The following is a 142301-nucleotide window of genomic DNA, read 5'->3' on the forward strand; positions in this document are numbered from 1 at the left end:
AAAGAACCAACACCCTTCCTGGAAAAATTGCAACAGTTCAGAAAAGGTGAAAGTTGAGCACTGCCACCCTCTCCCTCTTGTGCAATTTGATTAGCTCATCCTCTGAGGCAGCAGGAGCTGCCATCCCCACCGTGCCAGGTTTAGGGCTTTTTCTTGTGTTGTATTGGGAACTGCTATCATGTTTGAACTCAGTTGAGGACATGAAACCAACTGCAATTTGGCAAGCCACACAGACTGCAGCTAATTTTTGTTCTCTGTTAATTCACCTGCCTGTGGCTTTTTGTCCTGCCCAGGATATAATCAGCTTGCTCTGGAGATGGATCTGCTGCATGTTTGTCTGGAGCTGGGCTGATGCTGACTGATGGGCAGCAGCAATGCCATCTGGGCTGGTCACTCCTGTCACAGCGGGCACAGCTGCTGGGCTGTGACATGGACAGACCCCAGGGCCAAGGCTTCCATTGGTTTCTGCATCCCTGAGCCTGAGAGGAGCATTGGAAGGGTCTTCACAGCTTTGGCTGCCCTGACTGGTAAGGAATTAGTGGGGCAGACATGCAGAAACCCTTCCATCAGCTTCCAGCCCAAACAAGGGAGCAGAAGTGCTGGAAATGAAGGTGTGCTGTGGCACACACTTTGTGGAGCGGCCTGTGGGAGGGACGCTGCCAGCTGTGATGACTAAGAGCGGCCTGGAAGCGAAATCCCATGTAACCAAGGGTGTCGATTCAGGAAACACTTAATCCCATTTAAATGCAAGCTGCTTCCAGCAGAGGAGGCCTCCTCACATCCCACATGTGCACTCCCACCCTCTCCCTTCTCTTGCCCCTGGGTGTCCCCGAGCTGTGAGGTTGACTCAGACCATGTTGTCCACCCCGTACAAAGCAGGTGACGTTCACTGTAGGCTCGGTTTGTGTCAGGCCATAACTATGCATACAAGAATCTGACCTAGGAGGCTCCATCTGCTAGGGCTGAAGGAGAAATGCTGCTCTGTTTGGTAGCCTTCACTTAGACTGCACTGCCTATAAAGAAATTGGACTGCGCAGAAGTGAATAATGCTCAGGGCTGAACTGGATCCAGCAGCTCAGGAGACTAAAATTCAGAAAACCGCTGAAAGCTTCTCTTAGCTACTTCATGTAGGAAGCACACAAAACCTGGGGCCTTGCTCCAAGCTCCAGTAAGCACGACTGCAAAGCAGGGAGCCTTCTTTTGGAAGAAACCAGCCAGCCAAGGATGGTTTGATGGGTTTGCTGATTCATTTATACAGGTGAACAGTCTGGAGGCCAGGAAGGAGTTCTGGTTTCCAGATAAATGCCCTCTCTCACATTCACTTTATTACTGAGCACAGCTCACTTCCATTTCCTTTACCATTCTTTGCTTCTGTTTCAGGACAGGGATGAGAAGGGCTGGAGAAGGGCTGGGGCTCAGTGCTCACACAGTGCTGCAAGGGAACACAACCCAAAATAAACACTCTTTCATCACTGCTCTTCTTATGCCTTCATTTTAAACATAGCTTTTCTATTCCAGGTGTAAACACTTCCCAGGTTTATCACCTCCGGTTTCTGGAAATGGACATTTGTTTTGGGAAACAAGTGGAAGAGCAGCATTCTGCCAGGGTAAGTTCCCAGTTTCCAGCAATCTGTTGCACAGGGCCTTGCTGCCAGAGCACAAGATTGCTTCTGTGCAGTGAGAGCCTGTGGTGATGGCTTCTTCCAGTCTTGTCTGATGAGTGTGCTTGCACACTCTGGGATGAGCAGCACTTCTGGGATGAGCAGCAGATCAGGGAAATTTTGAGAAGACACAGGTGGGAACTGAAAGTGAAAGACAGGAGAAGACTTCTGGGTTTAATCTGTGATGCAAAAACCAAACCAAAAACCAAAACAAAAAAAACCCAGACCAACCAAAAAACCCCGCAAAACCTCAGGGAACTCAGGACATAAAAGTAAGGATAAAAGCCAAAAAACACCACGGGAGTTCTGATTCCAGCTTCCCATCCTCTGTCCTGCTCCCTGTTCTCCCTGTGCTCGGTGTGGGTGTGCTGCTGCTCTGCACTCTCCCCTGCAGTGAGTCCCACACGCTGCTCCTGGCGTGGTGCTGCAGGAGATGTTCTCTGACACACACAGCTGAAGGCTGCCCAGCTGGGTGCCCACCTCTGGCAGCTGGGCATTTCCAGAAGTGTCCTGCCTCCCAGCCCAGCACCAGGCACCCAAGCCAAGGTGAACACGGGACTGTGTGTGCCATCAGAGGGGCTTCCCCAAGCCAGGATGTTGTGGGTGAAAGTCAGATGATGCAGAGAGTTTTGGGGCCCTCTCAGTGCCCAGATAACACAGCTCCCCACGAAAACCTGTAGGGTCTACATGAGCTCCTTGATGCAGCTCAGGATGTGCAGCCTGGCCCTGCCCCTGCCCACAGTGGCACAGCTCCATCCCAGGCTGCAAACGAGGCAATTCCCAGCCTCCCAGGAGGACAGGGAGGGGAACAAGTCACTGGCACAGAGCACAGGTCCTGGTAGACATGGAGAGAGCTGAACAGGTACTGAGCAGTTCTGGACTCCAGACTGCACACTTAACAGTAAAAGCCATTATCACACCAAGGAAAGACATAAAAATACATTACTTTAAATGGCTTTACATAGTAATGTCCTGCACGTACCATTGCTGAAGTCTTTAGTGAGTTCCTTCTTTGGTAAACTCTGATCTTTTTTATTGTTATTTTTAATTCTGTACCATTCCAGAAATGTCATCCTATTTCCTGCTGTCATACAAAGTGCCTGAGGCTGATATTGAAAAATCTTATGAAAAGACTCATATTCTGTTTTTAATCAGATATGCTTCTGTCTTTAGAGTACCTGCTAGTTTCTTTTTGCCTGCATGATATTTCTATTTTGATCTAACCTCTTATTTCCCTCCCCCTGTTGCCTCTGTCTCCATGGCCCATTTCTCCTTCACAAGTTGTTAATGTGAAAAAATTACACTGCCCCATACCTGAGCAGGTCAGCTTCAAGCACTCCTGAATCACAGCTTCAGCCCATGTTTACAGTGGCTAACAATGAAAAGTGTTTTTACACTGAGGATAATGGTGTATTTGCACTGTAAGATAAACCTTAGATGTTAAAATAATTATTTATTTAATAGGCACATCAAAGAATACCACGGGAGAAGGGAATGTCAAAGTTTCCCAGAATAATTAGATTTCTGCTATTATGTGGGGTATTTTTTTTTCTCCTGACTCGAAAATAATGAGTAATAAAAGTGTAGTTCTCAGAAATCATTTAAAGCACTACTAGATTGTGAAGAAAAAAAAAGAGGAATTGTTTCCTTAGAAGCTAGAAATCTAGTAAGCGACAGGACTGCACAGCTAATGAGAGAAAGAAAGGTCTGACTTGGAGCAGACTGCAGCACTTCCGAAACCTGAGAAAGATTTTCTCCTAGGAAGGAGGAGAAGTACCATTGGGAAAGCTCATTGCTTAATTTCCTACGGTACTTTCCTTAATTAAATGCATATTTAAATAAGCAGGAGCTCAGTAGTGGAAGTATCCTATAGCATCATTGTTCATTGTGCTCAGTGGTACAGAAGCACCACTGAGGGCAGCCCTGTCCCCAGCATTGCATATTCTAGGTGGAGAGTACCACAGAAAAGACATCCTTTGTGGATCTCCCCTTACAGATTTGTCAGAAGGACTTTCTAAAGCCTCTGATGACTGACTGTGAAACAAGGCCCCAGTTGATTAAGAAACTGACTGGCTTGGCGGAAGAATGAGGTCCTCAGTTTAAATTCAGCCTGGTTTCCGTTTTCTGAGTCCTTTCCATGGCTCACAGAGAAATCCCTCACAATTTTTTAACCCTTTGCTCTGCCTGGTGGGCCCTGGGAAGATGTGGGTCACCATGGCTGTCTTTGTTGGCAGCACCTTGGTGCTGGGCTGACGCTGTGCCCCCGAGCCCCAGGGTGGCAGGAGAAGGCACAGCAGACAGGGCTCGTGGGAGAGCTGGGTCCCTGTGGGCAGAAAGGAGGAACCAAAGGAAAAGGGCATCCAGCAGTGGAGGAAGGCTCACACGAGAGGTACTTTTTTCCATTTTGCTCATAGTACTTTCAAGTATTATCAAATACAAAGGTATATTTTCCTTTGTCCTAAATACTGTATTAAAAAAAAAAAAAATCCGTTTCAAGTGGCCCAAAGTATATGGCTGAAAGCTTTTCAGAGATAATAATCTGCAGGTGTGTTCCAGCCCTCGACAGTGATGGATCTGCTGTAGGGAGTCCTTCCAACAAAGAAAGGGGCTCTTTCTTGTGGGATGTGCAACACAGCAGGAATGAAAAGCTCGAAAGAATATTTATCTATGTACAGGTGACAAAGATAGTGTCAGTTTAATTTTAAAATCAATACAGGCATTGTAATGATTTCTAATAGCAGGAAGACCCATATCCCTTGTCATCAGGGCTGGTGAAGTCAGGTCAGGGAACATAAGTGGGAGATTAGTTCAGGACAGGAGAGAAAGGCCAGTTTCAGAGTATAGATCCCACCAGATGGATTTTTAATATGTCAGGAGGAGTAAAAAGAAGGCTTATCCTCAATGCAGTACAGTACTTTTGAGAGAATAATACTAACAACAATAGCATATAGAGCTGTCATAAGGAAATTTTTTTCTGTACCAGCTCCAAGAAACAAGGTCTGGACCAAAAAAAAAAAAATATCCCTCCAATAACATGTGTGATAAATACAATACCTTCTTGAACCTAGAAAGAGAAGTAGAAAAGCTGGAAAGAGCACTATTGTGCATGACTTTTGTGGTATTTTTGTGGAAAACTGACTAACAAGCACATGATGTGCAGCTTGGTAGAGTGGGGGGAAAGTGCTGGGACAGAAACCTGAGTTTCCTGAGAAATTATTCTGACTGACATTAAAACAAACTCAGTTCACACATTTGTAGGAGAAAACCTCCACTGCCAGATTTCTAATGAAGAGGTAGCCATGATCAAGCCACAAAAAGCAAAGAGGCATGGCAAAGGGTTTAAAAAATGGCAACATACTGAAGAAAGTCTATATGGAATATGTTGGCTCCAACTGCAATATTGAAACAGCTGTTGAATTTCAGGCTGAAAAAGCATAAAATATTGAGAACTGGTAACACAAGCTCCAATTCTGAAATACTTGTGTGACAAGCAGAAGAGAAACTCATTAGGCAGCTGAAAATGTCACAGAACTAATTGTTTCATTTTGCTAGCTACCCTCTGTTGCATGCATATAAAAAAAACACTCATAAAGATGAGGAATATTCAACTTTTTAGGAACAGTAGTAGACTCTGTGACATCTGAGCATCTCCATGCTCCAAATTCTTGCTGTCTGGCACCACAGTAAAGAAATGTCACTATTCCCATTTTACAGACAGGGAGGTAGATGAAAGCAAATGAAGTGATTTCCTAAAGCTTGCACTGAGAGTTTGTTCACAGGTCAGGGACTGAACCCAAGTCCCCAAAGAACTAGATAAATCTTTGGCCACTGGAGGTTTGGGGTTTTTTCTGAGTTATGAAAAGGGTCATTCTTAATAATCCAGAATTGTTATTCTGTTCTCCTTTGACAGATTTAAGGGTTTTCAGTGCCACCTCCTCGTTCTCTTGTATTTTATATAGAGCATGCTCTGCATATTTGGTTGAAAGCCAAGTGTGCCTCAGTTCCCCATCTGCTCTTTTTATGTTGCAACTTATCTCCCATCCCACCTCTGCATTGTCTCTTATAAGTGCATCTCTAATCTCAAGCAGTGTTTAGCAAACCCAGATATCAGTGTCACAAGGGGTGGCTGCAACAGCAGTGCCCCTCATGGTGTCCACAGTGGAAAACTTGATCAGCCCTAGGAACACATCACTGGGTGTTGGAGATTATTTTCAAGAACCTTCACTAAGCATTTACCAGGAATAGGGAGACAGCTGTTAACACTCCAGAAATACCAAGTGAAGGTTTGAATGCCAATCCAGAAAAGGAGTTGAAAATATAGTAGATGATTTATCAAGGGCATATTGGAGAAGTGTGAATAGAGATGGTGCTGTCATTATGTATCTTAAAGTGCCTGATATTCAAATGACTGCTTAGAGATTTCCAGTCAGACACAGCAAAATCCATGATAATTGCCAGCAATAAGGGAGTCTATGTTGAATGGACACCAAAACATAAAATGTGAAGAGCTTGAGGACAAGGAGATTTGCTGAGAACAATGGAATTTGGCTGATTTGGTTTGGTTTGTGAAATTTTTTGGTTGGTATTGGTTTTTGGGGTTTTTTTTTTAGTTTTGATTTTTGATTTTTTAAAATATTCCAATGGAGATTGTTATAAATAATTAAGAAGAAAATGGCATTTAGCACCATCCCACTTGCTAACAGTGGCAATTCTCCCACTCTCTAGATCCAGAAAGGATGGAGAGAGGACTGAGGTGTGGGGATGGAGCAGTGAGTGCAAGGCAGTGAGTGTGGTGGGGACTGAAGGAAGAGTATCTGCTGCTTTTGTTTCCCCCACTTCATCTCTGTTGGTGTCAGAGGCAGCTGGGGGGCAGCCAGTCATGCCAAGGGAATAACAATCCAAATAATAGGAATTGGTAATGAAATATAAGGGATGCTTGGCAAGAGGGTTGTACAAGAGAAGAAGTGTTTTAGCCCGAGGTGTGAATTGCTGAATGCAGCGTGTTTAGGAAAGATGGATGCAGAATCCAAGGAGATGCTGGCACTGCTTGAGTGATCCGTAAGCTTGGCTTTGTCTTTGTTGTTTGGACTCGGCTTTTAGCTTCTGCTGCTCTAGCACTGCACTGTTTTGACAGCAACTTAATAAAAGTAGGAGCCATCTGCTCTGAGGGACCTGTGTGTCCCACCTGGGAGCGCAGTCCAAGTCCATCTGGTAAGTAGCTGGCCATGTGTGGGCACAGATGCCACCTCTGTGCACACAGCTGCCATGCCAGCACCGAGAGATGTGGCATGTGTGAACAGGAAACTCGAAAATCGAGTCTTGAAGGTATGGGGGTCATTACCAGAGATGTAATGCACCTTGAATCTGTTTAATAACAGTGTCTTAGAACAAGCCAGTCCTAATGATCACAAAAGGAGACCAGCAAGGTTCTGTGCATCTTGAATACAGTGTATGGATACTGGGCTCTGATTCTCTGTCTTTGATGCTTGGGTAATTATTTATTTCTATGCAAACTGGACTCTAAATGCTGCTGAACTGGAATTCAGTTGTCCTGTGCTGCTCTGCAAGTGTGAACAGACCACTCCTGAAACGTGAGGGAGATCTGTGGTGTTTGGTGACTGCCTAACACTGGTTCTACACACGTGTGGAAAGCTGGGGCCAGACTTGCTGTATTAGACTGAAACACTCAGGTTTAATAAAAATGTATTTGTTTTGCCTCTGAAAGGAAATAATATCCAGTAGGCAGTTCTCTGTTCTTGATGACAGTGAACACTCAGTACAAATGATGTAATATTAGATTGCTCAACACTTAACATGGAGAAAAAGCTTATAAAAATTGGATATGTGAAGATTTATTGAGAGAAACCACGGCAAGCTACCAAGAACTCCTCTGTGACAGAAATAGCCACCCCAAGAAAGCAAAGTCCAGAGCACCTCTGAGGTCACGGCTATCCAGACATGACAGTGAGAAATGGTTTCTCTAGAAGCACAGGGAATCTGAAGTGTTCTTGGAAGAATTGGATGGATGAGACATGCTGGTGCTCTGAGCTCTCTCAAAGCTACTTTAAGCCTAATACCCAGCCTTTCTCCTACAAGGTACTAAAAGCTTGCTTTGATATGTGCCATTTATTTAACACAAATGATTGTTCAGCCTGAACAAATACCAGTCACAAGGGGCAGGCATGAAGGCACCAGGTAGGAACACTACCTTTGGTCTAGCGTATGAATCAAGTGGGAAATTCCTCAGAAAAGCTGAATTTGCTTTATGCAGCTCATTGTCATCTTGATTACCTTCCTGGACCTTCCTGGTGATATGATTGCCAAAAATAGCTTCCTCTGATGCCACAGGACATGAGAATGATAACAGAAGGCCAGTGCAACATAAGGTGTCTGACTTCTGTTCCTTCACACACCATATGCCTCTTACCCCTCCAGCCACAGTTAGAAGAATCCTCTGTGAGGGGACTTATCTGCACTTATTTGAACCTGGGCAGATGTTTTACATGGCCTTCCATGACCTCTGAACCACAGAGTGCACCAAATGAACTGCAGATACTGGCTGCTTCATGGCATTGTTACCTGGGGGAGGCACATCCACGTTCTACTGCAGAAATACAGCTCTCACTGTCAATTATCCAGGAGCTCATGAAGGTAGAAACCCCAATTCATGTATTTATGATCTCTGAGTAAGTGGCTCTGGAGACAAGCTGAAATGAGCCATCATTTCTGGGGTGATCCTCTCTCCTGGAGCACTGACAGCTTTCCTGAGTGCTGTCATCCCAAGGGAGGGCACTGGGGCTACCACATCAATCATTTCTGAAGTCTTGTCAAGCCGGATGGGGCAAGAGCAAGCCTGAGCCAAGGATGCTGCTGCCTGTGTGGGAGCTTTCTGACTGAACAGCTTATCCTCTGGGCCCAAATGGTGCAACTGGAAAACAAAGCAGCAAAATCCTAGCTGACAAAAGTGGATGGAGGCAAGCCAGGACTAGAGCAAAACAAAAGCTGCAAACAAAATATAGACCATCTCAGCCCAGTTAAAAAAAAAAAAAAAAAAAAGGATTCTTGTGTGGCCAGGGTAGTCCATGCAGTGATGGGCACAGAGAAGGCTTGGGAATTTGGACCTTGATTTATGTCCCCTCTTATGACACTGAAACACAGTGGGGAAGGCAGAACTATCAATCCAGCACAACAAAAATAGAAAAAGTCATGTTCTTCTTTTAGAAGGAGGGGATGTGGGACAGCCTCTGGTTCACGGTGTCCTGTCTTGGTTAAGGGGTAGCTTTAATCTCTGGTCTGCTGGCTATGTGTTTTTGGGGTGAAAAGGTGCTGACCCAGGGAAGACCCTGAGAGAGACTTTGGTGCAGAGCTGAGGTTTTCTGGGACTGGTTCTTGAGCCCACCAACTTATATGTGGTTTCAGAATGCAGACAGCATACACAGCTTGGAGACTGGAACACACCCAGAACTGTTATGATAGCTGTGGAAATGACAGTCACTCTCTGTGGAGCCACAGCAAGATGGATCACTGTGGTAACATCCTCTGTTCAGGAAGGGATACTCCTGGTGCTTGGGCCCCAGCCAGAGGTTCAGACCTGGGAGGGAAATGTGCTCCACCAGAGCTGTTCAGCCCCACACAATGACCTCAGTGTGCCTAATTACTTCCAGGGGGAACCACTGGCTGGTGCAACTGCCCAGACTCCCAACTTCTGGCATGGTGAAAGGTGCCCAGCCCGGGACAGGCTGAGCAGCTTCCCTCACTTTCCTAGTGGTGCTAGGATCCATGGATGGGTGCATCTGCTGAAGCCTCAGAAAGAGGAGTGGTGGTGCAGTGGGGAAGGGACTGGCAGAGACAATCTCCTGTGTGGCAGGGGCTGGCCTCGGCCATCTGGACAGAGTTTGAGCTGGCACTGCCACCCAAAGGGACAGAAATAAATGAAGTGGGTGGGAAGTTGTGGAGGATAACCACAGGGCAAGAGCATGGGCTGCATTTGTCCACAACACCCACACACCATGGGAATGGCACTGCCGAGGCCTGGGAAACACTTCAGCATCCTGTGTGTTCCCTGCTTCCTTTGTTTTTCCCTTGTGGTATCATTCCCTGTGAGCACTGACCTGAGCAGATGTAATGTATTTAAGCTTCAGTCTAGCTGTTTGTACTAAAGAAATGTCTTTTGTGATTAAAGATGCTCATTCTGTTATTGGTAGTTGTAAACAAATTTTCTGAACCTTACTATTTCTCTATTTTTAAGAGTATCTGTCTCCCATAGTGCTGCTGGGTTTTACCTTTTAATGGCAAACAAACAAACAAGCAAACCAATCCCCAGATTGGTCACAGATTATGTCATGTGTTTTTATATATTCACCGTGTATTGTAATGTATTAAGCCTTCCTTACAGACAGACTGATAGTGGGTAGTTGGTCTTATAGTCCTAAAGCACAGTAGAAACTAAATCTAAAGAATTAGATTTGACCTCTTTTTTTTTTTTTTTTTTTGTTACATACATACCACTCCTCCAAAGCAGCCTGCTCTTGTACCTCAGAATATAGAGATATTAATTCACAAATTAGTGTGGCATTATTAAAACAAACTCCACCCCCTTCTAAAAGAATGAGTTTGAATTGTGAACCATTCAGTTTACTTCTGCCTTCAGAAAATGAAATATCACAAACTTCAGAAACTTAAGAGATTGCTAGCTTGAACTCCATCTCTAAGAAGGGGACACGGGAAAGGACCTTTCCCATCACCTCTTAAATTAATTCTTTAAGCTTTGAACCAGTTAATCCTGTCTTTATTGTTGTTGTGGCACAAACTGACTCAATGGGATGTCTGGACTGAACCATAGGCAAGAATCTCTCCTCCCAAGCAGGGAGGATTCCTGGGAGAAGCTCATGCTGGAATGCAGAAGGGAGTGGGCAAACCCAGGACACTGAGGCATCAAACACACCAGAGATGGTGAGTGGAGAAATAAATAAGTGAAAATAGAAAAAGAATGTTTATCAATATGATGGTAGGTGTTTTATACATATGAAACTTTTATATCTATATCTATATAAATATAAAAAAACTCACCTTATCCAGAGTTGAGTTTTTAATTGCCAAGCCCTAGAGACCTAGAGAGGTCACAAAAAAAACACGACAGAAGGCACAGAAGATGAAGATCATTAGCGTGATTAGAGTTTAAGTGCAGGCAGGAAAATAAAGAGACCAGAAATATCTTGCTAAGAAGTAACAGGGCTTTCAAAGCAAGACTTGAAGCATGTTTATTAGTGGAAAGGCAAGAAACATTTACTTTTAGCCAAAGACTGCCTGATCTGACATCTTACACATTATTTTAGCAACACTACCAAAGCAAGACTTCCTGTGTGTCACTTCACCTTGCAAACTCAGAAGCTGCCTTTGTTTTGGGAAGAGGCAGGCCAGTGTGAGGTGCTGAGGTTTGGCTGAGGTGTCAGGTCTGGCAGCCCTGTGATGAGGGAAGATTGTGGCAACTGAGAGCTCAAAGTGCCGTGCTGGGGGCAAGCCCTGGTGCACAAAGTGCAGCCAGGTTGGCTCAGGCAGGAGCAAGGGACGTTTGCATTGGCCCTGGCTGCTGCTGGGTTCCTTCCTGCCCCAGTGGCCAGTGATTACAGGCTGCAGCTCCTAATTACCTCAGAGGGTGGTTCAAACCTCTGGGGAATCACAGCCATGGCATTTCTCTTCTGGCCTCTTTGTCCTTGGGGTGTTTACTGCTGGCTGAGCAGGCCCATGGCTTGCTTTCTCCAGCAGGCTCAGCAGCAGCACATTTCATCCAAGCAGCTTGAAATCAAAACCCTGAGCCTTGTTCATCTCTAAAGGCCTCTGAAAGAGAACAGTAATCAAAACTGATTTCATATTCTTGGGCTGAATATCAGAACTTATCCTCAGACAATACAATGTACTTGTTAGCCCCAAAAGCCACTTGAATGGGATAAAACACAACAAAACCACCCCAAGCCAAAAACCTGAATTCTTAATCTGTAAATCTCTGGAGAGAACATTAGCTTTTTATTGTTTCCCTATCAATAAAAAGCAGGAAGAAGTCCTAAATGCCTCACCTCTACAACTTCCCATTATTTATCATATCAAGTGTCCTTTCTTCCAGGCTTTTTGGTTTACTCCTGCAGATAGATTATGCAAACATGTTCAGCATATGGAGCAGAACAGATCCAAACTCTGTTCAGTCAAATGCAAAATGCCTTCATGTGCTGCTGCTTCAGAGTGTGAACTCCCAGAGACGGCAATGCACTGAACTGTATTATGAACTGAGAATATGAAAACACCCAGGTAGTCTTGGAAAAATGGTTCATCAGTAAGTATTCACTGGAGTTGCCAGGCAAGCACATTTTACAAATGCTTGTTTCATAAATATTTATTTTAAGAAGTGAATTTTGGGAGTTTTCAGACAAAAGAAGCCATAAAACAGTGAAAAGAAACCTCAAGATTGAAATTGTTGTGTGTGTGACTTTTTTTGTTTTATAGTCCTTATTACCTCTTTTCTTCTTCTTCATTTTGAAAGAACTGAAGAAACTAAAGTCTACAAAAACCAGTCTCAGGCAGAATGCAGAGCCAGCACCAGGTATCCAGAAGAGTGAGTCAGTAATAAAGAAACCTACAGCTTGTAACCAAAATGCCTCAAGCTGTTTGCATTAAGTTATCTTGAATAAACTATGTGTTGTGTATTTTCTGAAGAGCATGACCAAAAACTCACTGAGACTGTGGATCTCCAAGAAGGTTATGGCTAAAAGCTTGACTAAAGTTTTATGTGTCGTTTTGGTGCATATCCAAAAGGATGTTTGTTTGTTTTTACTCATTTCTTGCTCACAAAAAAAAAAAACAAAAAAAAAAACCAAACAAAAACAACAACCCAGTGAACTTAAGTAGGGTTTACAATACAGGATTCATTTTTCATTTGTTAGAGAGCATTTCCTCTAGACTGTAGACAAATTGTTTCCCAGCACAGAAAAACCTGTACTGATGTGGTCAAGATTTAAAATTCAGTAATTTACTTCCTCTACTGGGGATGTTCTGAATTTCTTCAGTGCAGTGAATCATTCTAGTGGTGGAACCAAACTCAGCTTACTTATGTTGAATGGCAAAGGAACAACAAAAACTTTCCCAAATTTGAAAATATCACTGAAAAAGAAGAAAAGAACAATTGTCTTCAGCCATTATGGGCTGCCCTAATTTGAATCACATGGGAAAATGCTTTGTTAATGGCTTTCTTCCTTTACTCTTCATTGGCAAAAAACCAAACCAAATCAAACCCTTTCCTTTGTTCTTTTCCTTTCCATCTGGTTTTAGAAGAAGCTGGTCCTGTGGGTTAGCAAAGATTTTGAAGTACTAGAGATCTGGGGTCATTTCCACAGATGTCCACAACAGCCATGGACTGATCATCCCCATTACTGTTCTGTAAAATGGGAATATTCCACTTTACCTCAAGAGGCTGCTGCTAGAAAATCTATTTATCGCTGTAAGATGTTCAGCTACCACAGGATTATTTAAGGCATATATATAGTTTGTATTTTTCCTTGTAAGTGTGTGCTGTGTAGAGCTTAAGCTAATAAGTCCCGATGATGATTTATGATGAGGAATTCACTCTTAAGAGGAACAAATTTGAATAGATTTAAATACATACACGTAAAAGAAATATGTGCAGCCTCCCAGAACTCTTTGAAATATAAATGTGAGAATTCCTTTAGGTATAGTGCTGGAAGCCTTCATGGCAGACCATATTGTCAGGTGCCAGGCAGAAGGAGCCAGCCAGACTCACTGATTTATGCAGCTTCCTGCTGGAAGACCCCAAAGACTGCAACTCTCTATCACTTTCAGCCGTGGGGCAGGAGGTGGGATGAGCTCCATTAATGACTCCTTCAGCTTTTAATCCCAAGTAGAAGGTTTATTCCCATGTGTTCTGGACCTACAGTCTTTCGTCTACTTTTCTACACCAGCTTCTCCATGTTTGATATTCATTTTATTCCCTTCCTTAGAGTATTATTTACAACTGAAGAGCAGAATGTTATAGGCTGACCTGACAGGGCACTAAATATAGTAAAAGCAGGGCAGTTCCCCACTCTAATAATCTCCTTCTGCTTTTATGTAGATAGTAAATGATGGGCCACAGAGGGAATTGCCATTTGTCTCTAGGAAATACATGTCAAAGGAGTTTAAGCGCTACATCCTGCCCACACGGGGAAGTTAATTTAGGCTTGACGCAGCAGTGCTGGCTTTTCCTAGCACTGAGGAGTTGCAGATGAGATCTTTAGTCCTTCAGCTGAGTGCCATAGAGACCGTGGTTTTGAATAGGGTATTTACAATGGCAAATGGCACAATTTCTAGCCTGAAGGAACAGGCAAATTTCAGCCAGAAACCGGTGCCATTCATTCACATCATCCCCCTTGACGTGCGTCTGTCTCGGCCTTGGGAAGCAGCCATGCCTTGGCCAAGGCTCGGCTCTGCCCCACCAGGACCCGGGCCAGCCTCGAGGCTGCCATTTGCTTTCTTGGTGCCTTGGGCTCATTCCTCTGACTTGCCTCCCCTGAGCCAGCTGACTTGCCTGTGCTTTTTTCCCTCTGCCAAGTCTGCTTTGCTGCCTTCTTTCAGGTCTGGAGCTGTTCTGCTGCCTGCTCTTTTAACAGCTGTCCAAGTGCGCAGGAAGAGTTGAACCAACACTAAAACCTCGCCAGCTCTGCTCACTTGGGTCCTATAACTTAAACGCAGTGCACAAAAGTTTAAGCAGCAGCTTCTTTGATGGGACTTAGCCCTAAATCCACACAAATCCAAGGAAATCTGGAAGCAGCTCGCTGCTGCTTTAATATCAGCGTGAGACGGGGGCTGAAGGAGCTGGGAGCTGTGTGCCTGCCTTGACAGAGAAAGTTTGTGATCTGAAGGTTTCAAAAATCTGCATAATGAAAACTGCCAGAAAGTTTAGTGCAGCAGTTCTGCTTCTCTCCGTGCAAAGCTACAGGGCACAGGTTAAGGCTCAGCTCCAAGAAGAGTGAGGTATTGCAATGAAAAGGAGCAGAGGAGATGCTGAGTACAAGGATATCAGTTAAACTTTCTGACCAGCCTAAGGGTTCTTCATGTATTTTATCCACTGGCTGACTAATGTAAAATACAAAAGTATTCTGCCTGGCAAGCCAGGAGCAGAACTGCAGTCTCCACCCTCCCAAAGGATGATTTAAATACGAAGCTACGATGCCGTGTTCTTCCTTTCCTTGTGCCTGCTCAAATGCATTTTTAATTCTTTAATACAAAGTAGGAAGGCACCAAAATCTCTCTTTCTCCAGAAAAGCCTCAGATAGGGTAGACAGAGACTTCTCCTGGGAACACCAGCAACTCTCCTCCTGCCTTCATTGGAATTGAAATTACACTCCCTGTGTTCTAAGTGACCACCTAACCCTGAGGTACAGGAAGAACGGGGTGCTACCTCCTCCCCAGCTGTGAGTTGGAGCACAGCACCAGGTAGTGTGATATTTTTTACCTAGGCAGTCTCAGCAGTGACCAGAGTCACCCAGTGACTGAAACCACCAGCCTGATTGTACAGGAGTGTGGGCAAGAGCAAAACCTCAGGCTTAGTCCCCCAAGGAATATGAGCTCTTCATGGTCCACTCTGGATTTAGACATTCTTTGTGAAGTCACAATTTGGTAAGAATTCTCTTATACCCTTGTGAATGTACAACATACAGATGATTATAGTGGTCTATAAAACCCAAAAACTGGACACACTGTTTACTTCAGTAATTATTTGCTCATTACAGGCAAAGCATTTCAGAGTTGCTCCTGCTGAGGTGCTCAGGTCACCTGCTTTGGTGATTGCGTTGTAAGCCTGCTGCATCCCAAGGCACCAATGCTTCCCAGTTAAAACACTGCAGATGAACACAATGAAAGCCAATAAAAAAAATCCTCCAATTCCAAAGAATTGTTGATTGGAAATGTTTCCTTATTTTTGACACCAATGAAGGCAGCCTGCTTGTTTGCAGGGTGAAACAAAGTACAAACTTTTTAATCCTCAATCCCAAATTCACCTAAAAGATTTAGGACCAAATATTCCTTTTATTTACACCAGTGTAAATTTAGGGAAATTTCATCCAATTTAATGTACTGCCAGGTGGTGGATTTTGCCTCAGATCTCATTATTTTTGGGGTTTTATTTATATTCAGCCACTGTGTGTATACACAGATACAAAGCAGTAATTTTTGCCAGCAAGAAGAGAGTGGAGTTTGCTATATAAATCAGTATTTCTCAGTCAATATGTTGCAACCCCTGAAGGGGTTATAAAAACCATCTGGGGGCTTGTAAAGAACTGAAAATTTTATAACAATCTAAAGCAAAGAAAATGTCATTTCTTCTACTCTCCATAGAGCAGCACCATTCTTTTGGCAACCTGTCAAAACCATACATGAAACAATAAATTCTTTAGGCTTATCACTTTTACCGTATTTTTTTTTCCTTTACCTTTATAAAACATGGATGAGAACTGGGAAGTCCTCTTTTCCCCCCTTTTATGTAGGATTTCCTATCTGAACTGCTTGAGAAATGTTGCTTTCAAATTTTTGGCCTCAAAAGGCAGTAAATTTCTTTAAGGGCCTCCGCCTTGGTCTTCTCCTAACCTGCTTGTTAAAACTACAGCCTATTTTGTCAAGCTTAGGCTTGTTTGTGTTGGAGCCAGTTTTTCTATTTCACTGTGAATTTCTGCCTGTCAGTTTCCTCTTTCAGCCTAAATCATACAGGGAAACATCAACATTTCCCTTTGTGGGAAGAGATGTTTTGCATCAAGTGGAAAAAATGGATGAGATTTCCTGTATCCTCATTAGCAATGTGGTGTACGGTTTGAAATCTGCCCTTCTGAGGTGAGATACCATCTGAAGAACCTCTCTGCTTTTAAGTATAGCCTCACAGCACACACAACTTGTCAGTGAATTTTGCTTTCATGTATGCATCTTTCATCTCTGTGCATAGGTACTTATCTATGAAATTAATTCTAGTAGCAACCAAGTGTGTCCCACCTAAAGGAATCAGAGAATAAATTCAGGGGGAAAAGGCTTATTGTTGTTTTTTCCCCTACCAGGATGAGATGCCTCACACAAGGACTGGGCAGGCAGCAGAGCTGGTGAGGTTCTGAGACCCTGAGCTGGGTAGGGGAAAAAGGAGGGGATGGTAGTGCTCTCCTTTTGGCAGCTGCTTGGTTGGGTGGGCAAATCTCAGGCAGCTTCACCTCAAACTCCTCTTGACTTCAGCTATTTTTGCCTGATTTCCACAAATTAGTTCTTTGTTGATGCAAAGTACTTATTAGGTGTGGTGCCTCACTGTTTCCAAAAAGCCTGACTTGTTAAAGTCACAAACTGGATCACTTAAGCCACTTGCTAAGGAGAAGGAACAGTGCCTTCTTGCCTGGGTGGGAGGTGGTTGCCACAGCAAGGAACTGAATGAGCTGTGGGCAATGTGGCAACAACCAAGAGGACAAACTGCACTTCTGGCTTTTACTCTTTAGCTCCAGCTTCACTGGACTGGAACTGTGTTGTCCAAACTGGGTAGAATCAAAACTTGGACAATTTCATGTAATTTTAATTTGCTTGGAAAACAACTTATTTTCCCCTGTTCAATTTCTACTGAAGACAGACTACGAACTCTGCACATGCAGAGGCTGGGTTCAGATCCAAGCTGAGGGCATTTGGGGACTTGGCTGTTGGCTCAGGTCTTCAGGCTGTCAGACTAGAACCAGGATTCCTGCTCCAAGTTCTGAGTTCAGCTAGCTAGTCAGGGTCTAGCTCTTCAGCTACCTTTCCATATGCCAGATTGTACCAAAATGCTCCTAAAATCATTCAGTGGTATTTTCCCATGTGGTTTTCATGATGCTGAGTAGTTGGGCAGGAGATCTGAAATGGTCTACACAGATTTCTGCCTTCATGGCTGAGAGAAAATGGATACCCAAGGGTTGTCTCTGCTAATATGAAAAGCCATGCAAAAGGTGGCTGTTGGGTATTTTTGTGGGTTTTTTGGTTTCTTAATTAACTTCTATTCTCCATTCAGAAATGTATCTGTGTAGAAATGATGGTATGAAACATTTTGGGAAACGAAGCTAAGTTTTAATTAAAATTTAAAAATCGAGCCACCTCAGCTGGCACTGCCCATGAAGAAACCATTCCTGGAAGCCCAGCCTTCTAGCACCAGCACCTTATCTTGGCTTAATTCCCTGTGCCCTGGCTGAGGCTGAGCTCCCTGGCTTGCTGGGCCACCTCTCTCATGCACGTTTCCATCACTGTGGTTTTGCCCAGGCACAGGGCCCCTGCACTGAGAGAGCCACCTTGATGGACACAAAGCTCTCCACCATAAAGACCAGCAGCAGCTGCCAGCTGCTGCTCTGGCTCATGCCAGGAGATGGGTTGTTTTGATTTTTTATCCAGAGAAGTCCAAACTCCTGAGGGAAGAAATGTGGTTTATTGCATACTCATCCTGTTTCTTCAAAGCTGAACTGTGCCATGCATGAAAATTTTTTGGAAACAGGGAGCAGAAACGATGACTTAACAAGGCAGTGCTGTCCACTGCCGCACCAACATACTGCCGGTTCTTCTGAAGTTGTCAGCACTACTGGTTTTGTACAGAGTGGAAACTCCTTCTTGTACTTTGTCAGTCAGTGTTATGGTTAACATGCGTCTTCCCAGGTTTACACTTCTGTCCTGCCACACTGCTCTGTGCCTGTGCTGTTACGCTGAAGCAGCAACAACTTCCCTCTCTGCGATCCCTGCGTTGTTTGTGCAGATTAAAACGCCAGGGTCATACAAGGGATGGAGGTCCTAGGCTGAGCCATTTCCTCGTCCCTTAGAGAGGACGTGGGTGCAGTGCGGAGCACACGGGGAGGTGTCCCTTGGCCAAAATCCTCCAACCTCTCACCATGCCACTGCCGGGAAGGGGCCGCATGGAGCTGGCCTCGGTGGTCTCTGTCCCCTCACCACCTCCGGGGTGTCCTGCCGTGCTGCCGGGCCGAGCCTCGCCCCGTGGGCACCTCCACCGCCGCCTCGGCTTCCCCTTCTCCCCGACGCGGCTGGCGCGCCTCCCGCTGAGCCAGCGGCGCTGGGGAGGCTCCCGGGGCACCCCCGCGGAGATGCGGGTCCGGGGTTCCGGCCCGGCCGGCACACCGAGCTCAGCCACAGCCGGTCCCCGGGGCTCGCCCCCCGCCCCGCTCCCGGCCGCGGCAGCGCTGCCCTGGGCGGGCGGGCGGTGCTCGGCGAGGGGCGGGCGGGCGGGCGGGCGGGGCGGCCGCGGGCCCTATAAATGCCGGGCGGCGCCGCCGCGCTCCGGCCGAGCGGCGCGGGGCGGTGGGGCAGCGGCGGCCGTGGGCAGCGGAGAGCGGCGGGGGAGGTGAGCGGGGCCGCCGTGCGGGCACACCCGGGCTGCGCCGGAGCGGCGGGCGGGAGGGGGCCGGGGCAGCGGGCGGAGGAGCCGGGGGACCCAAAGTTCGGCTGCTGACAGCCCGGAGGCCGCGGCCGCGGGGTCGCTCGGGCGGCTCCTCGGTGCGCGCTCCCTGTTACCTGCTCTCACAAGTTTCCCAGCACCGGGCGCGTGGGCGCTGTGCCGGCAGCGGGGCTTCTGGCGCGCCGAGTTTCTTCTGCGTGTTGGCTTTTTGCAAGCAGGGAGGGTTTTCCCCCCAAAAGAAGCGGGTTTTAAGGCTGGCAGCCCGCGGGTAGCAGCATCGCCCGCGCGGCGCGGGAGACGCTTCGCTCCCGGGTGCGGGAGAGGTGGCACTTCCCGAGCGCCGGCTCCGCTGGGAGGGCTTGGAAACTGGAAGTTGCTCGCTTTCATTCGTGTCTCTTGTCTGCTGTGAGAGAGAGCTTGCTGGTGTTGTGCTAAATAAAACTAATAAATCTTAATTCACTTAGTAACTGAAATGTTCTTGGCATTTCGAATGACAGAGTAACGGGGGAGAAACATTTACGGCCATTGCCCTTTGGGGAGGAAGGGGTGATCCTCTGATTCTGTAACTGGATTTAGATAGGGCGGGTGGTATCGCGTTGTGTGCTGAAGCGGAGAGCTGGTTAACCAAAACTCTGACCTCGGCTCACTTTGGAGTGGTATAGAAGCTGCTTCGTGTATCGCGTTCTGGGAAGATTTGGAAATGCAGAGTCCTTTGTCTCTTGGTGAAAATGGTGCTTGATATTTTGGCTCAGTACTGTGCAGTGTTGGAGGATCTTAACAGAAAAATACCTTTGGAGAAACCATTGTAGTAACAAATAGGTGTTAAAATGTCAAATTTCCGATAAAAATAGGGAAAATCTGTTTATGGATTAGAGGCCTTTGATTTATTTCTCTCCCCCTTTCTCATGCCTGCATCTGATTCTGAACGTGGTTTGGCTTTTGTGGTTGTAATCGCATTCTTGGGCAACTTCCTGAAAGAGAAACCTGGTAGAATGACTTTTTTTTTTCACTGCACTGAAAAATGACCTCTTTTTCCTTCACTTTCTCTGGTGTGAGCATTTAGTAATGTCCTGTCCCCAGCTTGCCACAGGAATTCATTAGAAACCTGATTTTGTGGGGACTATTCACAAAATGTATGTAGGTGTAAGCAGCTGTACTGCTGTGTAGCTTCGGAGAAACTGCAGACATCCTTGAGGAAAGTGGAAAGCAGCTGCATGCCTGCTGAGTGCTCAGATGAGTCTTTGGAGCGTGAGGGAAAGACCAATGCAAATAAAAAGGCAGGATTATTAAGTAGACTAATTCAACTGCTTATAAGATGTACTAGGTTAGAGATCTAGCATTTTGTGGGATGTGATTAAACTCATGAGAATAACAGTTGTTTGGCACAGGAGCAAACTTTGAGTGATGAATGCTAGCTTTTTACAATTACAGACAAGTTGTATGTCAGGTATTGTGTATTGACAAATTGTGTCAAGTGCTCTTGAGATGCTGGAAGGCAGCTTCTCTGGGCATTGCTGTTTTATGTGCTTCCCAGGTGTGAGGATGGTGGAAGAACTCTTTGCTTTGGTTGGTGATATGGCCATCACTATAGTCACACATACATTTATATCTATTTATAGCTCTATGTATCTCATGTGGGAGGCAATAGAAACTCATGTCAGAACAAAAAAGAAAACAGAAACCCGCAGTGGATTTTGTCTCAAGGTGTATACAGAAGTGTTGAAGCTTCTGTTTGGTGTTGTCATTGACAACCAGGAGAATAGCGTGTCTTAGTGGCATGTGGAGACTTTTACCCTCGGTGTCTAAATAACACAGGCAGTGTTCCCAACCTAGAGTTTCTTACCAGCATCTGTTAGGCAGAAAAATGTCAAGCAGGGAGCCCAGTAAGTTGCACCAGGTATTTTTAGAATAGATTGAAGTGAATGTGTCTGTATAAATACTGAAAAATAACCACCTCACCTTACTGCTAGGAATTACAATGGAGATGCATATAAATTGCATGTATCCACAGCAAGGCATCAGTTCAGAGGGAGCTCTGGGTAGAGATTTGTGGTGGTGGGCACAGCATCTACCTGGCTTATTCAGCTGGTTGTGGCTTTTGATTCTTGATAGGAACTACTGTGCTCATTTTTGAAAAAGCTGAGGCTCGGTGGGAGGTTTTTCTTGGAAGCTGGGGTTAGGGTTGTCTGGGCTGCTTGAATTGCTTAATCACAAGCATGCATGAAAGAGCATGCTTTTGTAATACTAATTATGGGGAAATTAATTCTAATCACCAAAACATTTCCAGCCAACTTAGTTTAACTGAATTCTGTGATTCTCTAGGGTTCAAGGTTTTATACATGAGAAGACAGGGAAAAAATGGATAATCATCACTAATATATAAAGTGTTGCTAGAAACAGTCATCTTTATGTGCCTCTGAGCATCTTCCCAGTCACCTGTGACATAGCTAACGAACCTTGTTTTACAGCAAAGTGCTGGCCTGTAAGAACCATGTAATTCAGTGCACCTCTACTAGCCATAAACAACTTTTGAGTAAGTGTAGTGATATAAGGAGTTGCCTCTTTTTGGCTTTGAAGAGCAGGTAGTGGTAGCATGGAATAGTCAATCACCTACGTATGAATTTAAATATTTAGCGTAAATGTAAAGATTCAGTGTAAGTTAGGGAACTATGAAAATATAAGAAGGCTTTTATTATTATTAAAGTAGATAATCTTTGTGTAAAAACTAGAAAGCTGAATATGTGCAACCATGTATGTGTTCAGGTGTCTCCTCTGTGATGGTTAAAGAGGTGGGAGGAGAGCTATAAGAGGTGGTAGCATTCTACAGCTGGAACTACGCAAACATTTAGGCTGGCATGCTATGGGGGGAAAAAAGCTGTCCTGTGTTCTGCTTGTTCCTGTCTCTTTAGGGATAGACTCTAGTTCATACTTGACTTGTGTAAGCAGAGCTGAGGTCTCTGCTGAAGTGAGAGCCAGTAATGATGGACTGGAAAAGTATGGGGCAATTTTAGTGGCAATGCTAGTATAAGCTGTAGGTTCTTGAGCTGTTTATCATGGCCTTGAAATACTAGGCTTAGTATTAAATGCTAACTGAAATGCTTTCTAAATCCATTAGCACCTCTCCTTGAGCAGGGTCTGTGGAAAAACATGCATTTTGTCAGCTGTTGTGTCTTTTCTGTGGTCTGGTGTTCACCTGTAATGGCCAGAAAGATGTTTTTCCCATATTTTCATGCTGAAAGCAGAAGGTGCCTTATGCACCTATGTCCAATAATTATGCCACAAAGCAGTTTAAGTATGAAAGCATATTCATCTTGTGGAATTATCTCCCTGTGGAGAAAATGTCAGTTTTGCTGACCATGCTCAGCCATGTGGTGCAAAGTGTGGGCTTTAGGCAGTCTACTGTTGTCATGCTGGGCTTTGGAAACAGCAGCCTGAAATTCTCTTCAGTATTACAGCACCATGAAAGCAGTTGTGGAAGGGATCAAGACTGATGGCCCGTGAGTGCTGAGCTGAAGAAGCCTGTTCAAGGCTGTGTATCTGTAGTGGCCTTGGCGTGCAGGTAGGTTGGTTTCTGAGAAATATGAGTTACCAAGAGACTGTAAGCTACAGTAGTAAATCCCCCTGGAGTCTCCAGAAGCACTGGTGAGAAATGCTGGTACTTTCTGGCTCCCTTAGTTTGGCTGATGTACAGGGGATATGAGTTTATGTTCATCAGCTATGTAGCTTTGACCAAGCCTGTGTTTTTGCTTAAATGCTCTCTTGTGTTATTTAACAGCTTGCTCTTTAAGCTTCTGTTCTTGCAGAAGGGCATGTTGAGGTATTTAGTGATGTTTCTCACTGCTTCTGAGATGGTTCTGTCATCTGGTGTGAACTGTAAGCTTCTGCTTGCCCAAAGCTGAACAAGGTTTGAGGTTTTTTGTTTGACTAGGAGAGGGACAGTTTCCCATTGGCTCTGATAGGTTACAGGTACAAAACCACGAGGAGAACTGAATAGGACTAATTTTTCCTCTTCCATTCTGTTATCCTATAACTTAACATCCCTAAGCAATCTAAGAAATGCCACGTAGAAGTTGGTGCATTATCTGTTATCTGGGTGTCTCCATCTTGCTATACACCCTCCTCTTCCAGAAAGAGTCGTTCATGTGGCTTTCTCAGCAGTTAAACAAGCTGAGGCCTCCAGCTGCTCTGGCAGCTCTGTTGAAGAGGTTGCTTTCCCAGCTAATTGCCTACTTCCTCTGCAGAGGTTCGTCATCTGCATTACAGAAATAGTGATGGACTCCGTGGAGGCTCAGCCAGCACAGCTCACAACTCAGCCTACAAACTCTCAAGCTGAACTGAATCAGACAGTTTAATATACCAGGTCACGACCTGCTCTTGGAGAATTCTTGTGCATAGTTCATACTCAGTTGTCTCTTTTTTTTACTATGGAAATTTAAGCCTTGCCTTCCCAGAAACATGTAGTAAAGCCAGTGGGATCAGTCAGAAGTGAGGTCAGTTTAACAAAAAGTGTTTTCTTAAATACAATTCTTTCAATAGCTGGTAATTCTCTTATTAACTGGTTAATGTAAGTCTTCTTGCAGATGACTGAGGAGGTGTCTACCTGAGCTTATGGCTGAGGTTCCCAGCACAAGGCTTCATTCCTGCATCCTTACAGCATCTGGGACTTCTGATGCTCTTGTGGTTGGCTAGTTCTGCTTCTGGAGCTTTCCGGGGGGAAAAGATGAATATAAGTAAATGTCTGTGCTGTAAATAAAAATGTGAATGTCCTTATCCTTTTTGGGTAACCTTCAAGCTAGGGCTGGAATGGCTGAGAAGAGGACACTGAAAACTAGTATCTCATGTTCCTGTGAGCTTAGGTCTGTTTCAGTGATGCTGTCCTGGATACAGAAAATCAATATACATTTTTCATCTTAAATGTTAATAATGTGGCTACATTACACTTTAGGTGTTATATTTGTTATCTAATTTTTCAGATAAGATTTCTAAATTATCTTGCAAATAGGATGTGGTTGATTGCTAATGTTGTACAGTGTGATTAATAAATAAATAAAAGGATAGTCACTCATTACTCTGCAGATCTCCAACCACAAGTGCAGTAAATGGTTAGAACAGCATTCCTGATCTCTCCAAGTAACTTGTCATTTGGTGGCATTCCCTGTGTACAAATGCTTAAGGTATCAGGTGTTGGCTATCAATGAGCTTGTATAAGTGCAAACTTTTATAAATGTCATTGTTATGAACAGAGAATACTGCAGTTCCAATTAATTTTTATAGTGAAATGACTGTACTGACTGTATGTACCTTTAGAGTAACTGCCAATGCTGTTAGTGCCATAGTCTTTCCTCTTGAAAGAGGAGGGATAAGTAAAAACTTAAAATAATGCAAGTAATTCAATATTACTTGTTTTATTTCAGGTGAGGTTTCTTAAAGTCCTCTTTAAGAAACTGGGGAGACGCTCTCCCCATCTTCTGTTACCAGTGGGGCATCTCTAAACCCGGTTGGCTTTAGTTAGATGTATGGCTGATAGATCCTGCCACCTCTCTTAGCTTCCTAGGAGTAATAACAATGAAAATAATGAAAAATAGTATGGCTCCATAGCCTAATTTTCAGTTATGCTATAAACCCTGACTGAACCATAGAGTGTGAAGTGATGGGAATTGGGCTTTGTAGCATTGTTTGTTAGGAAATATAAGTACCTCTTTTGCAGAGTAACCTAAACCTAAAAGTTGTAGAATCTGAAGGCAGTCATCTCTCTTCTACTCCGCAGCACCTCACATGCCTTTTCAAAGCTCTGAAAATATTGTTAATATATGTTGGCTTGAGGACTCAATTCTATACCTTTAGTTTTCCTTATTTCTTACACAGTTTTTTTTTTTTTTTTGCTTGACAGTTCTTTAAGTGCAAGTGTTAGAGATATTGGTGTCTTAACCCTTCTGAAGAAGGATGTATCCTGAAAGGTCTTGGCACTCAATCTTCTCCAAGCACAGTCCCCAGTGGCCATGGAGCCATCTCCACAAGGCTGTTTCTACTCTCCCAGCCTGGTAGGTGCAAGAGGCAGGGCATGTGTCACTGGCCAGCAGGTGAAATTTTACTTGAGAAAAGGAGAACCAGATTTGTTTCTGCTGCAGGAATGTAGTGGTGTGAGTCTTGCTATCAGAATGACACCAAGATACCTACACCAAGTGAAAATGAATAAGGGTACTGGGTTTCCCTTTAATATTTTTTTAAGGAAAAAAGGATGGTAAAGTCCTAAAGCAGAGGTGGGACTTAAGGTGAAGGTGGTGGTGAGGTGCCTGATAATACACCACCATTGTTAGTCCAGCAGCTTGTGGACTCTTTACTTCATAAATCTGTACTTACACAGCCCATTGCCAAGGAATTAATACCCTGTACCTTATTAATGGGAGCTTGCAATGCTGTAGGCTTGCCTTTGGCTCCTAATGAGCCTGTGGTTGCATAGTGAGCATTGTTAATGTACAATAAATGTGGGAACTGTGGTTCCATGAGGCCTTTCTTGCACTAAAATCTAAAAGTGGGAGCTTGAGTTTAGGGAAATGCTATGATTGTCCAACCCCTGTTCCCTCTACTGGGGTGAGTCCAGAGAAAAGGGTCCAGCCTCCCCACCGTGCTGTGGAGCACTGCTGTGCTCCCTCTTTTGGGGAAACTGGTTCTGCAGCGTTAGGCTTGATGAGCTGACTGTCCCATGCTTGTTTCTTCATTATGTTAAAATACCACATTGCATAAAGAACTTAAGATCAACCAAACCACTTCTTTAATAAAGTGACACCAGTAAATTAAAAACATAATTTTCTTTAATCTTTCTGATACCATAAGACTTGATACTAGATCTTGGAGAATTCTGTGGAAACTACTTTATGTACAGGAATAAATAATACCTAGAAACTTTAGCAGTTGTAGTTGAGCCTACAGTAACAAGAGAACACATAAAATTTGAGAATGGTGATAGAATTGTGCAGTATAGAATAGAATTGTGCATAATAGTCTAAAAGCCCTATCAACTGTATTTGCTTCATGAAGTACAGCTAAATTTGGCTTTTTAAATCATGTGTAAATGAGGGATGTAAGTAAAAACAAATGATACATAAATGCCTATCTATGTTCTTGAAACTCTGAATAGTGCCTCTGTATTTGTTGTACAGTCACAACTCAGTGGTGAAGTAAAAAACTATGGTCAGTTTTATGTGATGTGAAATTGATCTTTGTAATTAACTACCATGAACCACTACCAAATGCTGTAGAAGATAGGTAGATAGATACTGGTGAGAAAAATTAGTGTGGCTTGTGAACTGGAGACCCTGGTCATGAGGCTATAGACAGTTTGAAATTGAGCTTGTCTCTCTGCACTTCATGCTTAACAGAAACTCCCAGAAAGTGGTGGTGGTCAGGACTCTTCATAAAGAAGCACTGACCTCTTAACTTCCTGCTCATGTGGGAGCAGTGCTTGGACAAAGACATGGTTCCTGTGTGGTACCAGCTGGATCTACAAGCTGGTGCCCTGCAGGGAAATAAATTCCCACTTGGCAGGGGAGGCTGGTTGGACACAGCTGAACAGGCTTTTCAGCATGCACTAAAAACCTGAGATAGGAATAGCAGAGAAAGGATTAAGGTTGGGAGAGGAAATCTTCAGAACCAATACCATGCTTTTTGCATTCATATGCAATGCTGGCTGCTGTGCCTGAAGTCAGACCAATGTCTTAAGATATAAAATTATTTTTTAAAAAACCCATCACTTCCAGCTTATCTCTGTGTACAAGTTATGTTTATAACTTGTTGATAGTAACTTACTCCTCTTCAGAGCAATGTGAGTACTGAGCTGTTTAAAACTTCTCAATCATCCATTCTTGGAAATGCTCTGCATATACTAAACTTTCCAGGTATTGAGTAATAATAGAAGGAGTTGTTAGATGAAACAGGAGAGCCAACATTCAAGATGTAGCAGAAAATGTGGAAGGAAGATGAAACATTTCCCAGATCTGTTATGTGGAAGAAGCCAGAACTTCAGCAGCCTAAACTCAGGTTCAGGATGAGCAGAGGATATTGAAGCTGAAGCCTTTGGTATGTAAGAGGCTTAGGCAGAAGGGGAGTCAGGAACACCTGTGAGGTGGGGGGAAGCCTACCAAGGGGCTGGAGTGATTTACCATGCTGCTGAGCTGGCATCAGCTGAAAAACAAGACCCAGCACATGACCTTCCCACTGCAGCCAGAGTGGTCTTCTTGCTTGAGAGAAACAATTGTGTGTTCAGCCAGCTCCTTTAATGACTGTTAACAAGTTTGGTTGAGTATTTATTCAGTCCTGCTGAAGAGAGTTGGTTAAATGCCTGAAGTGAAGCTGCTTTCTTTCAGCTCATATGTCAATTGAAATAAGACTTTTAAATTAGCCCAGATGACAGTGGCATGGAAACATCAACATCTCAGACTTAGAGAGGTCCCTGAACATGTGTTCCAGACTGGCTTTCTCTGGTCACAGAGGCTGCCCAGTGCCTGCCACATGGGCTCAGGGGATCTGAGGTTTTTGGGCTTAATACAGTGAGGCCAGCAATGCTGTGAGACTGCTCTTCAATTTTAGTCCCTTGAGCTGTGCTTGCTGCTGTTTGGTTACAGCTGTTCACAGCAGTGCAGTCTGGTGTCTAAACTTCCTTGTGCTTGATATATCTTTAAAGAAACTACAGAATCAACCTTGTAAGTGCAAAAAGGAGCCTTTTGGATTATACCTTATTGCTGTTGAAGTCAGGCTTCAAAATAAACACTTGGAGGTGTCTCACAGGGCAGTCATTATAGAGATCTAAAAATCTATGACCAGTTGATTATTTCATCCTCAATCCACTGCAAAGTGTTCTTCAGCCTCTCTGGGACAGGCTGTTTCTCCAACTTAGATATTAAGTATGGATATTTTTTCAGATCATGTTTTTACCTCTGATCTTGAACCAAACTCATTTATCTTCTTCCCCTTGGGAAGACTGCAGCAGCATGGTTTGGCTCTCTGAAAATGAAGTCCTTCCTAAGCTAGTTCTTTGCTGTAGGAGAGTCTTCATTGTTAGCAGTATTTTGTGCCTGGGGCTGAAGATGTAACTTTTCCCTGCTCCACCAAATGCTTTTCTAGACACAGATTAAACAGTCTGTATTAATATAACTTTGCTTTTGTATCAAGCATTCTGTAAATGCAGGCTGAAAGCATTATGTCCTCTTTGTTGATATAACTACTTCCATAATAATTTCATCCAAAAAATTTAAACTAGATACTGTGGTGATGATCTGAACAGTTGAGCCTAGTGAGAGTAGAGTATCCTGCTCAGTACATCTGACAGTGTTTGCAGCGCTAGCATGGAGCTGAGCTCATCCCAGCATTGCTAGCCTGAAGACTTTCCATCATGTGTCATGAAACAGAACCATCAGTGTACATAGGCCATGCTGCTGTTTTCCTCCTCTGCCTTCCCCAGAGCTCTGTGCCTGACTGGATAGTTGTCTAAAAATTCTTTTGTGGCTTAGGCTAGGCTCTGCAGTTAGAGTTATAACTGGTACTTCAGTGAGATGTACAGGACTAGGGGTGGTGCTGCTCTGTGAGGCAGGGGGAGTTGAGTTCTTGGTGTGCTTGCTGTGGAGATGGCGTCTCTCATGTAGATGAATGTGTGACACTCATCTGTTTTGCTCAGAAATTCTAGCATTAGGGTTAAGAACTGGATTTGCATAACAAATTGCAATGTATGATAACACTGGCTACATTTCTTTGAGTTAGTGACAGTATTTCCATTGCGTGTTGAGGAGTTTAAATTGTGGATGTTGTCCTTCCTGTAAGTGCTCAGTCTAAGAAGTGGGCAGCCTACCCTACAGAGGGACTTTTTTTTGATCCAGCATCTTTCAAAAGCCCACATTTATGTAAATGAATTTGCCTATACACTTTCCTCCCTCTCAGTTTAACTTTGTAAAAAATATAAAGGTCATAGGCAAAGAAATGCCTAGCCTGTATTTTTGTTTGGTTTTCTGAAGCATTAGATTCAGATTTAACTATCACTAAGTTTTTAGCTTCAGTGTTATGAAAGCTTTTTGAAAGCTTGTTGATATTCTGTATAGCAGGTCAGCTGTTTTCCATCCTACACATCATACATCCTTTTGGATTTCTTCTCCCAGCACTGTGCTTAAGCTGTTTCTTTCAGGATATGCAAATACACTTCTTGATACTGGACTGTGTAGAAGTTGAATTTACTGAAATCCATGATGGAAACTTCAATTGCAGGGATGCCGCTTCTTCTCAAAGATCTAATTGTCTCCCCAGTTACCTGGTTAAATTACACAGTGGCCACAGCAGGGCCAGGCCAAAAAGTGACTGATCTGTAACATGTTGATGAAAAGTGGTTTTACTCTTTCTCCATGCTCAGAGCACTGCATGACTTTCACTTTATTTCACATGACTTTCACTTATTGAATAGGTATCTGCTAGAGATTGTGCTCCAAAACAGAGACCAGCCCATCTTAATGGTGTGTCAGGAGGGAGAGGTTAGGCAAATATGGAGAATTCTGGGGAAACCAGATGCAGGAGGTAATCAGTTGAAACAGAAGAAAACCCCAAATTCTGCAACAGTGACACTGGGAGCAGAGTTGGGTTGTTTTGACAAGGCTTCACATGTTATGGGGAAAATACGAGGCTGTCACTCTGAGTCTGTCAGGGGCTGTCGTCAGTGAAGTAGAAAACTTGGAGACTTGAAATATATTCTGGGAAAGTCAAGAAGAGAAATGTCTGACTTCAGTTAGGCTTGTGCAGATGAAATACCTAAATGACAATGAAACATTTTTTTATTTGATTTTGAAGTGTCGCTCCTGTCTCTGCCCTCATAGTATGCTTCTTGCCATATAAGGTGTCAAGGGTAGATTGCCTCAAAATAGCCTAATTTCTTGTGGTTTGCTGTCAGGATCAGGTGGAGCTGACTTGGTCAAAAGCCTGGTTTTCAAATTGCAGCTCAAACTGCTCTGTGGTTGTTATCTGGTACTGTCCCTGTCCATCACTACTTGGGACAGGCTGTACTGCACCAACGTGCACCGTTGCTGGCTTCAAAGTGCATCTGGTAAGACTTTGTAATAGTTTTAGGGCCTTGAAGTTTCTTTTTGCCAAGATACCAGGTTGAGTTGTAAGTCTGCTTAATATCAGAATTAAGAATGTGTTTAACCTACCCCTTGGGTTTTCAGATTTGGGAGAAGAGATGGCCACCAAACCACCGAAGAAAACCCTAAAAGCTAGCACTAAAAGTAGCTTTTCTTGGAGTGCCTCCTGCAAGGCAACAGTGCCATCAGTGTGGAGCTGCTGCCTGTGAGAGAAGGAATTCTTGCCCTTAAGAACAAAACTAGAGGTTTCAGGTGGTTTGTTTTAGTATCAAAGAACACTGAAGAATGTTCCTTAACAGTTTTAATTTTTTTTTTGAAAAGTGCAAGTTTACTTACCCTGTCAAGCTGTTGGCTCTCCCCCATGACATTTTCTTGCTGTAGCTGGTGATGAGGGGTGCAAGACAAACCTAGGAGTGACTCAGGCAACTTGCCTCAGGGGGTTGCAAACCCCATCCAAGGTGCTGGGTTTTGTTCTGCTGGTCTCAGCTGCAGCTAGCCCGGTCCAGTCTAAATTTCGGACTAAGCTTGAGTAGTTGCAGTAGATGGCTGATATGAAGCTCTTTTGGAAGGAATTGGGCTTAAGTGACCTCAGAACTGCTTGGGGGATTAGTAGGTTTATGGAGAAGACTTAACTATTGGGTGGGCTGTTACCCCACTTTGTAGGACAGAGTTTTCACTTTTTCTTGCATAACTTAAATCAGTCTAGCAAGTTCCTCTGGTCAGAAATGTGTGAAAGTTGGGTTTAGGGGAGAAAGATGTCTAAACTTCTGCATTATTGCATTTTCAGCATTTGGTTTTTCTGCAGCGACAAACTGCGACAAAGCCAACTTTGTCCCCTCAAATGGTGTAGAAGAAAGTGGAAATGCTGTATTTGTCGCTTTCAAGTGTTTTAGCACAGTTAAAGTACATGCTATTAAAAGATGATTAAACAAATCTGTACACACACCAGCTGGTTTTCTGGTAGTCAAGAGCTCCAGCATGGTTTGAACTCGCAGCGTAGGTAGGCTGGCGATGGCACAGCTCCTTGTGGTGTGTGGGAGGAGGCTGGGAGTGACAAGGCTGTGCCTCTGCTGGGCCCCAGCGCCCTGGGGCACTGCACCTAGAAGAGCAAGTGTGCCAGCTTGCTGCACTGGGGGCTCCAGGGCAGCAGAGACCTGGTTTTGCATTTGTTATGCAAATAATACTTCATTCAGTTGTACACCTTCTGCAGTCTGTCTTCTGAAGTCAGTGAGGGAGGAGGCTCCTGGCTGGCCTGGAAATGGAAGTCAGGGCTGTGAACTGTGTAAATGAAATGTCTTAAAAATGTTGTGAACAGGGAACATAATTTCCAATTTCCAGGGAAATTGGAGATTATTGCATATTTCTCTTAAGTATCTCTTTGCCCTAATAAAAAAGTTTGAATGCAGTTTCATGAGGAAATAGAGCACAGTAGTTACAGTGCTCAGTGTTTGACATTTGGGCTTGGCTGTCTATCATCAGTTGCTGATAGGTCCTGAACAAAATGTTGATTGTGCTTCAGTTCTTTGGAGCTCATGGGTAATAATACTGAGTTCTGTCAGGTGTTAGACCTGCAGATGAAGATACGCCCATTTTGAATATTAACTTCATTCTGTATTCATTAGGTGCTCTATTTTCTTAAATGGAAAAGAACAGGTTGAAATCCAAGTTCAACATTTGCATTTTAAAATCTAAAATTTTCCTCTACGTACCCATTATTAAGAATGCCGATTATGCAGCTAAATCTTATTGTTCTAGGCAGGTGTAAATTCCCTCAACAGAAGGTCTGTTTGCATATGTAGATATGCTTCTGTTCACTGCAGAACATGATCTATGAGGTGTACTGTGCATCACATACTAGTGGGTGAGGACCATACCACACTTCTCAGCACTCATTTACCATAAAGGGCAATCTAAATAGAATGGCAATGCTCATTTAACTGGAACACAAAACTATGAACTAGGGTGTCAGGAGAGGTAGTCTCCTAACTTGGTGGCTTTTGTCCTTTATATAGGCACTGGTATCTAGCTATGTCATGATTATCACTGCATCTGGAAACCCCTAGACCTAAAATCCAGGTAGTGGTAAGTAAAACACAGGTGTGAGTCCCATTGCCAGAGCCTGTGAATGGTGTGTGGCATGTGTGCAAGACTTGCCTGCTCTTTTAGGCAAATAAGAATTTATGTTTAAAATGCTGTACTTGTGAAAGTTGACTTAACTTTCCCCTCTTGTTTTCTTACAGATATCTCCAACCAGGAATCATGAACTGGCACTTTTCACTCCTCTTTGTTCTTGGGACTTTAATGTCTGTATGTTCCCAGTTCAGTTTTTATCCTCTGGAGGAGCTTAGCTCTGATGTTGGAATCCAGGTCTTCAATCAAATAGTGAAAGCTAAGCCTCAGGACAATGTTGTTGTTTCTCCTCACGGGATTGCATCAGTCCTGGGGGTGTTGCAGCTGGGAGCTGATGGCAAGACAAAGAAGCAGCTGACAACTATGATGAGATACAGTGTAAATGGTCAGTGATCCTAAGGTGGTTTTGGGTGTGTTTTGTCAGACTCTTCATGATGTATGAGATGGCTTTCAAAGTGTGGTAGATTGCATCATGCACCAATTAGCTCTGTTTACAAAAGCACAAAATGGACATGCTTAAAGTTAATTGGCAATTTGAGCATGGGTATGTACATATACCCAAACTGGCTTATAAGCAGCTTGGTTAATGACTTCAGGGCCCTGGCTAGAACTGCCTTTGTCCTTGCCAGATTGGCATTCCAGAACTGGGTGGATGGTGGTCCAGTGCTAGCTCTGTGCAGGAAGGTGGCAGTACTCCATTTCAGGCTGTTCTGAACAACCTTTAACGTGCCATTCCTTAGATAACAGGGCAAGAGGATATTTCTTGGCACCTCACTGAAAGCAGTGCAAACTAACCATACAATCGATACCTTCACTTTGCTCTGCAGTTTTGTTCATGTGTTTCTGCTGTCAGAATCCCTGTATGTGTAGTTCTTGTAGTGCCCTCTTCTTGAAACAGCCATTTCTGCTTGCCTGTGCCTGACACTGCATGCATCTGTGTTCATATTCCTCTGCCAATGTCTGCCCCTCCAGAGGGAGTAGGCTGAAGAGTCTTATTGCTTTAATTTGCATGCTATTTTTGTGAGTGTTTGCCAGCAAGACTTAACATCTTAGTGCCAGCATTCTGCCTTACTTCCAAGAATAGAAAACCCTCCAGGAGGTAAGTGCGCATTTTAATCTTGAGCAGTATTGTCATATAACATGTTGTCCTGTCTTCATTTGCTTTGCTGTTTTGGTCCTGGATTTGAAGTACAACAAAAATATTTGACGTCTAAATGATGTAGATTGAAATCTCTTCATGGGATAATCAGCTCTAGGAACATTTGAATGCTCAAAATCTAAGTACTTGCAAAAATGTTAAAGCATTATATCAACTGGTTTTATCTGGCCTTCAGACTTCCTAATCTTAACTGTCAGACACAGAGGTTCTCAAACACCTCAGAAGGTAGCCACTGCCTGGTTAGAGGCTTGTTATGGGATTCTACCTCTGTCCTTGCACAGGTTTCCCCTGCTCTTGTTTGTGACTACCTTAAAGTCCTTTGGCAACTGTAGCAACTGCTTCTTTGGAAAGGTATTAGTTGAAAAGTATTTAATTTGTCTTTAGCTGTCTTTTAATGCAATTTAGCAGCTGGAAGCAAAGAGGAGAGCCAGCATCATGAGACCAGCCAGCTCTCCCCGGATCACCAGCAAGTGCTCCGTGGACCACCAGTGGTCCACAGAATACAGTTTGAGAACCTCTGTTATGGTATGTTCTCCAAAAGAATTTGCCCATGATATTGGAGAGTGAACATGTAGAAATTCATACCAGTGATGCTGTTAAAGCATTCATGATACGTGAAACAGCAAAGCCATCTGAGGCTTTTTCTTACATGTGGCTAAGAGAGTAACTCTGAACTAATTAATTCCCTTCATATCTCTTCTTTGTCTACATAGGAAAGTAGTCAGGAAATGTTTTTGCCTAAATTGTATTGGGAAACAGAGGTAACCCATTAAAAACAGCCACCCTAGGATGCTGTTTGCTGCAATGGTGCCTGCCTGGCAGTAGCTTCCCTGTGTAGGCAGGCACTCGCTGATGAGGCGTAGCACGGGAGAGCTGGGTGTGGTGCACATAGCAGTTCTTCTGTGCTGCCATATGCTTTCCCTCACACACAGTGAAGGAGCTAGCAGGCACTTTGCACAATCTGCTTTCAGGTCCTAAGGATCTTGACTAAGCACTGGAACCTACTACTTTCCCTCTTGCTGTTTTTAGAGGCAAGCTCATGTGTTAAGAGATTAACTCCTGCTTGTAGCTGATTTAGGCCAGCTAAAGACTAAGGAAATTAAGACTCAACTTGGAAGTTTATTATAAAACTCTTGACAGCTTCCTTTATTCTCCTGTAAATGGAAAGTAAAGAAAACAATTTTTGCTTTACATTCTGAGGCTCAAGACCATTTGTTATGCAAATCAAATCCTGCAGAACTCTTGAGTGAATAGGCTGACCCTTTGACTTTCCTTATCATTGTCACAGAACTGACAATTGACCTGGCTTATATGATATGAAATATTTTTGGAACAGTTTCTTTGGAAGAGCATGATTTGTAGCTCTACACTAACATTTGAACCTCAGTGTAATCCCAGGCACTGTCTGTAACATTCTGGGCAGACAGCTAGAGGTGCAGCAGGCCTCATAGTGGAGGTTCATATTTTTGCTGGGAATCAGTAGTGTTATGCAGATGAGACATCAGAAATGGGTATTTTGGAGGTCCTTTCAGAATGCTTGCTTTGGTCTTCCTTTTCTAGTCCAGCACTTAATGTCTGACTTTTCATGTCATTAATAGTTGCTTATAAAGTAACTGCTGGTTTATCATGTTATTCTAAATTAAACTTGCTGTTTTTTCCAACTAGGGGTTGGTAAAGCCTTAAAGAAGATAAACAGGCTGATAGTCTCAAAAAAGAATAAAGACATTGTAACAATTGCTAATGCAGTGTTTGCAAAGAGTGGCTTTAAAATGGAAGTGCCTTTTGTTACAAGGAACAAAGAGGTGTTTCAGTGCAGTGTCAAGAGTGTGGACTTCGAGGACCCAAATTCAGCATGTGATTCCATCAACCAATGGGTGAAAAATGAAACAAGAGGTGAGTATTGGTGAGTGCCTTTGTGCATGGCAGGGTGGTGTCTGAGACATCCAGCTTAGATGGAAGTATTGGAGAAAGATATAGGGAGGTAGAGAAAGCTCTGTTCTGCAGCTCAAAGCTGTCTTTTAGCTGGCATTAGGGTGATGCTTTAGAGCTGGTGGGTCAGGAACCAGCAGTCTGGTTGCCCCAGCAGATGTGCCTGTGTGGTGGCAAGGAGGGATGTGTTTGGGCTGTGTGTCCATCTGCCCAGCTTTTACTCTTCTTTGCATTCATGTAACTGGGGAATAATCCAAGCACAGTTGTCTTGGGTCCATGCTTTCTCAAACATAGATGCTTTCAGGCAACTCAGACGTTTTACTCAGTAAATCACACTTATGGGAAGCTATAGGGCAGTTCAGCTTTTGCTCTGACTGCCCTAAACTGTCCTAAGATATGACCCTGTTCTTAGGACTCGCATTTAGTGCAGGATTCTTTACCAACCCTGCCTTGACAGAGCTCCTCATGCTTCAAACCTCTTGAACCAATTGTAAAGTTTACATATGCTAAAGCCAGAGGTCACGTTTTGCAGCGTGTTCCCAGTCTAGGGGAACTATGTGTTTGGTACATTTTGGAGCTAAAACAAGTCCCTCCTGGATGTGAAGAGTGTGTTAGTGATGTTAGATGTGGTATTTGTGAAATGAGGCTGTCAAATTCTTTCTCGACCACATCACCAGTTTTGCATAGCAATGTTGCAAGCAGTGTGTGAATGGGGAGGTGTTTCAGCTGAAACTATTCCATGTAGTCTTAGATCTGCTTACGTGCTGGAAAGGGTAGAGCCTTGTTAGTTGTTAAAACATCAGGCTATCAGTTAGCAAGATATGTTTATTTCTAGTTATCCCAAAAGTTTACTTTTTGACAAAGAATACCATTGACTTTATGAATTTTAAATATATTGTCCCATGAGGAGCTGGCACACTCACAGGTCAAGGGGTCTAAAGTAATATTGTGTGTCAGGTTCTTCAAAACCTGTGTTGGGCAGTGTTATGACAGCAAATACTCAAGAAGTCCTTTATTTTTTCCAGGTATGATTGATCAGGTTGTAGCTCCAGATGATATTGAAGGCAGTTTGACCAGACTGGTTTTAGTGAATGCTGTGTATTTCAAGGGCTTATGGAAATCACGATTTCGACCTGAAAATACCAAGAAACGTCCATTTTATGGAGCTGATGGGAAGACCTACCAAGTTCCTATGCTGTCCCAGTTGTCCATCTTCCGCTGTGGTAAGCTCAGTGGCTCCCACTACCACCAGCAAAGGGTGTAGAATTTGCTCTTTCCAGGAGCTTGCTGTGCATGTGGTGTTTAATGGTGTTGCTTCTTGTAGCTGATAGATTGTGTTACAGAAGTGTCTCCTGCTGCTGAGGCATGGGCACGGTACTTAACAGTTACCTTAAGACTGGATACTGTCAAGTATTGCTTTATCCTTTGCCTTCAAAAGGGGAAGTCTGAAGTACTCAAATTGAGAAATTTGCATGTTAGTTTAGCTTTGCTGTAAGAAAGAAAAGTACATGTTTATAAGGGCTGAGACTAAAGGAAAGCTGCCAACAGGCAGAATGGTAGAGGGTTACCTGGTGGTGAGCTGTATATGAGAGAAAGATTGGAGTTTCAGTTTGTTTTACTGCAGATAGAGAAATGGGACTTGCACAGTCTCCAGTCCTATGGGAGCTGCAGGAGCTGGGTTAGAATGTTGGCTGTATCTCCTGAGGTGTGAAACTGCTCTTCAGATTGAGTCACAAGTGAAAAGAAGTTCAGCAGGTTCTGCCAGACTTCCATCGGAGACTCTCAGAGCTGACACCAGCAGCTTGATGTGACTGACAGTGTACTTCAGAGCTCCAGTTTGCAGCCTTACGGGGATTTTAGTGGTCAAAGTATGATGGATGCTCTGATTAAAAACTTGTGTTTCATCCTTCTAAGAAGTGCTGCCTGGAACTTACTTCCATGTGTGCTAAACATACTCTGAGAAATAGGCCTGAGAATACAGCTTGCTATAAATCTAAAAGTAAGACACACTATGCTTTTAAATGCCTACTTGTACTGTCAGTAGTGCTCAACTAATATTAGTAGACTTTATGTTGAAGTAAACAGCTGTGACTCTGTCTCAAACCTGTGTATTAGAGCAGATGTAATGTAATACTTTAACTGCTGAAAGTGGGAGTATATACTGCAGTATATACTAATTTTGGAGTTTCAAATGAGTTCATAACTTAAGGTGGTGTTTACCAAGACTATTATGTTGAAGACTTTTGACTTCTGATGCTGGTTATAATATCCCTTAGGTTGGCCTGTGTTTAAGGTAGAGAAACTATTAAGGCTAAAAAGGAACAAAAGAAATACTGCTGAGTTATTCATTTCCCGAGGACTCAAATGAGGTTTTTTTATCTCTGGATTTCCTAACACAGGGCTTCTATTTTATCCATGCTTGCAATAGGATCTTTAAAAGTTTAAATATCTTTAAGTATCTTCAGTCCCATCAGCTGACTGAAGCTGATCTCCCCTCCAGTTCAGTTTGCCTCAGTAATGTAGCAGCATGTGCAAATGAGGAAAGCAGTGCTTACCTGTTGGACAGTTTGCCTTGTGTGACTGTCCTGGAGCTGACTTCTGCAAGCAGCGTTAGATCTGTAGGATCCAGCCTGAGAGCCACTGCCATAATAAAAGGAATAGTGAAACTGCCAACTTTGAACACGATTCTTGCAAAACAGAGGTGCAAAACTGCCAGTTTTGTAGCAATATGAGTTTAGAGCAGCTTTCATGGCACTGGCAATAAAATTAAATTCGTAATGAAGCTGTTGATTTTCAGCTTGGACTGTCAAGTACAGATTTAGTTGAAGAAAGGGGAAATACAATAAGATCTTGTTGCTATCCTAAAACCTTGCTTGAAATATTGCCTGTAGTTAAACTGACAAATTTTAACTTGAAACTACTATAAAAAGCATTTGCTTCCCAGCCACATGCCAGAAATCCCACAGTAAGCAATGGGAGCCTGGAGGAGGCGAGGGTTGCTCAAAGACAGTCTTGCTGTAACTTGGATGTGTTGCTATCTCCCTCCATCTCATCTAATTGGCCTCTTGCACTGCCTCAAAGTGGCTGCTTTCCACTATCTTGAAAGACTTCAGCTTGCTTCCTAATCAGATCCTTATTAAGCAAGAAAATTAAGCAAATGCAACAGACTACTTCCAACAGGAACCAGGAGTCTCACAATAACTCTTGGAGGAACAAGCTTGTCTGCAAAATCTCTTCAGTTTGGAAAGATTTGCTGCTATTCCTTGCTTTATTTTTATTCTCAGTTTACAGCTGGTTCTGGTACAGGTGAGATCTGGAGCAGAGATCCAGTTAATTCACAGACCTGGTCACTTCTAGAATAGCTGGCTTGCTGCTCTGGGCTGGTGAGATTTGTCTGGGAAACAGTATGTATGTTAAATGAGTATATGCTCCATGGTGTCGTCCTGTCTGTGTTTTATGTCATACTAGCATCCATACAGAGCCCATGCCTTTTGAAGGGTAGCTCAGCAGGAAGTCTGGGACTTCAGAGTTGGGTTTGAGATGTGGGCAAAGCTTTCCTGACAGACTCTTCTAGCAGTAGTTGTGTTAAGGTAGTGATTTAAGGCTATAATGGCTATGGCTCACTAGTTTGTTTGGTTTGGTTTGTTTCTGTAATTTTAGGCACTACAAGTACCCCAAATGAGCTGTGGTACAACATCATTGAGCTGCCATACCACGGGGAAATGATCAGCATGTTGATTGCACTGCCCACCGAAAGCACAACGCCGCTCTCTGCTATCATCCCCCACATCAGCACAAAAACAATAGGAAGCTGGATGACAACCATGGTAGCAAAAAGAGTGCAGGTTATTTTACCAAAGTAAGTACTTACACAATCCATTCCTTCTCCAGGGAGTGTTTGGGGGGTTATTTATATGTATCTCATCTGATACAGGAGAAGGAATACTTCGGGTGACTTTCCTGCATAATACTGATGCATTCTCTTTTTGTTCCAACCAGATTTACAGCAGAAGCAGAAACAGACTTAAAGGAACCTCTGCAAGCACTTGGTATTACAGATATGTTTGACCAGTCAAAGGCAAACTTTGCAAAAATAACAAGTAAGTTTTTGGGTGTTTTTTTAATTCATGATGGCCCTTGATAGTTTCTAGCTCTGAATGAAGTGCTTGTTTTAACAATGCAGTTGTCTGCTTTCTCTTGGCTAACTGTTGCCATGACATTGGAGCTGGTTTTATGTTGTAGCCAGCCAGGCATGACTGCTTGCTTCTGTTCAACATTGCAGTGGCTTTTTTTCCTCCCTCATCTTACATTACAGCAGTAAATCATGCTGGTCAGCTTAAGATTTGATATTGCAACTTGAGGGTCTTGAGCATTGTCTGAAATCTTTGGCAGGACTTAAACAATGCCATGCCTTAGTCTGTAGCAAATACTGCAACTACAGTGTGTAACCTTCCCTGAAGTATGTGTTTAGTGACTTTTTCTTGAGCTGTAAGAAAGTGTGTATGAAAAACATTCACACTGTAAGGGACTGAACCAACTCAAAGCTGTAAATATTAGTATCTGAAAATGGGGTGTAAACACTTTTGAACTCATGGCTGTAAAATATCGTCTTATTCTCTTCACTGCTTTCATTAAAATTCTGATTAGCTTCTGTAGAAATGTCTAACAAAAAAGCTTACCTTGTGCTGGCTTAATTAGAAAACAAATGCCTGTGTTTCATTGAAAGCAAGGTATGTTGCTAAGTGCTTTTTTTTTCCCTGACATTGAGACACATGGAAATATAACTTAAATTCAAATAGCAAATTTTTTCAGGTTTTTTTAAATTAAAACTAAAAATGCATGTAAGCACTTGTAACTTAAACCATCAATAAGAAAACTTTAAAAATGGGGAGGAAGGAGGAGGAAGGTTATTCTGTATTTTTGTAATTACTCACTTAGTGACTGTATTCAGAGGTATTGTTCTGTACTGCAGCTTTAGGATTGTAGCAGCTTTTAGTATTCTGAGCCATGCTGACAGAGCTGCTTAGCTACACAGTACTTCAGGACTCTCTCAGTGAGTTTTACTGAAGGTTTTACTGGGTCTTTCAGGAGCAGAAGGTCTTCATGTATCCAATGTTCTGCAGAAGACAAAAATTGAAGTTAGTGAAGATGGAACCAAAGCTTCTGCAGCAACAAGTAAGAAATTGTACTGATAACTGTCAGACTTGGGAAAACACCATTAGAAGGCTGTGGCACTAGACAGAGAGAGCCCACTTGGAGATCACTGCAGCAGCGTGCTCAGACTCAGATCAGTTAATGGGTTTTGTGCAATGTCTCAGTCAAATCTCAACTTGCCAGTGTTGATCACTGTAAGAAATATTAACAGGCTTACTTCTAGGGAAGTGTCTCCTCATGGCTTAGACTTTATATCAGGCCACTGATAGCGTGTTCTGGCTATCCAGGTTACAAAGAAGAGTAAGCTACTACAGCCTTTGGGTGACAGCCCAAGATTTCCAGTTCTCTGTGGGTCTTGTCTTTTTTAATGCTTCCTGTAAGAATATCATGTGATCTGTGTGGCTTTAAATGTCCTATTTAGTTTTAGGCATTTGGCTGCACCTATTCAAGCCTATATACACACACACACACGCATATCTATATATCTACAAGGAAACTTTACTTTGTTAGATTATATAATGCATTATGGTGCTTGATTTGTCTCACTCTTAACCTGTTTTTTTTTTTTTGGCAAGCTGCAATTTTAATAGCCAGGTCATCCCCTCCTTGGTTCATAGTGGACAGACCATTTGTATTTTTCATCCGGCACAATCCTACAGGTAAGCAGCATCTGCAAGTACTTTTTGGCTTAGAAGTTGAGTATCAGCTATGTAATAGTGACAAAAGAAGTCTGGAGCTACTGAATAACTATTACAAAATGTACTTGCAGGATTTTTTTTTTTTTGCCCTTAATTTTATATTATTTTATTGGGAATACAGCTTGGAACAGGGAAAAAAATACATTTTGGCTGTCAAGGTAACAGAAATAAGTGTGGCAGGTTTGTGGGTATAAAAGAAGTGTCTTTAATAGTCGTAGATCCCTGAGTGCAGAGGAAACAGCTCTTTACTGGTAGTGAATTGATGAACAGGACCCAGCTTTCTGGACAGTCAGATAGTGAGGGCCAAGGCAGAACAGGGGGTTGGGATCCAGGATGCTGCTCCAGCCTGCCCTGAACATAAGTGAGTGTTCCAATATAATGCTCTTTGCAGTATGGGCTGACTGTCCTAGAGCAGACCTGCCCTTCTCGCCGTGACCTGTGTGATCAGTGTGGTCACTGGGGAGCGAGGTGCTGCTGCCAGCACTGGGGGAAGAGCAGGCTGCTGGCAGCAGGCCCCATCCCCAGCCTCCACAGAGCATCAACAGGGCTGTGTGTCTCTAGAAACAGGAGCTGGCCACCTATCCAAACATGCCTTCCCTGGGCTCACAGACCTGCGGGAGGCTGGACAAGACTGACGAGGTGGCTTGGCTGTGCTCTGTGGACTTAATGCTTTCATGGAAAAGTTTAACTCTATTTGCAGATGATGGTAATCCTTGTTTTTGTTTCATCCCTTAGGTACAATCTTGTTTATGGGACAAATAAACAAACCTTGAATGTGGAAAAGACTTTCTTCAAGAAGTAAACAGGCACACCCCTGTTCTGTTAAATATTTTGTACACTACTCTTTGACTTCACTCAAGAACTAGTTTTAACCACTGACTAGGTTTTGAAACAGGAGTCAACATAGTTCTGGCTTTGTGGGGAAAATACAGATTGAAAACTACAGTATCTCTTCAAAATGTCTAAAGGATTCTCTAAACTACTGAATGGTTACCTATGCTAGCAGCTTCTGAGCTTTTTCTGTATCTACTAAGAATTTTATGTATGGCTTTTTGTGAGAGGATTTTAACAAAGAATGATAAATGTTTCTATTAATGTTGGTTTCTTCTTGTGTGTGGAAAAGGTCTAATTTTGTAGATACCACCTATCAAGATTACTTTTGGTTCTTGAGTATCTTGGTAGCTGGATATTCTTGGTAGAAATAGAATAAAAGTTCTAGCAGTTTTTATATAGTGCATGTATCACTGAGAGTTTTAAAACTAATGTGGTGTTCATTACACATCGCATTGTCCTGTCTCATTGTAATGTAAACTTGTCATTGCTAGTATACACTTTCTATTGGATTTAAATTTTATATTTGTTTTTGTACAAAGGAAAAAAATAAAACTGCATTATGAACAGTCAGTGTTGTGGATCGTGGATGTGCTGATGGATATTTGGGTCCAGAGCCCTGTGTAATTGTTTGAGATTTAAGAAGAGTGAAAGGAGGGAGAAGTTTTGTGAGACCTTTCTGTTGTGTGTAGGGGAGGGGTGTTGGTTGGATTTTTTTGTGGTGGGGTTTGTTTGGTTGTTTGGATTTTGCTTGTTTGTTTTAGTCCCTCCTTCTGATGACCTTTTCTGAAGTCATTCTGCTGTGGATGAATTATCCACAGGTTTGGTATCTGAAGAGAATTCTATTTTGGTATGCCTAAGTTACTGCTGAAAACTGCCCCATGAGGACGTCTCGGTGCACCTTTGGGGCCTTTCCTGCGGTTCCCTGTGGGGCAGTTTATATGCACATGGGCATCTCTTCATGCCCCTTGCAGGACTCTCCTGAGTGCAAAACTCTTTCCAAAAGATAAGCAGTAAATCCCTTTGGCTTGTCACAGATGGTTCTTTGTTGTACTGCTTCTGTGGCAACTGAGGGATTTGGGTGGGTGAGGTAATAAACCTTTGGCATCTCTGAAGGGCACACTCAGGGAGAAGAGGCTGCTGGTCTCAGGGGAGAAATTCCTGCAGACTCGGCCCTGGTGGAAGTAGGTGACTGTAGCATGTGTCCATAAAGTGGAGTGTTGAGCCTCTTGGCCAGGTAAGAAAACAAGATGAAGAGAAAATGCTTCCAGCAGAAAATACCTGAATGTGTTGTGCATGGTCACTCCTAACCCAGTCCAAACCCCAGGCTGAGAGCTCATACTATGCTGCAAGATACTGAGCCTATCTGCTAGCCTCTCTTTTCCTGTTTGAGTTGAACACTGCACTCATCAAGAAGAATAAATCTGTAGGTGTTTTGTGGGATGTATTAGCTGCCTACCACCGAATCCATGTAAGCTGGGAAAGGGATGCTCCTGCTGCATGCTGAGGGCTAGGTCTCCTGCAAGAGGTGAATAGAGAAACTAACATGGCCTCATTGTCTTCCTGTCTTGTTGAAGAGAAAGTGAACCCTGCACGTGGGGAAGGGAAAAAAAAGATACACTCAAAAGCAACAAACAAAAAATAAGTAAGGATCAGGTAACTGAAGATTCCAGTGCTGAGCAGGAGACCTCTCCTGGCTAACCCAGCCACACCTCCTTGCATCTCATGGACTTAAGGAGCACAAGTAACAACAGAATAGTTACTAGGCTGTAAACAATTACAGTGACATTTGCATTGGTTTGTCCTGCATCTGTCTTGAACATGGTTTATCCTGCAAGAATAGAGAAATGTTGCTTCACAGAAACTCCAGAGCCAGGACCTGAGGTAGACTTAATTCACACACACATTGTATTTTTTTGACTACTGGGGTGCAAGATGTCATCTTTGGGCTCTGGAGCACTGTGGGATTGTATTTCAGAGTAACAGCTGCTGTTTTAATATCAAAATAAAATTGCAATATGAGAATTAATTTTCCAGTTGCTTCTATTTAATGTTTGTGTTAAGAATTCAAATATTTCGGGGTTGGTATTGAAACTGAGCTCCCACAGGATTTAGACACAGCAGCAGTGTCTGCTCTGGGCAGCAAGCAGGTTTGGGATTAGGTTTGGGCAAGAAAAAAAATGCAGTGACATAAGCTTTCAGGTTTGCCTTAGCACAGTTTCTGTGTAAACAACTGTCATTCCCTTCTGTTAGTCCTGAAATAACTTGTAAAATAAGATGATTGCTTTAGAGCATGAACAGTGAGTAACTGGGTATTTTTTTTTTTTCCCCAAAAGTGGACAGTGAAGAGGGTGGCTTGGCAAAGGTGAACAGGATTATTTAGTCTGCTGGAGCCAGGACTACCTGCCCAAGCTGAGCTCTGAGCAAACTGAGGGGGAATGCTACACGTCTCAGCTACTCCTGGTGAGCTTCCATCTTCTGCAGTACAAGGGTGAAATATGTCACCACTCAGAAAAAGGGGAGTTCAGCTCTGCCACTCCTAGGCAGCACTTTTTCTTTTTTTCAGTGCTGGAAAAGAAAAGTTAAAGTGCAGGTTTGAACAAAGATGCTGGTGATATTTACCTATAAACTGGGTAGAGGAGCTTGGGGTGAAGGGAAATGAGTTAATAGCCTTGGAAGGTGGGGGTCAGGTTAGCTGCTAAAAACTTCCTCTTCAGTAGTGCTGTAAAAACACTCTGCTCTTCCATCCTGGGAGCTGATTAATATCAAATTTCCAGTCCTGCTTGACAGAGTAATGAGTTCAGTGTGATGTTTTTGCATTAAGGCAGTTTTTAGTGTAGTCTATTAACCCTTAGTGTAGCAGTCTGTTAGCTGCTCTTGAAAGGCTTTGGGGAATCTGATTGCAGTCAGTAGAGGCAGCATGTTAATTTTTTCAAAGTCATCTGTGCCTCTAGGACTGCCAGGTCTAAGGTGAATGCTCCCACTACTTGGTTCAGCCTATTCCTCCTTTACTCCAAACTGCTTCACAGTTGAACTTTGTCATGCTGGCAAAGCTGAGATGGTTTTGGGCCCCTGAGCCCTTCGATGTCTGAGGGTAGGAGGGCTGGGAAGGGACCATCCTCAAGGAAGAACAGAGACCATGAATGTGCAAAGCTTAACTTATTGTGGTAATGGATGGGTTAACTTCAAGCAGGAGTTGCAGAATTGCTGCTCAGATGGTCGCATTGTCTGCTGTTCCTGGCTGCTCTCTACAGACACCTCAGCTTCTCAGTCTTTAAAAGCACAGATAACACATCCTTTGTAAACTTTTCTGAGGTGGAAAGCCCTGAGAGACTGATTGCTCTTCAGACTGAGGCTGAAACCCTGGGCAGGGAATGGCTGTGGAAAATGCTTGTGATTACAGTTGCTTTAGCCTAGAGAATAAGTAGGGAGAAAGAGTTTGGTAAAACTTGCCATACATTTCCTGAGCCAGGTACATAATGAAGAAAGTAGTTAGTCATGAAGTAATTAACAGGTAAAATAGCAGGCTATTAATCTGCCAAACCATGTCTTAACTTTGTTTTTCTAACTTTAGAGAGCTCTAAAAAGGCTGGTTTTCTTTTACAACTTCCACATTTCATTAACATTGTTGATTTCAAATCCTGTTTGCTGGACTGAGTGGAAAGTGTAGGGAAGGGCTAATTCCTCAGCCTGTGTAAAGGGACAACTGCTGTTCACTCTTTGGCATCACAGCACAGTCCCTTGCTGGCAGCCTTCTGACAGCAGCCTCTCCCTTAAAAACATGGCTGCATTGCCTCCCAGCAGCAATGTGGCATAATAAAGATGAAAAAGAGCAAGTTGAAATATCTCTTTTGTAAGCAACATTTTAAAAACTTTCCCTCATACTTCAAAGAAACTACAAGCTAAAGAGCTTAGCCTCACCAGTTTAAACTGTGTGAATTTATTAGTAATAATAATACCAATGCCTGCAGTGGTTGAAACTCGTCTAACACTAATAATTTCCATTATTACTGTGGTGCCAGGAAGCTGTGATGGTCTTGTATTGGATGTGAGACCCAGGAGGAGATCAGCTCGGGGAACCTAAAGGTAGAAGCTGCAGTTGCCCTCCTCCCCAAGAGGGTGGTGCTGGTGACAGAGTGCATTGTCCTTGCTCTTGTTTCTGGGCTTGCTGCTTTGGCCAGGTGGGCACTGTTCACTTACTAGATGACACTTTTCTGTGCTGCTGCTGGAGTAGTGATGGGTGTGTGCTGCCAGCCCACAGCAGGATGGCCAGCTCAGTGCTGTGCTGTCCTCTCTTTTCTTCAGGGATGCTAATTTTTGCTTTCAAGACCACGGTGAGGATAATTCGTACAGACTGGAAGAAAGATTGGGCCCTGTCTGGGATGCGTGTGCCATGCATTGTGCATTAACACAGTGTCATTCCCATTCCAACATGCTGCCAATGCACAATCGACCCTGGTCTGAGGATTATCTTCCCCAAGCCGTTTTGGGTTGCTAGGTCCATGGCATCTCCCCTGAATGTTGGATCTGGGCTACTAATGCACCATGTTCCCTGTAATTAAGTGTCTAAGCTCCTGAAGTGTTTTTGTGTAATAGAGGTAATGAATCAAATGATTTTTCTCTGGGGCACTGAGCACCTGGAGCCTGTGGCCATCAGTTAATTACACTGGCTGTGAGCCACCCTGTCCTAGACAGAAGGGCTGGGTTTGTCTCCTTGGATCACAGGCAGCATTTGTTCCACGTCCAGACTAATGTGTGCTGGCTGGTTTGGGACCAGAACAGGTGGTGCAGAAGGGGGAAGGCAGGGATGCATCTTTTGCTGCATCTGACCAATCTGGGCTTTTCTCCCTTCCTGAAATGGTTGGGGTGAGGACACTACAATTGGTTTGTTCAAGGCTTTGCTGGCAGCTGTTTGCCCACAGGAAGCACAGCCCCGTGTCACCTTTGGCCCTTCTTGCCCCTGGACCAGCCTGGCTGCCAGCTGTCCCCAGCAGCAGTGGGGCTTTGCGGGGACAGGGCACTATCAGTCCCTCTGAGAAGCAGTGCCACCCCTCAGTGCTCCACCTTGCACTTTAGAAAGCCCCCAAACAAAAACAACAATAACAAAACCATCAACCAAAGACCCCAAAGCCCTCTAAATCCATTCAGAGGCAAAATGATGTCATTTGAACAGTTTTGTTCTTGTTTTGGTTTTGTTTGTTTTTTCCTGTTGGTAGCTCTTAACAGTGTCCTCTAAGCACCAGGGCCAAGCAGAGGGGCTGAACAGGTGACTTTCCTGCCTGGCTGGCCTTTGCATGGGATTCACCAGGAGGTTCCTCATGTCCTCCTGTCCCCATATCCCCCTGTTCCATATCCTACTTCCCCATGTTCCCTTCTCCCCCTGTCTCCATATCCTCCTGCCTCCCTGTCCCCTGTCCCCATCACCCCATATCTTCTTGTCCCTCTCTCCCTTCCCCAGATCTTCCTGTCCTTGTCCCCATATCCCGCTGTCTCCCTGTCCTCATACCCCACTCTCCCCACCTCCCACTGTCCTCGTCACCCTCTTCCCATCTCCCAATGTCCCCATCTCCCTGTCCCCATCTTCCCTGTATCTACTTGTCCCTCTGTCCCCCTCTCCCCTATCCCCGTATCTTCCTGTCCGCATGCCCATTTCTCCCGCACCCCTTTCCCCACATCCTCCTGTGCTCACGTCCCGCTGTCCCCGTGTCCCCATGTCCCCATGTCCCCCTGTCCCGCGGTCCCCGTGTTCGGCGGATCCGTCCCTGGGGCGCGGGCCCGGCGCGGCCGCAGCGCCCCCTGGCGGCGCTGCGCGCACGGCGCAGCCCGGTGCCGGTGCCGGTGCCGGTCCGGGGGCGCGGCGGGGCCCCGGTGCGGGAGCAGGAAAACACCGGGGATCAGCACATCCCCCGCTCCTGCGGGACGGGGTCCCCAGCCAGGAGGCGGAAGAGCGGGTGGAAGGATGTACCTCCACGCCAAAACACCACCACGAGTCCCTAGCCAAGGGCGGCAGGATGATGAGTAGCAGATGATGAGGCCGGAGGGAATGTCTCATGTGATAAGAAAGGAAGGTTAAAAAAAGCTCATAACCGCTAGTCATCAAATAAAGTTTTTGGATAGTAGTTCTTGAAAACATTTCCCTGTGGATATGCCAGCTGCACATTCATTCAGAATCCCTGCTGTGAAGCCTCTGTATGTGGAGAACACGGTCTTCTCCTCTTTGGGCGGAGAGCCAAACTCACCCCTGACAACTGGCAGGAGCTAAGCAGGTCAGGCTTAAAAAGCAGAGGAATAGGTGTGTACAAGTCTGAATAATAACCAGAGCACTGGGCAACAAGGTGCCTTTTGGCGTCTGCTTGGATCACAAATTATCATTCTGACTACAGATATGTCCACTGGGCCAAGCACTGCATTGCTATTTGCAAGCACAGGGAAACCTTGCACAGCAAACATGGTCAAGGCCTGAAATATTGTGTTTGAAGGATTTTAGATCCAGCTATGCCAAGTATTTTGCTTAGGTGGTCATTGCCTGTTGTCTTGACTGGAGTGATTTGTTAGGCCAGACCTGGAGTAATATTCTTGTCCTCAGTGACCAAGTCACTCTGGAAATACAGAGGAAAAAAAAGGAAGCAGGGAAAAACTGAGGCAAAACAAAGTCTATTTAACTACATGTATCTTTAAAGTTTCAAGCTGGACCCGTTCTTCCAGTGTCTGTTTCTTTTGCTGTGTAGCCAATCTCCCTTACTGGCTTTCTCAGCTACAAAATTCCTCTCTTGGGACAGGTCAAGGAAAAGATAATTGCTGTCTGCTGCCCACCCCCACGATCCTGGGGAAGCCTCATTCACCCTCCCTGACTGCAGGTGTGTGACATGGTCTGTGACAGCTTATCAAATGATACAATCCCCAGCACCCTGCTCCAGGAGATTTGTCTGCACCTCATCTTGGAGCTCATCTCTTTGGGCTCAGCTCTGTCTGAGCGTTTTCAGTTAAGCCCAGCGTGTGTTGGCTATATCCAAACGCTGGTATTCGGATACAAGACCAAAAACCAAGCACCGAGGGAAGGAATTCTGCTGTTGGTTATCCAGCTACGTGGCCAACATTCCCATGCAGTGAACACAGAGAAAATAACAGCACAATCCAGCTGCTTAAGAACTTATAGGCTGAAGGATTACAGCTGCTTTAACAGACAGAAAGGAGCTAATGTATTTCCTGTGGCTACACATCCTGCCTCAGCCCATATCCCTCCGTTAATTACTCCAGGGGGAACAGCCTTTCCTTTGCTGCCTTGTGGTGGCCCCGCGCCAGCGGGGATGGGCAGCGACTGGGCTCCTTGAGCCGGGGTCACGGCAACGACTTTTCCTGGACGTATCCCACGGGACGGCACAGCCAGCACCGCGGCCCAGGCCACAGACACAGCGAAGGGGACGCGTCCCGCCGCCGCATTGACCTCTCCGCTCTTCTATGAAATACGGCCCGCGGCCCTTCTATTCTAGAGCATACGGCTGGCGGCGGCCCGCCCCGCCCGTGACGGCATCGGCGCGCGGTGGCGCTGCGCCGCTACTCGGGACACCTCGGCCCGGCGGGCGGCGCCGCTACACGCAGCGTTACGGGCCATGGCTGCCGAGATCCACTCGCGGCCGCAGAGCCGCCGGCCCGTCCTGCTCAGCAAGGTCGAGGGGCACCAGGACGCCGTGAGCGCCGCGCTCCTCATCCCCAAGGAGGACGGCGTCATCACGGCCGGCGAGGACAGGTGACCCGGGGCCCGCTCCCCGCCGGGCAGGGCCGGGCCGCGGGGCTGGGGTGGGAGCCGGCGCTGCTGAGGGAAATCCGTGTGTGCGCTGTGCCTTTGCCGGGAGGCGCGCAGGGACTCCGTGCCTGCAGCCGTAAGGAAATCCGCGGAGCCGCGGTCCCGGGGAGGAGGATGCCATCAGCTGTGAGGGAGGATTGGCTCGGCCCGCCCGGTGCGGGACGCGGGGCTGACACTTTGGCAGCGGCGGGGAGAAGGGGCTGTGCTCCGTGCGCGCTGTCCTGCGCCTGCGGAGCCGCGGGAAAGCACAGCTCGTCCTGTGGGAATGGGTCCTGCAGAGCAGAACAGGAGTCAGGGAGTGTGTTTCCCTCGGCCTTCCGCTCTGCTGGCTGAAACACTTGCAGTGTGTCACTGCTTCCCCTGCCTGTCGGGAGAGTTGGAGCTTCCCGAGCTGCCCCGGTGGAGTGAGCCCATTCCGGTGGCTCGGTGTGCAGGTCCCAAACCTGCTTCCCTCCGGCTGAAGCCGCTCAGGGAGTGAGTTGGCAGACCTGAGGGGAGAGGGGGTGATCAGCTGCTGTGCACTGGCTCCTCTGCTTTGAGGGGAAGGTCTCTTCAGAGTCTAACCCTGCTTCTCGGCGCTGGCTCCTCTGCCGCGGAAGCTGGTAATGTCGCTAAACAGTTACTCAGATGAAAGGAAAGTGGAAATGAGGAAGCAGGTAGTACAGAGGGTTGTGGCCAGGAAAGTGGTGAGGGATCTGCAGTGTGTATAGCGAGAGATGGAATTTCACCTATGCCATGTGGAAAGTGACGCTTAAATGTGAAGAGGGATGAGAGGTGCTTCTTAAGAAACTGTGGCTCCATTTGAAGCAACGGTGTACTTTTAAAAGTACAAAAGTGCATTCTTTGAGGTGTAGCTTGGTGCGGGGATAATTTTACTGTAATATTATAAAACTTTTAAAACTAAACTTGCAGTAATATTTGCATGAATTTTTGTTTGAAAAGCTTGACCTTGTGAGAAATAGGAGGGTATGAGTGCTGAAAATCAGCAGACCAACGGTGTTATCTGAACTGGGTTTTCTGGCATTTATTTTTAGGTCAAAAATTGCAAACAGATGAGCTGTCTAGTTGGTTGTGTCATCCATAGGAAATATGGAGATGGCTTTGTGCAGTACGTGTTGGATAACAGCTTTATGATGGGAATGGGCAGCTTCCTTTCATTCCAGTCACTTACGTGTGATTGTTTGTGTTCAGTTTGCTTTGATGTACCTCCTGAAGGAGAGAAGAGGAAATAATGATTTTTAAGACTCTATAGCAGGGTTCAGCCTTCACAGAGTTTCATGGTACAGGCTTGCAGAGGCTTGCCTGTGGGCAGACAGTGCCAGCGTTTAAACTCAAGGTCTCATGCTGAAGGTTAAGCAGTTTGCATGCTTAGGCTGCTGATAAGAGCCAAGGATGGAGCTGCATCTTTATCTGGGCAAGTTTTGATGTCAGATGCAGACCTGTACAAGGAGGGAGAGGCCACCACCCACCTTTGGTGTGTGTCAGTTCCAAGGGAGTTTGTGGACTTGTGGCTGGATTTGTGTCACCCACCTTATTGTGAGAATCTCTGAACTTTCAGAAAGCTGTATTGCCTCTAATCTGGGATACCTCCTACAGTACATCAAAGCTTTTACCTACAGTTCAACATGTTGTCAAACAGTGCTCCCCTGTTTGCTTGCTACAAGCGGGGTGTAGGTGTTAATACTGCATAACTGCTTATGCTCCTGGCAGCAAAGTGCAGAGTACAAGGAGCAAAAGAGCTGCTGTGTGTACTAAGAGCAGGGCTAAAGTATTTTTTTATTGTGTCTTAATGCAGCTAAGGCTGTCAAGTATTTCATAATAACCAGTCAGAGGAATGTGTTTACAAGTTGGGTGGTGAGGAAAACATTGGTACACAAACATTCTCTGGGAATGTTGTAGATTATTCTCTCATTAGAGCTACTCATTGTAGTTCTTCCTATTTTAAATTATATTTCCTAGAATGAAAAGCAATGGTTTTATTTTTTTCAGAGGATACAAAAAATTTTGTAGTAGATCTGTAAATGGCAACAAAGTTCTACGATTTTTTTTTAAGAGGGGAAAAAAGAAACAAGAATACCTGCAGGAGACAAAGAGTTAATTTTCCCAATCGGATTTTTCAGCAGGACACTTGCCATCTGTGAAGCTTTCTCAGAACTTATCTAGAAAGGATGATTAACTCTCTGTCCCTGTTGGCATCTTGTCTGACCCTGGCTGCGAGACAATGTTGGGAATTGTTGCAGTGTGTCCCTCAGCAGACAAATAGCTAAGGCAAGAGGAGTGTTTCCCAGCTGCAGCTGGGAATGCTGAGGGATGATAAGCTATGTACAAGACCCTAAATGCAAGATGAACGTAATGTATTTACTACAGCCTAACAGGAGCTCTGGAGTTACTGGCACATTTCAATGCTGCTGCTTAAAGTACAGTATTAGCTTTTGTTGTTTATTTTTCTTATGAAGCTTAAATATTGGTCAAAACATGGTTTAGTTTTAGCAGAAATTTGATAAAAACTATCAGCTGGGTCTTTGAGCTTCCATTGCACTGTGATTAAACCAGATTCCTATTGCTGTTTTGGGAACAAGGTTGGTAACAGTATAAATATTTTTGATTTAAACTACCAGAAAGAGGCAGTATTCTGTTCTTGCTAGGAGAACAACTGCCAGTGGTTGATTTTGGGTAGGAAAGCAGTTGTTGGTGGCTTGAAGGAGTTAGGAAGATGCAGTGCTGGGAGCAGGGCTGGTGTAGCTGTGTAGTAACCTGCAGCAGTGCTGGTATTGTAACAGGTTTGGATTTGACTGTTGGTCTTTCATCATTCTCCCTCCCTGGCACCTGTGCTGTTGGCTTTCAGAGGGCAGCTGGTGTAGCAGGAGCACAAACACTGTTGGAATACAGCATTTTCTGCTCTCAAACCCCAAGTTTTTTCTCCAACAATGTTGGGTGTTTACTCACTCTGTATATTAAACAGCAATTGAGAACAATAAAAACTCTTAGAAATTGGTAAGGCCACAGTCAGTGTTGCTTGAAGATGGCTTTTGAGTGTCTTTCTTTATATTTCATTAAAAAATCCTATGCCAAAACCCCTTTGAATTGTGCTTCTATAAATGTGCATGCTGCTCAGCTGAAAGCAGCTTCTGGTTCAGTACTGAGTGTTAGGGAAGTTTGGAGGTTATTTCTAATCTTTTTTAAAAAATGTTTTGCCTCCTCCTGCCACTCTCAGAGACCTGAGTCTAGAATTTAAAAAGTCATATATCTACCTCTGGGTGCTTCTTAATGAGTTGCAGCATTTTTGTGTCTTCACTGAGACTGCTGTCAAACAACCCGGTGGAATGCTTAAGGAGGAGTAGTAGCTGGTTCTTCTTAGGTACTGAGCACAGGATTCTTCATTAAAGACCAAGTTTTGAGGAAAGTGCTAAAGGCAGTTGTCATAATAAAGCAATTTAGTGGTTGAAGGAGATTGTGGGAGCAGCATTACTGGAGGACTTCTCTAGTCCTTTAAGAATTAGTATTTTACGAATTTGTCCCAACATAAGGAGGTGCATCACAAAAACAGGTCTGTTGGAGGGAGAATCAGGGAGAAATGGCATTTTGGCAGAGGTCACTTGCTGACTACTGTGAAATGATCTCTTCAAATTTTGCTCAGTCAGAGCTTTATATAATTAGATATAAAGCTATCTGACAGCTTATCTTTGCAAGCATGAGGCGAGCAGAGTCTAAATCTTACTTAAACCAAAATAAGAAGCTTTCAGAAGTTAATTTTGCTAACTCTTGCAGCTATTTGCTTAGCCTCTCAACTTCACTGAGGGACTGTACTGTTGATGATCAACACAGAAGTTATACTCCTATTAAATAATTTCTTAGAAAAAACTAATCTTGGCTTCCTTTATTCTAGTTCAGTACAATTAACCACCATACTGAGAGGAAGCTAAGTCTGCTTTTGAAAAATCAGCAATGCATGATTTTGATCACCATGATAACTTACCATGTAATTTTTAAAAGTAAAAGATAATTACATGACTTTGCCTAGAAATGAAGAGTTGAATTAGTAAGAGTGGAAGCCACCATCTGAGATGTTCAGAACAGTTTGAGTATGATGGAGCTTCTTTAAAAACCAAGTTTAAAAGCTGATAAAGGTGCATAGGTGTTAACCTGTGCTATTAGGTTACTATTACTAGTAATTCGTTAGAATTACTCGAAAACATTGTTTTTCCCATATTCTGTGTTACCAAGAAATAGCAACTGCTCTTCTGAAGTGGTGACTCGCTGACATAAGGTAGGCTGTTGATTATTGTAAAGAGGAAGTGATAGCTTTTGAGAGACAGTCTTAATGCAAAATATTTAGTGTCTAATAATTACTAGACTAATCTACATATGCCCCTAAACTGGTAAAAAAGTAACTTGATTTAAAACCTGAAAATCATTGTTTTGGGGCAGTGTATGCTCACCTCTATTGCTTTCAAGTTTTCAAAAAGTAGTATATTAGGAGTGGGCATTGTCTGCTTTATTTTTGAGTGGTCTTTTAAAGAAAAGTCTTGAAATGGGTTGGAAGATTAGAATGCTGCTGTTGTATCTTGAGCAGTAAAACTTCTGAAACTTTCCGGTTGTGGTGCAAGACACTGGTCTCCTTCTGTGCTCTTTTTGTTAAACTTTTTAGTGTTGATCCCACATGGTGTCTAACTAATCAGTCCCCTAGTATTTTTCTAAAGAATTCTGAATACTAGAACTTCCATTAGCTAACAGTAAATAGAACAGCGCATCTCAGTGAAACCTCTTGACAGTGTTTCCAGATACACATATTTACAGATCATTTAGGAATGAGGAAGTTAGATTTAAAAAGTAACAAAAAGGTTAACAATGGTTTGGAGATTACATTTCAAGAGGACTTAACCTTAACACTGTCTACATGTGTGCTCTTAACTTCTTGATGTAGAGTCCATTCAATGTGTCTGTTGTGGGAATGTTTTTAACCGACAGTAGCTTTGCACTTCCTTGCTGATACTCTTACACCCTCCTCCCAGGATTTGACAGTCATCAGAGTAGTATAATGCTAAATGTTCACAAGACCACTTATCCTTTCCTTCCAAGAGATGAGTCTGGAAGGTTGCAATTTTATAAAGAATCTTAGCATGCTGTCCAAGCCAACTTGTCAGCTTTTCAGTTAACATTTGACTGGCTCATCAATCCTGATCATATTTAGGGCAGAGAAGCAGTACAAACCAACAGCAACTAATGTTGTCCTTTGCATTCCTACATGAAGGATTAGTAGCATGGCTTAGAGGAAATAATACTGAGTTAGATATGCTGTCCTCTATAGATTCTTCATATTTGGGGATGGAGATGTCAGTAATGTGCTGGTCTAGAAGATGAGGTGCTTCTGTTATTAATATTCAGTATCTGGCTTGCTGAAGGGTGAATTACACAGAGATGCTGTAAAAATTTAAAAGTTTGGAGTTCCATTAAAAATAATTTGCAATTTTTTTAATGTATCAGACACTTAATCTGCTGTAAACAAACTGTGATTTGCTCTTCCAAAGATAGAAAGTTTCTGCAGTTTGATTCTGATTTGTATCAACCAGAGCCAAGAAGGAAGTAAAGGGATGCAATTTGTAATAATTTCTGAGGTGAGCTGAAATAGTATTTCCATTTCATACTTACTGAAACTCCATGTATAAATAGCTTTGAAGAAAACTTTTCCAAATTCAAGGGTGCCTATTCTTCAAGGGTGCCAGTATTCTTGTCATGTTAGAGCAATATTTGAGTGCTGTCATTTCAGTTATGTTGTTCCTCTATTATATTTGAGTAGCACAAAAGCTAAGGGCAGTGGAGCTGATCCATAAATAATGAAGTGGTTCAGATGTAGGGGATGATGCACTTACAGCTGGCTTCTCCCTGCTCTTCCCCATGACACAGGACAATCCGAGTATGGCTGAAGAGAGACAGTGGGCAGTACTGGCCCAGCATCTATCACACCATGGCATGTAAGTACAATATGGATGTGCTAAGTGGTGGCCAGGCATAGTATAGGTTTTGTACCTGTGCTGTGTGTAGGAATACCTCCTTCTTATTTCCCCAAGGGCTGGATTCCCTCAGTGATCTTGATTTTGGGAGCTTTGCAGCAAATCTAGCTCAGACTTTGATTTAAAACTAGCTACATGACGGATGAGATCTGTGACAGTGTTCTGTCAGAATCACATCCTTCACCAGGTAAATGATTGTGGATCTGCTGCTGGAGGTGCCTCAAATGATGTCAGATAACTTGTCTGCCAATTAAGAGAGCTTTCCTAACCACTAGCTGAAAGTGGTTAGAAAGTTGAGACATAAGAATACTCTCAGCTTTCCAAGGTATGCATTTTTTTCTCTTTCAGGGCTGCATTTGAAATAATTTTAGTGAGCTCAAGTTCTTAAGTGTCATCAGCTGTTGCTGTTAAGTCAGCTTTCAGCCTATGTAAAATTCCTCTGAGTTGTACCTTGGCAGGAAATCATGTTTGCATATAGTTCCTGTTGGTATATCTGAGTTACAGTAGTCATGTTCCTGTCCTCAGCTTCACACGTGGGAATTGAACTGTCATTCCAAGGGATGTTAGCTAGGCAGACTAGTTTCTTTCAAACTACTTAAACAGCTTTTGTCCTGAGTGAAAGAATTGACTTTTATTAAAGTAATGTGTATCCTAATACCTCTATTTAAATACTGTAATGTACTTGCTTTTTTTGACAGCCCCATGTTCTGCCATGGCTTATCATCATGACAGCAGACGGATATTTGTTGGCCAGGATAATGGAGCTATCATGGTAAGTTGTTGTGACTTTTCTGCTGAATGTAGGTTAGAATTGCTCAGATTGCCCATGTGTTGCTGGCAGCTGATAGTCTGTTTTCTTTCCATTCATTTTGGAATGCAGCTACTGCTAAATGGCTGAGCTTCTTGGCAGTTCAGCTGAGACATATGTGGGAGGACTGCAAAGCAAAGGTTCTTCTGGTTAGATGTGAGCCAGGTAGCCTCAAGAAGCCCTTGAGCCATTAGTGCAGCAGTGGACCCAAACAATTACTCTTGGCCAAGGAGTTGTTTCGAGGGCAGTACAGTAAGCTGGGCAGAGTGCCATGGTGGTGCTCTGACAGGGGTTGTGAACTGCATTTGGTTTGCCCCTGGCCAGGAGTATGGATCTGTCTGTATCCTGCCATACATACATCTCTGGATTTGCTTGCTGCAGATCTTTTTATAATGTAGAAATTTCATCACTAGCTCTAAAATTATAAGAGGCTGGGTTCATCTCTTTTCTTGCTGAGAATTCTTTCTTCTTTCTTTGTATACTCTTGCAGTAATTGCTGTCCCTATCTTGGAGAGCATACACGTGGCAGAACAGAAACTGGGTTTTATTCTTCCCCCCGTGGTAAAGGAGGGGAATCTTGTGACTCTCAGATGCTTTAATGGTTTCCTTTCTCTATGAGAATAAGGTCAAAATCATAGCTGCCCCATAAGGAGCCAGGGTACCACATGAGTGTCATAAAGAGTGATTCCACAGATAACTGCTGTGAATAGCCTACAAAGAACTGCATAGAATTTTAGTGATAACTACTGGAAATTTCAAGTTGAGACTTCTAAAATTTCATTAAGTCTAATGGATCAAATAGAGAACCCTGTCACTTAAACCTGTCTATTGTGAAGTCACGAACATGCAGATCCTAAGTACTACAAGATAGAGTTTTGTTTGCTCCTGTTTGTTTGCTGGGGACAAATGAGATCTCTTCCTATAATCTCCCTTCAGTAAACTCAATTCTGAAAGGATGTTCCCTGTTGAAAATTCAGTTCACTTAAAAGCCTAATTTACAGTTGGTATTTCAGTGTGCTTTGTTCCAGCCTCAGAAGCTGCCTGTTTTTTGTGGGCTATACTGCTGCTATGCAAATTTCTCGTCTGAGGTTGCTGCTCCTTTTTTGGTATCAATGTTGTATCTTCTAACAATTTCACTTTGCTTTTAGGAGTTTCATATTTCTGAGGACTTTAATAAGATGAACTTTGTGAAGACCTATCCAGGTAAACAGTTAACCACTATCTACACTAATATTTGTGTAAAGGGAAGGTATCTACAATGCTTGGGAAACTGGACACAGTCACACATGAATCAAATCTAGATATGCTTTAACTCTGACTGACCTTACAGATGTCACTTAGTTGGGGGATAACTGCCATAAGAAAAATGTTCTGTCAGACAAGTGAGTCTAAGTTATAGTCATTATCATTAAGTTCACTACATCATTAGCCTGCAATGTAACAACCCAGAACTAGTGAGCTTGGATTTTGCTCTTCAGCTGGAGTAGTTGTACTACATGAATGTTGGTGTAAGAGCTTTCTAAAGGTGATTTTGGTATTTGCAGTTTCTCTCCTTACATCTTGTAATCAATGGGCTTGGTTACTCCTAGCTCAAGGTAAGAGTCCATACCTCCTCTGTCATCCTAGGAGAGCAACAGGGAGGAAAAAGAGCTAATTTTTCCAATATGTGGGAAACAGGGTTTGTGGGATTGTTCTAATATTTATAGAGATACTAATTTCAACATTTGTCTGTACACATCCTTTAGAGAAATACAAAACTCAGTTGTTGGCTAAAATTGGAATATGAAAGGCCTGAAGCTCTTAAAGACTGCAGATTATGTAGCAAAACAAAGTACAGTTTGTCTTGTGACTCCCTGACACCGATAGAAGCAATGTTCTTGCTTGGGAGAAAAAGACCTTGTTCTTAAAGCAACAAAATCTCCCTTTATCCTAAGGGAGATGATTTGACAATTCAGTCAAGGGAAGTACTTGCAGCCTGGAGGACAGGGGAGGCTTCTTTCTAAAGCATGTGTAACTTCTTGCTTAGTGGCAGCATTCTCAACAAAGCTGGGTGGGGTTTGGTTGCTGTCACAGGAAGCAGTTTGAATGCCATAGACTAGATATCCTTTCAGGTGCTTGGAATTATGAATGTGAGCATAGCTCTCTGGGGTTACAAAAACATGCATTTAGTAAAGCAATTCAAGTTTTTAATGTGTTGCATTACTCTCAGAAGTCCTGAGCTAACTAGAGGAAGCTGAGGATTTGCCTGTTCCTTAACCTTGGGTATCTGGGCTGAACTTAGCTTCTCTCTCTCTGGGGGAAAGGCTTACATCAGCTGAGTGATGGGTTTGGTTCACTTGAGCTATTCAGAAGGCAAATCCCAAACAGAACTATGGGAACCTTTTCATTCAGCCGAGATGCAAGTATTATATAATGGTGAGAGATATCCCTGGGGCATTGCCTAGATATCATCTTCAACCTCTCTCTGTCTGAATTAGAATGGAAGTATGGAATGCACTTTGATTTTGGGGGGAAAATAGCCAGAATCTTTTTCTTCTCACAGCTCACCAGAATCGAGTGTCTGCTATTACTTTCTGCCTGGCATCAGAGTGGCTTATCAGCACAGGTCATGACAAGTGTATCAGCTGGATGTGCACCAGGAGTGGGAGCATGCTGGGGAGGCATTACTTCACCTCTTGGGCCTCATGTCTACAGTATCCTTTAAAAAATGATTGCTACCCTGAAAATGGAAGAGAACTTTGTTCCTTCACCTCAATTTGTTCCCAACTTCTCATGTATAAAAACTAGAGTGACATCTCTTGCAAGTCTGCTAACTCTTATTCTCATTAGAAGTTTAATACCTTTATTTCTGTTAGTGGTTATTAGATAGCAGAAGAGACCTTGAGCTGCAGAAATCCCAGTCCGTACTAGTTCCTAATTTTGAGGTGTCTGTAGCATCTTGTTGCAGTGACAGTATCTATAGCCTGGCCCGTAGACTTCCTTGGCAAGTCACTTTGTTCAACAGATGCCAGTGTGCCTTTGAGTCCTTCTAGAGCTTAAAACATCATGAAACCCGTTTGGACTGTTTTAATTTTTCTGTCTTTGCTCAAGTTAATCTTTTCTATCTTTAAGCTACCAGGTATATTGAAACTTTATTCGCCAGTAGTAATTTCTCTGTACAATTTGCTTTCTGCAAACTATGTTTAACTGCAGGATTTGCAGCTTAGACACTCTGTCTATTCAGCTGTAAGTATTTCAAGGCATTCTTTACCCTGTGTAAAAGACTTAGAAACCCAGTAGCTTGAAAGGTAGTTCACATATCAAAGCTTTTGAAAGCAAACTAAACTATTTTTAACACTTGTTAATGGTGGCAGTTTAGATGTGGCCAGAAAGTAATTAAAGGTATTAGTTGCTGTATGAGGTTTGATGACAATAATGTTTTAGAAGTAGCAAGATTGAAAAACTGAAACAGGTCAACATCATCTCTGAAAACATGAAGCCCTCTCTAGGGTGGCTGTACACCTGTGTCCTGGTGAGAAGCTGGGAAGAAAACTCAGTTGCCAGCTGCATGTCTGTCCTTCTGAGGCCTCCCATCTGTGCAGACCCTGCCTTCCTGGCTGAAGAACTGTCAGGTTTGTACTGTTGTACTGCTTCTTATAGAGTCCAGGGGAGCTGTGTCCCACAAAACATTCCATGTGCGGCTCATCTCAGCCGAATGCAGCGCAGAATAGGTTAAAGCTGGTGTGTGTGTTGGAGACCAGCTCACAGCAGTCTGGTGAACAGTCTGGGCCTCACTGAATTCAGTGGCTTCTATAGCTAATGCTATTGCAAATAATGGCACAGTTTATTATTAAAATGGAGAAAAGAGCATGACCTTTTGTATCAATATAAAAATAAATACCCATTGAATAACTTGACATTTGAAAATCCATTTTAATTTATCTGCCTTTGGATTTGTGTTTGGAAGAACCAGCTTGCTGATGTGTATACTAGGTGCTTGGTCTCCCTGTCAGGAGGTTCCTTAGAACATTGTTTGTTAATGATCCTATGTATAAGCTTCTGAAAAACACAGCAGAGTGCCTATTCTTCACTGGATTAGTGGGGATAAGGCAAGCCTGAACTTCAAGATGAAGAAAGGATCACATGTTCAGGGAGTTAGAGGATTTGTTGAAAGCAAATTGTTTATCTCATGATCCTGAAGGCTTAAGAGATTTTGGAATGTCATCAGATGGCATAGCCTGTGCATTTTCACTTAGGCTGGTGGGCTTTTTGGTAGACTGCCTTAAAGTTAGCCTCTGTTGGATACCAGAGGCTACTTTTCTAGCTGCTGCTTGTGTTTTTGTGTGGTTCAAGGAGGAGACCTAAGTTTATACACAGCTCTTGGGTTATGTGGTGTTAGCTGCACGGGACTTTCATAGCTCTTGCTTATATTCTGAATAACAAAAGTCTTCTAAAAGCAGTAAATTATGTAGTTTCATTGGCTTGCCATGCTTTGGTTTCTGAAGTTCATAGTTGCATTGTGGCAAAAAGTGAGTATCAGAACTGTTATGAGGTGTAATGCCCAATGTGTCACCTTGTTAATGGATCCCATGTTAGGATGTGGTGTGGCTTTTATCTCAGTGTTATCTGACAGAATCCTTTCTGAAATTAGGTTAATTTTCAATACCACGCTCAAGGACCTGCATTGGTAAACTGGGAAGTCCAGAGAACAGGACAAGAAATTAGACAGTCTCACCTTGGCAGTAGGCAGAACATTGGGAGTGTCCTTCCACTGCAAGGTGAACTTGTTGTGGAGGGTCAGCATCCTTGTATCTTGGTCTCTTGGTATCTTCCTCTCCTGGGGATATCAACATGCTAGAAAACAAAGGGTCTATTGGAGAAGATACTAGGTAAGACTGAATGCAGCCCAGTGTCCAGTGAGGTGTTCCTAATGGTTGCAGAGAACAACAAGTAGCCTTACGAGTTTTGGCATCCTGTAGACAAGCATGAGTATGTTCTGTAAATAGCTGCTAGAAATGGCCTGAAGCTACTTGGCTTGCCTCAAACTAGGGCATGGATTATCTCATGGCTTTCTCCAGTGGCTTTCTAAAACTCTTTTCTTGTATTTTCTATACAGTTTTACTTGCATGTGTAGGGAAGTGTGATGAGAAGGAAGGAATCAAAAAGGTTTATTACAGTCTCCAACCACTTTAAAAGTAATTATGTAAATATTTATCTGGCATATTAAAATGTTCTTTTCCTTTTTTTTTCCCACTCTATAGCTGTTTCAGTCATGTAAAATACTCATTGAACAAATGAAGCTTCTCCTTGACTGGTGTTCAGATATGATCATGAAACTCAGCATGCATTTGTTGGTGATTATTCTGGACAGATCACTCTTCTGAAGCTGGAGCAGAATACTTGTTCAGTTATCACAACCCTTAAAGGGCATGAAGGTAAAGTAACTCTTTGTCTTAAAGCCACTTGTCCCAGATATGGTACCTCTTTGTAAGTTGGAGTGGGTTGTTCAATCGCATATCTGCCTCTTAAGGGTAGATACTGGATGAAAAACCAGTCCAGGGTAGTGGTTATCATAAGGTGTTGAAAGCTGTACTTGACTTCCTGTTAAAGAACAAACACATTCTTGCTGAAGGGAAATCTTAGCCTTATAAATACTTACAGGTATTTTTATTACAGATGAAAAATAAAAGTAAACATATGCATTCAGTTAAACACAAGTTATCCACTAGATGGCCACCTCTAAAAGCTTTAGTCTCAACATTGGAGAAACTGCCTAGTCTAAGGCAAATGTCTCTACAGTACAACTGAAGTCCTTATATCAAATGAAGAATCAGGTGGTCCATAACGTGATACAGAGCCACTGTCTGCTGCAATGAGTAAGACAAGAATGCAAATCACAGAATCCTGTGTAATTTAATAATATGCTGAGTAAAATAAACAAGACAGTGCCTTTTCCCATGTGGTACTTGCAACTTTCAAGTCAGCTGACAGTTTGCATGTGGGTAGGGATGAACTGGAAAAGGCTGCCTTGTTTAACAGCTGGAAGTATAGAGCAGGCTTTGTTAAAGCTGGGTAGATTCCTAATCTACAGATGACTGTATAATACAGCTGTTTTTGAATGTAGAGGCAGGTTGAGATTTTCAAGTGATAAATGTCTCTTCTGCTTTCAAGGAGAATTTCAGATTGTTTCAGATTGTTTCAGTTTAGAACAAAATAATTCTCTTGGTCTTAGAGACTTCTTTGCCTCTCTATGCTTTTGGTTTGTGTTCAAATGCAACTTCTTGGTAGATGTTTCAGTTAGTCTGAAAGCAGTACGTCTGTGTGGCACTTTCTAGTAGTTCTGTCTTGAGTTGTGAGGGCTTCCAAGCACCAGCTGCAGCAGTGCTGTCCACACAGCAGTCATCTTTGCCTCCTGTATTTCTATATGGGGACTGTGATCCTTAAAACAAGAATAGAGCTAGCATAAAATATTATTTCAGGGGCAGAAACAGATTTTTCTTCAACTGGTATAGTATTAGTTATTTCAACTTTTTTTTTAAAAGCAAATCAGATGTGTAACATTTTTTTCTCCACCATATTTGTGTAATATTGTCAAATTGTAGTAAGTCTAAACTTAAATGGCATCTAATTCTTCTTTGAGTGCAGTTGTGTTTGACAGACTTTAAAAGTCTGATTTAATCTTGTTTGCTTTCTAGCTCTTGCTAAGTGTGACTTCATAAACAAGCAGCTGCTTTGCAGTTTAAACGGTTTCAGAGTTTGTTCTCAGCTTCCAGAATTCACCATGTATAACAGCCTGCTCTGTGTAATGCTGAGATAATACTCAAAGTTAGTACCTTTTTGGTGCACATGCTATTTCCAAATGGGTCAGTCTGAAAACAGCATAGCCCTAAAGGAGGCAAAAAAAAAAAAAAAAAATCTTTCTTCAGAGCATTGGAAAGAACTGATTTGGGCTCAAATTACCATTTGTCATCTTGGTTTCGGACTAACAAGTCTTTTGATGGCAACTGAGCAATGGAAGGATTCTTTAAAGGGAAGGCTCTCTGCAAGGGAATAAAATGTCCCAACTCCACAACTGTAGGTGGCATGAGTAACAAAATTACTGCTTTAGTCTCCTGGCCACTTTACCGTATGCGTTTAGTGTAAGGCTGCTACTGTCAGATGACTAATTTCTTTCTATCCCTAATTCACAGTTGCACTTCTGAAATCTGGTTTTGTAATTTAGTGAGTAGTGGCAGATTTGCTAAGAGGAGTGAAATTCTCACTTTGTTTATTAGTCCAGCTATTTTAAGGTTGTAAAAGGTTATGTGAGGGAGTTGCTTTAGCTGAGAACACTGCGAGCTGTGCTGCAACCACTGACCAAGTACCTCACTGTGTGGTAGATACTGGTTTCTGCTTGGCAAGTGTTAGTACTTCTCTCTTCAAAAGCTCACATAGCAGCCTGGCGACTCTTAAAAAATCACCTACCGAAATACAAGGGGCAGAACTCAGACTTTCTGGCTTATGCTGTATCTGTCTTAGGGACATCTCTTGTCCAGTACTTCTTGCCCCTCTGTCAGGACTGCACTTTGCTTCCTTTGGATGCTTCCTTTGCCTTAAGGCTTTCAATATGTTACTGGAGTAACATACTTATTGGAGTAAAGCAGTACCTCAGGTTTCACTTTAGGAGGGCATCACTGTGTTGGGGAGCCAGTCCCTTACATCTAACTGCAGAATGTTCTTTCCTAGGGAGTATTACTTCCCTGTGGTGGGACCCTGTGCAACGGCTGCTCTTCTCAGGTGCCTCTGACCACAGCATTATCATGTGGGATATTGGTGGAAGGAAGGGGCGAACGCTGCTGCTCCAGGGACATCAGTATGTAATGGAGTCTTATTTTTCATACACGTCCTGTAATGAACACACAGTCCCAGTGTGGCAAGATATTTGAATCATTGTGGATAATGGAGAAAATTACTCTTTGTAGAACCCTGAGTACTTTGAAGGGGAAGAAGGATAATCAGTACTAGGAAAGCCTTACTGATAAAGTTTTTTTTCTTTTTCGTGTTTAATACGTTCTTATTACCATGGTTTAGAAGTAGCACAGAAGTAGTTCATAGAAGGAGGTGTGTAAAAATCCTAAATCTTCTGGTTTGGCCTTCATGTAAAAATTGCATGTGTCTGTATTGTAAATACTGCACTGAGTTACCTGTGAGAGGAGGTCTAGAACCTTTATGTATAAGCATGTTCATTTATACATATAAAATAAGCTTCAGTATGTTCCTGTTCTCTCTGTCTTTCTATCAGTGATAACTGATTGGCTAAATTACAGGGGTAGTCTCTCAACTTCCGAAAGTGTCATGTTTCCCCTCTTCTGACGTTGAGGTAGTTGTCTGTAACAGTCAACTCTTAATTTTTAGAGGCCCAACATTAGCTGCCATTTTTAAATGTAGGGCTCTAATTCAGTCTGACAGGCAGTTCACCACTGAAGATATATTCTACTTAGAAATGCACTGGTAGTAGAGATCTTGTTTCTATTTAAAGGTATTTCTATAGTGTGTTCTCCTCTTGTCTAATTCCATAGATGCCTTTATCCACCTTTGATCAAGACTGATAGCCTCAGCCCTAGAACTCTTGTTAAATCTAGAGGGTTTAGTTTTATGGCTAAAGAATTAATAATACAGCCTTGGTTACAAAAAACTGACTGAAGTCAGTGACTGGAGGACTTTATACTGCTGTTACTGCTACCTCATGTGTCCTGGTACTTGTAACAGTTAGGTTTTCTTCCTACCTATGGGAAAGGAAGTTATTTTGAGAAGCAAACTGACTTTTTAATTCAATTTAGATGTTGCAAAGCGGTTTGATACTACTCAGATTCTTTGTTTAAATTCTTAGGGCAGACTTTTGTTTTGACATTAATTTCTTTACGATTAAATTGTCTTATTGGTGAATGCATACTTTGCTTTTTAGCTACAGCCTGACACTGTGATTTGTTAGAAAAAGTGGAACCTCTGTCTGCTGCTTAGTTTCATCTTAAAACAAATATTTCTCTTTATTTATCCAGTTGTTTCTGTTTTGATAAGTGGCTCTCCTTGCCAACACAGAAGAGTATTTGCACATGCACTCTGAGTCAGTTGACACTCAGTTCACCATCAGGGCTTACTGCCAGCAAATGTTAACCTGGACCTGTACCTCTGGTATTCTGGTCAGGCCTGTAAGAACATTCTCATCAACATCCTGATGCTAGGATAGTGCTCAGGTGACAGCACCTGTTCACTCATCCTCAGAGCTCTACTTAGTGGACTTAGCAAACTGAAAATCAGTTTGGAGCTTCCTCAGTAGCTTTATTTACAAGTATAAATCAGGGTTTGCTGAGAAACCAAGCTTTGTTTAAATACTTGTGAGTAACTGGTGTGTGCTTTGTTCGCAGTGACAAGGTGCAGGCTATCTGCTACATCCAGCTGACACGGCAGCTGGTGTCTTGTTCGGCTGATGGGGGAATTGCTGTGTGGAACATGGATATCAGCCGAGAGGAGGCAAGTTCATATCATAGGTCAAAGATTTTTTTTCCCCTTTTCAGAGACTAATGTGACTTTCCTTAGTCAGTTCTGCAGGCTGCTTTCCTCACATTGCCTGACACTTTAAAGCTGAATGATATTATTGAAACCTGTTCTGTTCTAATGGCTGTCCATGCTCCACTGTAGTAAATGGGTTCCCAGGATAGGAAAAGTGCAGGAGATGCTTGGGACTGCTTAGAGTTTTATCTCAAAGAGACAACAGTTTCACTGAAATGGCTGTGGCCTTTGCTTCTGGATGAATCTAAAGCAGTCAAACTCTTGCGGTAAAGAATCCAAAGGACTTGTGCTTCAGTAGTCTCGAAATAAATTCTCAACTTGTGTCAAAGCAGGTAGAGAAGTGAGAGGCAGATTTTGAGATGCAGTTCAGAAGGCAGAGGTTCAGTCCTCAGGCAACATTTCTTTTAAAGATCTCAGTACACAGCAATTGACCCAGCCATACACTTTCTTTCTGCATCAGTTCATATCCATGGTGGTGCAAGTGAGAATGCTCTTGTTTTCTTACTGTCAGCAGTGTACGTGAATTGAAAAGAAAAAATGTTTTGTTGTTCCAGCTTTCCTCCTGTCAAGTTTCAGGGAGACTCCCTCATGAGATGTATAAAGTTGTATAGAATATCCATGTTCAAATTCAAGTCCATATACTAAAAATATTGTGCTTCTCTTTCTATCTCTTACATGGATGTTCAGTTAAAGTATCTCAGAAAGCTAAAATGTGTAAAAGCTCTATTTTCATTTGGCTTAGTCCATTTATGGCAGGAAAAGTGTGTGGGTGGGAGAAGGAATGCTTAACAAAGATGGGGGCAGGATGGAAAATGCAGATGAATTCCTAATTATTTCAAACTGCAATCCCATGAAAGTAGAAAAGGTAATTACTCACAGAATTTACTTCTGGACACCCACTTCAAGGGGATTGCTGCCTCACAGCTTCTTCAGTTTGGACTACACTGGTCCTTAAAAGCCATCCAGACAACCAGAGCAGCAGTCTTTGAATGCCTGCAGTGGGTTTAGGAACTTAGGTATTTGAATGAGTTTTCTTATTAAGGCAGTAACAGAACATATTCCTGTAGGCTTAAAAAGTGTAGGAGGTGTGTAGGTAACCAATAACTGTATTCTTGGGTTTGGGGTTTCTGTGCTAAACTTCTTTGCAGTTTATTGTTGTAATGTCCAGAACTGAACCAGGGCATCTTTCCAAGTAAGACTTTACTTTGGGTTCTTAAACTTTTTTGACTGTTGTGTGAGGGAAAACAATTCTGATTGCTTACATCTCCTGCTCTTTTGTAGGCTCCTCAATGGCTAGAAAGTGATTCCTGTCAGAAGTGTGAACAACCTTTCTTCTGGAATATAAAGCAAATGTGGGACACAAAGACAATAGGGTTGAGACAGGTGAGAAGGCTGGTTTCAGTGCTTAGCTGTACTTCAGTACTTGAGCAAAATGTAAACAGAAGACCACTAAGGCTGGTAGATCTTTTCATCTTTGGTATTTTTGCTGTTTTGAAGTGAGGTATATTGAGAAGTTACAGCTTCTAAGCACTGCTAAGACATTTCCAAATTCTGTGAAAGTGTTGCATCAAACTTCTGCCACAGATGAAAGCAGGAGTGTTCTGTTGGATTTCTCTGAATGTTCCCATGCTTTAGAACTATGGAAAGCTAATCCTCAAGTGTTGTGTAAAATGGCAAACAGTGCCCCATAGCAGAGAATGTAGATGCTCACTCCAGTGAAATAACAATGGCCCTGTTCTTAGTGCACCAGAATGTTTTTAACTGGATTGCTTGTTCAAGCCTCTTTTTCCCCTTCTCCCAGAAGGAGGTTGCTGGAGAGAGGATATACACAGAGCATGGAAATAAATCCATTAATGATCTAAATGACTGTTCAGGACTCCAGAGATGTTGATCTTTGGTTGAAGGAACAGGGTGTTTCCTAGCAGGTTGCTTTCTAACAGGTTGCAAAACAGAAGCTTTGTTGTTTTTGTTGTGCAATGGACACTTAGTACAGTGGTCAAGTGACATAGTATAGTGACTTATTTTCTTCTTCCTCCATGAAGCATCATTGCAGAAAATGTGGGCAAGCAGTGTGTGGCAAGTGCAGCACCAAACGGTCAAGCTACCCAATCATGGGATTTGAGTTCCAGGTCCGAGTCTGTGATTCCTGTTTTGAGTCGATCAAGGATGAAGAGTGAGTATTAGGGAGTAATAAACTGTAGCAACACTGCTGGTGTGCAGAAACCCTTGGGCTTGCTCCACATCCACACACAGTGCTACAGAACACACTGAGCTGACTCTGCTATTAGGCCTTGGGGACTGAAAGCACTGTGATGGCAGAGATCCCCCCCATCTGCCCCTGCAAGTGCATTTGGATCAGATGTGGAATTACAACTTTTTTTTATTTTTTTTTTCTGGGATCCCAGATCTAGACTTGAGATATATTTGTCTCAACATTTCAGTTTAGTTAAAAGCTATTGATTGCATTTAACATTGCTAAGTGGGTGCCAGGCAATGCATTTCAGCTGCCAGGATGTATATGCATTAATTCATGTACACTTTTTAAAACTTTGGGAATATTCTTCAGAGCTCAACGTTATTTTTGAAAATAATGAAAAAAAGGAAAAATGAACTTGACTTTGTTAACCAGGAGTAGAGGTATTTGCTAATTCAGTGTCCCACTTCTGCTCTAGTATTATTAACAGTCGTGCTGCAGACGGCCAAGAAATGTCACACCTGTACAACTCCACAAGCAGTGCCTTAGCATGACTTGCTAATTTAGTTCTGTCCCCTTCAATATGGCACTGCAGCTCTTGGAATAGATTTATTAGTACTTGAGCAACCTAATTTTTTTTAAGTTTATTTTGCACTGCTATAATGATGCCATGAAGCTTCATCTGATGGCTGGCTTTCATTTCAATTGTTCTTGTGCAGCCGTACTTCCCTGGCAACCTTTCATGAAGGCAAACACAACATTTCACACATGTCCATGGACATCTCCAGAGGGCTAATGGTGACTTGTGGGAGCGACCGGATTGTGAAGGTATTGCTGCATCTCTTTCCTGCATTTCTAAGAGACATTTAATAGAGAGATCATTTTTGTATATTCTTCCTTTCTTTCTGACAACTATTTCTACAAGCTATCCTATTGTGTGAAGAAGGAATTGTGCTAACCTGTTCTTCTGCAGCTGAATGAGGAAATGACTTGTAACTCCACTGTATGGAGTGTGTAGCTGTTGTGTCTCTGAACAAACATAGCAGGCATGGGCAGCAGGAGAATCTACCAGCAGCCTTAAAGACACAGACCTGAGGATATGGGCAGGTTCCTTTGCTCTGAGCTCCATGGCTTGGAGAATGGCCACTGAAAGCCCTTGTTAGGAGACAGTGATATGGAGCTCAGACTGATACAGAATCTTCTTGTGCCTGGGCTCTACATTCACCATGCATGTCAGAACTGAGACTGTGCCATCCTGTTCTTGTTTGCCTCTAAGCATGTTTGTGACAAACTGCATAACACTTCTTAAAACAGACCTACATGGAAGTTCAAGAAGACTCTTGAGCCCTACATTTGGCTTTTGGTTTGTAATGTGGGTGTAACTCTTTATGAGCTCTTCCTCAAGCACAGGTTAAAAAGGAGTTGTTACCTTGTGTCCAGGGATATCTTTATGTTTGCTTCTTTGCCTCTTGCAGAAAGACCTGTGAGTCTGACACTAATGCTGTGTAATTCTCCACAATTCTCTTCCAGATCTGGGACATGACGCCAGTAGTTGGTTGCAGCCTTGCCACTGGATTCTCTTCCCGCTGATCTCCTCCGTGGCAGGTTTATGCACCTTATGTACAGCAATATGCACCGAATGAATGGAACCCTCCTCAAGAATATTACTGCAAACACTGGTTGCTTGATTCTCCTGCTGCTGCTGTTCCAGGATGGACAGTCACCCTTGTAGAGCACAGCTTTTCTGTTGGGCTCCCCGGGAATCTCCGTGGTGCTGAAGTGCGGTTCCGCAGCCTCTCGGACAGGTGTCATTATCTGCAATATGACACCTGGGTGGAAGGACCTGTTGTCTCTCAGTTTACATAATGTAGTGTTAACAATGTGCTATCTCTGCTGATATATCTTGTACAGATACCTTGTAGCTCAAACATTACCAGAGTAAAATGAGTGTAGTAAATTCAATTTGTGCAAATAGTAAAATAACTTATTCTCTTGTCCAAAAAGCAGTTCTGTTGAAATGTTTCTTGAGCAGTAAATTGACTCCAAAAGGTATGTTGGTTATTCCTATGGAAGGGGGAGATAGCTTAAAGTGGAAGGTAGCTTCTTTCAGATGAGATAGTAAGAGAACCTTTGATCACACAAGATCTTTTATTGGCTTTCTTGTAGTGTTTGTCTTCAAGTTCAATTGTTAGTGAAATCACTTTTGTGGAACAGCTGTTCTGTGTAGGTAGCTGGTGAGTCTGCAAACAATCCTGGGCTTTTTATGTAGTGTTTTAGGATAGCTGATAAACTTCTGTAGTTATGAAAATGTGCAGCCCACCTACTCTAAAGACTGGCCACAGGTATGAGCCATGTACTCTGACAACTATAATGTTGTCAGAATGGAAACCTAAACAAACCTGCCTTGTTACAAGGAACGGTTAAGAAAAAATGGCCAGCCAAATTTTAGAGATTTTTTTCTGTGGAAAGGCTGATGTTCTTCAATGTTAGGGAACCTGTCTCCGCTAAAGTACAGCATAAATTCAAATACTGTCTTGATGTTGCTTAAAACAGATAAATACTGAGCAATAATTACTGAGGTACAGAACAGCTGCTTTTTTCCCTGCTCCTAGGAGTGTTAATCCTGATATATCTATATTGATCCTTTCCTGTTTCAAAGCTGAGAAGTATGAAGAAGAGCTGTGAGACTTTTATGACTGTGCAGTTGGCACATAAAGGGAATAACTAGTGAGAGATACTGTCAGTAACTTGGTTTGTCAGTTGAGTGAATCTCCTACATTTGAATACTCTAAATGAGAATTTATTTTGTAACTTTGGAAGCTAAGGTGATGTCACAGAGTTTAAGCTCGGAGCTGTTAAGATTTATCTGAAAACAGATGCAATATGTGTGAGGACAAAAAAGGGTAGGTCAGCTGGCCTGGAGTAGGTGGTGTTACACAATTATCAAAGGTAATACGCTCTTTCTGGCAGAAGAGTTGAGGGTTAGACTGTCTACTTACAGCAACAATCAAGTGGTGCTATGAGTGTTAGTGAATTCAAGCCCTAGGTGTGTAACTTGACACTAATAATCTGCATTGGACCATGCTGTAGGCTGAAATAGTTTAAGATCATTAATACATCATGATTCACTTGCATTTTAAGCCAAAAATCTGATAGTCTCCAAAGGGCATTAGAATCCAGAATATGATAGTTACTGTTACTTTGTCTGCTTTTCCATGGGCCTTCTCTGGAAGTTTTGTGAAGAGTTTATTTGCTGGCCTTATTGGGCCACTGAAGAATAAACAAAATCATCTTTTGTGGGGATTCCAAAACTTGTCTTGCCTTCAATCCAGGATTTAGCACTTGTCACATCAATTTGATTCAACTCTGGCTACATGCTGTATAGCTTAGGGTTTTTGGGAAGGGTTATTTCTAAGATGTTGAGAGAAAATCAGCTTGCACTGGAAGAACAGTTGCAGCTTTATGCTCTGAAGGCCTTCACCCTTCTAAACTAGGAAGGAACAAGCATTCTTGTTCATTCAAGGGGTGAATAAGTCTCTGCATTCACTTTCAGACTTCATCCTGTCTGGTTCTGGAAGAGAACAGATGCCTTCTTCCTCACAGCATGTAAGGCAGAACATGAATTACAGTACTAGAATTGTTTAATATCCCACTGTAATAGGTTAGGAGGATCTAGGGCATGAGTTAAGGTGAGAGATTGATGTAGATGTGCAATGAGTACCATATTTTTCAATCCAGACATTCTGAAACCTATACCCACAATGCTGAGGTGTGACTCCTTTGCAGTTAGCACTCCAGAACTCAGCTTTTTTAGTTCTGATTACTCAATGTGCCCCTGCTCAGCACGCAGCTCCCCCCTCCCTTCCCTGTGAATATCTCCTCTGCTTCTTTACATTATGTTTTTGCCACTAGATAATATATTCTCTACTGCCTAAGGAATCTATTTTCTATAATTGATATACTTAAAGATTGTGTCAGTTCAGATGTAATGACAATTATGGCCACTAAATCATTATTCTTTTAAGTATACTCTTGGTGTTGAATGAGTAATGCTCACAAACCACTAAAGAGAGAGTAGTTTTGTTTATAAACAACTATTTTGAAGGCACTCATTCTCTCATCAAACTGAACATACTTAGCTATGTCAGCTCAAGTGTGCAATTATTGAGAAGCCTTGATTTGAAGCATTACAGATCTCGCTTGTGTAACCTCTTCCATTGGGGCAGGGAAGGGGAGCAAAGGGTACTAATATGTGCTAATTCTTTCCTAGTTGTATTTCTGTACCCTACATAGTTAAGAGAATCTAGATAAATCTGTCCTTTGCTCCTCCTTGTCTGTTTTTTAAACTTTGATTACATGTACAATAAAATATTTCTTGATATTCACTTAGTCTATTTGGATGATCCATCTTTTTTTCCATCCTGTGAAAACACAATCTCCATTTTGTGCTCTGGCTCTTCCTTTATGTGCCCCACGTACAAAATGTAGATTCCTGGGAGAGCTTGTTGTGTGTGTTGTATTGGAACTGAATGAGCTGCACCAGGTCAAAGGCCCACAATAAACCAGTGAGCTGAGACATGAACAACTGCTGTGTGATCCCACTTAGGGATGTATAACCCTATCCTGTGTTCTGCTTGCCAGCTCACACAGACATCTTCTCTGGTTCATCTGGCTGCCCTTCAGAGCTCTGCAAAAGTTCTTATCTACAGAGGATCTTTTCCTGAGATGCCTTGGACCTGTCTGAGGTGCCAAAGAAATGCTAATTTTGCTGGATGGGGTGAGCACAGCCTACAATATAATCTATACAGAGCACACAGTGACAGAAGTTGTGGTTGCACTTGTTTCATTATACTTTCTCACAGGGAAAGGATGGAAATAAACTGGAAAGCATCCTTATCCCTCACAGTTGTTCACAGTCTTCATAGGCTCAAATACTGCACTGGCTGGCTTTGTAACACTTGGAATGTCTGAATGTTGGTTGATCAGTATGGTGTGTGGCTCACTGCTTCCTTGGGGTATTTGGGAGTCAGAGAGGGAATCTGGAAGACTTTGACAAACTTGCCACCTCTGAATGAGGGCTGAAGAGCCTGTGTGGTATATAATAATTTTTCTTGGTTTTTTTGTTTTGTTTTTTTTTTAACATATGTCTCATTTTGAACTGCTTAAACTTCTCACATTTCCCAAGGCAAATTCTCGTGTTTTCTAGTTCCAACAAAAACTGACTGGAAAAAATGAAATTGTTGCTGATCTATAGTCAGAAAAGCCTACTTAGATGTCTATGTAAACCATCATATGTTTTGAATAAGGCAAACTTTAACTCTAGTTAAAGTTGAAAATGCTGAATAGTTGCAAATGGTGTCCTTGTAGTGAAAGCACAAAAACAGATGTATTGGTTTTCTAACTGAGAATGCACAGTTGATCACTTCTCAAATTCCTGATACTGAAAACTTCATTTACATTTCAGATAGCTGTGCCAGGTCTTAGTACCTGTAGTGTTGACTTCACTCATTGAGGAGATTTAGAATACAGTAGATGCAGGAAAGGGACAGATTTTTATGTTGATCATATTCACTAGTACAGAGTTCAGAAGGAAAGCTCTCTAAGGTTTTTTATGTCTGTTGACCAAGTCCTCAGTGCTGAAGGACCTGACTAACTGTGAAATGCCGTGATCAAATGCTACAGAAAATGATGAATGTCTGCCAGCCTAACATTTAAAAACTCATTTTGTCATCAACTAACCACCTTACAGGGAGTTTCAATGTGGCCTTTGAAGGCTTTCTCTACCTCTCATTCACAAAAGGCAAGGATCAAGGATCTCTGAAGTGGCTGCTATCAAGTGATCCTATAAAGCTTCTTGCCCCTCTGGAAGATGTAAGGGCATGGGCTGTAGGCAGCTGTGTAGTCTTTTTTAATATGCAAAAGCTAATTGTTCAACCGATTCAAAGACAGCATTACTTGTTTTATCTGGCAATCCAAGTTTCAAAATAATATCAGTAATAAAATCGCTACAATTTTTTTCATAAAATTAAATATCAAATCATAAAATGATATGGGGTCATGAGAAATTTTGCTTTTTGCTTCTATGCATGACCCTTTTCCCCCCAGCATATCAGCAGCTCTGAGTTGCTGCAACTACCTGCTGTCTGACTCACATTTGTACCCAGGGTCTCTGACAAGTTTTATACTCTGACAAATATAATCTGGTCACACAAAGAAGTGAAAGCATATTCTTTTACTCACTCTTGATGTATTATTTTTATTTTGGTGAGATTAACTAGCTTGTCTGCAGAAAATCTGGTACATTCATTCCTAAATTGCTTTGTATTACAAAGATATTATGGGTTGTGGAGGTACCTGTTTTTATCCTCTTTACCTTGTTTATAGAGAAATACACATTAGGGTTTAACTTGCTCCTAGCTTTGCCACTCTAGCTGTCTTTCAAGTAAAGAAGATACTATGCCTTGCACTATTTATACTGAGTCTTCTTTCTGAAGCCTGTTTTCTGCTGCTCTCAAAATCTACATGTGTATCTGTCAGACTCTAAGTTTTCATGAGCTCAAGTGCACCTGTGCAGCTGATCAAGAGTGGGCACTGCTTGCCTGTACTCCTTGATGGCATTGCTGCTAAGGCATGGCTGGCTGTCAGTTCTAGTGCTGTCCTTGGTCTTTTCTCTGTTCTCATTCATTTCTCTTTCTTTCTTCCATAGTATACGGCTCCTTCTCCAGGTTTCCTCCACAGCAGCACATCCATGGTGGAGTTTGGCTCCCTGAGACAGGCGAAAGCAGCTCTTGAAGCACACCTGCCCTGCTCACCCGAGCCTCCTGGTCTGTCTTGCAGTGGTTGAATGAGGGATGGCTGAGGCAGCAGACATGGAAGGTGAGTGTGGTTTAGGAAACAACCCACTTCCTTATCCTCAGTTACAAGGCTCCATCCCATTGGGCACCCAGAGTAGTGCAGCCATAACTTGGTGATTGGCAGGGAACGTGTGGAATAAACAGAACTGTCAATAGTCAGACTTTGGAGAATGTCAGGGTGATTTCTGCAAGGGTAGAGAATTGCACGTGTCTAAATGGTGTTTGTGGGACACTCAGTTTAAAACTTGAACTCACAGGCATTAACTGAAAGAGAGAAACAAGGCTGTAAATTGTGTTCATTACAGTCCTTTTATGGAGAAGAAATGCTGGGAATATCAGCATGCTCACTGAGGCAATAAGGGGTGCTTTAGTCCTCCTACTCCAAAGCAGTGGTTCCCTGTTTTATGGTATGAATAGACCAACTGGGCACTCTGCTGTTTCAGGAGCATGGGTTGCCTGCAAGCACGGGAGCCTGAATGGGTTCTGATTTTACAACCGGGATGGAAAGAGGAAAACCATGAAAGAAACTGAGTGGAGGTGTACAGGACAAAGAACTGACTGGCAGTGTGGTTAAGGCATGCAGAGCTGCGATTTTGGGGAGATAAGGGAGGATGCTGTGGCTGTAATAGCTGTTAATCCATCTGAACACAAGAGGGCTACAAGAACAAGTTTTCTCTGGATTGAAAAAATTCTTGATGGAGCTTTGGTAATGCCTATTTACCTTTTGGCCTGCTTTTAATTTTATACAGCTGGAAAATTAAATAGAATGCTACTTGGCATCCTTTAAGTGCTTGTGTACACCTATCACTTCAGTACAGACTATAATTATTTGGATTGCTATTTTAACACTTTTCTAATACTTTATAAATGTTGGGATTACTTACTGAACATGTTGCTGCTGATAAGGTACCAACATTTGTGGCACATGTACATGATTTGGTATGTGCTCTAGTGATATGAATGCTTTGTTCTGCACTTAAATTGTGGAGAATCCAGACTTCGTGAGCAAATAAGGAAAAGGGAACACAGGAAAAGCAGTCTGGAAAAGTACAAGCCCTTTTACCACAGAGAATGTGGTAAAAGGTTTTGGTCTGCTTTAACAGATTCTGATTGCACTAAGTATGTGTGTGGCAGGCTCACTGAAGGCAAGGTGGTGCCCCAGTAAAACCAGCGAGGCCAGTGCTGTCTGGCAGCACGGCAGGGGATGTGCTGCACCCCACAGCACAAAGGGTGAGATGTTCCTGCCCTCTGGAGATCGTGCTGCTTTATGGGCCCGGGCTGTGCACTCGGGAAGGGCAGAGGCCAGGGGCAAGTGAGCAGATGGAGGAGTATCTCTGAGATCTGTGGGGAGCTGGGCCTTGTACTTCGTGTGTGGTGCACTCCAGAAGTGAAACCAGAGCACTAGGCAGCCAGCAGCATCACAGCACAGCATGCCACGTGCTGCTTGGTGGGCTGGGGCTGCAACATGCAGAAACCACAGCTCAGCAAGCAGCTGAGCTGTGAAGGACTCCAGGAACAGTGTGTCTGTATAGACCAACACAAAACTTACGGAGGGCTGAGTGGAGTAGGGTCATGCACAGTTAGGGAAATGCGGAAATTACCTCCACGCTGTTGAATGGGCATAAGGAGCCCTCACCTGCATTTGCACTCTGCTCTTGCAAATTTGCATTTCTAACTAGGAGCAGGTTTCAACCCAGTTGTCCTCTCTGCTGTACATGCACAATTGCTTTTAGCCAGGGATCTCTCTCCCTTCTCTGAAGCCAGAGGCTGCAGAAGGGTTGTTGTTGACACCACAGGGATCCCTGAAGTCACCAGGTGCCTTTGGATTTCTTTCCCTTTCTCACTGATGGCTCACATGCACCACTGTACCCAGGAGCAGGGCACAGTTCTTCCCTCCCCGAGCAGCTGGGATCCATATCCTCAACTGATGCATGCCGTGCTCTGGGAGATGTCTCTCCTTTGGACTACAGACGTGCGACTTAAGCACGCTAAGTCTTCTCACTTTATGCTCCTGCGGTAGTTTGCATCTGGATCAGAATCCTCGTAGGAATTTGAGAAGCCTTAGGGCTGGATTTAGATCTTTTGATTCAAGTGCTGAGTCTATGGATGTTGCGCATTCTTTTGGCACCAGCTGCTTATCAGCAAATCCCTGCCACAGGTTACAGGGATTTACTGATGTCCTGCCCTCTCATCCAGCTGCATCACAAAGCACCGGCCAAGCCCAGTCACTGAAGGTATTTAAACTATCAGAGTTCCATTTTGATGGAGATGGGCAGCACAGCAATCATGCCTGTAGATCTACCCGTGTCTTTAGGGCATGAATGCTTGACCGGGGAGTAGCTCGAGCCAGCGGATGACAATAACTGCGTTTTATTGGTGTCGGCTGTGCCGAGGTGAGAAAGGCGCCCTTTGAGCGGCTCACGTACGGGGCAGCAGGGCGGGGGCCCGGCACACGCGGCCTGTCAGCACCCTCGCTGCCGGGCTGTCGCTCCGTGCAGCCCTGCCCCTGCCACGGCCCCTGCCCCGCGGTGCCGTCCCTGCAGCCCTGCCCGTGCCCCGCGGCGCTCCCCGGGGCGGCGGGAGGAGCGCCGGGAGTTCCCTTTCGGGGCATTGTGGGAAGGCGATGCGGCCCGGCCTCACCTGAGCGGGGCGGGCGGGACGGAGGCGGCCGGGCCGGGCTGGGCCGGCTCCCAGCCAGCCGCCGCACCATGGTGAGTGAGCGGGGCCGAGCGGAGCGGGGCCGGGCCGGGCGGGAGCAGCTGCCCGTGCCCCGCCGGAGCCGCCGAGCCCCTGGACGGGCGCGTTGTGAGGGTGCGGAGCGAGGCCGGGCGGAGCGGGGCTGCCCGCGCCCCTCGGCACCGGCTGCGCCGGCACGCTGAAAGCCATTCCCAGGCGGGCTCGAGCAAGGTTTGCACCTGTTCGGGGGAAATGAAAGTTCTGTTCTTTTCCGTTTTGTTTTCCGAGCCTCGGGATGAGCTCGGGTCACGCCGAGAGCCTTTCTTAGACAGTCAGGAAAACCAGGCTGTTACAGAGAGGCTTTTAAAAGTCTTCCTGTAACTCGAGGAGCAGAGGTGCCAGTCGGCTCCAATGCCTGGAGGAGGATCGAGTGAGGTTTCGTATGGATCTGTCTGTCTTCAGGCTGACTGGTGGCAAAGCGGGTCAGTGTTGGGCGGTGGGTTTTCTTGTGACGGGATCGTTGGGAAGAGCTTTTCCCCAGGTGTATTCCCTGTTGTCAGGTAAGTGGAGAGCTTGCACTGCAGCATTGCCTCCAGCCCGGGTGCTTCTGCTCCACTGCCGGGTCTGATGGGGCTTGTTGGGATGTGGCTGCACCGCATCAGCGAGAGCGTATGGATCTGGTTCTGAGCCTTCTATCGGTCACCAGTGTCACTGTGCGACCCGGCTCCAGGGCTGGCAGTGGCGGGTTCGAGCTGGAAGGGGCAGCAGCCCTTCGGGTTAAAGGGCTGGACGGGCAGGGTCCGGGAAGGGACCTTCGCCTCTCCAGTGCTGCGCTTGGTGTTGGTTTGCTGAGATCAGAAAAGGTCACTGTGGATGCTCTCTTTTGTTAAGAATGATGGCCAGCATCCAGAGAACAGCTGGATTTTCCCCACGGGGGGACTGCAGGCTCCCAAGTAGAGATGGTCAATGATGCCTGTTAATAGAGAAACCATCTCACTGCTTGATAATTCAGGCTTGAGGCAGGTTCTGCGGGCATGCCCCAAGCTGCTGTCTTGCACAATTTGCCCATTGTGTGCACCTGTACTACCAGTTACTGGCAGTGCAGCTGAACAGAAGCCTCTCAACTCCTTCAGTGGAGGCCAAGTGCTGTTGTTTGTCTCTATCCTCAAAGGCAGACTATGTTGTTTCTCTTTAGTGGTTTAGCCAGAATGCTAAATATGTGTTAGTCTCCTGTATTTAGAAAGGTGTACCTGTCATTATGTTTGCAAATAGAATATGCACAGTAATGAGTTTACAGATGGCAATGCAGTCTCCACACCTTAAGTCCCTGTAGAGATGTAACTTTTCTGGTTACACCCCGAGACAGCCCTACATACCCAGTTCCCTTTGGTAAAGCTTATGTAAACAACTGAGTTCCTGTTTTGCCCTTGAAGGTCAGTAAATATGGGAGCTGATTTCAGGGAATCTGATCTCAGAACTCTCCTTGATGCGGGTACTTCACAAATGCCAGTTTTCAAAGCACTCACGATAGTCCCAGGGGAGCACTGCTTTTACAAGAGTGCTGCTATTGACGATCTGGAGTCTGGCTGCTGTATTGATGGTTAGAATTTTACAAGGTGAGTATGCATTTTTACAAGTAAGAATTTTTTTTTTTTTGAGGCCATTGTACAAGCACTTGCTGGTGTTACTGCATTATATTAGTGCTGTCAGCCTTACCCTGTTCTTCGCTTGAGAATCTGGTGCTGATGAAACGGTGCTTTGTCAGGGAGCTCTAGCTTTAAATTCCTCTTGTCATCTAGTCTCTGGAAAGGCGTAGGGGTTGTTAACACTCAGTTATGAGTCGAGAAAAAAGGGTTTGCTGGGTTATAAACCAAGAAGAAGCCTTATCCAGGCTCTCAAGTGATGAACTTTACACAGGTCATTTAAACTTTCCATAGACTGGTTCCTCTGTTTTGGAATGAGCTGTGCTTGCCACCTTTTTCTGTGTTTTGAGCTGGAATTAAAGGTGCTTGTGCAAATGGTACCATGTCTTAGGAAGAGGGTTGTTCCAATTGTTTGCTCTCTTGCAGATTTCCAGGTAAGTTTCAGGGAAGAGTCTGTTTAGCAAAGCTGATTTCATATCCAGCTGAGAAACACAGCTTGTATGACCAGCTTGTGCTTTGTGACATGTTTTTTTTTTTTTTAATTACTTTTTAGAAAGACTAAATTCTGCTTCCTGATATATGTGGGTGCAGCAGAGATACATGTCATGAAGGATTGCTGTCTTAACGAAGTCAGAGAGTGGGGAGAGAGCACAGAGGAGAAAAAGATAAGTCTCCCCAAGGACATGTGTTGCTGTTAGTCTCTTGTGCCTGTAAGTGTTGCAACACCTCGATCCTACTGCTGCCTCAGTGTTATCAGGATTACCTTTGTGAATAAATACAGAGCTCTGCTTGCATAGCTCTGCATGCAGAATTGGTGCCTGTATAGTAAAGGGTGTGATTCCCTCCTACCTGTGCTACTCATCACTACAGGGAGACAAATTAATACTTGTGGCATAATCTGAAACCCAGGAGAAAGATCAAAAGAATCCCATTGAGCACCGTTGCTCTAAAAATGTACTTGGCCTGAATAGAAAAGGAGTTGGCAAGCACTGTTTCCACTTAGCAAGACATTTGATAACCAGTCACTGATCTAGAAGCTGGGGTGGAAATATTAGTTGCTGTGACTGCAGCTGCTGACACTTCCCTGGTGTTTGTAAATGAACTCTCAGCTCTTCTGACTATTGATCTCATCAACACTCTCAATGCCATTAATGGTGAAAATGGACATAGATCTGCAAAAGATGTTTTCAGTGCTGCACAGAATTTACTATTTACAGTTCTAAGAATGACTGCTTATTTTCCATTCATGATAGAGCTGTGTATTGGCCTCACGAGGACAATGAACCTTGCCTGTAGGCATTTACCTCTGAAAGACAAGGAAGACAACTGATTAGAACAGATGAGAGGAGAGAAAATGACAAATAAATTAGTGTGTTGTTGAAGGCAGCAGTTCTTACACTAGATGACAAAAAAAAGTTCATGTGGTATTTCTTTGTTGATTTGTCTTGTAGTGAACTTTTTACTATGGTAAAATGGCAGTGGAATATCATCCTGTGTAGAAGATCCTGAGTTTGTAGACTTTCTGCTTGCAAAGAGGTGACTGCAGGGGAAGTGATAGAAACACATGAAATCATGAACACTTAAAGATTGGTTGCTTTACAAAGAATCAGGGTATGTCCTGTGAAAATTTTAATCACTAAATGTATAAAAAATAAATGGGAATACTTTTTTACACAGTGTAGATGACTGTTTTCAGTCCACTGCTGAGTGTGCTGTGGGTGTCCCAGTAAACCCTCTTTACATAAAGGGTGGGGCCACAAGTGGGTTGTTTGCATGCAGTTCCTGTCCCATAATTCTTAAACCTCTGATTCTTGGAGGTGGGACTACCACATGATTTTACACATGCCTTGTTCCTTATGCTCTTGTCCTTCTGGAAGCTGCTTAGATGAGAGTGCAGCTCAGGGGCTGATCCATAATCTGGCATTCTCTTACTCCTTGTCATTCAGTTGGACTTCAGAACAGTGTTCTGTGGGATTTGTGAGGAAAAATGTTTTTACAAGTCTTTGGAAGTGTGTAATCTCTGACTTGCCAGTTTTGGATGTTCCTTCTCGGAGTGCCCGTGACCATTACAGATGGTCACTGTTTAATACTGGAGCCTGCTCAGGCCATGCAGGAATTGCCATTCATGCTTTACTATCCCTGGATATTAAGCTCATTCCTGGAAAGCAAATAAAATGTTATGGTAGATCATCTGCTGATTAATTGCTTAATAATCAGCAGTGTAATAATATTTTCTTTTTAAAAAATAAATATATTTTAAAAAGAAATAAGGAAACTGCAGGCATTTCAGAGCCAGGAGTTACTAGGATGTGGGATGCCTAGAGGGCTTTAGAGAACGCCATGGCATTTAGGGATGGCAAATGCAGGAAGAAGGCTGCAAGGATAATGGGCAGCTGGATCTGACATGAGGTAAGAAAATGACAGATTTTGCTGCTTTTCCATGTCTTTAGTTGCTTCAAAATCCCATGCTTTATAAATGATCCCATGGACCTTCTGAAGCCTCAGTTACCTGCAAGAGATGCAAAAGGACAATGTGATGAAAGTACTGAGGAAACTGGTGAGTCAGGGAGGGCACATAGAGCTACCCCTCCCTCAAGTACTTGCAAGGTTTATGCTTTGGCATCCACATCAGGCATTTCTGTGAGCCAGTCATGGTCTTGCTAGTGATGCCTAAATTAAAACAATACTGTTTGTGTGAAAAGAATTCTGTCTGTATCACATGTGCCCAGTTACTGATTTCCATCCCTGCCCTTTCATTTCCTACTGTCCTATTCCTGCAGGCTGTCATCTGCATTTTCTTGGCTGCGTTGGCTCTGTGCTTTCTTGAGTGGCCACCCCTGGGCCTTTGCATTTCTGCAGATGTTGCAATGTAGAGAGGGAGTTGCAAGATCCAGTCCTGCAAGCATGGCACTTCATTTGGGAGTAGGAATATGCATGCAAAGGCTTTGGGTTAGGATGGGAAGGTGCAATTTCCATTTGTGTGTTTGAAAGCAAGCTTGGCGTGCTTTTCTGGCCAGGCGTGCCTGTCTGACCTAGAATGTCCTGATGTGTGTTTCTCAGTATTACAGATATAACCCTAAGTACTCCATGCATCACTGTTTTTTCTTCTCTAGCTTGCTGAGTTTATGTAGGATGTCCATCTGCTCTCCTCTGTTAAGGAGGGCATTAAAATCCCTCTTCACTAACCAGTAAATGCCTGTTGTTGCCTTGCTGCTTGGCTTTGGAGCTTGGGGATAGTTCTGCTCAGACACTCAAGCAGTTCTCAGTGGCTTGTTAACCAGCACAGGAGCTCTGTGGTCACCATCCTCTGCTTAGCCCCCTAGGGTAAGTGATGGGTACTAACTACAAAGGAATGAGAAACAGACTCACTGTTGTTTGATTAAAATGCAGAAATGTACCATGTTGTGCCTTTGTCGTGCAAGGCTTTGTGCTGGAAGGAGAGCAGGTGAGGTGTTGGGTGAGTGCCTGTGTGCTCCGAGCTCTAGAGAAGCTGTGGGAGGTGCTGCATGAAACTTTCAACAGCCTCTGGGCTCAGGAGATGGGATGGGAAAGGCAGTACCTCAGGCATTTCCCTTCTTTGAAGTCTCATGACAGGACTTGGAGAAATAGCAGAATGAATTTTTGATCCTTTCTTATTCTACAGGCTAAATATTGGGCCAACATATAAAGCATTTCGGAAGATTTTCTGCTCTGGCCCTTCCTTCTGTAAACAGTGATTGCTTCTTTTATGTTTATACTTAGGATAAATCCATGTTGGTTTTTTACCTTAATGAAAGAATGCCATTTTAAAAGGGAGAATGGAGAATTTCTTAATTGAAAATGCATAAGTTAAATGCTTCAGTGTTTCCAGAAAATTATTCTGTGCTCTTTCAGAGTTATAAACATGATCTGAGCTCACATGTATCCTTAGTCATTTTGGAGCTCAGGTTTTCTGTGAGCATCTTTGTTGGGAGCTGGAGGAACGGGTGTGAGGCTGCTGCCAATCTGAACTGTTCCAATCTGCACATGGGAATTGCCAGGCTGGAGCAGTCAGCTGCCTGAGGAGCCAGGTTAGCTTGTCACCATCTGGGTGTGCCTGCCTTGTCCCAGAGCAAAGGTTTTTAACTTTGCTCCTAGAGAGGTCAGAGGCAAGGGAAGGGCACTGCAGTGCCTTCATGTAGCAGGGCTTTGTAAATAACTGATAAGACAAGTGGAAATGAAACTAAAAGAGAAACCTTTTGCTGGGATCCACTGGGTGAGATTTTAGCTCTGTTTCTTCACTTTGAGTTCAAGGAACAGGCTGGAAAAATAGCTTCTTGTGCCTGTAAAGTGCACTGGGGTTGTAGTGAATTAGGGGTAGCTCTCAGCAGCTTGTTAGCCTCTGCCCTGGTCCCTTCCTCCTTGTAGTAACCTAATGAAGGGGTCCTCTGCCTCCCAAAGTCATGTAAGCAAATAAAAACATCTCTAAGAGCCCAGCCTAGGAGGCAGAAGCGATGTGATTACCTAGCTAACAATTGTTTCAAATCTCTTCAAACTGCTGCTTTCTGTGAGCTCAGCCAGTTCGCATCCCTGCTGTGTCTGTCCTGTGGTGACACTGAAGGGACAGTGGTGTGGCTGCTTCCCTGGCCTGCTCTCCTGTGGCAGAGCCTGAGGCAAACTCCAGCCTGTGTCTGTGCTTACTTATTACCTGAAAACTGGAGTAATTCCACTTGCAGGAATAAAAATTCAGGAAAATTGAGAGTAATTATCCTCTGTAAAACCTGGATGCCATTGCCTGCATCTACCCCTTTGGAGCTGTTTTGGAAAGCTGTGCTGCCTCTGCTCTCCAGAGCAGTGCAGGAAGTCTGTCGCTGCTGGTGGGACAGCCCAGCCTGTGAGGAGGAGGCACAGGCATGCCTGTGCTGTAGGGAGGACACTGGGCAGGAATGTCACCAGTCCATGCCTGTGCTGTAGGGAGGACACTGGGCAGGAATGTCACCAGTCCATGCCTGTGCTGTAGGGAGGACACTGGGCAGGAATGTCACCAGTCCATGCCTGTGCTGTAGGGAGGACACTGGGCAGGAATGTCACCAGTCCATGCCTGTGCTGTAGGGAGGACACTGGGCAGGAATGTCACCAGTCCATGCCTGTGCTGTAGGGAGGACACTGGGCAGGAATGTCACCAGTCCATGCCTGTGCTGTAGGGAGGAATGGATTCACTGGTGAAGGAATGCCACCAGTTTATGAGGGATGAGCCAAGGTCAGGAGGACTCATACAGAGATGAGTGGGAGCAGAGCTAGAGGGAGCTTGGGCACTTAGAAAGCTCCTTGAGTTTTGTTTTCTGGTCCTTAGTTAGGGATCAGGAGGGAGCAGCTTGAGCTCAGCTATACTGTTTTGATTATAGTTTTATTTAACTCAAATGAGGCTATCAAGAAGGTTGTTGCTGTCTGGATCAATACCATATGTTATAAATATCCTTGAAATGCTGGTGTGCTAGTCCATTTAAAATCTTCAGTAATAAGATAAGGGTGACTTCTGCATCATGAAAAGCATCTCAAATCAATGTGTAACTATGGTCACGTGTGCCTATAATGACCTGGCACGGCTTTTATTGCATGGACTTTGGATGTATTGTTCAGGGGAAATTGCTCAGAAATGTTCCTAATGGAGATTAAGTGAGGAAGAATCCTGTGCCAGGTAGGCAGCAATACATTGCTTCAGAATTTCTGTGTTGCTGGGTCTGTGTGTATTTTCTTTTTTCTTATTTGCTTACATCATACAGACTAAGCAGGTGTTTGAAATTTTAAAGCTGAGAGCCAACAGTATTTAACAAACATCTGTCAGCTCCTGTGCTGCTGTGAATAAATGTTTTTGTGACAGAGCAAACAAGGAAATTAATATTTTTAATAAAGTAGTCTGTTTTGAATTTTACATATTTGCTTTAGAAGTGCCTGAAACCCTAGAGTGTTTATTAAAGGTCAGTAGCCAGATGGGATTTCATGTAACAGCAGAATACCAAAACACCTGTACTTGAGTGTGTTAGTATTCTGTCTTGTCCTCATGTGGGTAGATTGTTCATAGGTCAATAGGTCTGTTCAGTGCATCTTTCTCATTTCATCCTAAACACCTGGCATTCCAAACCAACTGTGTTCACTTTTTTTTTTTTTTAATTTCAGTATTTACTTTCCTCCTCCCCTGCAAAACAAAACAAAACAAAAAAACCACCTCACTAAACAAAGCAAAAACTAAAAGGAATTTTTTATTCTTGAAATGTTTTGGAGATTAAAAGAAAAAAGCTAATGGCTGGAATAATGTGAATGTTCATATTTTTTAAAAGAGAAAATTTAGTGAAAGTAGGTTTTGTCGATTTTCAGTTGTGACGTACAAATAAAAACTGATAAAACATCTGGACAGCTGTCTATGTTGGGAAATAGATTCTTTCATATCAGAGGAAAGAATGAAAAATAGTAAAAGAGAAGCAGAATATGAAATCTATTAGACTAAAACAGTGGCAGCAGATCAAGCAGACTTCAGGGGAATCAGAATAAGTTAAAAAAGAGCTTTATTGTAGCAAGTCTCTTCCTCTTCACCAGGTACAGCCAGTCAGGCTGGTTTTCCCCAGGCTTCTGTTGGCAGCTGAAGGTCTGGATATTCATCCCACTTCCCATTTTATGTGGTCTGGGAATTTTCATTGATTAGCATGTCTTGTATTGTCTATTGCCCTACAGAAAGTTTTTAGGAAAGCTGAAAGTTTCCTCACTCTGCCAAGATGTCTGTTTAAGGATAGCAATTCCTAATTTGCAGATTTTACTTGCATGTGAATTTCAGGTGTCTGTTTTATAAAGGTGGCTTTGATTTTGGAGGGCTTTTAACCGAATTTGGAGAGGTTACAGCTGAAGCAGAGTGTAAGCCCAGAGCTGCTGAAGTGACAGAGCTGCCTCACCAAGCAAATCTTTGCCCAACCACACACCCAGACAGGAAAGAGAATTCTTGCTCTTTTTCCTGCAGTCTTCCTCTTCTGCCTCCCCTCCCCTGAGGCTCCTTGATGAGTTCCCATCTCTGTCCTCCTCTCCTCCCCCGGGGACATGGTGAAGCCAAATGCCACAGAACAGGTTTGGAACCAGTCAGCCAATGTTCTGCAGGTTGAATTACAGGAAGAGGTGCAGCAGTTCTAGTGCATGTTATTTCTCACAGTGAGGTGAATTAGAGCCTCTTGCACACCCCTGGAGATCACCTTGCAGGAAGAAATGGAACATCTTTTACATGTTGGTGTTATTAAACAGTGAACTGGAGAAATTACTCTAGGAAAGCCCCTTTCTCATGTATTCATTTTTATCTGCTACCCCTGCAAGTGGTTTGGTGTGTATGTAATGGAATGCAGCCCTTTAGACAGTTGTACTAATTGTTGCAGATTAGGTTAAATTTTAAACCCTCTGTAAAGGCAAAAATGATCCAAGTTTGAAACTACTGAGCCAGTTGTAATGTGTTTGATCAGTCTGAAGTGTGTAATGGCCAAACAGTGGGGAAGGCTGCACCAAAGGGGACCTGTAGTCCTGGCAGGGAGCAGTCCAGAGACAAGCTTGGGTGAGCTGCTTATCAGATTGCTACAGCCCATTAGTTAAAGGAGGGAAAGGTCCCTCAAGGAAGGTGGAAAGAAATCACAGTGTGTGTTAGTTTCCTCTATCTCTCTCCTATTTGCTGTTCATGAATACACAAACCTTCTGTATTTTGCATTTTTGATGTCTATTCTATTTATTGGTAAATTATTCTATGTCAAAATCTAGCATTTGATTTTTTTTAAATAGCCCTGAAACTAAGGGTGTTGTTTTTTATCCTGGTACAGTTTTGTAAATCTTGATAGAACAGAAGGCCCCATAACTTTCCAGTCTGTTAAGTAACTTACTGCTGCAATTGATTCATAGATGCATGAGAAGGGGATAGAGTTTCAGTTTAGAAATCTGGTTTAAATGTTTGCTCTAAAAAATAACTCAACAAACTATTTTTCCAATAGCCTACAAATAAAAAGTACAGTCATTTGGATTATTTACTGATGTTTATGGAGGTCATTTTGCACAGTGGTGTGGGTGGTTTGGTCTGATTCAGTAAAACAAGCTAATAAAATTACTCTCAGCTCCCAGACCAAAGCTTGTCTCCACAGACTCCACATGTGAAGGAAGCCAGTGCTCTCTTAGGAACTGTACTCTTCATCCCAACCCACTCAGTCTTGGACCTAAAAATTCCCTCTGGCATCAGCCCTGGGTCTGATGATTGTTAGTCACAGCCAGCATGCCCTGGGATGGTAAGAAAGGCAGCCAAGCACCCTGCTTTCTAAGGTATTCTGCTTGTAGCAAGTCATTTGCCTTTGTTTTCCTCTGGAATTAGAACTTCTAAAGATGAGTAAAGCATTGCAGGATAATCTACTTCTCTTTGCAGTTTGGCTGCTGAAAATGAACCAAAAATTTCTTAATCAACATCTATCTTGTCATCAGCACTATAGGAAAGCAAATATGTTTTCACAGTCAAGGAGCAAGGACAGATGAGCTGTTAGATTTGTGTTTGTGCAGTACTTCAATATTACCAGGTTTATTGATGCATCAGTGTCTTTCCAGTGGGATGTAATGAACAGCCATGAGAGTGAGGAATGTGTTGTGTCATGACAGTGGCGCTGGGCAGAGCAAAGCTGAACTGAATGGAACAGCACTGGATGTTGAAATTGAAAATGCTGAAAGCCATTTAGCCTTTTAAGAATGTATTATTTACCTCCTACAGAGTTCCCCAAAATGAAGGGGTTTCAGAAATTAGGAAAAGGAAGAAGAACCAAAAGAGAAGAAACCCCACACACGATGTTTTTGCTTCTAAGTACCTGCAGCTTTCTAATAAGTTGTTTTGTTACAGTAATTCTTAGCTGACCAGTGGTATGTACCTAGGCTTGAGGGTGCACTATTTTACTGCAGACTATAAAATTTAGAATTGTGCCATTTTCTATGTGTATATATTAATGTAATAATAAAATTGCCATGTGAGGTATGCAGTTACAGTCTGCATATGACACTGTGGGACAGGAGACACAAAAAAAATGAGATTTTTGGAGCTTGTGTATGACTGTTTATGCATCTAGGAGCATTAATGGATATTTTCTGATTGCAAAGAACATTGCCTCAGCTCATAAAAGTGGTGGTGAGACATCACCTGCATGTGTAGAAGAATCCGTGGAGTTCTCAAAGCAGGTTTATGTGGAGAGCAGCTCACTTTCCTATCGGTGAAGCATAACATCCTGCAGTAAGTAATTGGCAGAAAGTGGTGGTAATATTCACAGTGATTCCCTGGTTTGTTGGTGGTATTAAACCTTTTAGAGGCATAAGGTTGCAGTTCTGCAGATATATATGTGTATTACATGCAGGCACTCAGGTTTAAGGTCTCTTGGGTCCAACAGCTGACCCTAAACCAGAATACCTTTTCATTTTCTTTTCCTATTGAAACACTGCAGACAAAGGGTGCCACAAAGCTCACAGTCTTATGCTGAACATGCTGTCAGCTTTTGAGAGATTCATTGACTCATTTCCTGCATTTTCAGTCAAATCTGATCATCCTCTCCTATCTGATGATTCACCATATTTTTAGAAATTTGTTTATCAAAGAGCTGCTACCTCTACCCAATGGCTTTTAGATGGACTCCTGCTGACCTGCTGCTCTTAACTGTGGAACCTGTGCTCTGTTTTCAAAACATCCTCATCTTTACAAGGGCTTTGGAGTTAATGTGCTGTGCAGCAAGCAAAATAGCCTTTCATTCAGCCAGCTCCTCAGTGTGCAAGTGTATGGACAGGGAGTCCCTACATCACCTGGGAAGGGATAACCCTGGCAGCTGGAAGATTCCCATGTTAAATCCCAGCTGGTAGTATGAACGGAGAAAAGCAAAACCATGGTGCTTTGCTCTTCACTGTAATCAGGCCATGTGTCCTGCCAGCAGCATACTTGTTTCTATTTAGGAAGCTTGTCTGGAGAGTATTATAGGACTCAGCAGAATGCAGCTACAAAATCCTTGTAATTTTATCAAGCACATTAGACTAACAATGGCAAGAGCCTTATATCCAGTAGTAGATCCTGCCAAAGACACACATGACTAAAACCTTCCTCCTTTCCCTAATTTGAAGTCTTTCTCAGTATAGTCAGCACTCTTATCTCCAGATTACTCAACTGTGCAACTCAATAGCTAGAGAATGGTTCTGAATTATGAATGATTGCTTTGTTTAAAATCCAGTAGCTTTCCCTTTTTTTTTTTTTTTTTTCTTTTGTGTAGAAACTTCTGACTTCTCTGCTTAGACTTTGCCAGAGTCTGGAATGATTGTATCTTCACAGAAATCTGAGTTGTAATCTTCATAGTGATTGTGAACATTAACTTTATAATCTTCACTTGGAAATGTAGTAATGAAGTATAGGTACAGCAATAAACTGGAACGGGAAACAAGGAGCAGAAGGGATTAGGGTAGAGATTGAAAAACTTCTAGGGAAGGATAAGGTTAGGCTAATGGTGAGGGATGTGGTAAGAGACCTGCTGCATCAGGGCATTGCAAGGATTGGGAGCAAGTGAGGAAAGTGAGGCTCCTGTGCTTCTCCCTGGTCACCCCAGCATCGGGGGAAACCACCAATGACTGTATGGACAACTGGCAGTGTACCTGTCACACAAATGGATATAGCTATGGCTGCCCTTCCTGCAGACCCCTGGCTCCTGGGATGGGTGCTGGTGAGAACAGCAGTCAGGATGCCTGGCAAGAGCAGGGCAGTTCAGATGTCTTCAGCCATTAAACACATCTCTATCTGCCCCCCACCTCCAGGTGGGTTTGTATGGGTTTTTTTCCATTTAGCAGGAGATGTCCTATTGGAGAAGGATCTTGTCCTCAAATTGATGTCCTGCATTCCTAAAGCCATTTTCATGCTCTGGGTGAATGGAATACTATACTGCTAATATACACTATGATCAGTTATTTTAACCTGCTAGTAGTACTATTTATATAAATGTGAATTGGTACTTTTCTCCCAAAGCCCCATTGGCATTTAAAAGCTGGCTCTTGTGTATTTCAGTACTACTATTTATGCTAAGCATGAAACAATCATAGGTCAAACCTTGTAAAGTTATGACTAGCTTTAAAGTTGAAATTTTTGTACAGTATAGATACTGTCCTTTATTTAATACAGTATCTCTCACTGAGGTCTGTCCTTCACTAATACAGTTGTCTGAATTTTGTAATATCCTCATTTCTTCAGTAAAACCAGTCAAACTTCCTTTCCAAAGTAGGTTTCTTCTGCCCCTTATTGCCTCTTCTAGGAGCCTGCTGTTTTGTGATCTGAAATAGTGCAATATCAGAGTTGTTAGTGATTACGATTGCTATCTCAGTCTTTATATTTCTAGTCTCTGCCACACTGATCCTGATTTCCCTACTCCTGTTCTGGGTAAGTCTTTACTCCCTTTGCTGAGGCATCTGATTTTGCTGGAGGAGGGGGTGGTGCCCTCTTCTCACCACTGCAAACTGGTGATGCTCCTCCTGTTCCCCAGGGCAGGGGCAGAAAAGGAAGCAAAGCTGCTGTTTGCAGAAGGTAAGGAGAATGGGTAGGAGAGGATGTAAAGGGTTTACCTAGGGAAGATGTGCCACAGGGTGGGGAGAGCTGCCTGGGTAAGAAACAGGAGAGAGGAGAGATCTTTGCTGTGCTGAGCCTCCCCCAGACCTCAGTGACACCATGTCCAACCATCACGCCAGGGTTGGAGGTGTGTGGCCAGGACTCGGATTTCTGGTGCCAGGCAGAGGAATGCTCTTCCCCGGCCATGGCCCTGGTGTTAACCATGTTGCTTTGTTTACTCTAGATACACTTTATACTGCTGTTCAGTCGGCAGGGGAAGTTAAGGCTTCAGAAATGGTACACGACGCTACCTGATAAAGAGAAGAAAAAGATCATTCGAGAAATTATTCAGATTATTTTGTCTCGCAATCAAAAAACAAGTAGTTTTGTTGACTGGAAAGACCTCAAGCTTGTTTACAAAAGGTGTGAGTAATTTTGTAAGAACGTATAATCACTATTCATATGAATAACTCATGCTAGGAGAGGAAAAAGAAGGGCTCACTTAAGGAAAAGCAGCAAACAACACTCATAGTGCTGGGCTGAGTTAGGAGCCTGCCATTGGCAATCTAAGTATAACAAGGCAGTGTCCCTGGGCAAACCAGCAGGGTAATTGTGGGGTGGAAAATACTGGTACAGTCTGGCAAATGAGAAACACAGGAGTAACCTAATAGGTATTGGTGTTTAGAAGGCATTAGACCTCACTACCCCTTCAAATTGCACAGGGTAGCCTGGCTGAGATGTGTGTGCTGGGTTTTATCAGCTGTGGAGATTGGAGGAACTGTTCCAAGGTGCTTTCATAATTCTGTCACATTTTGGTTTTGAAATATTTGTTGCTCTGGAAAGTATTAATTCTCATTTCCTTTTCCAAAGAAATCACTGGTCCCCAGTTCCACGATGCCTAATGTTAACTGCCTGTTTGTTCTCCCAAAGTTGTAGCAAACAAATGTAGCCTTAATGTGTAGTACACTGGGTAAATTAATCATCTCCCATTTAGCAAAAACTGAGTTCCATGCTGTGATGGGAGGGATATAAACATCTGATCAGAAGCTGTGACAAGTTGGCCTCCAGCCACAGTATCAGCAAGCTGAATAGATCTTGGGTTGGTTTAAACATTAAAGTTTTGGTACAAGTTAGTTACAAAGCTTCTTTGGTCTAAGCAGCTTCATACATTCTAGCCCTCTGTAAAACACTGTCATTTGAGAGCCAGCAGGCTTACTGAGATGTAACTTCTTTCATCTTTGCCTTATTTTTATTTTTTAATTAGAAGGAGTAGCTCCTCCTATAGTTTAATTAACCCCACTTACTGTAGTGCTGTTGCAGCAGGAGGAGGAGCTCTGAAGGAACTACTTACTACTGATTTATTGCCTGTTTCAGTGTTACAGGTGTCCCACTTTACCAAGGGTGGAGTTGATTCTTCTAACTAAAATAATAATTGTTTAAATTATCTGAACTTTGCAAGTGTTCTCTGGGACACTATAAGAGTGAAAGAAAATGTTTATTTTAGAAACTAGATAAGAATTAACTGTCATATGAATGACGTGTAAGAGATGAGCAGGGCACTGAGGTCCCAGCTATTCACTGACATGGTTTTGACTGTTTTTGCCTGTTTCCCCAGGTATGCTAGTTTGTATTTCTGCTGTGCAATAGAAGACCAGGATAACGAGCTCCTGACACTAGAGGTCGTTCATCGATATGTGGAGCTCCTGGACAGATACTTTGGAAACGTAGGTTTCACTTTCTCCCATGAACTCATTCCTGTCTGTCTGATAAACAAAATTATGTGGAGCTGATTTTCTTTGTGTTCCATCTGCTGCACTTGCCCTGCAGGAGCTCTCAGTCCAGAATGAAATTAATTATTAGAGTATTTTATAAAACAGTGCTGAAATGGTTATAAGATTGTTTTTCCATCCTTTTTTCCTCTTGACCAGAATAAATCTTGATGCTTTGTATGTCTGTCTTGGTATAGAATTTGAAGGGAAAGCTTCAGGAAACATTATTTCAAAAACTCAAAACAGGTAAAAGTACTTTAATTCTCTCTCCTGACATCTTCAGGTATACTGGTTTTGTTTGTCTCGTAATACTGTGTAACAATTAAGGACATAGAGGCAAAAGATAAAATCAATGTGTTTTTAAGGTCCAAATAAGTCTTTCAGCAAGTCTTTAGAGAATATAAGAGACCCATCTTTTCTCTGAATATTTTTGACATTTTCCTGCCTACCTTAATTCATATCTTAGTTAAGTCAGCGTGCCATGACATGTCTGTACTGCCTCAAAACTAAAAAGCAGTTAGTTGGTGGCTGTTGCTGGGCAGGGAATTGTCTTGCTCTGTGAAAATGTGAACCTAGGGGTAACCCATACTGCAAGGGCTGTGTAGAACCTGTGATAGGGTTAGTGGGCCAGGAAGTCAGCTTGGATCTCTGACAACCAACATGAACTTAATAATAAGTGGACTATCTTTGCTGTAAGTCTGCATATGTGGAGAGAACATGTGCAGAAGCTTCAACATTACATAACATGCAGTTTGTTTCTTCACCCTGCTACCTGCCACAGGGGTGCTTATGCTGAGGATGTTTGATCATCACAACAGCTTTTGGCCTAGTAGTGCTTAAAATACTGTAAACATGGTTTAAACATGGTTGTGGCCTCTTGTTCTGGCAGGTGTGCGAGCTGGATATTATCTTTAATTTTGAAAAAGCTTATTTTATTCTTGATGAGTTTATAATTGGTGGAGAAGTACAAGAGACTTCAAAGAAGACTGCAGTGAAAGCCATAGAAGAGTCTGACATGTTGCAGGAGGTAAGGCAGAGGAGGACAAAAGGCAAACACCTCATCTTCATACCTCTTCCTTGTTTGACAGGAGATGAAAACACAGCTAAGCACTTCTGGTACTTAATTATCCAAGTGTGTATTACATTCAGTTTCAACAGGTACAGCAGTGCAGTTACATAAGCTTTCAATTCAACCCTTTTGGTATCTGGAGGGTCTTTTTATAAAGCTGTTGCTCTCTTGCAGCTTAACTGCTAGAGTTTACTAAGAAATAGTTTAAGATGTATCTAAGATACTTCTTTAATATAAGAACATAATCTAAGCTTATATTTTATGTATGCATATGTACATGTAAATACAGGAAAATCTCTTCTATTTCACTAATAGCATTGGAAACATGACCTGCTATTAACATTTAAAATTGGAAAGAGTATGTGCTGGCAAACTCTGCTTTCATTCAGAAGCACCTGTGTGGTTTCTCTGCAGTGCACAGATATGTAACTTGGAATGTAATGAGTAACACTGAGCAGGGATGGCAAAAATAGTTGGATGTGATGGGTTTCATTCATTTTTTCTCTTGGTAGTGAAGGATTCATTACAATCCTGAAGGGAGCAGCACAGTGGTAGAACTGGCTTGGGCCGTGCTGTGGGAGTTGAGCAGGTTTCACCTGCTCTGCCCTGTGCACACAGAACTCAGCCACTGTGTGCAAAGGCCCCTGGTGTGATGAGTTTAGCCACAGCTGTGCTGTGGCATGATTTAAACGTCAGATTTCCATAATCCATCTGTTTCTTTTTTTTTTTTTTTTTTTTTTTTTGTTTCTAGACAGTGGAAGAATACATGAACAAGCCTGCATTTTAATGTTAAACTACCTGGAGAGAAAACTGCTGTATGCACCTCTAAAGTGCACTTCCTGAAATTCTTCCCAATGTGCCAGATGCTTAGAGGAGTACCAAAATCCAATAACTGAAGGGGTTTGTTTGTATAATGGTGAAGATGAAGGTCAGCTAATGTAGCAAAGGGTTTAACAACTCTGTGCTTTGCATTACTCTGTATATGAGTTTCTCAGAGTTGTTATTGCCCCAGTCTAGTTTCTCTTCTCGTTGCTGGACTCAGCTCTTGTTTTGTACCACATCTTTTAGCTACGGGTTTTGTCATCACAAGATGCTCCTCTGACAATACTTTGAAGAGGTGTTTCTACTAGTTTTTTTCACTGCTGACTGTATGACTCTACTTTTGTACAAATGTCCATTATTTTGAATGTAATGGTTATTCTGCTGTAATAATAATTTTTTTCTAAAAGCCAAATTGTTGTGGGCCCTGATTTCACAAACTTGTTGTGACAAGATTAACTGTTGAAGTATATGAGGAAATAGGTGTCTCTTTGGGGCAGCTCCTTTCTTTCACTGTCCTCCTTCTCTTTTCTGCTCTAGTCTGCTAATAAGGCTGCTACAACTGCTCCTAGAGTGCATTCCATGCCTCCTTTCAACCTGTTTGAAGGTAGGCTTCTCCTAAGTTCACTGAAGGCTTTTTTTGCTGCTGCATGCAGATCACCTGTTTCTGTCTTTCTCCTCATTTTCCTATCCCCTTCCTAGATCCCTTGGACCTCTCCAAAGGCTCCAAACTTTGAAATTGTGCAGTATGAGTGCAGGAGAAAACCGGAAGAGAAAAAATCAGCCTTTGGAAGATAATCTCATGTATCTTTTTGTGTCCCAAACCCATATTTCCCAGTAGAGTTTTCCAGTCTCGAATTCACGCACCTGTTGGGATGATCAGCTTTCTAGTAGTTGAAGATACCCTGTTTTTTGAAGGTTGAGCAATTTCATCAGCTTTTTATAACTTTGCAAGCTGTGAAAATGATAAAATAGTGGAGAGGAGTCAGCTGGGCTGTGTGCCCTCCTGTGTGTTACAAACCATTGCAGTGGAGTGTGTGTGGAGCCAGCTGTGCTAACTCACCATTCAGTGCAGTTTAGACTCCATAAACTGATTAAACTGGCTTCTTTAGAGAGATTGTCCTCCTTTAACAGAATCCAAAGCTCAGAGATATTCTGTTTATCTGAGCCCATAACTCTCAGCTCGATGTTTTGTTTCTGTCAAATCATGAAATTACTCTACACAAAAATTAGGGAAGTTATCAGACAAATATACCACAATGATCCAAGCATTGTTGCCTTTCCCTTCAGTATATACATTCCCTTTGATTTCTGGCATGTACAATCAATATTTTCTTTCAGAGGTCTTTCTAATCTTTAAATGTCCTGAATGCTTACTCTGGTTTTGTCATTGCTCCCTCCTTCCTCATCAGTTTGTATATCCCTACAGGAGGGACACTGGGGTTTTTTGGGAGAGTGGGGGCACTTTGACACAACACAACTTTGCTCATTGTCAGCCCACTATTCTGCCTGTGCTTTCCAGTCTGTTAGTAAAACTGTGACAAACTGCTTCATAGCATCATGTTGCTCTTTTTTATAATTACTTTATCCATCTGTTTTCTCTGTATTGATGTCAAAGGCATACTTTAAGTCTGGAAAAGACATTGAAAATTGCTGAAGGGCCTTGAATAGCTCTGAAGGCATCAAATTTAATAGTAAATTAATGAAATTGTATGATTAGTATATTATTTTCTCATAGTTTGAAATTAAGTTTTTTAAAGTACAGTATTCAAGTGATTAAGAAATCATTAAGAAATCATTAAGAAATCACTTCAGATTGTGCAAAGAGGCTCCTTCTGCTCTTTGCCTTTATAAGTGACTTCTACTAACTGAAATCGTCAGTAGTTTGATTTTAGTCCCTTTTGGAGTCATGCTGTGATTCTCTGATTCTTAAAACTGTTATGTTGGTTGAATTCTGAATTAGATCAAAATAGGAGTACCAAAAAGATTTCTTGGTACAAATAAGGGTATCATAAGGCTATCTTTTCAGTCATTTTAGGAAGAGCTAGAAGGCTTCTTTCTGCATCATTTCAAGTTGGATAGAATTCCTGATGGAAGAAAATAATGGACTGGGTAGAGGTACTTATACCAGCCATATCAGTGTGGCATCTAAAATAAATAGCATTGCCAAACTGGTGTATCCAGTGTCAGCTTGAAAAGTGGGAAGAAATTAGTCTGGTAAGTGTGAAGGATTTAGTCTGGTTTCCTTACCCAAGTGCAAAAATTCAGTGGAATATGGTGTGCCTGTTGTGCCACCTGCCTCTGTGCTACAAAGATGAATGGAAAGCATGTAAAGTACTCTAAAAGAACTGCTGAATTATGTTCCTGCTTCAAGAAACTTCTACAGAATCCTGCTCCTTTTGTGTGTAGGAGAGCTCCACAAAGCATGCAGGTGAGCCTTAGCTGATGTGACTTTTGCCTGCATACTGAAAAAACAGATGGGTTTGAAACATAAAACTTGTATTTAAATGTTTTACAACCTTCCTTGTGAAAGGGATCACTCAGGTGAGTAATTCTGTAATTGCATTCAGTTCAACTCAGGTCTTTCTCCAAAGGAAAGAGGCCCAAATGAAACCCACTGGTTGTCAGGTCACCTTTAGGTTGCTATCAGACTGCACGTGTTCCCATCTTTGTGAACTTGATTGCCACTAACAGAACCCTACACAGGTTAGTGCACTGCAGTGCCTAGCTCACCAGAAAATTTCTGTCTCCTGATGTCTTAGTTCCATGATTTTTCTTGGAGCAGGAGGTGCATATGGCTTGTTGTACATACTCACTAATCTCTGAAGGACTGCCATTTATATTTGCTGTTGATGTTTTCTCTTTCCAGCTTGTCTGGCTATCCTAGGCAATGCTCAATGTAAAGTTTTCTGAGAAACTTTATGAAATTATTATCCAAAAAACTATTAGCAAGCTCCTTAAATATTCCCCATCTCATCATCTTTTGCCGTTGCCTAAACTCTCACCTTGCTGACAAGCTTCCAGCACACGTCCTAGTTTGCAAAATTGCATTTACTAAAATAACCATTAATCATAGTCATGGTCCTAGCCTAGATTCCCTTCCTTGCTCTCACCAGCTGCATGTAACAAAAAGCTGCTTGATTTTCATGTGAGCATCTCTGCCTGGAGGATTCTTAGTGTGATCTTGCTGCTCAGTGGTTGGGACAGAGCTGCTTCTCTGTCTATTTGCAATACATGAGTTGAGACACCTCTGAACATACCATGGCAGAAGAGACAAACATTAGACTGGGATAAAAATAAGTATAATAATGTCAAAAGTAATAGAAATGTGACAAATCATTGTGAGTGAGAGGCAAGAGCAGCAGGATCACACAGATTCATGAATTTTTATAATTATTGTTTCTTTTTTCATTGTGAATTTCTGAGTGTTCATTAAAAGGTGTCAATTCTTACAAATAATTTAAGAAAACTGACACTGAGGTTGCCTCCTATCAGCTTTTGTTTAACCAAGAGTCACTGAATGTCTTCAATACCTTCCCCAGCTGCTCCTGCAACCCACCTGTGCTTTCAGAAACCCCAGTGGGAAACACAAGGCAAAGTTCAGGTGTGATTCTGTATCTGAATTTTCCTTGGACAGAATAATGTACTTACAAAAGAATGAATTACTATTTTTTCCTTTATTTCACAGTCCTTTCAATAGAGAACATATTTTTTATCCTCTGCTTAGCACTGTGCTGCATTGGAGTAATGGAGCATGCAGAACCAATGTGTGAGGTAGTTGGGTGGGGCTGGCTTATAAGGGAAGATCAGAGTGTGAGAGTGAGTGGGGCTTTCAAAGACACCCAGAGATGTTCAGTCCACAGTCCCCTCAAAATAACAAGGCAGTTCACAGAGAGAGAGAACTCCCATCTCTGCCTGTCCATGACGCTCTGTTCCACTGAAAGTGCGTTTGAAACTATTTCTGTCAGCACAGCTCCTGTGAGGGGGATGTTGCTCTCACCCTGCCTGAGATGACTAAACCCAAAGGTCTCAGTTCTGCAGCTGATCCGTGTGGTGGGGTTTTCATTAACTTCATCCAGTGTCTTTACAAGTATGGAGTCTGCATCATCCTCCTGCATCACTGGATTTCTGTTTTAGAGGGCTGGCAGAACTCTGAGCTCAGACCAGGTAACAGTGTCCTTCTGGGGGAGCTGACAGCATTCCTGCTGAATTCAGTAGTGTGCGTGTTCCTTGGCAGGATCACAGTAAAAAGGAAATAGAGCTGTTGATTTAAATGTCTGTTAGCATATTTCAGGGATCTTTTTTCATGAAGGTAGCTCGGCTGGGTTACAGCATAGTAGTGAAAGCTTTGTGTTTGGAGCAGAAATAACAGGCTGTGCTGCAAGAGAGTTAATGTTTGCTGTCATGGAAACCTGTTGCCTTGGAACATGATTAATGACACAGGCTAAGAGAAAGGAAGAAGCTATTCTTGAAATTAGTGTTCAGCAAACCCTAAGCAAGACCAGCAGTATACAATACTATGAATTTTTGTTATTTCAGATTCTGTTGTCTAGTTCACTTAACCTTGTCTTTTAATTGACTTATTCAACAGCTCTTACAAACACATGTTTCTGTATAAAGAAAGTTGTTCAAAGCTAATCCTTTGGCTGACTAGAAATAAATAGTATGTTACTTGCATTCCCAGTACACTACAAAATTTGTTCAACTTTTGTGGAAAGGACACACTGAAGACAAACTTGTGGCTGGTCTGGAATGCCCCAGTAGGCCAGGGGATAGTAGCAGTTTAGCTGAAGATTTTTGCCTTTTGACTGTAGTTGTAGGTTTCAGAGAGTCCAGGAATATGAGGTAGGGAACATTTCTGTGGATTTAGCCATTTGGAGAAATCTGGTTACTCCTGTGTATTGGTGTGGTAAGATTGCTATAACACTGAAAGGAAACGGCATGGGGAACATAAAAAAGGTGTTTTAAAGTTTATGTCATCCTTCTGCCATCTCCTTTCAGAATTCCCACTGAGACTTCTTTCTTCTGGAGTTCCTACTCCAAACCCAATATGTATCATTACACACCACATTCTACAATGAGGAATAGAATGTTTTTCTCCTGCAGAGGTGAATTTGTGTGTCTGTTGTAAAAAACAGTGCTAAATGTAGAATCCCTAATTTACACAGGGTGACAAATTCATTACAGCTTGCTGTGAATTTCGGCTGCCCTCTGGACCAGGATCTTGCATGAATAAATTACCAGCAGCTCTAAGTCTCCCTGCCTTGTGGAGATCACACTTCAGGGCCCTCCTCCATGCTGACAGTGAGGAGTCAGCCTTAGCTGGGCTGAGCCAACAATGACAAGTCACAGGGGAACATCTTCACAGAAGTGTCAGGTGAAAGAATCTTTTTATTTCTCCAGAGGGCTTAGGGTGGGGTTCTAGGAGAGTATTATGCTGGATAACAGCTCTGAAGGCACGATCTGACAATGTAGCAAGAAGGAAATATTCTGGGAAAATGAACAAGGAGCTGGCTGGGTTTGTAAAGTGACAGCTACACTGGGGTGAAGGAGGGTATTTGTGATGTCTCTTGTCACGGTGGTCCTTGCTTGTTCTCAGAGGGAAAACTGCCTTGGATAATGAGTTCTTGCTTCGCAAAGGCTGGCACACGGTTATGTTGGCAATGACAAAAATGTTCTGCTGGCAAAAAGGTACCAGAGAGAGCAATGAAACATAAGTTATTTTAAAATACAGTAGTAAAACATTGATTCATTCTGCTTGGGTTAATATGAGGAAACATCAAAATTTAGCACGACAGTTCTGTCTGAATGGTGATGAAAACAATTAATTGTCAAAAAGGTTATGTCCTAATGTATATTCCAATATTTATGTTTAAGTCTGGTACAAGAGTGAAAAGCCTAAGACCTCAAGAAATCTTGTCCATCCTTCAGTCCCAGGCAGGATCAGCTGCACTTAAATTCTGAGTGATGTTTTTGTAACTTCTTCAAATCAGCCTGTGGTGGACATTTCAAAACATTCCTGAAGAATCTGCCCTGAAACTAAACTCCCTTTCTGAGATGAAATGCTTTTCCTAATGCCAGCTCCTTTATTGCAACATAAACCCACTACTACTTGTGATACCAAGCAGAGATAAAGCAAAAGCTGCATTCCATTTCCCTGCAGCAGCCCTTTAAGGCTTCTCTGTCCTGCTGTCCAACTCCCAGGTAATGCTCAGGAGCAGTGAAGCACAAGGCTGGCTGTGCCTTCACTATGGGCTGTTGAGTGGTTTTAACCTCGATTCTCTTGAACTGTATTCAGTGGTGGTGATGAGTAGCTGGTCAGAAAATGTAAATAGCAGCTAAACCAATGAAAAGCATAATTCCTTTCTCCTGTTTTCTCACACTCTGAAACTGCTCAGAACAGCTGAGCACGATGCCTGGATTCAGCAAATACTTTCTTCCCTGTTACAAACAGGGTAGAAAGCTCAGACTGCTTTAAAGGGGTACCCATTTTTGAGTTTAAATTACCCCCTGCCTGGCTGACTCAGCACTGAGGAAACAGCTGTTCCTTTTCAGGTGTAGGAAAAGGGGAGTTCTTTTCACTGTTATAACTCTGGAGTCATGTTTTAAGATAAAATTAATGAGAAAGGAAGCTTGTTTAAATTCTAACAGGTTCTGGCTGTGGGTGTGAGGTTCCCACACATAGTATTCCAGCTGGGAAGCAACAGAAGAGCTCACCCTTAACAGGCAGGGCTTTTCTGGATGGCAGGAAACTTAAAACATGAAATGGGGTATGGTTGGAAGGCAGACAGTAAAGGAAGAAATTTCAGAAGGGATGATTTCTGGCTGGCTGGCTTCTCCTGTGGGGTGCTGGAGCACAGCTGGGCACAGCTGCAGCCTGGTGCCTGTGGAGGGGAAGGCTAAGAGCACACATGGACAGCTGGTTTCTGACAGTGTGGTGGCCAGGTTAGTCTAGGGAAGTAAGTGTCCAAACAGTGTCCCAAGATGTTTTGGCTTGGAGAGGAAATGTGAAATGAAATGCTTTGGGACAGCAGAAGGACTTGAGGGGCTGGCAGTGAGACACAAGGGTTTGCTGTTGGTTGGCTTGTCCTGCCATGCATTAACAAGCAGAGAAGCCTGTGTGTCATGTCGTAATAGCCATGTTGGAAAATCCAGTTCTGCCCTAAAGGGGAAAAATCTGGGACCCTAAATATTTGCAGATTACTTTGGTAAAAGGAAAAACTATCAGAAAAGCAAATGGATTCTTATAGAGAAAGAACCTCCATTTTCCTTCTGTTCCTTAATGAAAATACAAAATTTGTTTATAAATGTACTGATGGTTGTTGAGGGGTTTCTGCCATTTTTCTAGTAATGACTTTGTATAGCTACTGAGGGCTGTGTGCATGAGGCCAAGCAGTAACACAGTGGCACAAGTCAAGGGGAGTGAAAATGCTTACTGCTCCCCTTCTGCTCCAAGGTGATCCTGGCCAGGAGCAGGAGGGAGCTCCTCCAGGTCTCTGGCATGCAGCTTCCCCTTGGCACAGGCTGGGGAAGCAGGAAATCTCTTCGTCAGGGAGGGCAGCCAAGAGCATTAGAGAAGTGCCCAGTAGCAGCTGGTGGGAGCAGAGGCAGACTGTCCTGCTTCCAGCATCCCTGCAGGAGCAGGGAAAGAGGGTGAGCCATGCCAGGGGAAGGAGAGGCTTTTGCAAGGGGGAAGATTGAGCAGGAGGGCCTTCAGGTGCAGTGTCCACACCATTTGGAGGGGAATACTTCTGGTGGTGTTACCCACAGCTTTCACTCATCCTGTTCTATGCATACCTGATGCCCCCATTCTCTTTACCATCTTTTTTTCTGTAAACCTTCCACGTTTTCTCCAGCCTGGTTTTCCTTCCTTTCCTTTTCCTGATGTCTAGTCTTGCTTAAACTTTCCTTCATCTCCTGTCTCTTCCTCTCTCCACTCATTTTGAACTGACTTTCCACAGAGGGAAGGCAAGGCTCGGTCTCTCCAGGGACAGCAGAGCAGTGGAGCCTGGGAGCCATGTTCTGCTCAGCCCTCAGCTCCTGCTGATGGCACTTCCACAACCTTTCTCTCTTGTCTCCTTTCTGTGTGAGCTTCTGCCAAGAATGCAAAGTCTGTTGGAAGGTCTTGTTTGAGGAATGACCACATTTCTGGTGTTGTATTTCCTGTTTCTACCCCTGAGTAACTGCAGAGCTGGGTCTAGCTCATGTGGATTTTGCAGTCTGTGATGCTTTGCACAGGGTGTTTCTGCTACTAGATCAGATGGCAGCTTGGTGCTTTTCCAAACTGGAATGTTATTTAGGGTCCAAATATGAGATTAAGAGCCATATGCAAAACTGTTAAGACTTCATTGCTAATCAATTCTAGAAAAAATGAGCAAGAAAGGTATTTTCACTCACATTTTAGCATGTTTGTTGTCCAGAGTAAACTTGGACACCCAGAGGGCATTTTTGCTGTGAACTTTCCATCTCTGCTGCAGATCTGTTTGAGAAAACTGATTTGGAATGCAGGTAAACAGAGACCCCACAGAAAAGCAAGCAGTTAAACCAAGCCAAGGCTAAGAATGCTAACAGAGCCAAAAGGTCAGACAGGAAACACATTTCACACAAAAATGACAGAAAGATGGTGTTGATTTTGTTGATTATTTTAAAATAGAAAAGTGTGTTGGACAGAGGCTGGTGTCTTGGCAGCTCTTGGCCTGTGTGTAACAGTTCTTTCTGCACCTTTACTGTTACATGTGTTTGGTCTACCATTTCAGTCATCCTTGCCTTTCGTCCTGTGGCTGGGGCCTGAGCAAGCCTGGGGGAAAGGAGCTCGGGTGTGAGCACAGCCATACCTTACCATGTCTGACACAAACCCCGTCTGTGTGGATGGCCCACACTGCCCCATGCACTTTCCAAACCTCCACTTTGCTCCCTAATTGACTGACTTTGGTGAGGAGATGGAGCTAACAGTAGTATTTCTGCTTCCAACACTGTGCTGGGGAGGTTGGGATTCAGGAGCTGTAAGTGATGCTGCCTTCCAGGCAGCCAGGACTGGGGCTAAATACATCCCCTGCCATTCCCAGCTGAGGAGTGAGAGCTGCTGCCTGGGCTCACAGGAGGCTGGGGCTTGGCTGTGCTGCCTAAAGCTAGCAGAGAAAATATGTATCACAGATGTGATATATGTTATAGTAATTAATCCCAGTAAGAGCTAAATCTCAACTTGCCCAGCTTGTTCCCCTCTCCATCACTTTGCAGTTTTTCTGGGTAAAATGCCATGGTCCATCTAACGAGACTTACAGTCTCAAGTAAAAATCTGAGAGTTTTAACTACATAGAAATAGCCCCTTTCTAGATTACTACTTCTGCTTTTAACTTTTATGGCTCTCAGTCCTCGTTTGTTTCACAAATTCAGGGCTGTGTTCATGTATGATTTTTTCATGTCTTCACATTTCACATGGCCTTAGCAAGGCACAGAGGATGGAGGGTCTGGAGTTTGGTAGCACTGGATGTTGATGCTTCTCTTCCTGTCTGAGCACCCTCATCAGGGTGGGCAGCATCACTGGGGCATTTCAAGGACTGATGAACAGCTGCTTTGGGTTGTGCCAGCATCTCGTGAGGCCCTCCCACCTTGCCGTGAGCATGGGCAGGGCAGGGCTCGGCTCAGCGCCCTGCCGAGCTCTGCTGAGCAGGGTGCACAAGCAGGGCTCACCAGAAGGCCTGGGGCTTGGAGCCTTGTTTTCATTTTTCAGTCGGAATCTGATAAATCAGTGTGCCTGAAGAAGTATGCTCATGGTCTCAACAGAAAAGTCTACACTTCGAAGGTGCTGTGGGTGCATGCTCAGGCAGCAGCAGAGATGACCCCTGGCCAAACCCCTGTGTTTGGGAGGAAGTTCAGGCTGTTATGTTGATACCTTTTTTTATCTTTTTAATGAAACCTCCTTCCTGCCATTTCAGAGGAGAGGAGGCTTTGACGTCATGTGCTGATGAGTCACTGCTGTTAACAGGCCAGCAAGCAGGGATTGAGAGTGCTGTCTGGAGCAGCTGCTCTGTTAATCATTCACAAAAAGCCCAGAGAAAGCTCAAGGGGAATGCTTGTGAATAATTAAATTTCTGTTTTCATTATGAAGACGCAGTTGATTTACCTGGATCTGCTAGAATCCAGGTATTGGGAAGTGAGGGAAGAGGACAATGATCTCACTGATTTGTTGATACCACTGTAAATAGCTTTTGGATAGTCATTGGTGTCAGTCAAGCATAGGCATGACTTAACAATTTCATGTAAAGCTTATGTAATATATTTCTGACCATCATCTATATCTCACTTGCCACAACCACTTCGACCATATTTATGTTTTCTAGAAGAGAGCTCTTGGGGAGGCAAGTGCCCTTGATAGGGCAAGACATGGATTTTACTGGAAGGCTGGATTTCTGTGTGTATCTCATAGCCTAAAGCTGTGTATTCTCAAAGAAAGCAGAGTTGTCCAGGTTTCTTCACCGACAGTTTTTCTGCTCATAAACATCTTCTGGGGGTGACTGGAGCTCATTTAGAGCTGCTGCTAAATTGGTATCATGACAAGAGACGTTGTACTTGTCGTAATGAGCTTTAAACTTCAGCTGCCAACATGCCATGATCAAAGAATTCATTAGATCCTGTTTTGGTTGAGTAGGACTTTTATTTCAGACAAGGTCAAAACTGGATAAATTCCTAAATAGTGATTTATTCTCTGCTGAACTCTTCCTCTCTAGTTTTAAATGTCTTGGACAAGAGCTGCTGCCTTTTACCCAGAGGTGGAATAAGATGGGCAGTTTTCCTCCCAAAGCAATCCCAACCCCTAGGTGGTCAGTGGAAGCTGCCTTAGAACAGAAGGATGATGCTTGGTCTTGACAAAATATTAGGTTTAGCTTTGCCTACACAGGTGGAGTGCAGGGCCCATGGGGAGTGTAGGATTGCTTACAAACCTTGACTTTTACCTATACAATATGATGAGGAAGTTGTTGTTCTGCCTGTCAGACAAATAATGAGAGAGCCCACACAACAAAACCATTTGAGTCTGATGAACCTTTCTGTCTTTGGGCATTGTTTTCATGGAGCTGTGAAAGCCCAGGGATATGTAGGCAGAACCTAATTAACTACAGCTGTTGAAAGAGAAACTTTGAAATTATTTTTTGAAAACTATGTTTTTCATCTTTCAGCACTGTGGCAAATTTACTGTGGATTTGCTTTCTTGAATTGATTCGTGCAAAGTTTAACTGATCATATCAGCTCCTCCACACCCACATTAACCCCAAATTCTACAGCTTCCTATCATCAGCTTCCTTAAAATGTGCTTATTCAATGGGCTGAGTTATTCTTGATAGATAAAAAAATCCTGGCAGATGAAACCAGATACCATCATTGTGGAAAAGAGTTGTCCTGGAGCTGCAATAGCTGATGATTTGCCATTTCTGTAATGAGATGATTTCCAGAGCCCACGTCTCAGTCTGCAGATACAATGGCCAGTCTGGACCCTTTCAGAAGAGCCAGCTTTGCTCCTTGAGCAGGGCCAGGCCTCCTGGTGGGATGGGTATTTAGATATTTGGGGTAACAGCAAAGGCCCAGCAGAGATGATACATGAAATCTTATGGAAGGGAGTGGGGGGATTCATTGGAATGGTGAAATCTGGGATGGGATGCCAGCAACAGACTGACTGTCCTGGGTGGGGAAACCAAAGCCAGAAGGATGGGGAGAGCAGTTCTAGTTATGAGGGTTGTAGCTTCCCAGATCATTGCCATGTTCTAGTGAGTAGAGAGTGTTGTCAAACCCATGGAAGGTGTGATCAGAAGAAAATGAGGTTTGCATTGATTTTGGCAGTGGTAGAGTTCAATTTACAGATGTCAGCAGTGAGAGATTCTGTACATACCCTGTCACAGGCAATTGGAGACCTTGAATCAAGTGAATCATGAACCATGATTCCCCACAGAATCAAAGCCTGAGAAAAAAGGTGTCTGAGGATGGGTGATTTATAACTTTGGTCCTGTGGCACATCCCTTCTGGAATTTTTCATGTTTGCCTTCTGAGCCTTTGAGATTCCTATGCTCAAATTCCTATTAATTTCAGGCCCTGGAGAGACTTACATGTTGAAAGATGTGATTCTAATAAGTAAATGACATTATGAGTATACCTGGCTTTACTAATAACTCCTGTTATTGTGAGATTTGGATTCTCAGCATCACAAGCCACTGAGCCTAGATAGATATCCCACTCTATGTTATGGGATAGAGCCCAGTTTGGATACCAGAGTTTAGGGTGGTTATTTGTACAGAAGGGAAGAAGTTGTCAGCAAAGCAAATTGTGCTGCTTGCAGATGGAGCATACGTTGTATGATATGCAATAATAATGAAGGTCTCACACCAGAGCTGCCAGCAAAACCTGAGGAATATTGAAAATAGGGGAAATCAAACAGGAACTTAGGAAGTGTGGGAATAAAACAAAATCGAAAAGAGGAAACCAGTTAGACTCTAAACCAAATATTGTTTCTGAGAATCAATATTTTTTGTCTCAAATGTTGGTTCTACAGAAGATGCTTTTCTTTAGTTGCTCATTAAAAAGGGTCCTCCTGAAGAGCTATTGTTCCCTGGGAAATCAGATGTGTTGTGTAGTCAAATATCATATTAAAAATAGAGAAGAATAGATTTCTGGAAAGATGTGGATGCAAGAAAGCAAAAGATTCTGAAGAGGTTGTTAAAAGCCACCTAGAGAAAATGGCCATGTGAGGTGTATTACAACACTGAGAAGCCGTGAGCAACAAGAAATCCTGTGGGACACCAAAGCCTGAGTCTGCACGTAATCCTGAGCACCTGGGAGCCTCTGGGCTCCCTCCCTGGAGCCCTTGCCTTGTGGATGAGGACAGCTGATGGCCTTTGCTCTGACATTTCTATTACTGGAAGCATTCTCAGTGGGAAGGACTGGAAGGTTTAAAAACAAGTTTGAAATTTTTCCCTATTCTCCAGACACATTTTTTTCTCTTAATTGCAAAGCAAGTATAGGCTTTTTGGGGTTTTTTTAAATGACTGATTCAGCCAGCCATTTAATTTTTGCTCTCTGTACTCAGCAAAAATGTGAGTTTGTTTGGAAAAATAATAATTGGAGAAAGGTTAACACAAAGGACCAAAACAAACAGGGATTAAAGGATGGGTTCAGGAATTTTTTTTTTCCAGCCCAAATCAACAGTACCCAGAAATTGTCCAGGAGGTTTTGGCATAAATCAGTGTCTTTGGCACAGATCAGTGTCCAAGCCTGAGGTCCACGGCATTGGAGGGTGGGTGTTCCCTCCCTCAGGCTCTTTCATCTGAGCACAGGCCTGGCTGCTGCCTGCCTTGGTGCTCATTAGTGATCACAGTGTTGTGGAGGAAAAGGCATGACTGTTTGCTGGTCAAATAATCAGATTTCATCGCTCACTTCTGGCCTCTCAGTTTGTGCTTGGGAGAGCTCATCAAGGCTCCTTGGAGCCCCCCAGGGCTGCAGTCAATGCCTTACTCACACAGCAAAGCATTAGGGAGTTCTTGTAATGCCAGAGCTGGTTACATTAGGTGTGTCATCATTAATTATTGACAGAGCACTCAGAGATGGGATTGTGATAGTTCTGTTCTTTGTTTCTTCTTTAATAAAAAGAATAGCTTCAAAAGTTAAATTTTAAAAGTTTAAAACTTTACAGAGGTGCCTATTCTCCCGTGCCTGAGGGGATGTGTTTCTTTTCTTTTAAGGTCAGAAATAGTTTTCTCTTTCATCTTCCATCCTTGATCAGGCACTGTGGGATTTCCAGAGGGCTCTGTCCCATGTAAGCCAGCACATCAGATGACTCCATGCACCAGCCACGAGCTGTTCTCACAGGTACCAAAGGCAGATGAGTAGCTCAGGCTCTGGTGCAGGCATTAACTGCTCCCTGCTGCTCAGGAGACACGAGCAGAATCCTCAGGATCAGTCCATGCCCATGAAGATGGAAATACCTGTTGCACGCCGTGCTCTAGCAGCCTGATCTTGCCTGTCACATCCTTCTGGACTTTATGGCAGGATTCTGAGTGTCCCTGTGAAGCTGCTCTGAATTTTGAGAGCGTGGCACCTTGGCTCCTCAGAGAAACAAAGACATGCCCTTCTTTTAGATCCAGCCTGCTGGAAAACAAGGTCAACCTGATTGTTTTGGAACAGATGGCTTCCTTCCATGTAGTGGCATTTCCCTGGCTAAATGGAGCCTGACTAGACATAAATATCAAACATAGCTATATGTGGAGCTATAAGTATAGCAATGAATTGTAGGGTTATGAGAATTTAGAGCTGCTGAAGAAATGATTTTTTTTTCCAAAAAATCAGTCAGCACTGACTGATTATTATAAGTAACTAGTTTTCTTTATCTCCAACAGTCATCCTTTAAAGTAAGTTAAAATAAGAGGTGACAGGTTAGCCCAGTCCCCCCTGGGGAAGGTTTTCAGTGAAAGATGCCTGGGAGCAACTGCACGAGAAGAGTTTGATATATTCTGAACCATCTGCCCCAGCAGAGTGAGGGTTTGTTGAGTTCTGTGGAAATGTGAACTAAACCAGATCTGATCTGGATACTAAAACAGGAGATTGATGGGGAAGCATTGGTTATGAAGCTAGAAAAAGTACAGGTGAATTTATGGCACATAGAAAGACTACCTTACTGTTTCCAAGTAAATGCATGCTGCTGTCAGTTTTGCTTGTTTTTTTCAAAATATAGGGAATAATTGTGCCCCAGATTCTTGTCTGACTGTATTGCAGCATGCCTGTGGGGGGGTAGGGGGAGTGCACGTCTTATTCATGCATTTGAGCATTACTTGAGATTTCCTGTTTTTTCAGGGTGTCCGTATGCATTTCCTGGTCCTATAGAAGTAATTTAGATAATATTCATGAATTGTTTCTAATACTGTTGTGCAGGAGGGAGCCTTCAGAGGCCCATTCCAGCTCTATGTTCATATTATTAAAAAAGCAGGCAGCCCCAGCAGTGAAGGTGTAGGTGTTTTAGCACACCTGCTGCAGGGTGTTTTACTCCTGTGTGAGAGAGTGGCCTTGGTGGCATGGGGAGCTCTGCCTTTCCAAGAGGGGCATTCAGATCTCTCCTCTCCAGCTTTGTCTCATTAGCTTTTTCAGAAAAAGCACTAGAAATCTAGTGTAATCACGTTGGCATTCAGAGGCCCTGGCTCAGCTAGGACACTGGCTCAGTAAGGGGAAATGCTGCTTCATGACTCACTTCCACTTCTCTTCACTGAGTCACTGTCCATCCCTGCTGCTGGAATACCTGAAAGAGTCTGACTGCATTCCTGGGCACTTGGAGTCTACCTAACTGCAGTGAACTGGAGGGAGTTCACTCAAAGACAGGGGAGCTTGTTGTCCCTTCTGAAACACCATGAACGATAGAGATTTAGCAAGTGTGTTTGAAAGCCTGGCTTAAAAATGTTCAGGTTTCCTTTGGCTGGTAGGTCATAGCTGAACAAGGACTGAAACACAGCCATGAGGACTTCAAAGGAGTTCACATCTGAGCTAGAGCTGAATTTCTCTTTCACAGCATGGGCAAGTTTCCAGAGTAGAAACAAACTCCGGCGAGGATTTTAAATATCATCAGCCTTGCAAGTCAAGCACCAAGCTCAAGTGCACAGTGAAGGAAGGACCTTGACTGAGTGCCCAGCCACACTGATGTGCCTTTGAGCTCCTGTGTCTGAGCAGGAGGGGAATAACCATCAGGAACACCTCCACCCTGCCTCTTCGGGAGACCCTCAGCTTCCTCTTCCTGGGTTTCCTTCTGGCTCTTTGAGCTCTTTTTTTCATCTGCTGGTTCTGCTTCCACAAACACTGCCATCTTCCCACACTTTTGTCTTTCCAGTCAGGTTTTCCAGTGCCCATGGTGACTGCATCCCACAAGCCTCCCTGGTCCAGCTGCAAGTCCAGAAGCTGATGTGGTCTTAGGTGTGAGCCTGCTCAGCCTCTCCTCACATAATCCATCCACACATGGCAAGAGATCAAGGTATTTTAAAAGCAAACCCAGTTCATTACAAAATAGAGAATTTTTTGAAACAAACATTTGTGTATGTTCAAAGGATTTTTTTGTCTTTCTTCACTTAAAAGTTTTTTGTTCTTCATCAATATTGAAGTCATCCTGTTTTAAGAAATTTAGATGAAAATTAACTTAACACACTATACCCCAGCATTCCTATAAAAAATGCTCACTTGTTTAAATATCTTTACAAAATGTAGGGAACAAATACCAGCATCAGCACTGAGACTGAAATAAAGCTAGATGCGTAATTTATTTCTCAGTGAAGTTAGGCTACCCAGCTCTCCAAATCCATAGGTTTTCATTCTTTTTCTTTTGATTTGGCTGCCTAAGGCACTGATTATGTAGCAAGGTAATATAATGTGACATTCCTTCACACAGGCCTTGTCTTTAGTTTCAGTATTTCCAAAGGAGACCTCCCAGCCTGCTTGGAGCAACCTTCCAGAAGGCAAAGTCATTATTCAGAGACCTGCTTTACAGAGACGTCTTTTCTGCTCCCAAGTAAAAGTGTTCCTGCTCATGAGAGTTGACCCTCTCCAGATACTTTTATCTATCAACCCAACTGTAAGTCCAGAACAGCTTTGGGTTTTTTACTTTGCTGAGACCTAGTGATCAGTCAAGTGACCAAAGGAGGGTCAGAGCACCTGCAGAGCTGCTGGCTGCCTTCCCAGCCCTGTGGTTGTGTCTGACTCCTGCACAGATCCAGGGGCAGCAGGCTGAGACCTTCCTTGCCCCAGTGAGGATACATCCCCTGTAACAAACACAGACCAGAATATTACTGTGAGCAGGTCTTACTGTATTGTATAAGGCAGCGAGGAAATTAGCAGGAAACAAAGCAAAACCTGGCTCCATGAAATCTGATTAGTAGTTTTTGCTAGTGAACGCTGGCAGCACAGAGATTTTGTGTTGTTTCACAGAGGTTGGCTGATAGTGAGTGACTGAGGCTGAGCAAGGAGTGCTTGATTTACATGTGCTGTGCCTGAAACAATCTTGATGTTCATGTGTGGATTTAAATGTTCCCCAAGTCTGTGCAGAAGTGAGTCCCTGAAAATTAACTTTCAAAGGCTGGAAATGTATTTCCCAGGTGCCTGTTTTTTTTAGCCCTGCTCATTATAGGAGGCATCCTTCCCTCTGATTAAGGTATTTATGAGCTATGTATTGCCACATAAACACAAATAAATATAAGACTGATTTATGAGTTACCAGCCCTCAGTAATTCCTGATGATTGATGCAGCCTTGGTGTGGTTTGGGTTGCACCTCCAGTGCAGTTGCTTGAAGCTGTCTGTACCCTCCTTGTACCTCTCTTTTCCCTCTGGGAGGGAAAAGAGACTGCTCCTGAAGCCTGAACCTGGCTTCTGAGTTTCTGCAGTCTTTCAAGTTTGCTTTTATTTGTTATATTTGACATGTCTCTTGAAGTGGCTTATTAGTAGGATATGAATATTGCTGAATATTAGGGCTTCTTTGTTCTTAGTTCTACAGCTGCATTTTAGTTAGACCTCTTTTCCATCATTTAACTTATATTAAAAAACCAGTATGTTTTGGAACAGAAAATTAAATGCTATAAATCAATCTGAAAACTAATAGCTACCAGAAGCTAAAATTAAGCCTGTGAGCAGCCCAGGGGTTTGCTATTTGGGCAGGCAAGTTTTCAGCCAACTTTCTGGATAAGATGCGGAGAAGTTGTATCATTGCAAGGCTCTGGCTGGCAAGACACGCCATAAGAGCAGAACACTGTTGCTTAGCGACTCGTGAAGGATGATTAACCCTTTCCCAGAACTCCCAATATTCCTATGGAAGCCCTCCTGAGCCATCATTCTGGACAACAACTGAATATGAAGAAACTACTCTAATATCTGTAGCTATTAGATGTATTGTTGTATTAATCATTAATGTTTAATGAAGGACTGTCTTAATCTTACCATTGGTTACTGAAGGAGATCACTAAATCAAAAGCCATTCGTCCATGGTATGACATGTAATTATTGCAAAGAAAGGCTCATATAATTACAGTAAAGATGGAGTAAGAAGTGATTAAAACTATTTTGGGACTGATGGTGGTCATTGCTACTGCTGCTATTTCTTCATATGAACTCAGGTACTTCTAAAATTTCAGCTGAATTTAAAGACTGACCCTGTGCATTGACATTACTCTTGCATGGGGTACCTTGGAGCAGAGTTAGGGAAGCAGCAGTTAGGGAAGCTCCTCGCCTCTCATCCCTTTCCAGTGCAACAGAGACATTATAAAGGGCATTTCAATCTGAATGCAGTCATTTAATTAACATTTAATTAATATTTGATGTTGATGAAAACATTGTGTTCTCTTGTTTGAATGGTGCCTGAAATTGAGCATGAGCAGGAATGTGTGGGTGTGGTGGGTGGGATGGGTTTTACCTGGTGTTGCCTTTTGCAGATACTACAGAGCAGAAATTTTCCACTCAGGGTCACTAATGTGTTCCAGCACTTGAGTTGATTTTTTCAAAATGTAATCACCAGAGCAAGAGGAGCATTTCTCACCTCTCTCAAATAGCCCCTTGGGTGCCCTCTTTTGAAGCAGCCTGGAAAGACCATTGACTCCAGCCCCCAGAGAGTGCTGGGTGAGAGGACCTCAGCCTGGAGGGGTGTCCTAAGGAGTGTCATCTTCACAGGATGGCTTCCCAGTGTTCAGTGTGCTGCTGAAGAACAGTAGCAGAGCAACACGGTGCTCCATTGCAGCAGTGGGAAAATCCCCCCACGGGAACAGAAGTTAAAGCATAGATAGAGGATTTTAAATTGCAGCAGTCACTCTCTGTAATTTTATTTGGTAATAAAGGCAAGAATTCCCCTGGAGCAAGAAACACTCTTGGTTTCACCTCTCCCCCTCGAGGAGCTCCAGCAGCAGCAATAAGTTTCTGTAACTCTTGACCCTCTGTTCTGTTAACTTGAGAGAAGGTGGGGGCTGAGAGCAGCTGCCATGTGCACGGGCCTGTGTGCACTCCCAGCACCTGTGTGACTCAACTCCATCAACAGGGAAAACCACCTGAGCTGGAAACATTTTGTACCTGGTAACGTTGAGGTTGTGTTCTTTCTTGTCTGCAGATGAGCAACTCTGCGACCTTAGCAGAGACTTACAGGGCATTAGAATCAATCCAGGGGACAAGTTGGCACGAAGATAACCTTTGCTGTGACATACCCAAATGCAGGCCCTGTGTTTCTTAATTTGTCCTTATTCTGTGTGCTGCTGCCTGGCAGATGCAGAGACTGTTGCTGATCTTGTTTCCTATCTTATCCTGATGCATTTCAGACTTTGGGCTCCAGAGAGCAGCCTGTGTGACAAACAAGCTGACTGTGTGCCATGTGGGGTTTTGCACTACTGCTTTTTGAGTGAGTCCATGCCACTGAAAGATCTCCAGGGAGATTAATGCTGTTACAGAGGCACAAAACAATGCAGATATTTCTGAATCGTTAGGCAGATTATTTACTGTTGTTTTGAACACGCTTTTTTTTTAACTTGCCAACAGCAAAAAGAAACTTGTGTGACTGATATCTGAGCTGTTTTCTTTCGCTGTTGTCAGTAAGGAGATGAAGCTTCCAAGCTGGGATGTTTTGGTGTTTCGCTAGAATGGATGGATTTGACTTGTCTGAAATACGATTTCTGGTGGCGCCTGTCAGAGGCAGCAGCCATCTGTCTTGTGCTGTGCTGGCTGGCGTGTCACACGGTGGGGACAGCATGCATTATTACCCTGCTCTGTCCCTCCGCCGGCAGGCCCTAATCATGCCAGCTGTGGTGCTTTGCTTCTGAGCAAGTGATCCTGCACTGGGGCTTCCAGTTGCTCCTGAGCAGAGGAAACCTCACCATCAGCGCTGGAGTCGGAGAGGCCCAGCAGCCAGCTGAGCGCTCCGGAGGAGGAACAAGCCCAGCAGGGCTCTCCTGGTGCTGGGGAGGGACAGGGCTGAAGCAGCAGAGCCCCGAGATCTCTGCTGAGCCCTGAGAGAGGCAATGCTGCTCTCTCTGCTCCTGTGTCCACGCTGCTCCCTGGCACTGCTCAGTGCTGGTGGGCACAGCAGGAGGCAGCGAGGGCTCACAGCACGGGCTGTGCCCTGGCTGCACCCCAAATGTCTCTGTGCTCTCATCTCTGCTTCTGGGGGGTCACAGAGCCGAGACACTGGGATTTCATGATAAGCTTCTGGGAGGAACAAACCTAAGCTGGCATTTGTGTAGGGCCATAGCAAAGCAATGTGTGTGGATAAATCTGGCTGCCATTGGGGAAATTCTTGGCGTTCTTGTACCTGTTTGATTCAGGTCTGGTGTGGTTTTGGGTGCTGTGTGGCTTTGTCTCTCTCTGTAGGAGAGCCTGGTCTATGGAAAGGCTGGGATGTACTTTGATAGTGAAATGTAACTGCACATGGAGTGTGCTGGGGCTGTGTGGGGTTCAGGCTGAGGGTGGTGCAGGGGCTGAGGTATTTCTGTGGGCTTGGGCAGCCTTGATTTGGCTCTGGGTCCCCCACAGTGTGTGAGCACTCTGAGTACCTGGGGCTTAGGCTCGCAGTGGAGCCATGGCTGTTTGTAAAGCACTGTCCTGTCCCCTCGTCCCTTCTGTGCTGCACCAGGAAGGGAGCATTGAGAAAGCCCAAACACCCTGGCAGTGAGTGAGGGGGACATTTACACCTGGGCACGTGAGACCTGCCCCTGCCTGCCTGTGCACCCTGCTGGGGTGAACCCAGGTCAGCCCTGCTCCGGCATCCCCAGAGCTGTGTTAGTTCCAGGATGGATTTGCTGTCAGCAAATACACATGTACCTGCCCACAGGGATCCACTGCTCCATTTCCCATAAATTCTTAAGTTTAGGGGGAAAATCTGGGTGTGTGGTTATTCATTAGTTCCAGGGGTGCTTCAGCCATGTGAATTGTAAATAAGTAAATGGCATATGAAATTCTAGTCACTAGAATGGAAATAAAAGGCAACTAATCTAGAAATTATTGATTTTCTTTTTCCAGTTGTTCATGGTTAATATTTAGCCACCCCTAGCTGTGCTTCAACACGCCTGTGAACACAAAATGTGAGACAGGCAATAAGAAGTAGCTGATTCCATTTTAACATCCTTTAATTAGCTCAGAAAATTGCCTGCTGCCCATATCTGAAGGAGAAGGGCTGCACACTGAAGCGTTCCCCCTGATGAAATAAAGTGTGATTCCAGGTGAGGCTCTTTCTTTCAGTACTGTCAACAGTGAGCCCTGGGGAGTTTGTTCTTTCCAGCTGGATGATAGCAAGTGACAGATTTCTTAATATTTGTTACAGCGTTGATGCCTTTCAGTGTATGGCACATCAGGAGAAAAAGATTCACTGCTCTGAATAGCTGAACCTGGCCTTTTTGTTCTCACTACTGGATTTTAGTGTTATACCTCAAAATGTAAAGCCTGTGATACAAGATTATTAAAAGTTCTTTACTTAGGCTGTAAACAGCTATATTTTAAATTGTATTAAATTCATTGTGCTTCAGAGCTACAGCCCACTCTAATGCCACAATGCTATAGAACACAGAAATTTTTGCAGGTAACTTCTGTACAAAGCCATAGACAGTTGATTTCAGTCACAATACAAGGGGCTATTATGTCACATTTCTCTCTTCTTGTGGTTTATTTTGAGCAGTTTTCTATCCTGTGAGTTGTTTGCCTTCATACCCCCCTCAAAACCTGCTGAAAATTTATGCCTTTTTTTTATAGTTAAGGGGCCTCTCAGTCTTGAATGCTTAATGTTGAAGCTGAGATGGGCAGGGAAAGCTATCTGTTCTGCAGGGAGAGAAGCTGGGAACAGGGAGGCTGAGAGAGCTGATGGAGTCCCTGCAGCAAAGACACGGCTCTGCAGCCAGCCTGGTCACACAGCCAGCAGAAGGGCCACCACAACCTGGAGCCCCATCACAGCCTGGATCCATCACTGTGGCTGGAAAACTCCATCAGCTGCTTTATTTCCAGTGACTGGGAAAACACATTGTCCTAGTTCTGTTAGGAAGGGGAGCCTGCTTTCTCTGTCAGCTCTTCCTGCAGGCTGCTCATTGTTCGTGGAGACAGAGCAAAAGCAACGTGTGGCAGCTTCCAGTGAGGTGCAGACAGCTGGGGAAGGAGGGCTGTGGTATTTGACACAAACCCTACCCTCAGGGACACTGTGAACAGGCAGAAAGGTGCTAATCCCCTCCATCCAGTCCCGGTCCCAGTCCCTTGGCTGGGGAGTGGGTGAGTGTTGATGCACAACAACTCTGATTTGCTTTCAAGCATTAGAGAACAACTGCTAATTGTCCTTGCAAGTGTTTCAAGGTTTTCTAGCCCAAACTTGGATGGTATCCCACTGCAATGGCTGAAGAAAGTGTGTTGCAACCATTACTGGAACTGAAAGTTGGGCAACTTTTTGTGGCTACAGAAGCCAGCTCCATTAAAATGGCTTCCCTCTCTGCCTCTATGAAGCTCCCAGTAACACGGGTAATAGTTGGATGTTTTGATTCTGTCTAAAAACTAATTTCCATTGTATCAGGAGGGAAAACGTGCTACAGAATCACATAGTTTCAAGAAATTGCATATGCAACAAATGCTATATTGTGAAAAGGAGGCTCTATTTCAGATAAAAATATAATTGTTATTGAGAAAGATCAGAAGACACCCACTAAATATGCGGCTGAAAGTGTATTTGATAATAGAAAAAAATTATCATCAAACCCAAAAGCGTCCCAGCTACAAACATTCAATTACAGACATCAATTTCTTGTGGTCTAGATCACCCAATTCTGTCTGGTCAACATCACCTTTATTTTGGGAGTGCTTTTTCCCCCTGACCTGTGTGAAAAATTTGATCTTCCTGGCCCATTTGCAGCAGCCTGCAACAGCCAAGCGTGTGTCTTCAGATGTCACATGGGGTTTGATGCCCTGAGGTCCTGGGCACAGGTCATACCTCGGAGCATTGACAGTATCTAGTAATGAGGCAGTGTCATGTCAGATACAACTGGATGAGTTATTTGTAGCAAACAACTGATTTAATTTCTTTCCCTCGGTGCCTGAATGATCTGCTGTGAGGTTTTGACTGCCAGAGATCTGCATGTGTGAAATGACAATGACTGTTTTATGCAAATGTTCCATGCTCTGGATTGCCTATCAGCTATTCAGAGACATTATTTCTCATCATTTGCTGTTTCGGCTGAATGACAGTCCTTGCAAGTCACGGGGCACTGGGGCTGAGCCCTGAATGAGCAGCTTCCAAACTCACGTGGAGCTTCCAGGATGATCCTTCAGCAGTGCCATAGGCGTGCTCCGAGCACAAACCCCCACACAGACGGATTTCTGTGCCCTCCTGGTGTTCTTGTGCTGTGTTCATTGCTGGCTGGGGTTGGCAGTGCTGCCTGGTGTGTGAGGCAATCCCGAGCCTCTTTGTGTGGAACTCTGTGAGCAGGTTCTGGCAGCAGTTCCTCGGTTCTAAACACGTGGCACATGGTGCAGGGAGGTGGGGTGACCTGGCAGTGGGCAGGGGATGATGTGGTTTGGGTTTGGCCACAGGACTCAGCACTATTCCTGCTCCTGCTCGCACAGTGCAGGCTTTTTCTGTGCTCAGGAAGCAGGGCCGTTTGCTGTGTTCCATATCCAGTTTTTCACCAAGAGGTTGTACATGAGAGAGCTACATCATTTGTGACAGTTGTAGCTCTAAATAGGAAATGATTAATATTTCATGGTTATTTTTCTGTAAGACACGATTCTTGGGAGAGTGCATCAGCCTGCCTTGCTGGAGAGAATGAGCCTGCCTTGCTCAGCTTCAAATGAAAATGTAGTCAGGCACTGCATGCTAATATTCCTGCTTTAGATGAAAGCTCTCTGTCTGCCTGACTAATGCTCCACTGCCAGTGCGACAGTGCAAAAGGGTGCACTGCAGTTTTGGAAACCTCTTTTTCCCTCATCAGTCTTGCACGTTATATGCTACTCTGCCTTTGCCTTCTGCACCTTCAGTCTAGGTTTTAAATAGTACAAGAGGTCATGAGTGTCAGCTGACTGCATCAGCTGCAAAATCTTTGATTCTGATCTTTCCTTTTTTATTTACTTTTTTTTTTCCTTTTTTGAGTCATAAGCAAAACACTTCAAAATATTTCAGGGTTGCAACAGAGAATAGCAAATAATTGGTCAAGGAAATATTCTTGTCTCTGTGATATGACTTTCTGTGAAGGTGGCTGTTCAAAATGTCTCTAGATGACAAATATTGGCAAATAACTTACAGAACTTTTGTTCATATGACATTAATGGAATGGTCACAGGGTTACTGTTATTCAGCAGTAAGGTCACCAAGGCTTTGACTGCCCTGGACTGCTACAAGAAAGTCTACAGGAAGATTATGGAAAGCTTGGTAAGAAAAGTGCAATGGAAGCTGCTTTTTTCTCTGCTCTGCCAGTTGTTCTGTAGGAGGAGTTACACTCCACTGTAGTAGGATGCTGTTAAATACTGCAAACCAGCATGAAAGAAACAAAGGGACAATTTCCTACTTACATATAAAGTTTTTTTAACTTGAACTCAGTTAGACAGAAGAAAATGCTCTATGTTCCCCCAGACTGGTATAATGAGATGTAATCCTTGCACAAACAGCTGTACTGGAATACAAACTATTCACAGCAGATTCTGCTGGTCCCAGCCAGGGTTTGTTTCATCGGGGTAGACACAGTAGAGAATGCTCAGAAATGTGATGAAGGAGAGGCAAGATTGCAGGAAAAAACATATGTTAGAATGTGTCAGCATTGAAGTGGTTGGAATGTGAAGGGCTGATTTAACCATCCTCCACTCTGTCCCCTGCAAGTTCTACACTTGCTCTTATTTGGAGTCATGTCTGCCTTCTCTGTCTGTGCAAAAGAGTGGATATACTTGCTGTCACCAAGCAAAACGAGCACTCCTGGTTCTTTCTGGGATACTATTTTGCAGCTGGAGTTATTTCTATATCACAGCTGTTCCAGATTGTTTTAGAGTATCTTGGTAGCCTCTAAATGAAGCAGAAAGAAATGTATAGGAATGACAACTACTTTGCAAGACCTCTATACTCACAAGACAATTGAAAGTAAGTTTTGGAGAGGAATGATTCACAGCAGCAGAAGTACTTAGAGACCTCATTAAGGCACAAGGTCATCTCAGAACTTTTGTAAGGATTTAGGGACTTAGAAAACTATATAGCCTGAATTGCTTTGCTTTGCATTGCTTTTCTGCCTAAAAACCTGGTCAAACCACCTCTTTGGGGTGTGTACAATTTTCTTCACTTGTGGTTATATACTATTGTATTTGGTGATACATCTTTTTTAAGCTAATGCAGCTGATATGTCAGGCAAGACTTGCTCAGCATTATTAAAATTCATGTTGCTTTATGAATTTAAGACTTACTTCAGCACAAAGTATGAAATCAACAGCTACTCTGTAGGTCAGAGGAGTCTTAAGCTAATATGCAATATAGCCATGGGAAGATATCACATTTATCAGTGGATTGTAGGCAGCTTTGTAGGTGTTGCTATCGATGATCAACAGAGCAATCAAATTTGCATGCTTGTTTTATTATCTGTCTGCCTGAATTTTTTTTGCTTGCTTGGTGGTTTTTTTTTTTTTTTTTTTTTTGGGGTTTTTTTTGGGTTTTTTTTTGGGGTTTTTTCTTTTTTTTTTAGGTGTCTTCTGAAGTGTCATTGTTTTGTAAAAGGACTGGTTGGACTTGGTTATAATAATTACGAAAAGAGGTTTGGTTTGGTCTGGTCTGATGCCACTGGCACAGAAAAGCCTCTGCAGTTGTGTTTGGTTTCCAAGTTAATGCTGTCTGGATGTTGCTGTCGATAGATGATCTCTGAGCCCTGGCTGTCTGTGCAGCTGTGAGAAGTAGCAACATAAACTTAGGATTAAGGTTTCTGCCAATACTAATTAAAAATCATGGTTAAGGGCTCTCATTCAGCAAACACTGATTGCCGCTCAAACCTCTTAGATATGTTTTTAATTTTGTGCATATTCCAAATATATTTGGTCTCATTACAACTGAAGCATATATTTTGAATCCTGTGGGTTTACTGCTTTTTAAAAGCAAATAAATGGCTGGAATTCATATATGTGCTTGGTAGGTAAAAATCAGGAAACATAACTGGAGTTTTTATATGGATTAACTTTTGGGAGCAGGTTCTGTATTTCTGCTTCCCTGCAGGTTAATTGTGCTGGGATGTACTCTGTTATGCTTCTCCCTTCAACTAATTTTTCCTAAGATTTCTCTTACATTTAAGCCTCATTTAATACATTTAATATCACTGCTCATCAGCCTAATTACCCTTTGGTCCCACCTCCTTGGCACAGACCCTCAAAGAGAGACTTGGTATTCCTGCCTCAGCTCCTGCACCATCTGGTCTTCCCAGTTCGAGCCTGTGTCTGTGGTTTCCAGAGGAGCGTTGCTCTCTGTGCTCTGCTGGCTCCGGCACTGCAGCTGCATCCCTGGCAGCTGGCTGCTTTCTTCACTTACCAGCTCCTGCTGTGTCTCCTCACGGTACAGTTCTTCCTTCCCATTTCTTCCTGTCCTATACAAAACACCTCCATGCTTCGAAAAACGTACTAAAATGGGATTGATGTCCTTCCCAGGAGCTCAGGGGCTCTGCTTGTGCACAGGACCAAGTCTGTACATGCCAGCACTGCCAGGTCCTTGCGGAAGAGAGGATGAGGAGTGAGAAAGGGACCTTCATGCATCAGGGTGAGAACCAGCCAGCAGGGGCTCCACAAAGTTTCTGCAGCCGTGGTCAGAGAGGCACCAAAGCACCAAAGACACACGCCTGCCACAACAGGCGCCAGCACATCAGGGGAAACCGAGGAGAATCCACCTCAACAAACAGAATGGTCGTGGCTCCCTGATCCAAAGCAAGCATCAGCAACCTGGTATGGCTGGGTTTGGTTTGTTTGTGTGTTTTTCATATAATAGCATCATGAAATGGTTATGTACAGTTGAGAACCTCATCAATATTACATCTGCAACAGATGGGGAAAACCTCTTGGCATGGACAAGTAATCCATTTAGTTCTTCAGACAAGATCTCCAGTGCCAGGCAGAGCATCTGGCCTTTTGGTCCATCTTTGAGGCACACTAGTGGAAACCCACAGCCAGCCAAAGAGCTCCCTGTGACCCCACGTCCACAGAGGAGCACCTGTGAGCCAAGCTCGGGGTGATGCTGACAGCAATTCACTGAGGGCTTTGTGACCTGATTTTAAACAGCTGCAATGAATTGCCTTTGCCTTGAATTTCAGACTATTTATTTTGGGAGAGCAGAACACTTCTGTGAGATGCAGCATCATGCTGAATGCAGGAGGAGCAGATGACAGGATACCTGGCATTTTTTTGGAAGATGGCCCCTGAGTCCTTGGGGATGCAGGTTGCATCTGTGAGCAGCTCCTGGGCTGTGCTTTTTGGGTTTTGCAGCCTTGCTGCTGTCGGGATGGACCTGGGGTGATGTTTTGCAGCACAGTGGCAGCAGCAGACCTCTTTCAAAATTGACACATCAGCTACAAGTTTGGTGAAAAATGTACCCTCCCAGGCAGGAACCTCAGGGCTGTGAAGGACACTAAGCCCATCTCAGGCACTTACCAGTGAGGTATATAAGACAGAAAGTATTTGCCTTAGGGGAAAATCACAGCATTTTCACCTGATTATATGGATTTTACTTGCCAGTCAAAGCTCTTATAGCTGAGAGAGATGTGAGACTGCTATCTAAAACAGTTTGGACATCCAAACAAAACGTTCTTCCCAGCTTGCAGAAATGTTAGTAGTTGTCCTGTAGATTGGAGCCTGTCTGGAGAGACAATGTCACAACTTGTATTTTGACTTTTGCCAGAGAAGGGAGCAGCCTGCCTATCAGTTTTTCCTGCCTCAAGAGACCTTTTCAAGACTGAGTGATAAGAAAAAGCAAATTATAGATGTTAACAGAGCTCTTAACATTGCAGTGGATGGATGCCAGGTTGTGCCATGTACCCAGCTGTACCCACCCTCTGGCTCCCACCCCATCCCAGGTTGGATGGAGCATGGTGGCTTTCCATGTCCACTTGCCCACTGAGGAATTGTGCAGCTCACAGATCACACTGTTTGATATCTCAGTCTCTTGCTGCCCAGAATCTGCCTCCTGCACATCTGTTTGATGGCAAGAAACCCTCACCACCCAGGAGTGGGTGTCAGTAGGTCAGTGGGCTGTGCTGGTTCTGTGCTCACTCCTGAGTACAGCCTGCAGCAGTAGGGGTAAATTATTAACCTGCATCTCTTCTGCTTTTTGCACTGAGACTCTGGACTTGCCTTCATGCCACAGCCACTGAAGTAGGGAAGCTGCCATTGAAGCCAGTCAGCTCTCCCTGGGTCTATATCCTGAAATTCAAAGTCAGCACAGCTGAACCCTAAAACAACAACATTTCTGCTTTGATGCTGATGTGAGAAATGCTAATAGCATTTCTCCCCATGTGGGAGGACATGAATTTGTGTTCTCTTTTTGATGCAATCACTCATAACTATGTTGACTAAATTTTAATTTAGTATAGATTTTTTTAAAAGGGCATGGTGTGAAGTGGATTTGCCTCATCCACACGTGCTAACAAATCACATTGTTTGCTCTTTTCTTGTAGAAGGAGGGAATTCTATAACACTGTGCTGTGCCTTGCACTTGAGTCTCTTTTGACTATTCTTGTCACATTCTTGACCAAATACTGGATTTGATTTTGACCCAGATCTGTATAAATTACTGTAGCAATAGGGTTGGAATTCATGCACATATGTACTGAGCAAAGGACAAACCTATGGCCACAAAACAGGCTGTAATGAAACCAGGGAAACAAATGACCCTGACAAGGACAATGCACGAGAAAATTGTGATAATGTTTTATGGCACGGAGCAGAGCATGGCTTTTGCCCTCCTAGCTTTAGCACATAAATTCACACATGCTCCATTGCTAAAGCACCTGTTGCCTTAATGGCTTGGGGATGGAAGAACCTTTCCCCACGTGCAGTAATGCCAGCATGCTGGCTCATGCTTTGGGAATGGCTGGACTCTCAAAAAAAAAAAAAAAAAAAAGAGGAAGCACAGAAGTGTTAATTTGGAGTGGCAATTCTGCTCCTCTGAACCTCATGTTGTGTTGTCAGACAAGGCAGCAGAAAATAAAATGGACACTTTTCTTCCAGAGACAGAGATCCAAAATCCATGAGCTTCTTCATGTTTATGGGTGATTAATGTAAAAACTAATGAGGGTTTAATGTAAGTAAGGAATAGAAATTACTTAGCACCAAGATCATGAAGTTTCTGCAGAGCAGAACTGCTGAATGATTTAGCAGAGCACTAAATAATGGACCTAATCTTATGCACAGCTGTGAAAGCACTTCTCTCTGTTTATTTAAAATGAAAGCTCACATAAATGTGCGTACAGATGACCATCGTGCAAACTTTTTTTCCTCTCATGTAAAACTTTTGTGTTCTCTCATGAGAAAACATCACTGAAGGGCAATCCTGGCTGACCCAGATACCCCAAGGTGGCCAATACCCCAGGCTGGGCACTCACACCAGCTGAGGATCTTGACACGAGCAGGTGGCATGCCCTGGGAAGGCACAGGCAAACCGGTTCTGCTGGCTGCTGCTGCTCATTGTTGCCACAGCTGCTCTGAATGGTTTCAGTTATGTAATCTCCACTGATCTGGGTGAACCTGTGCAGATTCTCCAACTGCAATGACATGGTAGGTCTGTCTCCTTTCCCCATGAGCCAGCACTTGGGAGCAGTGCAGCTCCCCAGACAAACCCCCCCTGGCTACAAGAAGACTATTTTGACTCAGCTTTAGCAGAGGAGAGTTGGTTAGGGCTGGAGTAGAGGCTGCCTCTTCCATATCTGAACGATGCTGAAAGCCGCTGGGTCGTGCAGCATCCCCTGGATGACGAATTGTTAGAGCAGGCTGCGAGCAGCAACCCCTGCCTGAGCACAGCCAGTCCTGCAGCTGAGCCCCTCGGGGAGTCAAGGCAAAGGGGAGTCTGCCCCAAGCTAATTAAAACTCTTTTCTCAACTTCTCCTTGGCAAAGTGCAAAGAAATCCTCTTTTCATGCCCAAGGACTAAATATAAATCCTATTTTGGGTTTCAGAAGCAGCCGCATGACTAAATGAGCCCTTCAGTTTCATTCATGTTTGCTGTCTATTAATCTGTTCTCCTCACCCTCAGCAGGGTATGACTCAGGGCTTCACATTGTCTTCCTCCCTGAACTATCTGTGTTTTGACTTTAAATTCTGCTGTCTGACGCAAAGCAGTGCTGAAATCATGACAGTTTGATCCAGCCAGCTCCCAGGAGACTCTTGATCTTTACTGGCTGGTAAATGTAGCACTCAGAACGGCTATGCAGAGCAGATATCGATATTTTTACACCAAATGTTGGTAAGCAGATGTCACAGGCTTGTGAAAAGCCTTGAAACTCCACAGGAGAAAATATGTGAGTACGTGTGTGGGAGGCCTGGAGATAAAAATAATTCTGTGGTTCTATGAGAAGGCATATATTCCTTAATCCGTTGGTGTTGTGCTATTCCTGTGCAGGGTACTCAAAGTGGAGGCTGCTATACTGGAGCAAGTATAGCAGTAAACTCTTTCCCTCTTGATTCATCTGCTGCTTATGCAGCTCCTTCCAGCCCAGACTTCTCTGCCCCTCTGGCACTGGCTGAGCTGATAGATCCCATGAGCAGGGGGTCTCTCCTATGGGGTGGAGCCTGATTATCCCAAGCTTCAGGCATCCCATAATAAGTGTAGGTCACCGGGCAGGTCTCAGCAGTGAGGTGGCAGGGCTGGGCTCCTCCTGCAGACACGCACCAGGGGCACTGGAGGGGTGGCAGAGCCCTAGGGAAGGACGCCAAGCAGGCGTGGCAGAGCTGAGGCTCAGCCCTGGTGCAGAGGCTGTGAAGGGATGATTCCCTTGGCCGAGCGCTGGGGCACAGCCCCGTGTGCAGGGCTGCCAGCCAAGCCTTGCCTGACGCTGCTCTTCAGTTCATTTTTTTTATAAGCAGGCAGCCTGAAATCCCGAACTTGTAGATGTTGGATAAAAGTCCAGATTTGGTTTTTTACTTTTCCTTAGCTTTTCCTGTTCTTGAAATGTCCCCTCAGGGAGGTGTGTAGGGCAGGCTGGTGTTAAACCTGCTTAATCTCGTTGCAGTGTTGAATAAAGCCCGGTGATCTACAGCCAGTGGATGCTTGCCTTGACATCCCTGCTTTTAAAGGACTGTGGTTAAAAACTGCAAACCCCTTATTTTTCCTCACAATGCTGTATTTATCCCTCCCCTTATGGCTTTGGAAATGAAATTTGAGCCATTTATTGTGCACTAAATTTAGGGAGGCCAAAAATATTTGCATACAAATATGATTGATCTTTCAGGCATGCAAAATGAGCAGAAAATGATGAGTCTGATGTTGGATACAAGCAGAGCTCAAGTATTTTAAAATTAAAATAATTTAAAAGAATCTGTATCTATGATGGCAGATGAGCTTTTTTTCTGAGGAAAGAAAACCTCCTATTTCTCATTATATTCAGAGTAAATGAAGATATTCAAGTCAGATATGGACTGAATTTTAAACATGACAATGGCATTTATTCTGCAGGAGATGTCATGTCTGTAATGAATTGTAAATTATTTTTAGTTGCTACTAGAAACAGAAGAAGGGAGGGAAATAATCAATATTGACACAACCCTGCTTTATTTTTAAGCAGTGCTGATCTTGGTGGCACCAATTAGAGGAGGAGAGAGCCAAAGCTGCAGAACTGCAAACCATCCTGGTGTTTAGAAGGGCCAGAGCAGCCAGACAAATGTGCTGCCCCCCTGTTTCTGCTGGGATGGTCATCCCAGCAAGATCATCATTCCGGCCTCTGCTGGGAGTGGGCAGGTGTGGTGGGAGCCCACGGCCCATGAGCTGCTGTGGTTCTGGCCACCATCAGCCCCCGGGTGCTGGTGTGTCCTGGGGCACAAGGACAGTGACCCCAAGGGCCTTTGGCACACCATGCTTCCTCCTCAAGACAAGTTTCCTGGCTTTTCTTTTCCCACTGACTATAGGGCTGCTGATATTCCAGCTGGGGTATGACAAAAGAGAGTGGGCAGGAACCCTCCAGCCTCTGTTTGCTGCAGTGAAGTTCCCCTCCCAACCCCATGCCCTCTTTCTTGCATAAAATGAAATAAAAGCCTTTTGCTGCAAGGTGCAGGGTTGATTGATTAACTTTTATCTTCTCATGATGCATGACTAGGTAAGGTAGAGCATGTGACAAGCCAAGCTGTTCAGAAAAATCACTGCGGATAGAGCTGGGCTGTTCCCAGGATCCACAAAAGGATGCACATGGTCAAAATCCACTCAGAAAAACAAGATTACCCAGCTCCTTTGCTTAAGCAGTTGATATTGAGCTAATTCTAATGCAATTTCCTAAAATTGAGAGATGCTGTGATGTGATCTTACTCTGTATAAAATGCCATGGAACTTCTGATGACAGAACAGATCCAATTTTCAGTTGCATGACTCATTCTAAGGAAAAGAATGCTGTACATTCAATATGACCAAAAAAAGTACATTCAGCAAGGCCCTCCTTATAGGGCTGTGTGGATGCAATCAATCGTAAGCACAAAGTCCAGGCAACACTTTTTGATATGGAGTAAAATTGACAGATGGATTGTAGAGAGCCTTTGGAAAATTTTATCCACTGAACCCAGAATAGCCACAGCAGAGACCTAAGCCAAGTGTCTGGCTGACTTTATATGCTGTAAATCTGAGGTGAGTGGTTAAGGAGGATGGAATCTTGCTCATGTGCCAAATAATTTGGGTTGTCTGAAATGTGCTCTAATGCAGAAGATCAGGGATAGATGGATGGGGTTCAACAGGATGATTTCATGGGAAAGAATTCGCTCCATAAGTATTAGTCATTTGGTGACAGAATGCACAAGACCCTGTTGGAAACACCTGCAGAAGCACAGGAAAATTCCTGAAAGTCTGAATTGAGTAATTTTCTTCTGGATTTTTTTTTTTTTTTTGTTATTATTTTGTTTGTTGGTTTTGATTACATTGAGTATTCTGTCCCTGGACTGAGGTGTATCAGGGACAGCAGAGTCTGCAGAGCTGTGTTTCGTGGGCATTCAGAGCCCTGCTGAAGGGGATGTGGTGTTCAGCAATACAGTTCCCAGCTGCTCAGAGGGCACTTGGACCTTGCCCTCTGCTGCTGCAGCAATGCCTTTCTGTTTCCCTTCCTCAGGGCTGCTATCACGGGCCCTAATGCAGTATTTTTTGGGCTCTTTACTTCCTGGGTCTGGTAATGAAAGTGCATGTGTTGGATGGAATCTGGGGCCAGAATAAAGCTGCTGCTGAAGAGTTTCAGCACAAAACTGATACTGAATTTTACTCATAAAACTACGTGAGGTGAAACAAGATCTGTATTTCCAGATCTCCATGTCAGCTACAGCAAATGCAGCCAGGATTTTCTTATTGTCTGTTCATGGCTACAATTATTTCTAGCTTACTGTTCTTAAAATAATTTAATTTTGTAATGTTTATTGGCTTGGAAGGTACATTCATCCTAGGGGTTTTTTTTGCATTTTGTGCTGTAAAAGGTCAAAATTGTCAGGAAAGATTTATTTTGGGGGAAAAGGAATCCTTATTTAAAAGCCAAAGTAAAACAACCTTTCTGTAATAGAAAGGAAGCAGAAGGAACAAGCTAAAACTCTGAGTATCAGCTGAAGCCATGTGTTACATCTTGTGTTCTGTGATTTATGGCATGGTGGTATTTACTCACCCCACTGATCCAGGTGTGCAAGTGCTGCCCTTTTTGAGTGCTGAGAATGGAGGTAAAACCACGAGGGCCTTTTCAGCAGCGCCTGGCAGTGCCCCAGGGATGGGCAGCCCCTCTCTGGCTCCATCTCCATCCAGAGGAGCACCAGCCCGGCCCCTGTCCCATCCACAGCCGCTACAGCCAGGGCACACAGGCTGGGATGGGGGCTGCAGGAGCAGGACGAGCCTTCTGCCTTGTATTTCCCCAACGTGCTTCAGTTTTTCCATCTACCTGAGACAAACAATGGAGGGGTGTCCTTCCCCCCTCAGCCTCTCCCTCAGAAGCGTCCATTTCTAGTTGCTCCAGAGCTCCAGGGCCTCCTACACCTGATGACAAGGCCACAGATGCCATGAACTATCCCTGCCCTGTCACAAAGCCAGAAATGTGCCACAATACCTCAGTTAATGACCCAAAGAGAAAAAATAAAAACCCCTGCTGGGCACAGCTGTTGAAAGGCCGTCTCCTGCCAAGGCATGGGCACAGCCAGGCACACACACGCTGACCCTGGGGTGCAGAGTCATCCTCGCAGCTGGGCTCACACCCACCTCCAGCTGCGTGTCCCCAGCTCCGCTCCTGCCCACAGCCCTGGGCGTGTGCCCCTGCTGCTGCTTTGGTCTGCACCCACCCCCCCGAGGTGTAGGTCGGGTTTATCGAGTCCTTCCTCCCAGCCTAAGAAGCAGAAGGTACTGGCTGTATCACATCTGCCTTTTTCTTTCTTTTTTCTTTTTAAACCTTTTTCCCCTTTCCCCCTTCTTTCTTCCTTGCCTTGCTTTTCTCTCCTTGTTTTTCCTCGTGCCTTTTTTCCCCTCCGTTTTTTTTTTTTTTTTTTTTTTTTTTTCTCCTTTTTTTTTTTTTCTCCTTCCCCCTCCTTTTCCCGCTGCCGGTTTTACGTGCCCGGGTGTGTGCCCGCGCCGTGCGGGCTCGGGGTCGCTCCGCCCGCGGAGGGTCCCGCGGGGCCGGGCCGGGCGGGGCCGGGCGGGGCGCGGCCGTGACGCGCGGCCAGGGCGCTATAAGCGGGCGCTGTCCGGGTGCTGAAGGCGGCGGAGCGGCGGAGCGGCGGCAGCAGCAGCGCAGGTAGGGCTGTAGGGCCATCGGGCTGTAGGCATATAGGGCTGTAGGGATATAGATTGAGCTGTAGGGATACAGGGCTGTAGGGATGTAGGTTGGGATGTAGGGATACAGGGCTGTAGGGATGTAGGTTGGGATGTAGGGATACAGGGCTGTAGGGATGTAGGTTGGGATGTAGGGATACAGGGCTGTAGGGATGTAGGGATACAGGGCTGTGGGGATGTAGGTTGGGATGTAGGGATACAGGGCTGTAGGGATGTAGGGATACAGGGCTGTGGGGATGTAGATTGGGCTGTAGGGATACAGGGCTGTAGGGATGTAGATTGGGCTGTAGGGATACAGGGCTGTAGGGATGTAGGTTGGGCTGTAGGGATACAGGGCTGTAGGGATGTAGGTTGGGCTGTAGGGCTACAGGGCTGTAGGGATGTAGGTTGGGATGTAGGGAGCACGGAGCCCCGGGGCTGCGCAGGGGGATCCAGTACTGAGAGCGGCGAAGTCGCACCGAGAGCCGGTGGTGCTGTGGCTGGGTCTTGCAAGAGAACACATCTCTGTAAAATGTGCCCCTATCACAATATATATTGTATACAGGTACTGCATACATATAAAAATGTATGTGTGCACGTATAAATAGATATTTATTGTATCCATGTGCTGTCAGCACCGGCCAGAGCGCTCCCGGGAGCGGTGGCACTCAGCCACGCTGGGTCACCGACACGGCACTTCAGCGGATGGGCGGGGGGTTCCCTCGGATGCAAACAGCCTCCGAGTCACTTCCCAGATGGATCCACATGCAAACAGTCCTTATGTTCACTAGAACTGCCGTGGGTTTGGGCTTTTACCCTTCATTGCTGTTTTGTTTGTGTTTTCAGTTCCTTCCACAGGGTAAAGGGTTAGAGATGCTTTTAAACAAGGCAAATTTACTGCAGGCGTGTTATTTGTTGCAAAAAAGAAATGGGAGGAAGAGTGCATGATATGTTTATTTTCCCTATGGAAAGCTGTTGTTAGGTTTCACCTAAGGCTTTCAGGGCAGGGACATGTCTATAGGAAAAACCTATGAGTTTTCATAGCTAAATTTCACTGGAAACATTAGAGTCACATCAGAAACAACTGCCAGGAGAATGAGAGAGAAAATTACTGCTACCATGGAAACATCCCAGAAAGGAGATATTTTCTGTGTCTGTTTTCTAGGGAACTTTTTTCAGTATCTATTGCCTTTGTATGTGTTAAATTTTGATCATGATTGCCTCATTTTGTAAAGAGAAGCTTCTTCATCTTCATTTGCTGGCTAAAAGATTATTTTCCTGTTTGTTAGGTTCTAATAGAGGAGAAAATATGCTCTCCATCTAGACTGGCTTCACAGTTATCGATCTGAAGACAAAAGAGCTGTTTTAGCATCTTGTCCTTTCAGAGGCACAGGAGAGAATGTTTACAATATTTCCTAAAGATAGGCTAAAATGTCCTGTTTTAAAAACAAACGTGGAATTAAAGTCTGAAAGATTGGGGAGGAATCCCCTTACCTTGGATAGCGCAGTAAATTTAATTACAAGATTTACAACCTGAACTCATATCTTGTAAAATAAATCATTCCCAAATCTTTTTGACAAGGATTTAAAATACCATCTACCAATAAATTGGAAGCAAAAATTGACCTAGAGGCAAATGCACACAAAATATGTAGACAGGAGCCAATGTTATTCCTGCAAAGGAAATCCAATTGAGCAACATCCTTGTGGAACACCAAACTAAACTTTGCCTGGCTGCACACATTTTGATTTTAGTGGGATGCTGACAGCTCTTGCAAAGGCTGTAACGATCCAAATTGTGTGCAGCAAAGGAGGGTGAGTTCCTGGTCTTTGTGAGTGGGAGGTGCTTGGCAGATGATTATAGAATGACTCTCCCTTCCCCCATCCCTTGGAAAGGACAGTTTCTCATGTGCTGATCAAACGAACTCGGTTAATAACCAGTCTCTGCTGAAAAAGAAAGTCTTACTTTCACTTATTTGCTACAGAAACAGAAAATTAGGTGATGTTTGGTTGTTTGATAGGTTTCTAATTTTTTTAAAATGTATATATACATTTATGTACATGGCTAATACCTTTTCTGACAGAAAATGAAGCAATGTGTTGGCTTTGACTCAGGGCAAACTCAGATCCAGAGGGTGGGACTGTCTAATCAGCTGTTGAACTAATCATTTGTGAAATCAATGCTCAAATGTATTCAGGCATGAAGTCAGAAATGTTTGGGGAAATTGTTTGCTATTATGCCTGTTAGCCTGCTCATGCATACTGAAGGGGGGGAAATAAGCAGCTCTCTGAACTGATAATGCCTCAATTATTTAGTTAAGTCACATTATATTAAGGACAAAAACTGAGTGGAAAAATCTACAAGTGAGCTGAAATGAACATATTCATGCTCATTTTCTGCTTCCAGCAGTGGGTAAACACGGGTGTACACAGCTCTTTCAGGCTCTCATGGACCACCAGAGTCTCAACAGGATGCTTTTACCAAGCCAAAAACCAAAGGAACCAAAATAGGTCAATTAATCAAAGCAGTTGATATCTTTATCATTCCTTTCTCATTATTGCACTTTATTTGTTAATGGAACTGGATCAGAAGAGTCTCATCTGTCCCGTGGCCCCAGTGTGCCAGTGCCTGAGTGTGTCCTGGGCAATGACTGATGGCAATTTCCCCTGCACCGTGTGGAGGGTGCCCAGCTCCCTGCAAGGCTGGGCTTTTGCAGCTGTATCCTCATGCACAGTGACACTGTAATCATCTTAAATCTGTCAGAGGAGTACTTTTCCCGGTTCTGTTCCAGAGTTTATTTTTGTCTGGTGTAAGCTGGGCAGACATGGACTTCTACTGATTTATTCTAACGAAATTTGCTAGTGGTCATGTTTCTGCCTGTCCTGGGACCTGATTCAATTTATGCTGAAGTGAATGAATAAGCAAATGAATGAAATCACCACTCAGAACCTACCTACTTGAGCTGCTTTCCAAGATGGGCTTTCAAGGATTCAGTAAAATTATTTTGTACCTTTAGGATAAATTATATTTTTCCTCTCCTACAAGAGATAATTGCCCTAGGAAGATGAATCATAGAGTCCTTAACTGATATTCTCTTGTAATACAAATAATTTTTTAAAATGAAATAGGAAAATAAAGGAAATAATAGCTTCAGTAGTCTCAGTGCTGACAGAAATAAACTTGCAAGTAATTTTATATGTCATGTTCACTTCATCACACTAATTTTATTGCAGTTTAGCACCATTCAGCAGTATTGTCCTGGCATGAAATTAGATGCCCTATGGAGCAATCTCACAAAATATTTCTGTCTGCAGTTTTAATATTAGTATTTTGAGCAGCATTTAAATGTATGGATACACCAATTTTGTCATTTAGGTGCTTTGTTCTCATGATCAAAATGACATCTAGGTGTGTCTATGGGCATTTCATGAGTTATTGGTATTTTGTACTTTGGTGCTCCCATTGGATAATTAATGTTCATAAAGTACATGGAGCATAGAGATGAGAAATTTCTTGCATAGCTCTGTTTCCTAAGCCTGTCTCCATGTGTTAACAGCTTCTTTTTTTCTTCTTCTTCTTTATTTAAAGGAAATATTTTAAACATGGCAGAAACTAAAACCTTCCAGCCTGGAGCAGCCTGTGCTCTCACCTTTTTCTTTGTCCTAATCTGTTGGGTTGATGCAGCCTCCTTCCAGCAGCACCAGCTGCTTCAGAAAGATCCAGACTATGCAATGAAAAACTTACAAAGGCTCCCAAATCCCGATATGATCAAAGCGCTGGAATACATAGAAGACCTTCGCAAGCAAACCAGCAAGGGAGACAGCAGCCCTGATTACAGCTCTTATCAAAGTGTCCCGTACCTCCTCCCACAGAGAGAAAGCAAGGACCAGCTTCACCTCCCGGATAACGTGCGGGATTCTTTGACTGAAGATGAGTCCCAGTGGGTTAAGGTAATGCTGGAAGCCTTGCGGCAAGCTGAGAAGGAGTCAAAAGCTGCCCCAAAGGAGAATAAGCCTTACGGTCTGAGTTCAGATAACAACTTTCCAGCTGGAGTAACGGATGATTACGAGGCTTACAAGTGGCCTGAGAGGTGGCAGAAGTACCTCAAGATGCCACTTGGGCACTATGAAGACAGTTCGAGAGACAGTCCCTTCAAGCGTACCAACGAAATCGTGGAAGAGCAGTACACGCCCCAGAGCCTTGCCACGCTGGAGTCGGTGTTCCAGGAGCTGGGCAAGATGGCAGGACCCAGTAACCACAAGAAAGAAAGGCTGGATGAGGACCAGAAATTGTATACAGATGATGAAGATGATGTGTATAAAGTGAATAACATTGCCTATGAAGATGTGGTTGGAGGAGAAGATTGGAATCCCATAGAGGAAAAAGTGGAAAGCCAAACCCAGGAAGAGATAAAAGATAGCAAAGAGGAAATTGATAAACACGAAGAGGAGATTGACGACGAAATGAAAAGATCAGGAAAACTCAGCTTCCTTGAGGATGAAATAAGAAGGGAAAATAAAGATCAAGTGTCAGAGGATGTTTCAAAACTAATGAATTATTACCTGAAGAGGCTGATGGGTAGTGCTGGGAATAGGAAATTAAGGACTGGAGGAGAACTTGAGGAAAAAAGAGCATCCATGTTTTTGGATAAACAACTTGATCCTCAGGCTATAGCTCAGCTGATAGAAGTCTCAAGGAATTTGCAAATTCCTCCTGAGGATTTAATAGACATGTTGAAAGCTGGAGAAAAAAAGCAGCTTCAGAGCGAAAGGTTGGAAGCTGAGCAGGAAATGGAATTCCCAGAAGACCTCGACGAGATAACTGAAACCAATCTAGGACAGAGTGACACATTTAAAAATAATATAAACTCTAAAAACGGGTACATGAAGCAGCCTCTTATTCCAGAAAATCTACCTGAAGACCTCAATATTGAAGATATTGTCAGCCTTCTGGGAAATGACAATTTAGCAAATCAGAATCCCTCCTACTTACTAAGTCGTCTTAATCAAGAAAATGATTTGCCAAGACTGTCTTACATTCCCAGAAGATTGAAAGGACACTTGTTCCCTAAAGCTGCCTGGATGAACGACTTGGAAAGGCGACAAACGGAGTATGAGAAACTGAATGAGAAGGATGAAGAGCTGGCTGATTACTTGGCAAAGGTGCTGGCAAAATACCCTGAGGTGATCAATACGAACCAGATGAAACGAGTCCCGGCTGCAGCCTCGGAGAGCAACCTGCAGGAAGAGGAGCACCTGGAGCAGGCCATCCGAGAGCACCTAAACCAGCTGGGACCACAGGAGGCTGCCAAGTTGGCTTCGCTCAGCAAAAGGCTCTCCATGGCTGGGGAAGCTGATGACACACAGACCAGGCAGTACCTGGATGAGGATATGCTGGCAAAGGTGCTGGAGTATCTAAAACAGGAGAAATCAGAGCTTGAAAGAGATCACATTACCAAGCGAGCAATGGAAAACATGTAATTGTTCCCCAAGTATTATTTCTCTTCAATGTGTTGACTTCTACCCCAGTTCAGTTGTGATTTATTCCTGCTCTCACACTAAACAACCTATGGTAGACTATTTACCATTGAACAGTCTGCATATCTTTCTCAGAGCTGTTATATTGTTTATTGATATACTTATATGTTATAAATGATGGGGCAAACAACAAATTGCTTCAAGTGTTTTAAGAAACAATTTAATGATATCAAGTTAAAGTATAATATGTAAACAAATGACCTTTGCATTGTTAATAAAACATGATAAATGAAGAGTGACAATTATAATTTGAAATTTTTAAGATTAATTGGATTATTTTGTTACTGTCTGTAGTGGTTTTTGTGCAGTATCAAATAAAAAATAAAGCATTATATATATATATAGTTTTATTTACAAGGCTTTTTCTATTCAGTGTTTTATTGTTGATGAATAAATTATTTCTGGACAATTGACTTTGTTTCTTTGTGACAGTTGATAAAGTCATGCTAGTTGGAAACATATTTTTACTTCTACAGATGACTCTTCTGAAATATATTATTTTTCCTACAAATTAAGTTGTAAGCGTAAACTTGTGGTTTTCTGGGCCATAAGAACATCAACTGGTGTTACCCATAAGGGGGTACCTAAAGAGCTTGCTGAAGTCAGTCAGTGTAATAACTGCATTTCCTACAACTGAAAATTTGACCTGACTTAATTAAGAGATGTATCTGTACCTCTTGGCAGCAGGAGGAACATAATGATCTGTCCAGCTGAGACAGGCTTGATGATGAAGCTCTGAAAAAATACAAAATGGAACCTTCCTAGGTGAGCTCTGGGAAGCTCTGCAGACGATGATCTCCATCTCTCACGATGACAACCACAAAGAAAGAGGCAGGCTCCAAGGCAAGGCAGGCAGGGAACTTCTCTGTGGGGAATAGCATTGGTTTGTCTGATAAAAGTATTATTTCCTTCTCCGTGAAATGACCATTACATATCACATAAACACATAGAAAACCTTTACTATTCAGCACACTATGTGGACACTTGAAATGTCTCTTGAGCTCCTGTTATGACCTGCAGTAGATGGTCTGGAAAGGTTCTGGCTCTCTTACAGAAGGAAATGTGCTTGCATAACTCTGTGAGTCAGAGGTGGTTTTCACTGGGACAGCTCATTTCCAGGATTATCGTTTAAAAGTGGTTTTCCCTGTGGTATTCCGCAGCAGCTCATCTGGGCTAAGTGGGGTGGGGATGATTTTTGGCAAGGCAATGTCTAATGAAGTACAAAGGCTGCAGAAATAAAACTTCATCTTCAGTGTCGCCATTACCCTGAGCATTCGCAGCCGACTGGAGCTCAGCCCCTGTTCCAGACGTTATTCCTTGAATACACACCAGACAATAAAATATCTGATTTTCCAGGCATGTTTAGGACCTGGAAGAGATGTCACAGCTGGTGACACATGTCAGGTGGGAGTTCCTTAGCGTCATTCCCCTCCTGCCATAGCTGGCAGCACTCCCTTGCCCTGGGCTACCCAGGCTCCTGAGCTGACCAAAGCCCTGGGGAACCCTTTAACTGCCTCCAGGCTCTTGCTCAAGGAGAGCTCAATGAAAATTTTGGATACCAGAATGATTTTGGATCTAAGAAACCAGTAGTACAAACCTATGCATAAAAGGACAGATGCTGTCAGACACTGTGTGGAAGAGGAAATAAGCTTTGGAAAATCCTAATCTTGGCATGAGTAACTACATCACTTTTTAGAAGAACACCACCTCACTCACTGCGTGTGCAAGCCATTGGGGACTTTGTAGTTCATCTTCACAAATAAGAGTGGTTGTGCTTGAAATAACAGAACTTTGTCTAACAGAACTATATGGAACCATCAAGCTGATTTCAAGCTAAGAAGTTACATCAGTACTTTTTCTTCTTCAAGCCACAGAAAGCAGACAACTAATCTCCCTACAAAGTGCTTTATTTCTAACAAACTCATCTCCAACTCTATATTGGAATTAAATGAAATGAGAAAATATTAAATAGGCAGCACTCTCCTGGTAGATATAGCTGCCTCTTGCTATGCAACCAAGGCTCCTGCAGCAGAGCAATAGTTATACCTGAATATGCAAGACAGCGTTATCCAAATGTACATCCCATCATGAGATCTGCTCCATTAAACCACTCCAGGGCCTTTCCCTGCAGAGAGGCTGTGTAGTACTTAATTGTTCTTAATAGCCATGGCTGCTTCTGCTTTCATTTGTCTGTGGTTTGTGTTTTCCTTATGGGTGCACTGGGACAAACAGTCATGTTGTTAATAATGCACACAGAATGCATAATCCATAACAGAGACACTATCAAGCTTATTACTATAATTATATACAAAATAAAGTGACCACCCTGCAATTTTTACTCAGGCAGAGTGAGGAACAGATTTTTAATTCCCTTTTTTGTGTCATGATTTGACAGCATCCCAGATGCAGCTGGTTTATACTCTCTGTGTCAGTGGCTTTTGTCCAGCAAAGAAAATGTTTCTGCTCAAATATTCCTCCTAAAACTTGCTTCATTGTGTCCTCATATTTAAGGTCCTCCCCAACATGCAGATTGAACAGAAATTCTGTATCTGGTCCGACTACACCAAGCTCCTGAACATCTTCCTCAGGATCTGAGGTAGTTCTTCTTTGTACATACCCTAGAATTCATTTATTAGTACGAGTAAATGTTGTTTTAGTTTTTTTTCATTAATTCATATGCTACTGCAAGTGCTTTGTTTACATCTGCCTCTTGATGATTCCATTATTTTGTCAGCTGGAGCTCTTAAATGAGAACACTTGTTGATTCAAAAATTAATGTAACCAAATTGCCTCAACTGGAGAAATGAGATTGTAGCAATTATTTCCTTCTGAAAGGGTATTTCCACAGTGCAGTGGAAGGGGGTTGAGTTGCATGTAATGTGACAGTTGTAACTACTTCCCAAAGCACTTTAGAAGACACTTGTTTTGCAGGAGAAGTGACATAAGCCATTATTTTCTTAACATGACAAAGGGGAGCCAAGGCTGGAGCACAGGCAGCCTGAGAGCTGTGCTTTGTCTCACAGCTTCATCCTGCCACTCTTGCTGTTACTAATGAGAACACTAACGATTCAAACCTGCATCTCCAGACACACCTGAGCCAGCCCATCTCCCATGAGCTAGGTCACACACAGGGGCAGAGCTCTGTGGCCATGGGAGTGCAGTGGTGACTGCAGTGTGGGAGCAGCATTCCCTGGGGCATCCCGTACCTTCCCCAGCTCCACGGCTATTTACGACGTGATGCGTGAATCCATGCAGACACAGCTGGATGTCAGCTGCACTCCGTGTTTGTTCAGCTACCCAGGCGCCTCCAAAGAGGTTAATGTGAGCTGCAGGAACTCCAGTTAGCAGCAGGCAGGTGCAGAGCCTCTAGTGCATAAAGTGGAAAGGAGAAGCCCTGAATCAGAGCTGATTAGCTGAAGAGCCACGTTATTCCTGACTTTTGGATCATTCAAAAACATTTGAGATCATTAATAATTCATTTGTAGATGTAGCAGAGCTCTAAATGTGGCTGATTAAATGCATTTGACGTTTCTCTTGAGAGAGGCTGTTATTCCAGGAAACCACTTGGTATCTGCAAATGTCTTGGAATTAGTGTACTCAAAATTACAGGTTCAGTCACAATGTTTTCCCTTGTAAAGAAAGGAAAGTGACCTCTGATTCCAAATGTAATGTACCCTGGTGAATAACTATGGCACAATTATTTTAGAGGTTCCCCACAGTCACTCAGCAGATCTGCTGTGTAATGACATGGTCCAATGTGCTCTGCTTTCCTCTGCTAAGACAAAAACCTGCAGCCCATGAGCAAGGCAGGTCCTACACACCTGGGGAAGATCTTAAAAAGATATCTTAAAAAGGGATGTTTTGGCAACTGCCCAGCCCCTACAATTGCTGCTCAGTGATATGCTTCCCAAAAGCCTTCCTGGCATCAGCCTGAAAGTAGAGCCCCATGCTTTATCCTGGCATAGAAGACAGGCTCTCATGGAATGCCCTGGTGGGAGTGCCACAAAGCCTCCAAGTCCTCTGGGCTGGATGAGCAGGATCCAAGACAGGATCTAAAAGAAACGATGAGCTTTATACCACTTTTGTGTCTCCCTGGTTATGTCAGCAAATCTGGGTCCACTGGGTTTGTTTGGCTTCTTGCTTAAGTTAGAGTAAATCTGTTCGGGTGTAGCTGTGGGGGGCATTTTGTGCCACTCCATTTAAATGTTTAATGAGAACTAAGTGTTTATGCAAATTTGAGCACATTTTTCAAGGGAGTTGCCCACATCAGGGAAGTTTTCCTACTGCTCTGCAGTCACCACCATTGGGACACTTCATCTACTGGAGACAGTGGGATCCTTCCCTGACAGAACTTTGCTCAGGGTCACCTTGGGAAAGCCTTTTTGGGTTATTTTCCTCCTGCCCTAAGCTCATGCCAACACACAGAAAGGAGGGGCACAGCATCTGTCTGTTGAGATCTCCAGGTGAAACATATGGTCATACTTTATCATCTATTGAAACTCTTTCCAAAAGTATCCTTCCTTTAAGTGGATCTTTTTCCTAGCTATCTCCTAGATACCATTTAGTTTCACACTGTACATATCTTGAGCCTGAATGCAAAAAGAAACCTTCCATTCCCACTTTTCTCTCTCCTCTTTGACCTAAGAGAAGGTATGAGACTGCTAGAATGAGATGCAACATATAATTTCTGCAAAGAAACACATTTTTACCCTGGCTACATGTTTTGCCACCTGCTAATAAGTGTTATAGCAGCACAACAAACCACTTAGATCTACTGGTAATTGTACTCCCCTATTCAGTGTGTAAGAGCCAGGCCAGGAACGGCATATACACACACAGAAAAAGGTAAAAACAAAGATAAATCATCAAATGGAGAAACCCCCAACATTCCTTGCTTGTTATTCATTTAGCATAATAACAGGAGAGAGGCTAAATCCCTGCAAGTAAGTTTTGGGATGGAAACATAATCTGACAGAAAATTGTTTTCTGCAAGGATAAATTTACTCAGATCCAACACTCTATCAATTGATTTTTTTTTCTTAGAAATATGAATGCAACAAGGTAGAAACTTTTTGATACTGAAAGAGGAGAAGGAAAGAAAACCTAGATTGGAAAATTTTGTTCCATATGTAAGTCTGCAACTACCACCATAGTCTACTGGGTAATTTAGACAAGGGAAATGTTACTGTGCAAACTCATGAGCTTTTAGTCTCACCCGTGGCCTCAGGCTTTGCTTTCCTAGAAGCAATTGTCAGGCTGAACTTTGTTTAAATGTGTTTTTGACTTTCTAAATTCTATTTAAAAAATGCCAGCCCCCTGGGCCTCTCCTCACTCAGAGTGTATGGTCTGAAGCTGGTACAACCACAGTTGCACAAACTTTTACAAATAGCTGGGGCACAGTGGTTGCTCTAATGCCAAGATGTTCTGTCTTCTGTGCTCCTGAGCCTCCTTCTTGTGACAAAGGAGCTATTTCATCCATAGGATCTTTATCTGCAGGGGAAAGTTTATGGTTATTTTTATTCTAGAAGAAAAATTACTGTTGAAAATGACTCAACTGTAAAAAATTTAGAAAAAATGGAAAGCTGCCAAATCCTCAAACTTTATCACCTGTTACTTTTTTACTTATTACAAAGACACTGATTTTGTTTTATTTCATGCTGGTTCTCCTTTACTCATTTTAGAGTCAGCACACTGCATTTTTCTGATGCTGCACAAGAGTTCAAAGCTACTGCCTGCTTCCCTTTTGACAACACCTTTTGCATCAGTCTTATTTATATCTGACCCAGTGCAGGTGGATCTAACAACTTCACACAGCTCTGTGCTGCGTGCTGCTATTTGTTTCCATGCCAGGAAATTTGTGATATCCCACGTAATGAGGCTGTAGCTCACTCCCAGCCCAGAGAAGACGTGGAGCAGGAACCAGCATCCTCCACCATGGACAGAGCAGTGCTTGGCACTGCCTTGGCAGCCCCATGTCCCCTTCCCAGGTGGGGACAGTCAGGGACACCAGTGCAAACACCTGGAGACACGGTGACAAATGTACAGCTCAAACACATGGCTTGCTGTGTAGTCAAACAAAACTTTGCAGGGGAAGCCACAGAGAACTCTGGTTTTATTCAGTGGCCGTGAGGTTCCCTTCAGGCTAGAGCAATGTGCCCTCTGTGGGGCTGGTCACTGCTTCATGCACAGAGAGCCACATCAGGCTCCAAGTCTCTTGGCTCCAAATCAGGATGCTATTTACAGAGCCCCCTCAGCTCTCCCCACCAGCCTTCCAAACAGGCTGGAGTATCAACTCTGAAAAATAGGAAAGCTCTTCAGGCACAGATATGAGAACAAAAGGGATGGTAAGTAATTTGGGAATTAAAAAATATGCCAAGATAAATTTTAGCTGGTAGGTCAAGTTCCTGAGGAACAATATTTTGACAACAACCTTCCAGGAAAATTTCAGTAAAATCAATACTCGTTCAAACACCTTTTCCCATCCATCTGATTCACAAGTAGGCAGCCAGAAAATGTGATTAGCTTTATTTCATTAACCCTGCTAAAGGAAACATTTACATTTTTACCTTAATACTGGATGCTTGCTGAAGTGCTCTCCAAAGCCAGGTGATGAATGAGGCTGGGGAGGCCTCCCATCCCTGTCATTTGCTACCACCGTGTGCCACAGAGAAGATAAATGATAACTGGGAGCCTGGCCATGCTGCAGAATAATGGAATCATCTGGGGAAAATGGGACTAGAGACTGCCTGAAGATCAGCATTCCCCTGGGCAACCTCAGGCTTTGGGAGCCTTCTGTCTTGGAGCTGACACCTCAGTGGTTACTTTCTTGGCTAACTCATTTGTTAGTCAGGTTGTGTAATTTCCTTTTCTTCCATTTACCATCCTCCTGACTTAGCTTACTGCATGAGTCAGTAAGCCTGTCTTAATCATCTTCTTTATAAATTCTGAACCTGCTTTATTGTGGATAAAATTCTTGCAGATCAGCTCCTACACCTTA

General features: G+C 43.5%; 4 protein-coding genes across 7 annotated transcripts; all 4 read left to right on the forward strand.

The window, feature by feature from the left end:
* Positions 1-18995: 18995 nt before the first annotated feature.
* On the forward strand, positions 18996-42680 carry SERPINE2 (serpin family E member 2). Of its 3 annotated transcripts, XM_053951976.1 has the most exons (10): positions 18996-19038; positions 32447-32721; positions 33901-34020; positions 35161-35388; positions 36450-36647; positions 39085-39283; positions 39424-39524; positions 40513-40599; positions 41154-41237; positions 42012-42680. In XM_053951976.1, the coding sequence occupies exons 2-10, from the start codon at positions 32466-32468 to the stop codon at positions 42047-42049; spliced, it is 1311 nt and encodes a 436-aa protein (XP_053807951.1). In that variant the 5' UTR covers positions 18996-19038; positions 32447-32465; the 3' UTR covers positions 42050-42680. The 3 variants fall into 3 exon arrangements, with proteins under 3 accessions (XP_053807951.1, XP_053807952.1, XP_053807953.1); XM_053951977.1 differs by lacking the exon at positions 18996-19038 and having other exon boundaries at positions 33904-34020; XM_053951978.1 differs by lacking the exons at positions 18996-19038; positions 33901-34020.
* Positions 42681-49676: 6996 nt separating this feature from the next.
* On the forward strand, positions 49677-72837 carry WDFY1 (WD repeat and FYVE domain containing 1). The gene is made up of 12 exons (XM_053952032.1): positions 49677-49854; positions 55816-55883; positions 56621-56694; positions 57879-57933; positions 59273-59423; positions 62032-62144; positions 64435-64561; positions 66114-66219; positions 67540-67641; positions 68301-68431; positions 69172-69280; positions 69983-72837. The coding sequence occupies exons 1-12, from the start codon at positions 49718-49720 to the stop codon at positions 70040-70042; spliced, it is 1233 nt and encodes a 410-aa protein (XP_053808007.1). The 5' UTR covers positions 49677-49717; the 3' UTR covers positions 70043-72837.
* A 4880-nt stretch (positions 72838-77717) lies between these two features.
* Positions 77718-95269, forward strand: AP1S3 (adaptor related protein complex 1 subunit sigma 3). 2 transcript variants are annotated; one of them, XM_053952302.1, is made up of 5 exons: positions 77718-78017; positions 91442-91620; positions 92813-92921; positions 93856-93993; positions 94787-95269. In XM_053952302.1, exons 1-5 carry the CDS (start codon positions 78015-78017, stop codon positions 94820-94822), a joined length of 465 nt encoding a protein of 154 aa, XP_053808277.1. In that variant the 5' UTR covers positions 77718-78014; the 3' UTR covers positions 94823-95269. The 2 variants fall into 2 exon arrangements, with proteins under 2 accessions (XP_053808277.1, XP_053808276.1); XM_053952301.1 differs by lacking the exon at positions 77718-78017 and adding an exon at positions 82129-82182.
* Positions 95270-129673: 34404 nt separating this feature from the next.
* On the forward strand, positions 129674-135644 carry SCG2 (secretogranin II). Its single transcript, XM_053952338.1, has 2 exons — positions 129674-129749; positions 133356-135644. Exon 2 carries the CDS (start codon positions 133370-133372, stop codon positions 135245-135247), a length of 1878 nt encoding a protein of 625 aa, XP_053808313.1. The 5' UTR covers positions 129674-129749; positions 133356-133369; the 3' UTR covers positions 135248-135644.
* Positions 135645-142301: the final 6657 nt, after the last annotated feature.

This window comes from Vidua chalybeata, chromosome 10 (assembly GCF_026979565.1).
Source record: "Vidua chalybeata isolate OUT-0048 chromosome 10, bVidCha1 merged haplotype, whole genome shotgun sequence".
Lineage (NCBI taxonomy): Eukaryota > Metazoa > Chordata > Aves > Passeriformes > Viduidae > Vidua > Vidua chalybeata.

What these genes read in the sequence shown, in the direction of transcription:
- AP1S3 (XM_053952301.1), top strand. Translation starts at nt 82,144, where the DNA reads ATGCAAAAGGACAATGTGATGAAAGTACTGAGGAAACTG. An exon ending in CTCAAGCTTGTTTACAAAAG is followed by an intron (nt 91,621 to 92,812) that starts GTGTGAGTAATT and finishes CTGTTTCCCCAG; the next exon opens with GTATGCTAGTTTGTATTTCT. An exon ending in TGGACAGATACTTTGGAAAC is followed by an intron (nt 92,922 to 93,855) that starts GTAGGTTTCACT and finishes TTGTTCTGGCAG; the next exon opens with GTGTGCGAGCTGGATATTAT.
- SCG2 (XM_053952338.1), top strand. Translation starts at nt 133,370, where the DNA reads ATGGCAGAAACTAAAACCTTCCAGCCTGGAGCAGCCTGTGCTCTCACC.
- SERPINE2 (XM_053951976.1), top strand. Translation starts at nt 32,466, where the DNA reads ATGAACTGGCACTTTTCACTCCTCTTTGTTCTTGGGACTTTAATGTCT. An exon ending in GATGAGATACAGTGTAAATG is followed by an intron (nt 32,722 to 33,900) that starts GTCAGTGATCCT and finishes AATGCAATTTAG; the next exon opens with CAGCTGGAAGCAAAGAGGAG. An exon ending in GTGCAGGTTATTTTACCAAA is followed by an intron (nt 39,284 to 39,423) that starts GTAAGTACTTAC and finishes TGTTCCAACCAG; the next exon opens with ATTTACAGCAGAAGCAGAAA.
- WDFY1 (XM_053952032.1), top strand. Translation starts at nt 49,718, where the DNA reads ATGGCTGCCGAGATCCACTCGCGGCCGCAGAGCCGCCGGCCCGTCCTG. An exon ending in TCTTGGGCCTCATGTCTACA is followed by an intron (nt 59,424 to 62,031) that starts GTATCCTTTAAA and finishes ACTGGTGTTCAG; the next exon opens with ATATGATCATGAAACTCAGC. An exon ending in AACCCTTAAAGGGCATGAAG is followed by an intron (nt 62,145 to 64,434) that starts GTAAAGTAACTC and finishes GTTCTTTCCTAG; the next exon opens with GGAGTATTACTTCCCTGTGG.